This window comes from Leptosomus discolor, chromosome 1 (assembly GCF_034619465.1).
Source record: "Leptosomus discolor isolate bLepDis1 chromosome 1, bLepDis1.hap2, whole genome shotgun sequence".
Classification (NCBI taxonomy): Eukaryota; Metazoa; Chordata; class Aves; order Leptosomiformes; family Leptosomidae; genus Leptosomus; species Leptosomus discolor.
In genome coordinates, this window is record NC_141391.1 from 77334482 (window position 1) to 77478660 (window position 144179).

At 41.8% G+C, this 144179-nt stretch overlaps 4 protein-coding genes across 5 annotated transcripts; 1 reads left to right on the plus strand and 3 right to left on the minus strand.

Annotated features, from left to right (window-relative positions):
- The first annotated feature begins 4100 nt into the window (after positions 1 to 4100).
- Positions 4101 to 20654, plus strand: GYG2 (glycogenin 2). The gene is given in 12 exon segments (XM_086473920.1): positions 4101 to 4220; positions 4222 to 4288; positions 10012 to 10153; positions 11935 to 12109; positions 13398 to 13560; positions 14121 to 14247; positions 15200 to 15422; positions 16568 to 16708; positions 18466 to 18506; positions 18508 to 18542; positions 18545 to 18573; positions 20493 to 20654. Coding segments are annotated over 12 exon segments (1425 nt in total).
- A 13167-nt stretch (positions 20655 to 33821) lies between these two features.
- On the minus strand, positions 33822 to 58064 carry LOC104341962 (arylsulfatase D). The gene is made up of 10 exons (XM_086481983.1): positions 58012 to 58064; positions 56996 to 57136; positions 56009 to 56130; positions 55036 to 55158; positions 53096 to 53519; positions 51893 to 52029; positions 49880 to 50014; positions 44911 to 45073; positions 43750 to 43871; positions 33822 to 34192 (listed from the first exon to the last, which is right to left on the minus strand). The coding sequence occupies exons 1-10, from the start codon at positions 58062 to 58064 to the stop codon at positions 33822 to 33824; spliced, it is 1791 nt and encodes a 596-aa protein (XP_086338109.1).
- A 6513-nt stretch (positions 58065 to 64577) lies between these two features.
- LOC104349680 (arylsulfatase D) lies at positions 64578 to 79194 on the minus strand. Its single transcript, XM_086481995.1, has 12 exons — positions 79072 to 79194; positions 77393 to 77458; positions 76803 to 76836; positions 74595 to 74682; positions 73197 to 73318; positions 72110 to 72232; positions 70191 to 70614; positions 69119 to 69255; positions 68770 to 68904; positions 66168 to 66330; positions 65406 to 65527; positions 64578 to 64945 (listed from the first exon to the last, which is right to left on the minus strand). Exons 1-12 carry the CDS (start codon positions 79192 to 79194, stop codon positions 64578 to 64580), a joined length of 1905 nt encoding a protein of 634 aa, XP_086338121.1.
- A 9798-nt stretch (positions 79195 to 88992) lies between these two features.
- On the minus strand, positions 88993 to 100522 carry LOC104349679 (arylsulfatase D). 2 transcript variants are annotated; one of them, XM_009955292.2, is made up of 10 exons: positions 100497 to 100522; positions 99808 to 99957; positions 98926 to 99047; positions 97375 to 97497; positions 93382 to 93805; positions 92457 to 92593; positions 91176 to 91310; positions 90394 to 90556; positions 89981 to 90102; positions 88993 to 89363 (listed from the first exon to the last, which is right to left on the minus strand). In XM_009955292.2, the coding sequence occupies exons 1-10, from the start codon at positions 100520 to 100522 to the stop codon at positions 88993 to 88995; spliced, it is 1773 nt and encodes a 590-aa protein (XP_009953594.1). The 2 variants fall into 2 exon arrangements, with proteins under 2 accessions (XP_009953594.1, XP_086331101.1); XM_086474975.1 differs by lacking the exon at positions 100497 to 100522 and having other exon boundaries at positions 99808 to 99998.
- Between the last annotated feature and the right edge of the window lie 43657 nt (positions 100523 to 144179).

Genomic DNA, 144179 nt, shown 5'->3' on the forward strand with positions numbered 1-144179 from the left:
ATACGACAATTTTTTTCCACTTTATCATTCTGACAAGAGAAAATCTTCCTCTAATGAACATTGTGTTGAGACACTTTACCTGATGTCACTGTTGCACGTTGACCTTTATGTCATCAAAGATGTGCTTAAAAAATCTGGTGATTTTATTGAACTGTCCGACCTGCATTCATAAAGGTTGGATACACATTTTGATTCAGAAGTTATTTTAAACAACAAAGAAATCAAGCTTAATGTAAGCTAAAAATAGAAAGAGTTTGGTTTGTGAGCATTTGAGTCACCAAACAAATTTTTTTTCCTGTTTTGAAAGAACAGGAATAATTAAATTGCAGTTTCCATTCATACATGTTGGGTTTCTTTAGTATATTTCTGTATTGTCTATAATGTTTAAAGAAAACTTGAAGTTGTATAAAGGATTAAAAATTTTAATGCCTTTACTTTGTATTTATGTCTGAATTTTAGCAAAGTGAAAGGGGCTATAGATGGGAAATTTATTCTTAATTTTAAAATATATCATGAAAAGAATATGTACCTTGATGAACAACTGTTTTAAAAAAATAAAACTTAGAGGAACACATGCTGATTTTATTTATTTATTTATTTATTACTGCGACTGTGTTTAGCTCTTCTCAGGAACTGGAATTTGATGTAAATTTTGTTTCTCTTCTTGAAAACTTAGGTCCTGTTCTAGAAGACCTTAAAGGCATTAATCTGGCAGGCTGGTTTTTTGTTTAAGAGCCGTATTATTTATAATTTCTGTAAAGGGAAAATAGGTAAAAAGTTTCCGGAATAATTTAGAACGAGTCTGTGACACTTTGTTCTATACAATCCATGTCACATCAACTTTTAAACTTCATATATATGCGAAGGTATGGCTGATACAGTTTTTCTAGCGTATTTTATGTTCTTCCCTTGTTCCTGTTCAACCTTGCTGTGCTAATAAATGTCCTTATGCAGACAAATCTATCAACAAAAAATAACACTTTTCCAGACTCTCTGCTTTCATTTAGATAACTGAATCAAAATACTAGCAAATTAATGAAATGCAGATGAAAGCTGGCGGTACTAGCAGTTTACTGACATAATTCTGCAATACAGCCATTTTAGCTAACACTTTAAAGCACAGAGGAAATCTGTGTGGCTTTATCTTCATTTTATATGTGAAGCATGCTTTTTCTTACTGAAATTCCATGTAGATGGAGGTAAACATGATTTTGTGTTTATTAAATTGTTGAGAAAGACATAATCTGAAAAAGTATTCTTTTCATCAAATAAAATGCTATTTTATCTAAATTATATTTCAAATGGATATATACCAGTTACTGAAGAGATTACCATAATCTTTATTTTGATCCTGAAAGTAAGAAATGATAACGTACATCAGCTTAAATATGGAAACATCTTGACACAAATGAACGAGTACCTTTGTGGGTATCACTTTCCACTTATGAATCATGATGTATTTTTAATACGGTTTCCAAGGACAGTTGATATTTCTTTAAAAATATTAATTTCCCATGTTAATAGTTTGAACAGATTGGTATATATTTTGCCAGGTAAACATAAACTTTTGATTAATGAAATGTTAAAATGTTTTGTTGTTACCACGTCAGTTGTTTGTTTAACAATGAAAATATATATTCTGTTTCTTTCTCTTTAAAATTGTCAATAAACACATACTGTGTTTTAGCTGAGATATTATCTGAGTTTCATTTGTTTTGTCTATTATTTTCTGGGACATATGCTGGCTAACACCTTTCATATACAAATTCATCTATGTCCTCTAGGGAAGAGAAAGAAATGCTTCAAATTAAAGACATTAAGGTAAAAAAATCAAAACAGCCTAAGAATTTTTTTTTTTTTTTTTTTCAGGAGAAGTATCCTGAGAAGGATCGCTGTGTATTATTATTTTTTTTTTTTTGGTAAAATAATATAATTTAATTAAATTTATTTAAATTTGTTTGTAGTATTTAAAAATAAATTCTTACTCAGTTGAAATTGCTTGTGTTAATATTATTAGCCAAAAAGCAGATTTTATTATGGAGAATTTGAGGAAAAACCATGAACTTGAATTGGTAAACCCCCCCCAATGTTTAACCTCCTGAAGCACTTTGGTCTAATGATACCCACTTACGACCAATATACCAGTGTGCAGGCACACTTCTCTGTGTTAATTTCCTTTTTAACTAGGATGATGACGATAAAAAATGTTATTATTATTTTAATAATACTTTTTATTATTATTTCAGATAACTGGGGGTTTATGTAGGGAAGCTCTAATGTATTTAAATCTGGAGAGGAAGGAAGGAATATAAACTATTAGACCATCAGAATTCTAGCCTGTATTATTTGGTTCTGACATTTTAAGTCTATTCTATGCTGTATAAAAGCTGCTGGTACACAAGTAAAACAGAAAATCATCTAAATGTAGACATCGCTTTTATTACCAAGAAAATGCTTTTGTTAATTAAGTCCCCCAATTGAAACAGATCTGCCAGTAAAAATATCTACAATAGCGATCTTGGTACTCATAAGTATGTTGTTTACTTGACCTGTCTATACAACCAGATGATGAACACATTTCCTGAGAGTTTCTGTGGGATAAATGAAGCTTGATTTCCCATGCATGTATGTCCGTCCTTCCTTAATCACCTCTGCCACTACTGCAGCAATGACATCCTCCTCTCCGGTGGACCTTTCAGATACTCCCAGCACGTGAGAGAACAAATGCTGCAGCTTGGAGTGGCAACACTGATCGTTCCCAAATTGCTGGTTATAAAGGTTTAATTTTTAAAGGTACGTGCATTTTTCTTCAGCGGCACACTGTCCGAAATCGCTGTCCTCTGCTCAGCAGTCACTGATGTTCACAGAAAAGTTTGACACAAAGATGCCTCTACTGAACCAGGTCAGCCTAAAACTACCTTGGCAAAGACACGCTGCCTGAATGTACGTGCATACATTCACCTGTGAGTGAAAATATATCTAGCGCTCCGAATAGCACCAGCTCTCCGAGAACATTTCTTTATTTAGGTGACAAGTTATCACACTGCATGTACCCCTAGGGGTGATGGGGGCTGCAGAGGAGTTACAGGGAAGACTCCTTGAACCCGCGGTGAATCCCACGCGCCTGGGTCACCGTCAGCCACGCTGGAGCCAGCCCACCACTGCTGCTCTCAGGCCTTTTTTCCGCACTCTGCGATCTTCTCCATCAAAGGCGTTGATGTTTTCCTGACAGGGCCGTACGACAGAGTCTCCCCCAGCTTACCTTCCTTCCCCTCCGTGCCTGCGCAGGGGAAGCTGTGGTGCAACCCACGGCGGAGGTCAGCCTGCCGCCGCCACCCTCCAGCCCCCGCAGGCCGCGGCTCCCCGCTCCCGGCGCGGCGGGTGGGCGGCCACGGTGCGGGGCCCTCCATCGCTCCCTCCCTGCCGGAGGGCTTGCTCTTCTCTTTGATGTCTGCCCGGGCCGCCGCGCAGCTCCGCAAAGGGCCCGCCGGCTCCCCTCGCCCGGGAGCCTGGACACAGCGGCGGGGATGGGGGGGGGTGGGGTGGGGGGGTGTCCCTCCTCCCCTTCCCCAGCGCCTCCGGGCAGCGCGCAGGCAGCCTGCGGGGCGGGCGGCCCGAGGGGGGGGGGGGGGGTCTGTGGAGGTCCTGCTGGAACCCTCCGCCCCTGCGAGCAGCGCGCAGGGGCCGGGCCGGGCCGAGAGGGAAGCGGAGAGGACGAAGGCGAGGCGAGGCCCCCCCCAGCCCCGCCATGACCGGGGGCACCTCGGGGCGCCGCCCGGGGTGGGCGCTGCCGCGCTGCGGCCGACGGGGCGGGAGCGCTGCGCCACGCCGCCCCGCGCCGCCAGGGGGCGCCGCCGCCGCGGGTGGGGGCGCGCGGGGCGGCGGGCGGCCCCGGAGCAGCGGGCAGGTGCGGGGCCCCCGTCTGGCGGCGGCTGCCGGGGCCGGGCTCCGAGCTGTGCCCTGCCTCGCCTCGGGGGCTGGGCGCGGCGGGGGGCGCACGGCGGGGCGGGGGGCGAGGGGAGGATGGCCCCCTTGCAGCAAAGCCGGGAACGGGGGGCGGGGTGGGTCGTGGCAACCCTCCCAAATGGTCTCTGCCGCTAATGCCGTCGCTCTGCCGCTGCGCAGGAGTCCCTGCGAATATAATTCACCTTCCACTGTCTTCAGCAGGAAAGAGGCTAATCCCATTTCGCGATTTACCGGCCCCGCCGCGAGCAGGTGAGGCGGCGGCAGAGGTGGGCGCCGCGGGCCGTGGCCGTGCCCCTGCCCGGCCGCCCCCGCAGCATGTCCGGTGAGTACCGCGGCCCCGGCCGCCGGGCTCCGCCCGAGGGGCCGCCGCCGCCCTTCGCCGCACCCCGCACGCCCTCGGGGCCGGCCGGGCTGCGCAGGCAGTGCGGGCCGGGCCCCCGCGTCCCCCCGGCGCCTTCGCCTTCCTCGTACCGCGGGGCGGGTGAGGGTCTCCGCGGCCTCGTTGCCGGCAGCGTACTGCGCTGTAATTAGCAGTCTGGGATTAGGATTTAAACCGTCTGGCCGGTGGGAATGAACGGGCTGAACTCATTTACGCGCCCCGCTGGTACGTGCGGACGGGCCTAACCAGCCCTCTGCGCGCCGTCCTGGCGCTCTGCGGGTGCCCGGCCGGGGTGGGCACCCTCAGCCCGGGGCACGGTCAGGGAAACCTTTCTTGGTCCCTTCTTACATTGGTTTTATTCACGTGTCCTTAAAGCCACCAGGGTCTGATTTAAAGAGGTGGGTGCAGGTGTTGTTCTGTTTCTCGAATGTGCTTTCAACGCTGAGGAAGAAGTTGGGCAGAAGCCCCCCGAAACTGGGTTTGTGGAACCCTTTGAAAGGTGTCACAAACACGCTTCCCTCGGGCCTGGTGGATTCCGAGTCTGAATTAATGTATGTGGCACCTCAGCGCTGGGGGAAGATGCAGAAAGGGAGTCTGGGAGTCTGCAAATTAAAGGATTAGAGGATTGTGGTTTTGTTTGTTTGGGTGGTTTTTTTTGTTTGATGGCTTTTTGTTTTTGTTTTTGTTTGGTTCGTTTTTTTTGAAAGGAGGGTGGAAAGGCTGGAAACATCTAAATATATTAAGTCCTCTGTGCTGTCTTTGGCTTGCTTAAGCAATTATTACTATTTTTTTTCAAACTGTTATGTTACTGTGTTGGGGCAAGTTTTGGGTGCTGTGCATTGTGCTTATTTGCCTGTTACAATATTGTTGCATTTGATTTTTCATAAGGATCATTTACTAGCTGTTGAATAACAAAATTGCAGGGTGTTGAAGCAGGATCTAACTCTTCTTAACTGAAAGATACATAGTAAGAGGTAAACAAAATGAGAAACAAGTCCTCTTTCTGTAGCCTTCCAAGACAACAGTCATCATCTTGTCTATTAAAATTCGGTATTGTTTTGGTAAAGGATAAGGGAGAACCTGGTTTTGGATCAGGCAGAACTTTGTTATACCAAGAGAAATGCATGCCATCAAATGTCAATTTATGTTCTGTTATAAAAAGGTCTGGGTGAACTGTTGGTTGTGCCACCTCCATCGGTCGTGTAAATGTTTCTGCTGTTGGACCCAGACTGAGGAAGCATGGGAGTTAAATATGCCGGCCGTCATTTGTTTACTAGGGCAAGAACTGCCTCTTTGCTGAAAACTCACGTAATTTCTGATGGTCATCTGACATCATTGTCCACTAATCATTTTACCTTCTTGTAACAAAACACTTCTTGACTGCTTTTAAGGTTGTGGGTGTGGGCTGGAGCAGAGCTTTCAGTTCCAAGTGCCTTTGATATGGTTGTGCTAGGTCTGGGAAGTGAGAAGGCCTGTGGCTTTCCTTAACTTTGCAGTAACACATCTTCGCAGGGACATGCTTCTGGGGGAGGATGCGTAGAGACCTGTGTGCGGGAGGGGAAGTAACAAAGCTCTTGTTAGAACACGTGGTGTGAGTTTGGGCTGCGCTATGTCGTCATCGCTCGGGATTTTGGAAAGGTGCTTTGGGCTCAGCGGGCACCAGTCCAGTCTGCAGCCTGCCCCTCCTGCAGGTTGTGCCTGAAGGAGAAGGGGGCAGGTGACAAAGAGCAACAGACGGTACCAGGGAGGAATTCAAGAAGGCAGTCATACAACGTTGGTTCGTACAAGTGCCAGGATGTACTGGGGACCCAGACGGCCCGTTTGGAGGCTTTTAATTGGTTTATCTACTTCTCCCCCCCCCGTAGGAAGGCAACGTGTTATTTGGAATATGCTTGCAGGAAAGTTGTAGGATATGAGTCTCTGGTCTCCTATTGCAATTTTGGAGTGGGCAACTTGGCAAATTTGAGTTGTTAGTCTAGGAGCCACAGCTAGAGCACATTTTTCCTTCCTTTGTCTATCAGAAGAAAGACTGAAATACATTTAAAAAGAGATGTCTGTTGGATTATGGAAAAAAAATCCTTACCCTGCTTGTCTTGAAGCTGGCCAGGTGTATGTGGTCCGTTCAGTGCTTGTTATTATGAGTCACTCCTGATTCCCAGTGGATACCTGGTGTTTGTCCACTCTCTCCCTCTCTTTTTTTTTCTCTTTGAACATCAAAGTGCACACCACCCTGTCTGCTTGCTGGTGTGAATTCTAAGTAAAGCTTTTAGTGGCCCTGGAATTGGTTTTCAGGTCTGTGGAACAATTTTGCTTCTGACTGTGTCAGAGATACTACTGCTGTGAGTAAGTAGCATAAGAATTTGGTGGTCTTGGCTAAAACACCGTAACGAGTTTCACGTGAAGTCGCCCAGGCTGTAGTGATTCACATTACTTTTGCTGTCGTTTCTGTGTTGCTGTCTGCAGCTGCAGAGCAGGCTCTGAAATAACTCACCAAAGTTACTTGCTTGAAAATCCTTGGTTTGTTCTGAGGAACTCTTGGTATGTATTAAAACTGAGGAACCACTGCTGACAGTAATGATTTCTAAATTTGCATCTTCATGTGCTGCGTCGTAATCCAGACAAGAGAAATGAGCAGGTTTATAAATTCATACCAAATTGTTTTAGTGTGATTCTAATCATACACTTACTTTTCTCATAAATCCCTGAGAGTCAATAGTATTTGGCAGAGTCCTACAGCTTGAGAACAATTTGCTTGGAAACTTAATACTGTTCACACTACGTGTTTTCCATGAGAAATCGTATTGTCATTCAGCACAAAGAGTTGAAAGTCATGCATAATGGTGCACTTGACACTTAAAAAAAAAAAAATCCAGTTGAAATGAATTTTAAATAGCTACAACTTTGGCTTTCAAACTTCAAAGATCAAATCTTATTTTGCAGCTTAAAGTTAGTGGGTGAAACCCTGTGTACACTAGATCTAATGCAGCATTGTCCTTGATTTCAGTTAAATGGGAATTTTCAGGTAAACAGTTTATTTTCACAAGTTTATATGAAAATCTGATCCTTAGTTTTCAGTTATAAAAATAAAACATTTACTTCCAGGGACAGTATTCCAAAGAACATTATAAACGAGGCAAGTCAAGTAACACTTCTTCCTTGAAAACAGGGATTAGGTGAAAGAACAAGTCATGATAAAATCTTTTGATTTTAACCCTGCTATGGATCCTTACTGGATTAGTGATGCCTCTGTATGATTTTAAAATAGCTCGGATATGCTTCTGTCTTTGCACCAGAAATCTTTTAGTGTTGCATGCTTTCATTCAACAGTTTAATTATCCATTTAATTATCTCTGTAATGATTCACTCTGTTAAGGAGGCCGTAACGTGTATCCTACTTCCGATTCTGAAAACAGACAATTGGTTTCTTTTCTCTGCGAGATATTAGCAAGAGTTTCTTAGAAGCTGTATTTGTTCAGCAGTTTGCTTCCTTGTGGTTCTGGCCACAACTTCTGCCCCAGAGGTACTGGGCGTGAAAGCATATGTAAGATGTGGTAATTTGCCATACCAGCTTGCTGAACTATTTGATGAGTAGCTTGTGTATTTTTAGATGTGTTACTTAAGTAAAGATTCAGCTTCTGTAGCTACAAAGAATTTGCAGAAGCAGTAAGAAGATTAGGTGTTTGGTTTGGTGGTTGTTATTTAAACCGGCATTTTCAGATTTAAACTCGCGCTCATTTCGCAGCTTGCTTTTTGTATTAACCGACCTCCCACGTTCCTCTCAGTAGTTGTTTTACTACCTTTACTTGGCTGAAGATGCTTGTTGCCTACCACAAAAGCGCTTTTCTTTGCTGACTCTTTGTGTCTTTTGAGAATAATTTTATTGCTAAAGTAGCCTTCAGTATTTTACTCTTTTGTATTGGTTTTAATGTATGGTTATATTTATTCATTTAACCTTTAGGAAAATTGCAGTAGGAGCAGCTTACTTGCACAACTGTCCTTCTAAACCACTGCATGTAAGCAACTCCTTATTCATGGTTTTCTGGAACACCCATAACTTGCTTGAGCTGCTATGATAACAGGAAACTGGAAAGCTCCTTTTCTTACTTGCTTTAATTTCTGGAAATTGTGATTAAAAATGTTTTTGGAGTTTGCTTAGCTGCAGGATCTGCAAACTATTTTAAGTTTGGATGGATGAGTCATTTTTTTTTTTTTTTGGCCAAGTTTAACACTGCTGGGATTCTCCTGAGGTGCAGGGGTCTGTTATGTCAGAGGTAAACGTAAGGTGTACGTGCTTGATTCAAATTCAGGTCTGGCTGGAGATGAGGTGAGTCAGAAAGGGGGGAAGAAGACAGCACACCAGTGGGTCGGTGCTTTGCTTTGCATTTGGAGGACATGAAGAATGGAAATCCTTAGTACCTGAGAGCTTGTCACCAGCACCAACTATGCTTCACTGCATACCCTGATGTTAGGTCAGAGCTTTGAACTCGCTCATTCTGGCAGCCTCTAGCTGAGGCAGCCATGAGGTCATTTGTTGTGTTCTCTGCAACTAGTTCTGTGAGATTCTTTCCTAGCATCTCTCAGAGAGCCTGGAAACTGTATGACAGGGTGTTTATGTTGTTATTGTTTGGTTGTTTTAATTTATTTAACATAATTGCTTGTCCCTTAAGATGATGGTGGTTTTAAACAAGTAGTTCAACACAAGTATTTATTGAAGCTCTGTAAGAGCTCAGTGGAATTCCCCTCATCTGTGTGACCTGTTCATCTTGTTCTGGTTAATTTTGCAGCCTAGGAGGCTGAGGTCTTCCTTCTGTGCTCTGAGGATGCTGTTCACCTTGCTGAATAGTAGGTTCTGGCTCCCCCTGGGGGGAACCCCGATAACGGTGGTTCTGTCAGAGGGCGGAGCTGAAGAAGCAGCCCCTGGTGATACTGCCACAGGCCTGGTATCTCTGCAAAATACATTATGTCTCCTGTTGTGCAGGACTGTAGCTTGCTTTCTTTTTTATTGTAAGTTTTTTTTTTTCCCTTGTGTGTTTCTTGACAATGAGGAACACTCCTAATTTTCTTGGCGTTAGTTGAGGCAGAGATCCTTAGCTTCTGAGAGGTGTAGCAATTTCTCTGCGTTTGTTCAGCCAGCACCAGCTACTCCAGTACAAAAAGAGGACAGAGCAAAGAATAATGCCTGTTGGGTTGGCTCAGTGAGGTTATGGAAAGAAGGACGTTTCTGGCTAGTACTTAACTTCCTGTTTTTTTTTTCTCCTAGCTTTTGGCACTTTGGAAACAGGAACATTTTCCTTATCAGTTATATTATACTATGTTAGTTAAATGTAAAATCTAAATATTTACAGGTCGGCTTCTGTGGTTAACATTATGTTTAGGCAGTAAGACTTGGGGAATTATTTGTTTAAGGCTAGTCCCAAAACTTCATACCTGTTATTATGTAAATCAGGCAAACAAAAAATAACGTACATTCTGCAATCACGTTCGCTGGATTTTCTATTCAGTGGTGTGTTCTGGGGGAGTTTGGGAAAGAAAAGAGCTTATCACAGGAACTGCAGGTTGTTATAAGCCGCAGCCTGTTGGTTAGCTGGAGGAGGGAGATTGTAGGAACCTGCCAAAAGAGATTATGTTAAAGCTGTAAAGTGACTCTTCTGAATATTTGCTCACAGTAACGGATCAAGCCTTTGTGACCCTTGCTACCGATGATGTGTACTGCCAAGGCGCTCTGGTTCTCGGACAGTCGTTGAGGAACCATACGACATCTAGGAAACTGGCAGTACTAATTACACCAGAGGTTTCCAGTGGGATGAGGTAAGGATTCATGTGTTTTGGGAGGCTGATTATGTGGAAGAACAAGCAGCGTGAAAGATTTTAATAGGCTTCCTGTGGATTTCACAGCATTCTGTCTAGAAGTGCCCCCTTGGCTAGTGATTTCTGAGAGGAGTCCCAATAACACCCACGATAAGATCGTAAGCCTAGTAAGAATTCACTTGCAGAAGTAGAGCTTGTGGCTGGAAGTTGTCTTAAGCCCATAATTTGGAACATAAGCTGAAGATATTTAATGTCTTGCTTTTGAGACAAAATAAAGGCACTACTGTTCCCTGCGCCCCCCGACCCGCCCCCCAAGTGTTTCTCTTTTAGAAAGAGTTAGATACATAACCACATGTGACATCAGAAGTCTGCAAAAACCTTAGGAGTTCAATTTCAAATGACTTAATCTTTTTAAAATACTGGTGCATGGCGATCATGATGAGAAATTAATTTTTTTTTCCTCCTTTTTTTTTTTAAAAATCATTTTCCAGTTTGGTTTGTGATTTCACAGGCGCTACAGAATTGGATGTAGAGAAATGTCATTAGATCTGTTGAACTTAAGCCCTTTTATTTAGAGGACTGTGGTGCTTGTTCAAAGGAACATGACATGCGGTAGCTGCTTAAACTCTTAAGTCTGCGGTGGCTTAGGAGGTGTGCAAGCTCCTGATATCTGTACGCTGTGTGAAAGTATTTGCAATGCATCTGGCTCAAGAAACATACTTTACCATTTTTGCTGTGATTCGATGTACAGAAATCTGTTTTTACAGTTGTTTTTTTTTTTAAAGTATGGATTTTTTTCAGAACACTGTAACCTTCCTGAGAGAATACTGTATACGTTTGACACCCGGGTGGACACTAAGTCCATTAGTTTTTTCGTCCTCATTCCGTGTCTGTGTGGGAAAACTTTTATAATACCTTTTTTTTTAGTCAAGGATAGCATTGTAAAAAAAGGAATATCACTAAGCTATGCTTCTAAAAATCTGTACCTACTTTTAATTCTTTCCCAGTTATGTCCTGCCCCTTGAAGATCAGTCAAGCAAAAGCTAATGACTCTGAAATCTAGATAATCAGCACAGGCTTTTCTTGTTCTGTGTTTGTGTGACATCCAGAACTTTGTAGTTAATAGTGTAATGTAAATAAATAAACTGTGTTTAAAAGACTTTTTTTTTTTTCTTGTGTCTTGAAGGAAAATTCCCTCCTTTAGTACCACCTGTAAAATTCCCATGGAAGATATGCATAGAAAAAAGATGACTTCCTAAAAGTCTCATTGGAGACGATTTGTAGTAGCGAGCAAGTACATACTGCCTGTTCTGAAAGGTGCAGTTTTGAAGCTGCGCTTACTTGGGCACAGTAGGTGCAAATGACTGTGCTGGCAGTGCATGCCACATCCGTGCAGCGCAGAGGGAACGCGGTGTGGTGCTGTTCTTCAGAGACGGTTGTGCAGGATGAAAGCTGCTTTTAAAGCAAATTTCTGTTGGTGTTTCTATAGGAGATTAAGTAACTAAAATAAGGGTTGGTTTCTCTTCCATACAGCACCTGTCGCTTTTGAGGTGCTGGGTCTGTCATGGAAGAGGCGATGGTATGCCCTGGTTGACAGCTGTCACTTCAGCAGACTGTTTACAAGGACTCTTCACTTCTGACTTCTCATTCTGGCCAGCCAATCTAGCCTTTGTTGTTGTCATAATAAATATGGTGCCGTGTGTCGCTGTTTTCATGCCAGAAGTGAACTCCGATGAACCCCTCTAAATTCCCTTCTTTCTCTCCACTGCTTGCCCTGGTAGGTCTGTCCTCCACAGCGTGTTTGACGAAGTCATCGAGGTGGATGCGCTTGACAGTGCTGACTCGGTCCGTTTGGCTCTGATGCAGAGGCCAGAACTGGGTATAACCTTCACTAAGCTTCACTGTTGGACTCTTACTCATTATAGCAAATGTGTCTTCATGGATGCAGACACTTTGGTGAGTAGAGTGGGAGCTGTGGGAATGTTTGTGTCTGTCTTGAAGAGCCACCCTGAGCATGGGATGCTTCCTTGTCAGGCAGCCTGCTGGGCTGTGAAGTGACCAGATTTGCTGGTGGTCACAAGGTTGCGGGAGCTCCAGCTGGCGTGCTTTGGCAATGCTCGCAGTTTTGCCGGCTGCCTAGAAATAAATCCTGTTTTGAGAGTAGCCTCAGGACTGTCCTCAAAAGGCATCGCAAACACGCTCTATGCAAATGGGCTTCTGACAGATGTTTGAAATGGATACATACATAGTTTCATACGCTTTTGTTTGGACTTATTGTGGTCAGGAAGGCAGGCCAGTTTTAAAATGAAGGGGGCGGGGGGGAAAGCCCAGAAACATTAATTACTTTTATTATATCTTTTAGAGGTAGAGAGATTAAAACGGCCATAATTTTGGCAAGGACAATCATGTCAGCCTTCCCCTGCACTTACGTGGCTCGCTGTGGAAGACTGGGGTGCATTTTAGTTTAATAGGTCTGTATTTGAATTAGAAACCAAATTAAGTTCTTGCTCTCAGGGGGTGAGGTGGGGGAGGCTTATGATTTCCTGCTTTACATTAAAGTTAAAGGAGGAAGGCAAATACTTGTTTTGTTTTAAACTCAATGAAGTAATCTTTCTCCTAAAAAATGTTGTTCTGCTTTTCACAGTGGCTCAGTTGTGGGTGGGGCCCAGACTTTCAGCGACTGCCCAGCTGTCTTTCCACGAGCTTTAAAAGTGATCTCGGCCTTAACCTGATTGATTTTTGCCACTTCCTTGTGAAGCTTAAAAACCAAACCATATCAAACCTCTGAGTTTATGTTACATTAGAAAACTGGTAACAAATGACAGTTTGTCTGCTACTCCTTTAGTCAGTCTGTGCTAACTCAAATTATTTGGATTCCCAGCTTTCATTCAGCCCATTTGCAGTTACTGAGAATAGTGGATTCTGGAAAGGTGAGCTAAGATAATGTTTAAAGTATAATGTTTAAAGGGTCCTTCTGGAGGGTCTCCAAGGTTCATGAAATAATTGCACAGGGATTGGGCTTTTTGCAGAGAAATCACAGAGAACCACAATTAATGTTGCCATATTACGTTAAAAATAGAGGTTCTGACCCCTAGCGTATTTTGCATTGCCACTGCTTTTATGCTCTGCAAGTTATATACTTGGCCAAACTAGCAGTTTGCTCCATTGGTCCTGATTTAGCTGCTTGTGTTCTAGAAAAACGTTTGCTCTAACAGTTTTTCCTTATTTTCCTGCTGTCTCTAAGGTGCTTTGCAATGTTGATGAATTGTTTGATCGAGAAGAGTTTTCAGCAGCTCCAGATTCTGGCTGGCCTGACTGCTTTAATAGTGGTGTGTTTGTGTTCCGACCTTCCTTGAAAACTTACAACCTGCTTCTCCGCTTTGCTGCTGAGCATGGCAGCTTTGATGGTAAGGGGCAAGGATGAAGTATGAGACATGAGATTCCTTCTCATTAAGCTGTTTTTTCCATAGCTTCCGTGCTATCAGGCAGAATAGAGAAAGGCAGGAGTTCTCTGGGCTTTACACAATTGTGCCCCCACAAAAATTTAAGGTGCAAACCTTTGCCTCTTACACTGTACTTAAGACCCATTAACTTCTTGTGGACTGTGCTTCCCAGAAAAGGGCAATGAAGGGACGTTGCGTCCGAGTCTTGCTCAGTAAGTTTTAATTTTGCTGTCTGGTTTAGGAGAGAGAAATACATCTGATCTTCAGTCTTCTGCTCTGAGGGAGACCAAACCCCTTTCCTACTCCTTTCTTCATATATTACAGTAGGACTGCATTTGCACTGAACTTGCGTCGGAACGGATCAGGTATTGCTCACTTGTACCTGCGCACATGGCCATATTGTCAAGTCCAAGTTGCCGTCCCATGAACACACCAGCCTCACTCCCATCCTTAGATGTGAAATTTTGACGTAGATTTGAGTATGCGCGTAATTGTGGTAATACTGTTTTACATGTATTCTTTAGGAGGTGATCAAGGCTTGTTGAATAGCTTCTTCAGCAGCTGGGCAACAGCAGATATTGGCAAACACTTACCTTTCCTCTATAACTTAAGCAGCAGTGCTGTATACACCTATGTTCCTGCTTTCAATCAGTAAGTAGTAACAGATCTGACTGCAAGGCTCTGTAGTTTGTTAACTAACGTTGTATTACAGAGAATAATAATGATGCTTTCTGTTGGTTATAAATTACAGCAGTCAGAAACAGTGGTATGTAGAAATCGTGCAGTAGAAGCTTAAATGCAATATGAATGTCTTGCATCTGGATGCAGAGAGAGTCCCAGAGCTGGCTATGCTGTCCCATATGTTGTTTCAGAGGAGCTTTTCTCATATTCAAAAAGACGTAGATGACTTTTGTATTAGGTTCTGACAGCTTTACGATGAACAACTTTACGAAGTTGTTCCCTTCTTTTGCAGTCACTTCTGTTGAAAACAGTTGTTCTTGTGTTTGGGTTTTAAAATTTTTTTTTAGAAAACATTTCTTAGGTTCTTCTGTGGAACAAAATTTGTGCCAGTAGCTATATGGCTTCAGACAGTGCAGTTAGGAAACTTTTTCTGGCAGAAGGCAAGTTGGATTTAGGGTGCCATGAATTACTGCTCCAGCTGCACGAAAGATTCTTACCGGCAGGTGAACTTAGGACGATGTATTTATTAGTAATTTTTAATATGGGATCAGTAATAACCAATCATCGTGATTCAGTGTTTGAAGTGCTATTTACGTGTTTGTGAACAGAGTATGCAGGAGGACTGGAAAGGGTGCTGCGTTAGCCTGTCATTTTCCTTCGTGAACTTTTCTACTAGAATCAGCAGCTGGAAGCAAATGGCAATGCAGCCTTTTATTTTCTGTATGCTAAACGAGATACCTTAAACTAAGAAGATAGAAAAGATACTAAATATGTATTTATATTGAATGTGTTGCTATTGCAAAATGTCAAAATTACCTCACCAGTGAGAGTAAGCATGTTTCTTTAGCAGTTTATATTGGTTTAAAAAAAAAAAAAATATATATATATTTGATGTATAGACCTGTATGTTTAATCTCTGCAGTTTTGGTAGAGATGCTAAAGTTGTTCACTTCTTGGGAGCGACAAAGCCCTGGAACTACAAATACAACCTTCAAACAAAGAGAGTTGTGCAGGATGGCACCACCTCTGGATCTTTTCATCAGCTGTCGTTTCTTGCCCTCTGGTGGAATATATACAGTGCCAGTATATTGCCTTTGTTAGCAAAACTTCAGAAGATGGAAGACTCAGAATCTGAGGAATGCAAGGTAACAAATAAGGAGTTGGAATCACAACAAAAATTCTGAAATGGATGTGCTTGCTAGAGGAAGGAATGACATGAAAAAACATAGTATCTATTGATTGGTAGTAGCAGTGATGGCTTCTAGAAGCATCTAAACTATCAATTTAGGAAGGATTTTTAGTTCTATTTGCTTTCCAGAGATTTCCCCCAGCCCCCGTCTTAGTTGATGAAGAGTTTGTATGGGAGTGTATGTGTGTAGATTCTGCAAATTAAAACAAAGTATGACACAAATTAGCCAGAGAAGGTGATGATCTGTCTGTGAAACAAACGGACTTTTGACTTTTTGAAGATAAGTTGATGTAGACCTGAAACTAGCCCTTGAACTATAGTAAAACTTGCCTTTTCAGAACCTCATTATAACTTGTTTCATGAGGGTCATAACAAATCAGATTTGCAAAGGCAGCATTAATTAAGTTTAGGATGTTTTATTCAGTACTTATAGTATCAGCCATTTACTGAGCACTTTATGCCTTTTTTTTTTCTCTTTGAAGGAAGTGCAGCAATTTATGAAATTCTATTTCTATCAATAGATTAAAAAAATCTGTTGATAAATAGATGGTTTCTTGGAGAGCAGCAGCATAAAGTAATGAGTAGAATTACAATTTTTAGTTTTGTATCCAGACATGACAATGTTGATCACTTTTATGCACACGTAAATATTTTCTTAATTTTTTTTAATAGTAGACTATTACCATCATTGAACTAATTGCACAGTCGCACGAGATCGGTTGGACAATTACCATCAAAGCCCTAACGAGGAATTTGGTTTGTTAACCTTGTGACAAATTGGAAAGCAGAGGAAGGAATGGGCAGTTACTGATCTCGTACTTTAACATGCTGCAATTTTAAGGAAATTGTGCAGTAACGAAATACTCTGGCCACAGCAACATGAAGGTGGCAATACCTGTTATATTTAGCTCCTGATGATGCTGGCATACCTACGAGTGCAAAAACCTAAATTGCAACAATGTCGGAATCTGAGACCACAGACTTCTGAAATTACTCATTCCTTTAATGCTGAGATCCCTGTAAGGAAGTCAAACTTGTAAATAAGATATTAATTTCCTGCAAAATTGCATTTCAGTGGTGAGATGTTCTTGTTTTTGTCAGCACACTTTCAATGGAGTTGAAATTACACTGAAAAAGGTCAGTCCTTACGTGGCCAATTCGCTGCAAATGCCTGGGCTTCCAGAGCAGACCTATGAAATCTATCCCGCAGTGTGTTCACCTGGGGAGCTCACTTTCAAAGCGGTAAGAATGTTGTATATTCCTACATGCAGTAACAAAGTAAAATGATACACTAAAATGAGATAATTTTTTTTTAATTATGCTTCTGATCTGGGAGATTGGATCTTCTTCAATTTAGCGTAGCTACTGAATTTTCTTGCTAGCATCAGAAACAGTCTAAAGAGTATCTCTTTTCTTTAATCTTTGTTCGTGCATGCATGATGCGTCTGGAGGTTGAAAGAGTTTGCATTGAATTTTACGAACAGATGACATATTGAAAGTTGCTAAGTAATTAATAAAATCATAATAAATGTAAAAAATATAATATGCAATATCAATGTAATAAAGATGTGTTACTAAAGTAATCTTTTGAATATTAATACTCTTGTGAATTAATGTATTTAAAACTGGAATCCTTTCTGTCGCTCCCCTGTAGAACTTTTTTTTTTTTTTTTTTTTTCCCCAGAGGTGTTGACCCAGAAAACTCTGTGAATTGGGCAACCAGGAATGTCTTAAAACAAACCACTGATGATCATTGTAGGGGTCCTGGCTCTTTTGTCACTCTTCTTGCATTTGGGTGTTTCTGTTGCACTGACTCCCCTTATTTTGTACAGGAATTAGGTTGGACATAATCGCACAATGTTTCTGCAGGTGTAAGTCATTACGTGTTGTATGATAAACCACACTACAGCAAGGTACAACTGGGAGAAGATAAAATTCATGTTCTAATGTCCTCTGCTGTTGTAACTTGTGGACTGCTCTGTAGTAAGATGAAGACACTTTTTATTACATTCAGTGCTTCATCCCTTTAGGCTGTAGTTACTCCATAAAGTCAAACTGTAGTTTTCCTTCCTTTCTTTTCCACTGTGAGTCTGGAGGGACTGAAGGAAAAATGCAAACCTTCTCGCTTTATAACTTAACAATAATTTCTTTGCAAAAGATGTGTTATCTTGTGTTTCTTGTACATCTGACTCCATTGGAAAGGCTCAAACCAAATAGGAACACATTTTCAAGATGTTTGTTTGGGGTAAAAAAGATCATAATCTTCACTTAAAGTACTGTCATTCAAATTTTAAATTTCTTTTATTTTTTAATTACTAGGATTGGTTTATCAGAAGATCATATTAATCAGAAATTAATAGCTTGATTCTCTTCTTACTTAGGAACAGCATCATTCTACTTCTTGTCACTTAGCTTCAGCAATCTTGTGGGATTGTTTTGGTTTTGGTGGAAGAGACTTCAGAATGGGGTCTGTCTAATCATTTCTGTTCTGATATCTGCCAAAGGCAAATACTTGGGGCAGCATTTTTGAGGCAATCCTTTTTACCTCTATTGTGGAATTCATTGTTCTATTCTCATTCTATGCATATGAAAAGCTGAGGAGTTACAGAGGAAGCTATTATCCCAAAACGAGATTTTTCTTGTTGACGTTTGGCCTCGTGAATGGTAGGCATCTACTGTAAGCTACCTTTCCAGGCTGTTCCTGTGGCCACTGAAGAATGACAGCCACTTTGAACCTATTTTAGGATGAGATGAGCTGCCCTCTGGAGGTACTTATCCTAGATTGATTATAGTAGGAGCTTATGTTCAATGCCATTTTGCTAGCTAAAGCTGGGTGAGATCAATTTTGTCCTTGGTAATTATGTGTTTCATTCCTTTTCCTCCCATCCACTGCTTTCCCCTATCGCAAGACTGAAATTGATTTGTATTGTATGAATTCTCATGATAAAGAAACTATGAAAAAATACGCTCCTAATAAAACCTCAGTGGCTGTATCTTAGCAACCTGTGTGTGAAGTTGAACAAAGTGGTTCTAATGTCTATCTCTGAGCGTGACAGACCTTCAGAACAACTTGTGTTGTTCCTGCATTTTGGGAAACCTCAGAGCTGGTACAGGTAGAAACTTTCTGTCTTGTACATCTGTTGATAATTGCATGGAAGTCTTTGCTGCCAGTATCATTCTGGGAAATATCAACTTATGATGAGATGTGCGAATAAATGCTTTAATCTTTCAGCTATGTAATTCCTTAACTGCTTCCAGTACTGGGGTATGATCCCTTTCTAGTTTTCTTTTAGAAACTTCCAGTTTTTAAATGTATGTTCTCCTGTGCTAGCCCCCAAGTAATAAATGCACGGTGGTAATTTTAGCTCTTCAATACTAATACAAGCAAAGCTGTTTGGGTTTCTTTGTCCTGATTTAGGTTTTTTTTTACCTGCTGAAGTGATGTTTCCAAGCAAGCGGAAAATGAATGTACAGTGAGTCAGGCATGAAGCCGATGCTGCTAGGCTTTCCTCTGTGATCTTGCACTGCCTTTTTCTGGGGGCAGTGTGACAGCAGTGCCAGACTTGGCGTTGATGGGGGTGACGGGCGGTCAAGGACTTGTATCTTGTAAGATACACAGCACAGCCATCTGAGGCCTGATGAGGCCTTTCGTGTGATTGTGAAGCACCACAGTGAAACACTTTAAGGCTGAGAAACAAAACTGTACGTAAAAGTGTACATCCTGTGCAGCCAGGGGTGCTTAGGCCCTAGCCAATATTCTTCATTTCTAAAAACGCAAAATTCTTCATTTCTAAAAACTTCTTGTTAATGGCATCCAAAGCTGTCGGTAAGGCTTGCCGATGGTAAAGAAAGGAATCTTCATGCATTACTGTGGTTATGTGCATACAAAGCCTGAAAATTAAATTCCAAGTATTGTTGCATGTTTGCGTATATAGGGAGGAGTCATGCTCTTTTGAGTGTTTATTCATGTTTAAAGTCATGTACAGAGGGACGCAGGTGGGGATACATATGGAAGGATGCAGTTGCCTGAGCATATAGTGTCATGCTGGCGGTTTGAAATACCTTACCTGGTCTGCAGGTACAGGTCTTGCGCAAGTCCTGTGCCTCGTCCGCCCCAAGCTGGCAGATGTAATGGTTATTCCAGGGCATTTGGGTGGTTTAAGCCACTGATTCCTGCCCCGTTAAGTTCTGTTCTGAAACATCTTTGTGTTGAATTTGTGAGGGCTTCACTGGAAGGCCATTCTGTTTGATTTCAATTTTGTTTATAACATGAGATGAGTTGTTTGCTTTGGAGCAGTACGGAAAGCAGGTTTTCAGTAGCTGCCTTGATTTGTCCTTGTTATGCTTCATCTTTATTACTGGCTATAATTGTTGGGATGTTCTGGTTTTACTGGCATTGGTCAGTCATGGGACAGTTTTTTTTCTTTTATGTGGTTGAAATTATCACTAATAATGTGTCTTGTATTTGTGCACCCATGATAACTTGATCTTGAACCAGGATTCACAGTTTTGGATTGTTGTTCAAAATGAACTAGTTACCAGTGTAACGAATAGTGTCAGTCTTTTTAAGTAATTTATATGGGTGATGTGTCTCGCATCAGCTAAATAATAGATCTTACTGGAGATCAGATAAAACGAGTAACCAAAGGAACTCGTGTTTACATGACATCCTGCTGAAGACAAAATTTGCACAGGCACATGGTTTCGCTTTATTGTAGGAGGTACTGTACTCGAAGCAGGCCGTATTTGTAATATTCTCATTGTGTTGTTGCTGGGGATGCCAAGGTCTGAGTTAAGACAAGTACAATAAATGCTTGGTATGTTCAAAGATGCTATGACAAGTAGTAAAGGCATGGGAAAATGAGATCACATTATCAAAACAAGAAAGAATGTTTGAATACTACTTGGTTTATTGTTTTAACTGGGACTGTACAAAGCAGAAGTCTGGCATTTAAGGTTTAACTTCACAGCACTGAAATGAGAACAACTAATGACTGTTTTCCCACTTTTCTGCTTCTTCCCACAGAACAAGGTCGCATATTCTGTTTCGGAGCTGTCTATTCGCTTCAAACCAGAAGAGCCAAGTCCAGAAGACGAACGGAGAAAATGGGAGGAAGGGCGCATGGACTATATGGGGAAAGATGGTTTTGAACATATCAAAAAGAAATTGGATTCGTTTTTGCATTAAGATGGAGTGTACTGTAATGGCCATCGCGATCTATATTTCTTCTATAAATGCAATCCTTGAATACTTGGCTTATCTTCATAGTTTATTTGACACCAAAGTTAGAGGTAGATGCGGTTCCTCGTATATTTTAGGGGAAGATTAACATATACAGACTTTGTTTTTTAACTGTTGTGTGCCTCATCTTTATGTGTGTCTCATCTTCATTTTCTCCCATTGTGCCTTCTGAAGTATAACGAATGGTACCCTCTGAGTCTGAACTCTCATATTTATCACTCTTCCCTGCTCCTCCCCATAGCATTCTGCAGAAACAGTCCTGAGTGTGAAACGTGTTGGAAGTGGAGATTATTTCACAAGTTAAGATTATTTCACAAGTACTTTTACCTTTTAGAAGGTCCTGTAAAACTATTTAAATGAAAACCTTGGTCTTGAAACCAAGTTAACACTTTCAAGGGCAACCATAGTGTAGACTTCAATATGCGAAAAAAAGTGAGGAGGTGAAATCCTGGCCTCATAGGAGCCTGCGACAACAGTTTTTCATTTAAGAATATTTAGGATTAGAGGAAATACAGACTTTGTCTGAGATCACTAGTGGATGTTATCGCTAATTACAGGAAGCTGCTCAGCTTCGTCACCAGTGTGATGCAGAGTGGTGTGAAACTCTGAAGATAGACTGATGATGTGTGTTAACCTTTTATACTGTTGCTACAGGATACTGTTGGTTTTTTAAAATACTGTTAGCTTTACTTGTGTGTTCAGAGTTGCGTAGTCAGAGGAAGTAGTGCTGACGCTATGGTGTAAACCTTCTGGAGCTTTATATCAATTTGTTTACAGTATTTCAAACTGCAGCTGACAAAGGCGTTCTTCTTGTTTAGCGTGGTGGCCCCACACTGCAGGCAGTTTGAATGCAACTGAAAACACAATTGGCACTTGTTTTAGTAAACAGGCCCTTTGAAGATCTTTTAAACAATAGCTGTGTGGGGGAACTAATCAATCTGTGAGTGTAGTTCCAGAAAAATCTGCTGATGAGACTCCATTATATTAAGGATATTCATGGGGGGCTGCTTTGTGAATTTGGGTATTTAAATTTGACTAATCTCAGCAAGTTTGTCTTAAACAAGGAAAAAGAAACACTTTGACAGAAAGAAACTTGGCAGGCAAGCCTACATGATAACGGATTTAACACAGTTTTTCATAATGCCACTCAGTATTAGAATTAGAATTCTGCAGTGCTAATGCACGACTTCGGACACGTTTCAGTCTCAATATATCACCAGTTTTGGTCCAGCTGTAGCTAATGAAATAACTTGGGAATTCTGTTTAAAAAGCAGTGATGTCATGTTACGCATCAGAGGGATTGCCGTAGATGCTAGAGGAGAGAAACGCGGGATAGGAGGGAGGAATTTTTGGGGTTTTTTTCCTCCATTAAAAAGGATGGGCGGGGCAGGGAATACCTTGCGCAAATCAGGAAAGGAATGAAAGAGTCAAAAGGTCCCTTGCAGGAAGAAAAATGCTTATTTAGTATTTTAGAATTACTTTCTGATATTCACAATAGTGGATTTACTTTTGCTTTTATGCGATATTTCTGATTTTTATCTAGTTCTTTATTTCCCTTTTATTCTAAACACTCTTAAAGTGAGAATCTCTTTGGTGGGTCTGCTGAATTCAAGCTTCTAGTTTGAGTTAGATGTTTATTTTTTCTGAAGTCAAAGGGAGAGATGTCCAGAAGACGGCTCTTCTCAGTTCCTCTATCGCTCATAAAGGGACCCCGACAGCCTGCCTCTCCTGGGTGGGTAACCGTCCCGCGTTGGCACAGGTAGGTGCGTTCAGCCTCCTGCTGCATGAGGCCCAATGCGGCGCCTCACGGAGCCGGCAGCGGCTGCAGAGCATTTGCACTCGGGTGGTATTTGATCTGCCAATTACCCCTGTCAGGGAACTTGCGCGCTTCTGAGAAAGCTCTCTGTTTTATAAGCGCTATTGCTAATACAATTGGAACAGCTTTTGAAGAGTATATAAAACTCTAGTCAACAGTGAACTCGTGCTTCGTGCAGCTGTACTTTTTACAGTAACTACTAGATCTTACTGGGCGCGTTAATTAGATTATGGGAGAAAGATTACTGACATGAAATCAGTAACTGAAAGATTTTAAAGTAGGTGTATGAATAGTGAAGGGAGCTATCACGGGTTACATTTGGAAGTACTAATATGTAAAACAGTACTGTGTGTGGATTGTACAATGTTTTGCAAAGAAATGTAGTATATTAATGTCATGGAAATAAAACAGAAATGGAAAGGACATATGAAGTCATGTGCTTATCAGACGATGGCAGGTTACAGGTTTTTTATGTTGTGCCAGGGAGTATTACTTGTGACTGACTGGTTACTTTACTATGTTGTGGCTGTGCTGCTGTTCAGTGAGACCTGGACAGGCTGGAGAGCTGGACGGAGAGGAACCTGAGGAGGTTCGACAAGGGCAAGTGTAGGGTCCTGCACTTGGGGAGGAGTAACCCCATGCACCAGTATAGGCTGGGGGTCAACCTGCTGGAAAGCAGCTCTGCGAAGAAGGACCTGGGAGTCCTGGTAGACAACAAGTTGGCCATGAGCCATCAATGTGCCCTTGTGGCCAAGAAGGCCAATGGTGTCCTGGGGTGCATTAAGAAGAGTGTGGCCAGGAGGTTGAGGTAGGCTCTCCTCCCCCTCTACTTTGCTCTGGTGAGGCCGCATCTGGAGTGCTGTGTCCAGTTCGGGGCCCCCCAGTTCAAGAGGGACAGGGAACTACTGGAGAGAGTCCAGCGGAGGGCTACGAAGATGGTGAGGGGGCTAGACCATCTCTCCTATCAGGAAAGGTGAAGAGACCTGTGTCTGTTTAGCCTGGAGGAGAGAAGACTGAGAGGGGACCTCGCCACTGCTTCTAAATGTCTAAAGGGTGGGTGTCAAGAGGATGGGGCCAGGCTCTTCTCAGTGGTGCCCAGTGACAGGACAAGGGGCAACGGGCACAAGCTGGAGCACAGGAAGTTCCGCCTCAACATGAGGAAAAACTTCTTTACTGTGAGGGTGACAGAGCACTGGCACAGGCTGCCCAGGGAGGTTGTGGGGTCTCCTTCCCTGGAGATATACAAAACCCACCTGGATGTGATCCTGTGTGACCTGCTGTAGGTGAACTTGCTCTGGCAGGGGGTTTGGACCAGATGATCTCCAGAGGTCCCTCCAACCTCGACCATTCTGTGATTCTGTTTTTTTAATTTTATTAAATTGCTTTTGAGACATTAGTATTACCAGCCCAGCAGAATTAAAAGGTATGAGTTACACTTAGTTCTACATTATAATTATATACATATAATTTTATATATATATACACATAGTTATGTGTGTGTGTGTATATATATATATACACATATAATTATAAGCTTTAGGATGCCTTCGCAAACAGTAGTTGATTTATTTCATGGAAGAGTGTAGCTGTGGTTAAAAACTCGGCCTGAGTTCTTGAGTTCTGTCTTAGCATAAAAAAAGTTGAGCCAGTTACAAGTAACGTAGTGTCGTAGTGGATTCTAGCATGGTACTATTGTCACCAGAGTGTGAGAAGGGAGAACCTTGTGAGTGAATCCAGAATTTGCAAGTGCTCTGCTTTGGGCAGCATCCTTTGCTCTTACAGACATCATTCTGAAATCTTGGGGCCACAAGCACGTCTGGGGGGTGTTACGGGCTGCACGTTGCCGTGATCCACAGGGCTGAGGTTTGCTAAGCTGAAACATGACTTGCAAAAATACCCTAGCAAGCTTCACCTGGAAAGTTGGTAAAACCCCAGGTAGTTTTAAGGTAAAGAAAATGAAGAAATGTAGGCTTTTTGGCGGCACCATTCCTCTGTAAATAAGGCATATTTTCACTTTGGCAGTTTGGAAGGCACTGCAGAATAATAACCTCAATGACATGTAAAGGGGAAAAAATGACATAGTAAAATAAGAACCACTGAAGATCCTCTACCAGCTGGTCTGCGCATGTGACTGAGTTTTGTGAGTATTGTTTAAGCCCCACTGACCTGAGAACCAGCTGTAATGATTTTGAAAGGCCAGACTGACCTATCGCTGTGTGGCAGACTGTTTAAAAAGGACAGCTTGTGTTTAAAACCAAACATGCTGATTCTTCTTCTGTCACGTGCTTAGAATCATTCACAGCTAGACTTAGAGGGTAATTTTATTTGCCAAACAACAATTTTATTGGGTGCTCTTCATGTATAAGCAGGAGATAGTGTGGGTGTGCCACAAGGAAAATTCTTGACAGTCTTAGACATGTGGGTTAATGCTGGCCTACAGGAAAAGGAGGTTGTTGTTCGTGAAATATCACTTCACTTACTGCCTGGTGTCTTGTGAGGACCTTTCCATTTGGGTGGTTATTGGGAAAGAAGAAGTTTTCTTTGTCTCTCTAGTTCATTCCACTCACATCAGTTGTTTTGTAAGGCTGGTATTTGAAAAAAGGCTTAGGGTTTGGTTTTTTTTTTTTGTTTACCTTGACTTTTCTGTCCATGTGTGGGAGGCTGGGTTAGTAGCAGGTGGCTTTATACATTTGCGTGCTCCTGAAAACATCTACTTGTTCAACAGGAACAAGTCTGCAGCATGCCTGCTTATTCCTTAAGGGATCTGATTTGGTTGTTTTGCTAATCTAAACTGCTTTGGTACATGACTGAAAATGGTGCAAGATGGGCCTGTTTTCTTAACTCACATCTCTACTATTGTTACTTTTATGTAAAGGTATTTAGGTCAGTCTATGGAAAAAATGTTTTATTATTTGATCACTTCCCCCCTCAGTTTTCTCTTCATTATTTTGGGTGTTTTGGTTGTTTGTTTTGGGGTGTTTTTCATTTTTTTTTTTTTTTTTTTTTTAAATCAGCCCTGTAAATAAGATTACCTGCATAGCAGTCAATTCTTAAATATCCTGTAAAAATACACAGCAGTTAATACTAGTCATTGATATAGGCTACATTTTCAGTATGTTGGTTGCAAAACGCTTCAGGTGAAATTCTGTTCATCCAAAGTTGGCTGGCTCAGAAAATAATAGTTTCTTTGGTGCTGACAGTTAAAAGAGGTGACACTCAAGCAATGTGTTGCATCCTGGTATAAACTTTCAGGTTGTAATAACTACCTTTGCTATAATTATGGTATGCTGTTAAAAAAATACAATGGTATATCATCTACTTTAAACATTGTCATTCTTCTAACAATTAGTTTTTATAATGATATACCATGAAATAAGGGAAAAAAATACAGTTGTAAGCATTTTTCCTGAATTTTACTTTGACTATTGTCAGAACCCTTTCAACTTCAAGAAACTGGAGGGGGGAAAATATTTAAATTCCAAGAGAGCCAGGATCCAACTTGTGATTAATGCTTTTGCCGCTTCAGCATGGCATGATGTTAACTGCCTTGCAAAAGTGTTCCCTTTTATGGTGCTGTACAGGGCTCTGAACCTGATGAATATAAGTGGTTTTCCTTTACATGTGTAATATAAGAAAGAGGTGTTTTGTTTTATTTTATAGAAATATAATTTTCAAAGCCTTCTCGTAGTATTAAATACCTGGAACAAAACTGATTGAATGTGATGGGTGGGGAACTGTTTTATGTTTTGTATAGTTTAAAGACTTCTTTTTTTAACCTCCATAAATTCTTTGTGCTTCGAAATGTATTTATTTTTCCCAAAGTATAATAAGAAAGACCTAGAAATAAATTCAAGGTAGACTGCATTTTAATAAAAGTAAAATTGCTGGGAAAGGAATAAAACAGCAGGCAGCTTACAACTAGGTACTAGATTTTAGCACATGGCTCAAGAGCTAAAGAAATCTTTAAGCAAAACGTCCAAACCACAGGAGCTCTGGGCAAAGAAGTAAGAGGACTCCACAGCTGGGTGCCCAGGTGAGGGGTGACCAGCAACCCTGCAGCACGGGGCGTACACCTCAAACCTGCCTTTGCTCCACTCTGGTGCCCATTCCTTTCTCTCTGGAATCCATACGTTTCCATTTTTTGCCTCTCCTGGAGACCAAGCTGAACTGGAAAGTCCTAGAACTACCTTTGCGTTCTTGAAAGTTGGAACGAAACTCGCGATACCAGCAAGATCTAATGTCTCATCCCTGCTCCAGTCTATAGAGATTTCAATCCAAAAGGACTGTGTTTCCCACTAGCACCATTTTTGAAGAAGACTGACCCTACCCGCCAAGTTTTACAATGCAAATCCATTGTGTAGCTTTTGGCCGACCTGTCCTTTGTTGTTCTCAGTTTCGTGACAATACCCATCATAAACGTGGCCGGAAGCGGGTTCTCGCCTTCCTCTGGTTGCCCAGTTTGCATTTCCCTGACTTCCGTGCACTTAGTGCGTATCAATATGCCTCTGGGGCTGGACAGAGCAGGCACCCAGGAGCGGCTGGGAGGGGTGACAAGGAGCAAAGCCCTCAGGGAGGCGGGAGCAGAACTGGCTCTGCTCTGCCCCTGCTAAAGGCTCCTCTCTGCTGCTGCAGCTGCGAAGGAAGCCGGGACTGGGAGCCCGGCCCCAGGCCTCAGCCGTGCTGCTCCCCAGGGACGACGATCTGCTTGGTCTGTACTTTGTGTTGACTTTTCCTTCCTGTTAGGGTGGTAACACAGCCAGTAATCGATGTGCCTCCACAGCTCTTCTGACAAATGGGTAGCTGATGTCATGCCGGGCTGTGCAGTCCCCGTTTTGTCTCTGGGTGCTGCAGGTATCTAATTACCCAACATGGGTTGGAGTAGCAGAAGTGTGAGTGCCTGTGCTACATGCATGAGAAATAACTGCTCCCCAAAGGCTCCTCGCTGCTGGTGCTGTGGAGGGAGGTAGGAGCCCGACCCCGGGGCTCAGTCAGGTGTGGAGCTCCCCGTGCAAGCCAGGGATGCCCTTGTGCCGCCCCTGCTGCTCTTTCTGGGGAGGTTTAGGGGCCCCGGGAGCTCTGTCCTGCTGGGGCAGTTGTGCTTTGCACGTGGCAGGGGCCGGAGAGCCAGGGGCAATGGCCATAGCTCGCTGGGCTGGGTGGAGGAGGAGAGAAAAGAGGAGGAGCTGGAGGACAAAACAGACCTTCGTGACACTCTGGGTCAAGACAAGTCTCTGGCCAAGGTGGGGGCCTCCGCCGTGTTTGCCAAGCGCTTCACAAGAACAGCTGTCTGACAGGGCTGCACCCAGCCATGGCAGCGGGCAGCGCCTACAAAGACCTAAGCACCCGCAAGGAAAACATCATCCACTGCCTGCTGCTTGTGCCCCCGAGACCACCCACTGGGCCCTTTTTCCACCTGAGCTGGGCACCGTGGGGGAGCTGCTGGCATGACACTCCTGCATCTCTGTGGAGAGCCTGCTGGAAAATGGGCTCTGCTTCCTCCTCTACCCTTGATGAGCTGACCAGAAGCCAAGTCCCTGCTTCCTGCACAGCCCCTGCACCTGCTTCCACTTGGGATGCTCCTCCTGCCAGGAGGCGTTTACCCTCTGTAAATATGCCAAAAAATTTACTTGTTTGAACAAACCCTGTGTCAGTAGTGTCTGGGCAACACTTTCTTGGGGAATGTTACCCCTTGGCTCCATCTCCTCTCTACAAAGGGATGACGTTTGTGCTCCAGTTGACGTTTGCAGTGGTTACACCTATGCTTAAGACGTTTAGCACCTCCTCATCTTCTCTCTCTTCTCCTGGTGTGCCCAACATCACCTCCTCCCTGTCTTTTTTCCACTGGAGCTGGGTGCTGTGGGGAAGATGCTGGCAAGGCACTCGTGCGTCTGTGTGTAGCTGGTGTGTGCGTGCAAGACGGGTCAGCTTTGATTCCTCCTACACTTTGAGGATGAGCTGAAGATAAGTCAAGGCTCCTGGTTCCTGTGTAAGCTTGGCAGCCACCCCTGACTCAATGTGGGCAACCTGCCTGCTGGTTGCAGCTCTTGCTGAGGGAAGCCTGTGTTTTTAACTCAGTTGCTCTGCTACCAAGGGACAGTGCAGCCCCCCTCCTGCTCCTGTAATCTCTGGCTGAGGAATACCTCCAAGAGTACCCATGGATACGTTGGACAGTAGGCTAGTCTTGGCAGACATAGATGAGGAGTTGTTTCCTGCATAGTTTAGACTCTTCAACAGAAAGGGATCTGCATGCGGTAAGGACCATGTTCAGACATTCAGCAAAACCAGGGTCCAGCGGGAGATGCGGCTGCAAGGAGACTTGCCGCAGAGACCTCTCTTACCACTGCGAGCGCGACCGTGCTTTTCCTGCGTAACGTGAATGTCAAACCAAGGCAAAGCAAAATAAAACACGGATGCTTGTGGCAAGTAATTCTGGGCCACTTATCACATGTCATTTGTTTCTGGCCTCATTTCCTACTACTGCTCAGCTGCAACAATGAATATCATTGAAAGGTTTTGCAAAAATTGTACGATATTAGCTGGAAAGAATTCAGCCAAGCTAACATAGGATAAGGAAGCATCTGATGAACCTTAGACCCTTTTTGCTTATCTACAAGGTTCTGTGAATGTCGGCAAAGTGACAAACAGCTGAGGCCAGAGGAGATATAAAATACTTCAAGGTTCAGACGTGATAATAGAGTGTCTCGTAGTTGATCTTTTTCAGAGGCGTTACAGGCTTCTTCTGCCCAAGTTCCTGTGTAAGCTCACAAAGCCTCACTTCCCTGTGGGGAAGATGGGAGAAGACAACTACATTTCTCCAGTTTTATCTGGGTTATGTTTCAGTGGTCGTATTCTAGCTTTTGCACAAGGCCAGACAGAAGGATAAGCAATAGTTTTACTAGTAACAGTTGTATTCCCCTCCATTACTCTGAACTGAGAGGGTGTTATCTGTCTCGGACAATTATCTGATGTAGATTAGGTCTTCACACAGAGTGTCAGAGCATTCACTGCATATATGATCTCAAAGGTCTTTTCCAGCTAAAATGATTCTGTGATTCTGTGTATGTCTTTGCTTGGTCTTCCCTTTCTTTTTTCACCTTGTCAGTACCCGGTTTCTTTCTCCCTTTAGCCTGGGATGCAGCTGGCAAGTTTACTTACAGCTTTTAGACAAATGGCAGAACAGAAGCCAGGGTTATTTGGAACCTGTAGTGTCCCCATTTATCTTAGAAATGTGGCATTGGGTTTTTTTTTAAATGTTTTTTTCTTGCTTTCAAAAAGTCTTGGTAATGCAGTAGTATGGTAATTCAAAGAGAAATCAGGTTTTTAATGAATTCAATTTTTAGAGTTGTTTAACATTACAAACAAAGCATTCTACAAAAATCTTCTGATATTTTATTTAGTTCAACGCTTTCTCTATATATGTGTGTATTTTAACCTACAGTCTAGCAGTGAGCAAAAGTTTTTTGATATTTACGCCTTCTTGGTCATTTATGTAAATGCTTCTCAAATATACTCAGAGTCCTCAGGAATTTCAAGCTGGATAATCTTTGAGCTCAAACTGCTTTTCTCAGTTTATCTGTTACACAATTATTTTGCATCCTCAAATGATGCGGTCTTGTGGTCCCTGCGCTGGCATTCCCTTGGGTCCCAGCAGGGAGCAAATTGACGCGCCTGATGTTTAAACACGGTGCAGCGAGGTCCCTTAGAAGCTTATTGTCTCGGTGCTGTGAGACTCGACAATTACTTTGTTGAGTCAGTCTAATGCAGCAATTCCAAATGTCATCTAATAACGATCAAACTACTTAGATGGAAGTCAGCTTCATGCAACACGAATGTCAAACATTTATACAGTTCAGCCGCAGCTCTTTCAGTAAAAACAAACTTCATTTGTTACAGGGTAATGCCTCCCTCTCTACGGTGTCTGTATTTAACCATGTGTAGGCACATTCTCCTATGGTTAACACTGGCTTGGAGATTTGCCAGTTGTCTCAGGTTTTCCCAACAGGCCTTTTTATGTGGTGCTTGCTCCCTTCTATGAAGGGAGAAACCATGAGGAAAGCATATAATTTAGCTTTTATTCTTATATTCATGCAAAAGATCATTATAGACGATTTTTCAAGCAAACCTAGGTAACTGACTTAGGAGTTTATTTCTTTCAGTATTATTCAAACACAAACAGTTTTTATAATGGCTTTTTACCTATTAATGCATTTTATGTGGAAGTGTGCACCGGGACAACTCTTAAGCGTGATGTTGGGCTCACTTGTTTTATGGGGAATATACATTTCCCAGGAGATCGGAATAATAGCTTGTGGAGAGCTTGCATGCTCTGGTTACAATGTACACAGACAAAGAGATCAGCAACCACTCCATGGCTAGGATCTGCAGGGAACAGGTAAAACAATTTACCTCCTTCCCCTGCTTATCACTGTGTCTTCAAAATTTGCATCTTTGAAGATACATTTAGCTTTAGACAGCGAAAGGCATTTAGGACTGAAAATAGTCTTCCCTCCTGCCCCCCGTGTTTTTTGAAGTGACATTGTGCAACCTATTCAGTGATTTCCGATTCCTTTGTTCTCCTTGTCCCCTGTGGGCACTGTCTGCCCTCTTCCTCTCTGTGCCGGGAGAGCCCATTTCCCTGTGACTGGCTGAGCTCTCTAACAGTTACTTGACAAAAGCCAGTTACTCTGTGCTGCCAGGGCTGTTTCCCCCACCTGCCCAAAAGCCCCTCTGGCTTTCCGAAGATGCCAGCCAAGATGAAACGATCTGCGTTGGGATGTCAGGAAGGCAGCACATATATTCACATGAGTGCTTAGCGTCTGACTAGATGGCAGTTTAGCAAATTCACCTTTCAGAGGAGTGAGGTGTTGCACAAGTGTTTAGTGTTTATTTTTATACGGGATGATTTTTTTCCTGTGAAGGGCAGGCTTGCATGGTGGACAGGGTATAAGCCAATGCGAACGCGCTCTGCTCGTGTTGCTAGCTCTTAGCCTGGCTTAAAACTCGGGTCGAAAGCGTTCACACTGTGCCTGCAGATGGAGTTCAGGGGTTTTGCTGATGTACTGGGCTTCCTAGTCCGTCAGTTGGAGCCTGGACCTACGCTTACATGCTGCGTGGATGCTTGAACACCGTCTCATCCCCTGGTAAATGCTCCAATCGTGGCCTTGTCTGTGACTGGGCACGTTCTTGAGCATAAACAGGGTGGGTGGGTGGGGAGGGCAGTGAGGTGAACCGAGAAGCAGTTTATCCTCATGTTTAAGTGACAATGTAGATGTTACTGGACTGACCGGCTTGACTCCAGAGAACAGCTTTCGGCTTTGTACCCCACTGAGCAGTTAGATTTCTCCTCCATCTCTGAATCAGCCAGACCGGCTTTAAAATGCGTGGTCTTTTATGCTCCTTTCTTTCTGCATGAATCCAGCGAAATGCGGCTGCTCTGGTTTCAAACCGTGTCAGCCACAGAAAAATGTCAAATCTTCTGACAAGTTCTGAGCAACGCTGATGTGGATTTAAATGCTATCAAGCAGTAAGAACAAATGTATTTTTAGATACTACTGTCAAGTCTGACATTGACGTGTCCTATCAGTTCACTGTCAGATTAGCCCTTTGATTTATGTGGAATAATTTCCACATAGCTTGCTCAATGACTTTTTAGAGGAAAGGTAAAACAGGAAATAACCTGAAGAAATGCCCCGTTTGCCTTCTGGTGCTGCATCGTGGTCACAACCTGTGCTGCTTAGAGCAAAATAACATCGCGACTTATCGCGCCGGTGACATGCCACATCGGGGGTGTAAGTCAGGAGCTTGCTTGAAAACACCGCAAAAAGTGCAATAGTCCAGGCACACACACTCTTTTGTCCTGAGGCTGGTGAAAGGGCTGGGACCTGCTGTTGCAGCTCAAGAGCTGAGAGAGCAGCACACTGCTCTGGGATTATCAGCTGCCGTGGGCCGCCTTATCTCCCCCCGCTGTTCCTGAAAGGCAAGAAATGACACACGGACAGCCTTGGTGCCGAACAGAGCTACACTGGTGTGGTTCTGCAAGGCGGCTGGCTTTAGGGAAACAAGTCACCCGAAGCACCTGCTGTGCTGCTCTTACCATCCCCTTACTTTTAAAATCTTTGCGACCTTCAGCTGTGTGGTAGGAGTGAATATACAGTCTTCAGGAAGGCTTAGAAGTTTGAATCTGAGTCTCTGGCATACAACCTACTTTTTTTGAAGCAGAAAATGCAGGAATCTCTGCTTAAAAATCGGATTTGACACAAAAACCCTGCAAGAGCACGGTTAGGATTATATACAGAGAGATGAATTTATTTAACCTGAGGGCAGCAAGAGAGGATTAGCTGTTTTAATTCCCTCCCCTTCCCTAATGACTGTACAGAGTGCTGACACTTGTTTGGCTTGGAGAAGATGACCTGTACACTGAAGTGATTAGTGCGTGCAGTGGAATTTTTAACACCTCTTACTTAAAATAAAGTGCTGTCTCACAAAACAAAGGGCATTTTTCACGAGGCATAATAACACTTTATGAAATCAGGAGCATTATCACTCAAGTGGGACACGCAGTTTATGAACTGGTCTCACAGATCGTGAAATTTGGGACCTATCTTGTCAAGGCAGCTGGGTGATGATTTTCAATGCTCTCGCAAGCGAGGTGACTTAACAACGTGAAAAATGTATGTCAGCAGGAATTGCTGTGGTTTAGCATTTCAGAACAGCTAGACGCTTCGCTGCTGAACTTGAGATGATAACTTCAGCTGCCTAATTTTTCAAACGTACTTGTCAGTTCAGTTTTCCCTGGGAATTCTTACATGATAGATAAACGAATGTACAGATGAGGCAAAAACTTGTTGTAAATTAGTACGTGTTTATTTCTTAGAGGCCAATATGTTTTGGTATGTTTCCAAATTAAACGTGCACTTGTGCTCTGAAATGCAGGACGGTTTTTTCATTAAAAAGATAAGGCCTGAATAGAGATCCCGTCTTGGGCTCCATCCTGTTCCCTTAACAAACATATTACCTGTAAAACCAGATGAAATTAAGGTTTGCTTTCTTACAATTAATAATTTACTTGAATTGAAAATCAGTAAGGAAAGAAATTTTGTTTCATTTATTTGGGTATTAGATCCAGAATTGTGCACTTGAGGGACAGATTATACGGGTGACCCATAGGTGGAATATGTTTGGAGAGTTTTTAATTTCTTTTTAAACCCACAGGCTTATTGAATTTCTGTATGTCTGTAGTCACATGAATGTGAAAACTATCATCTTTTTTAAAAGCTAACTGTACTTTGATTTTGGTATTAACGTATGCCGTCTGCTTTGTTGTCTTCTTCATCACACCAACACAATGGGAATGTGCCACAGCATGGCTGCAGCCACGGCTTCCATATATTATTGTAAGGAGACAGCTGCTGTGGGACGGGAGTCAGCGTCTTGCGATGCTCTTCTATAGCTCTTCCGATTCTCCTCGTTATGGTGTCAAACAAGGGCTCAGTGTCACCCGAGAGAGGATTTGCCTCAGAAGGATCTTGTGAGAGATCAAACAGTAGTGGAGGGTCGTGGTGGGTCACACCTTCCCCAAAACACGGGCAAATTCCTCTTCCAAAACAGGCCCCAGAGGCTTCTGGTTGGAATACTGGAGTAGCATAATGAGCTTTCCATACGGAGCCCCCTGTCACAGAAGAAGGACATTTGAACAGCTTAGTGGCACCAGGAGTCAGGGGAGGTCCCTGAAAGTTTGCTTCACGTTTTAAGTAAGTGATCTGCTTTGTCATTCCTAGGGCAAACTTATGTCGTGGTTGTCACACATGGGGGAAAGGCTCTTTTGGGAGCTGGCGAGGATTCGGAATGGGTTTTGTGGCTCATGAGCACACCTGCGCACTGGGTACATGCAGGGCCATATGGACTACGTGGAAGGTTATGTCTAATATTTTGGGTGCAGAGGGAGTCTCTGCCACTTTCTTGTGTCCCTTTGAAAACCTACATGCCTTTTGGGAGGAAAAATGGAGAACGTAGCCGCCAATTCCTGGGTGCAGGTACTGGCAGGTGGTTCTTCTGTTGGCTCTGTACATCGGAGCAGAGAAGAGCACTTGGACAGAAAATGATCACAGCTCATTTCCCTGCTGACTTTCCAGCACACTTTCAAATAGGGTGGTAGTTGCAGGCCATGAAAACAGTCAAAGCTGGAGTCTAGTTTTGAAGTCAACGTGGTGAAGGCAACTAGTTTGCAGCTTTAGACCCCTGGATATGTGCAGGTCTGTAACTTGTAATGAAGAAGTGACAAAGGACTAGGACTAAATCTGAACGCAGTTCAACAGATTTTCCTTCCTCCTCCCTCCTCCTATTTCCCCCCATTCCTCACCCCACGTTTAGAAAAGCACTATGCTGAACTTGGAGGCAAGGTTGCACCCAACAAGAAGGCAGCAATTAGATACTATGTCTGAAAAAGGGAGAGGAGAAGACAGGGGACATTCAACACTGCATTTTTCTGATTAGCTGCCTCTAGTCAGAGTGCTATTGTGATATTGCTAAAATGACTATTTAATAGATAAATATGAGATAGACAGGTAGACTTAGTTAGATATACATAGGAATTTATGTGATCAACATTCAGAAAAACCAAACTAAGTCATCACTCTTTTCCATAAACAGTTGAGCTGAACTCCCCATAACTTATACACTGTAGGGCAGTTCAGAGAAGTGAGCGTAGGGTGTCTGAGGAGAATCGTTCCAATTCCACAAAATTTTAACATTCACTTCTCCTAGCTGCTGGAGTTGCAGAGTGGGAGAGAGCGAACTCCTTATTAGTTCATTCAGAAGGATAAAGTGAGGCTGCTCTTAATTAACTTGTGTGGGTGAGCTGAGTAGACAGCTGGGCTACAGAGAGGTTAAAAAAAAAAAAAAAGGTGGTAGAAATCAGCGCTGAAGGAAGCAGCGGGGGTTTCAGTTAACTCCAAGAGGCAAAGAGGGATATGCAATTTGCTACTGAAGTAGCTCTGACAGAATTTGAAAGATGTGTGTGAATTTGAGGGCAACGTGTTAATGTAGTATGTCCAAGGGAAAGAAAACCTGCATCTTCAAGCCAAACATCTCTCAAACCCATCTGGTAACAATCAATCAATTTAATGAGCAGAAAAAAACAGACTGTCACTAATAAGCCTTATTGTGCTGTGATAGAGGAAAGGACTCTAACATACAGACAAAGGATTCTTCTGGCTTCCGTGCAGGGCTTAACTGATGAGTCCTGCCTGGGTGACATCAAGACACAATGGCTTCGTATCTAGTCTCTCCAATAGACAGCCATAAACAGACAATAAATATGTAATATGAATGTGCTATCTTGTAAAGGGGCTGAAACAGACTCTAAAAAAGTCTGTCAGCCCAGTCAGAGGTAATGGCAGTCAGGGCAAAGAATCAGAATTTCTGGCTTGGCTGAGAGTGGGATTAGCCAGTCTTTCAGAGACAGGACATCCCATTTAAGTCCCTTGCCATGAGCAGCTGTGGCTCAATGGGAAAATTTGTAGCGAGACACACATTGGAGATCTAGCTGTGCATGTTGCTTTGTGGGAACACAAATATACCACAAAATACACCTTGCATCTGATGCGTATTGTGTCTTGTGTCTATGTTACAGGTAACATGGCCTATTAGCAACTGATGTGTAGAGCAGAACAGTTGTTGATGGCTTGACATCCACACCATGGCTGTCTGGGTGTGTTTTACTGGGGGCTAACTCTTGTCTGGTCCTATCTACACAACATCTTTTAGTGATTAGAGCGTATTAGGTATAATCCTGGAGCCTATTTTACAGTTTAGTTTCATCTAAGGTCATGATCTCAAAGCCTATACCACAATGCAACCCATGAGTGGGTATGCTCCGGAGGGGTTTGCTTCAAAAGCATGCTTCTGATCTGACCTAAAATTGTAACGTAGACACAGCTTATGCAGCCTAGGAGAGCAAGAGGTGAGAGCTAGGTAAGGAGAATAGCAGTCCTTTAACCTGAAAAGCAATTCTTCAACCGCATCCCTTGATGGAGTATGTATGTAGCCTTTCACGAGGGAAGCGCAGCATGACTCTTCTAGCAGGAATTTTCTCCCAGAGTCGCTGCAGTCAGACAAAGCTTTCTCTGCCCAGAAACCTCCTCTATCCAGAAAAGATACACAATTACAAAGAAATGAAGACAGATCTCTAAGAATAGTGATGGATTTAGAGGCGTAGAAGATTCGAGTTTCTGACTGCTGTTCTGCTTTAGGTCATGCAAACAGGTGAATGGGCTCGGGGTGAGATGTGGTCAAGACTGGAGCTACTGGCAGTTCTGGTGTGGGACCTGCTTGGTACCAGCCTGTGTCAGGTGAACTGATCTTTCACATCTCTAGTGGCAGCTCTACGCTCTGCCCTCATTGTCATTCTCTAACTCCCTGGTCTGCCGAGTATTGGATACATGGCGGGAGAGAGTCAAAGCGGTGACTTTCATGTTTCTGCCAAGTGTAGGATTTTGTGGGCTCCACACACAACAGCACAGAGCTCTCCAGGGCTCGGGCCATGCCCTGCTCTGCTGGTGTTCACTCGAACCTCTGGCCCAGAGGTCAGGGTGTGCCTCAGGTGGGCACAGCAATGCCAACGCTTTGGAAATGAAGCCACCGCACACTGAGGTGGCCGGGCGAGGGCTCCTGGTGCCGTGAGCCCAGCTGGACCAGGGGCTGCCCCGCGCCTGCCCGTGGGCCCAGGGCAGCTGGCTGCAGGCCTCAGCCGGCGGGGGCCAGGCCGCCCTCCCTCTGCCCGCCCACAGACGTGAGGGCTTTTCGTACAGAGCACCTCCAGTCGTGAACACGAAAAGCGGAGCAGCTAACGGCGCCGAAGAGCCAGGGAGACTTTATGCTGTTTTTTACAACCCCCTCGTCTGGAGCGTTCGTTTCACGCCAGACTGGCGCCCACCGAGCGCCGGCACCGCTGCCGCCTGCCGGGCACCGAGGCGGCCGTTGGGGCGGTTGGCCGGCGGCGGTTGCGGCCGTTGGCGGTTGCGGCCGTTGGCGGTGCCGCGCTGCCACCTGGCGGCGGCGGCTGCTCCCCCCGCCCGCCCGCGGTGCCGGGAGGGCGGCGCGGCTTTGCGGGCAGTACGCTCAAACCCCACACCCTCCGGCCTGCCCCCCGCCCCCCGGCGCTAGGGGACGTGTTTTGGGAGGTGGGTGCTGCATAACAGCAGCGCCGCAGCGCCCCCCCTGCTAGGCATCTCCGTTGCTGGCCTACTCCCGACAGCACTTAGCAGGGCAGGAGCGCACCAGTCCCTCCTCCAGTGTTTGCTATATTTTAATCATGTTAAGGTGCTTAATAAAGAAGAGACCTGTGGCAACAACTGCGGGAGATAACCGTTAACCAAAACTAATTCCTTAAAGTATTAGGTTATGGGGCTGGTTCAACTAACCTTGATTTATTATTACTGCAGAGGGCCAATTTCCACAGGAAGAGCAAAAATCCAGAGCGGTGATTTACACTTCTCACTTAGAGAGGATACATTTTGATTGTGCCCAAACAGAAGAAAGACTTGAGTCCTGGGCTCCTTAGATAAGTACTTAAGACAGCCAAAATGTTGGCCTTGAACAGGTTGAGTATGGTTCCCTCACTGGGATCACCTCCTTCCATAGCCATGATGGTATCAGGTCATCCAAATCCCCAGCTAGGGGGGGGAAGCAGCAAGGCACGTGAGCTGCTGAGGCCCGGCCCACCTGTTTGTGGCTGTGCCAAGTAGCAGTTCTGCCCAATTGCAGCAGCTCTAGTAGAGTTGTGAAGGAGTTGCCACTGAGCTACAAAGCAGATGGGCTGCTGCAGCACTCTTTCCTATTGCCTTCCTTCCTGCCTTCCTGCCTTCCTGCCTTCCTTCCTGCCTTCCTTCCTTCCTTCCTGCCTTCCTTCCTGCCTTCCTGCCTGCCTGCCTGCCTGCCTGCCTTCCTGCCTTCCTTCCTGCCTTCCAGCCTTCCTTCCTGCCTTCCTTCCTTCCTTCCTTCCTTCCTTCCTTCCTTCCTTCCTTCCTTCCTTCCTTCCTTCCTTCCTTCCTTCCTTCCTTCCTTCCTTCCTTCCTTCCTTCCTTCCTTCCTTCCTTCCTTCCTTCCTTCCTTCCTTCCTTCCTTCCTGCCTTCCTGCCTTCCTTCCTGCCTTCCTTCCTTCCTTCCTTCCTTCCTTCCTTCCTTCCTTCCTTCCTGCCTTCCTGCCTTCCTGCCTTCCTGCCTGCCTTCCTGCCTGCCTTCCTTCCTGCCTTCCTGCCTTCCTTCCTGCCTTCCTGCCTGCCTTCCTGCCTTCCTTCCTGCCTTCCTTCCTGCCTTCCTTCCTGCCTTCCTTCCTGCCTTCCTTCCTTCCTTCCTTCCTTCCTTCCTTCCTTCCTTCCTTCCTTCCTTCCTTCCTTCCTTCCTTCCTTCCTGCCTTCCTGCCTTCCTTCCTGCCTTCCTGCCTGCCTGCCTGCCTTCCTTCCTTCCTTCCTTCCTTCCTTCCTTCCTTCCTTCCTGCCTTCCTTCCTTCCTTCCTTCCTTCCTTCCTTCCTTCCTTCCTTCCTTCCTTCCTTCCTTCCTTCCTTCCTTCCTTCCTGCCTGCCTTCCTGCCTTCCTGCCTTCCTTCCTGCCTTCCTGCCTGCCTTCCTTCCTTCCTTCCTTCCTTCCTTCCTTCCTTCCTTCCTTCCTGCCTTCCTGCCTTCCTGCCTTCCTGCCTTCCTGCCTGCCTTCCTGCCTGCCTTCCTTCCTGCCTTCCTGCCTTCCTTCCTGCCTTCCTGCCTGCCTTCCTGCCTTCCTGCCTTCCTTCCTGCCTTCCTTCCTTCCTTCCTTCCTGCCTTCCTTCCTTCCTTCCTTCCTTCCTGCCTTCCTTCCTTCCTTCCTTCCTTCCTTCCTTCCTTCCTTCCTTCCTTCCTTCCTGCCTGCCTTCCTTCCTTCCTTCCTTCCTTCCTTCCTTCCTTCCTTCCTTCCTTCCTTCCTTCCTTCCTGCCTTCCTTCCTGCCTTCCTGCCTTCCTTCCTTCCTGCCTTCCTTCCTTCCTGCCTGCCTGCCTGCCTGCCTTCCTGCCTGCCTTCCTGCCTGCCTGCCTGCCTGCCTGCCTTCCCGCCTTCCTTCCCGCCTTCCTTCCCGCCTTCCTTCCCGCCTGCCTTCCTTCCTTCCCGCCTGCCTTCCTGCCTGCCTTCCTTCCCGCCTTCCTTCCCGCCTTCCTTCCCGCCTTCCTTCCTGCCTGCCTTCCTTCCTGCCTTCCTTCCTGCCTTCCTTCCCGCCTTCCTTCCCTCCTTCCTTCCTCCCTCCCTCCCTCCCTTCCTCCCTCCCTCAAAAAATGTTATCAATAAATCAATCTCTCCAGAGAAAATAGAGAATGAGGATTCCCAATGGAAGAAAAAACAAAACCAAACCCCAGAAAAACTTCCCTGGAGGGCTTGAAGATCACAGAATGGTCGGGGTTGAAAGGGACCTCTGGAGATCGTCTGGTCCAAACCCCCTGCCAGAGCAAGTTCCCCTACAGCAGGTTGCACAGGATCACATCCAGGTGGGTTTTGAGTATCTCCAGGGAAGGAGACTCCACAACCTCCCTGGGCAGCCTGTTCCAGTGCTCTGTCACCCTCAGAATAAAGAAGTTTTTCCTCATGTTGAGGCGGAACTTCCTGTGCTCCAGCTTGTGCCCGTTGCCCCTTGTCCTGTCACTGGGCACCACTGAGAAGAGCCTGATCCCATCCTCTTGACACCCACCCTTTAGACATTTAGAAGCATTGATAAGGTCCCCTCTCAGTCTTCTCTTCTCCAGGCTAAACAGACCCAGGTCTCTCAGCTGTTCCTTGTACAAGAGGTGCTCCAGTCCCCTCATGATTTTCGTAGCCCTCCGCTGGACTCTCTCCAGTAGTTCCCTGTCCCTCTTGAACTGGGGGCCCCAGAACTGCACAGCACTCCAGATGTGGCCTGACCAGGGCAGAGTAGAGGAGAAGAATAACCACCCTTGACCTGCTGGCCATGCTCTCCTTGATACACCTCAGGACACCATTGGCCTTCTTGTTCACAAGGGCACATGGCTGGCTCATGGGCAACTTGTTGTCTACCACCACCCCCAGGTCCTTTTCTGCCGAGCAGCTTTCCAGCCACTCACCCCCAAGCCTGTAGTGCTGCGTGGGGCTGTTGTGAACCAAGTGCAGGACCCAACACTTGGCCTTGTTCAGCCTCATACAATTGGCCTTGGCCCATCGATCCAGCCTGTCCAGATCCCTCTGCAGAGCCTTCCTACCCTCGAGCAGATCAACACTCTCACCCAATTTAGTGTCATCTGCAAACTTACTGAGGGAGCACTCGATCCCCTCATCCAAATCGTCAATAAAGATGTTAAACAAGACCAGTCACAATACTGAGCCCTGGGGGACACCACTTGTGACCGGCCACCAGCTGGATTTAACTCCATTCACCACCACTCTCTGTGCTGGGCCATCCAGCCAGTTTTTAACCCAGTGCAGAGTGCGCCTGTCTAGGCCATGAGCCACCAGCTTTCTTAGGAGAATGCTGTGGGAAACGATGACAAAGGCTTTACTGAAGTCCACGTAGATGACATCCACAGCCTTCCCCTCACTGACTAGGTGGGTCACCTGGTCATAGAAGGAGATCTGGTTGGTTAAACAGGGCCTGCCCTTCATGAACCCATGCTGGCTGGGCCTGAGTCCTTGGTTGTCCTGCACATGCCATGTGAGTCCCCTCGAGATGAACCGCTCCATAATCTTCCCCGGCACTGAGGTCAGGCTGACTGGCCTGTAGTTCCCTAGATCCTTCTTCCAGCCCTTCTTTTAGGTGGGTGTCACATTGACAAGCCTCCAGTCATCTGGGACCTCCTGTGTTGGTGAGGACTTCTGGTAAATGATGGAGAGTGGTTTGGCCAGCTCCTTCACTAGGTCCTTCAGTACTCTCGGGTGGATCCCATCTGGCCCCGTAGACTTGTGAGTGTCCAGGTGACGTAGCAGCTTCCTCCTGGATTATGGGGGGTTTATTCTGCTCTCCGTCCCTGTCTTCCAGCTCAGGGAGCTGATTGCCTTGAGGATAGCTTGTCTGAGTATTAAAGACTGAGGCAAAGGAGGCATTAAGTACCTCAGCCTTTTCCTCATCCTTGATGACAATGTTCCCCTCCGCATCCAATAGAGGATGGAGATTCTCCTTGGCTCTCATTTTGTTGTTAATGTATTTGTAAAAAATATTTTTTACTATTTCTCATGACAGTGGCCAGCCAGAGTTCTAGTTGGGCTTTTTCTTCTCTTAATTTTCCTTTTGCATGACCTAACAAGATCCCTATACTTTTCTTGAGTTGCCTGCCCTTTCTTCCAAGAGTGGTAAACCCCCCTTTTTTTCCTGAGTTCCAGCAAAAGCTCCCTCTTCATCCAGGCCAGTCATCTTCCCCACTGGTTTGTCTTATGGTACACAGGGACAGCCTGCTCCTGCACCCTTAAGACTTCTTGAAGAATGTCCAGCCTTCCTGGACCCCTTTGCCCTTCAGGACTGCCTCCCAAGGGACTTTCTTGACCAGTGTCCTGAATAGACCAAAGTCAGCCCTCGGGAAGTCCATGGTTGTGGTTTTGCTGACCTCCTTCCTTACTTCACCAAGAATCGAGTACTCTATCATTTCATGGTTGCTAAGCCCAAGATGGACTCCGACCACCGCATCTCCCACCAGTTCTCTGTTCGTAAACACCAGGTCAGGTGCGGCACCTCCCGTGGTAGGCTCACTTACCAGCTGTGTCAGGAAGTTCTCTTCCACACACTCCAAGAACCTCCTAGACTGTTTCCTCTCTGCTGTGTTGTACTTCCAGCAGACATCTGGTAAGTTAAAGTCCTCTACAAGGACAAGGGCTAACGATTGTGAGACTTCTGCCAGCCACTTGTGGAATGCCTCATCTGTCTCTTCCTCCTGGTTGGGTGGTCTATAACAGACTCCCAGCAGGATATCTGCCTCGTTGGCCTTCCCCCTCATTCTTACCCATAAGCACTTGACTTTGTCATCACAATCATTGAGCTTTACACTATTGAAACACTCTCTAACATACAAAGCCACTTCACCACCTCGCCTTCCTTGCCTGTCCCTTCTGAAGGGCTTATAGCCATCCATTGCAGCACTCCAGTCATGAAAGTCATCCCACCATGTTTCTGTGATAGTGACCAAGTCATAGCTATCCTGTTTGTTGCCCATGCTGCATGCATTGGTGTAGATGCACTTGAGCTGGGCTGTTGATTTCACCCCCAACATTGCCATGCCACCCCTAGGTTCATCACTGGTGAGCCTTGTTTTGTCCCCTTCCCCCTTCGAACCTAGTTTAAAGCCTTCTCACTGAGCCTGGCCAACTCATATGCAAGAATCCATTTCCCCTTTCTAGAAAGCTGAACTCCGTTTGTTGCCATCAGGCCCGGTGCCATGAAAACCTCCCCATGATCATAGAAACCAAAATTCCATTGATGACACCAGCCACTGAGCCATGTGTTAGTCAAGTGTGTTTTCCTGTTCCTTTCGGTATTCTTGCCCGCCACTGAAGGGATTGAGGAAAACACTACCTGTGCTCCTGAACCTTCAAGAAATGACCCCAGTTTCCTGAAGTCTCGCAACCTCATCGCTACCAACCTGCATAACCAATAGTGGGTAGTAATCAGAGGGCTGTACTAGACTAGGGAGTTTTCTAGTAACATCTCTAACCTGGGCCCCAGGGAGACAGCAGACTTCCCTGTGGGATTGGTCTGGTCGACACATTGGGCCCTCTGTTCCCCTCAGAAGGGAGTCTCCTATGAAGGAGGTGTGACATCAGCAAAGACTGAGTGCTTGTTGAAAGCTCGGGAAAGCATTACAGCTGCAGTCAGCTTGTCTAAAGCCACAGCTGAAAAAATGAAACAAGTAAGATAGGGCTACTGAAAACAAACGGACTGCTTGAGATTAAGACCTTATGTGTCCAGTTCCTTTTTCTTCAAGCTTACACTAAAGCTGATCCCAAATGCTGTCTCAGCAAAAGCGATAGAAACACTGCAACGGCAGGGAGATTCTTGAAGCTATGCTACCCAGGAAGCGAAACCCTTCCTCTCAGGCAAGGCAGAACAGCTAACAGCGAAGCCTTTCTGCACCTTGCAGAAAAAGTGAGCATTTGAGGTAATAAACTTACTCCAGATATATATACCTATGTTTTATACATGATACTCTATTGGAAGCTAGAGGTCATCACATCTTCTCTCATCTGCAGGAGAGGGGGACGTTTATACTCACTGTCCTTTTGGTGCCACCGCACTGCATGCAGAAACACACCGCAGTAGTGAAACATGAACTCGTGCCCGGAGTGCTGAACTGTCCCCCGCAGCAAAGGCAGCAAGGTGCGCCCGTCGATTACCCTGATGGAAAGGATGGGAGTCACTGAACTGCTGAAGAATTTCAGTCTGTGGCTGGAGCACGAGAAGTCCTCACTCTCGGTGTATGCAGCATTAGGATTTCAAGCATTATTTCTAAACCAAGCTACTGTTTAGCTAATGAGCCCTGACATTTTTAATTGTGTGGATGGGTGCAGACCAATCACTAGCAGTTACCAGCAGTTTTTGCAATTACAGCTAGTTCACACATCCTGCCTGGGGAGATAAGTTACCATTACTACAATTTTCCTGGGAGTAAGTGATAACCATAGTGAAAGCATGGTTCACAGCTTTTAATTTTGCTACCTGAAATGGAAGTCACTGAAGTCACCAATAGCTCTGTGAGCTTGAGGCTTTGTTAAAAAAAAAAAAAAAAAAAAAAAGTCACTTACTGCATTGGCTAACAATTGGTTTAGTTACACACCACTGGTACTTTTATGCTTTTTCCTCAAATGGCTTAGCTTCTCAGACTTTCTCATGTTCTTTAGAGGAGTCTGATAGAGATGCTACAAATTGTTTGCTATCAAGGAAGCTACTTCTCCGGTACCAGCAGCCCAATGCAGGACATGTGCCATTTGCTCCACCTTCCCCACTCATGAAGAACCGGGCTTTCAACTATTGGAAAGGGCCTGTCCTGGTACTCCAACAGGACCAACCAGCTTTGTGAATATCTGTGCATTTTTCATAAAAATGAAGATTAAAAGAGGGTTTTTTTTATTTGTGGTTTTGGTTTGGTTTGGTTTTTTTACAGTCATCCCAGTGTCCCAAATCAATGAGGTTGACTTTTAGTGATTAGAAAACTGAATTAGCTAAGTGACCCTTGATAAAACATACTGTTTTCCTTTGCCTTTTCCATATAAGCAGCCAAGATGGGGAAAGCTACACAGAAAAAAGCTAGAGAATTGCCTGGTTAAGAAACAAACAGAATTTAACTTGTGGCTGTTAGGATGCATGACATATATAGTTAGCTGCTATCTAAATCATTAAAGGGGAGCAAGTATGGCTTATGAAGCCACCTTTGTACCTGTCCTGAGGTACTGCCCCTCCAGCCAGATGAACCACTGTTGGGAAAATGTCCATAAGGCTTGTCAGTTCGTTGATAACTGTCCCTTCAGGCAACACTCCAGGCCATCTAACTATTCCTGGGACACGGATCCCTCCTTCCCAGCCTCCCATTCCTTTTCCACCTGTTAGGGGGTGAAAGGTACCAAAAAAAGATAGAAGAATGAAAGATATTAGATGTTTATTATGCATGTATAATAACAGGTTTAGAAACTTTTAGAATATTCAGATTAATGAAAACACACTAAATCTTGGTGAACAGTAGAATGACTACAGTGCAATTTCTGTTCTTCGAAAATAAGTATTATTAACCTCTTTATTTTACACTGCTTTCTTGGGTGGCACATATAGCAACCCACTACTAATAAGTATTTTTGGCAGAAGAGGAACCATTCCACCATCTGACATTCTGACTCATAATTTGAATTGAATGTCACATCTGAGAATAATCTCCACACTCCCTAATGAGGGCCACGAAGATGATCAGGGGGCTGGAGCACCTCCCCTGTGAGGACAGGCTGAGAGAGTTGGGGTTGTTCAGCCTGGAGAAGAGAAGGCTCCGGGGGGACCTTATAGCAGCCTTCCAGTGCTTAAAGGGGGCTGTCCTGGGTTACAGTGTAAAATGTGCCAAAAGGAAAAAAAATATTCTATTACCATCTTCAGGAGCTGTTGAGACCAGGTGGGGCGGTGCTCCCTGCCTCCCCCCTCTGGACTATCTCCTGTCAATGGGCACAACAATGCCTTATCGCCTGACCCATCGATAACTCGCTCCTGGGCTATCTCCTGTTAATGGCCCATCAAGGAACTGCCTCACGACTCCCCATCCCATTGTGAGATGCTCCGCCCGGGGAGGGGGGGGAAGGAGCCAAGCAGTCCATGCCAAATAAAAACGGAGATTTTGAACACCCTAGCAGCCTTTCTTCCACTGGATTCCCAGAGGAGCTTTTCCCCCCACTGGAGTTCCAGAGGACAAGAGCTACCTACCGACCACTGGACCTTCGGAGGAAGACCAGACTCTTTTACCTGATTGCTGCTTCCACAGAACTACATCCATCACTTCAGGAGGACTGCAGCCAGCATCTTATCGGACTGCTACTGCCACCCTAACAGGGTGTCAGGTTGTATTCCTGACTCTATCAGTGTAAACCAGTGGGTTGTTTGTTTTTCCCTGCCTTGTGTTATATATATATATATGTTAGTAAAGAACTGTTATTCCTATTCCCCATATCTTTGCCTGAAGGCCTGTTAATTTCAAAATTATAATAATTTGGAGGGAAGGGGGTTGCACTTTCCATTTCAAGGGAGGCTCCTGCCTTCCTCCACAGACACCTGTCTTTTCAAACCAAGACAGGGGCCTTCAGGGAAGGTGGGGAGGGAGTGTTTACAAGGGTATATAGCAATAGGACAAGGGGCAATGGTTTTAAACTAGAAACAGGTAGATTTAGATTGGATATTAGGAAGAAGTTCTTTACCATAAGAGTGGTAAAGTACTGGAACAGTTTGCCCAGAGAGGCGGTGGAGGCCCCATCCTTGGAGACATTCAAGATCAGGCTTGATGGGGCTCTGGGCAACCTGATCCAGCTAAAGGTGTCCCTGCTCACTGCAGGGGGTTGGACTAGATGACCTATGGGTGTCCCTTCCAGCCCAATGCATTCTATGATTCTAATAACATGTCCAAGAAAAAAGTCTGGTATTAACAAAAAACAAAATCTGACTTGGTGTCAATGGACTAGAGGTTGCAGCCCCTTGGTGCCCGAGGAAGGGGGATTAACGCAGGGGCCATCTTGGTTCTCAGACAGTTCACAATCAGAGGCAGCAGGAACATTATGAAATAATTTGCGGTCCTGGAGAGCAGTGAGGGGAATTAAGATACTGTTTGATTGCCCTCCAGGAGCTTATAGTCCCAGGGATGCTCTGAGGTGGTTCCAAATGGAGCAGTGCAGAACCCATGCAGTAAACAGGAGAGTGCTTGGAATATGCTGCAGTGACAAAGACCTTCCACCTAGATTTCTGTTGAAGTTGTCTTGAGGTAATCCAAAGAGTCTTTCTTAACTTGGTTTCTCTTGCATTCCTCTAGTCCTCTTCTAAATTCTCTCCTCCATGCATTGGCCTTCTTGCAAGTCAAAATATTAATTGTTTTGAATAGTATTTCAAAGTGAGAACCATTAACTAATTATAGATATGAGTTATAGATGTCAAGGATGGGGATATGAACGGAACGATGTGGTTTAAAGCCAGAACTCCAAGTTGAGGGTCCGTTTAGAAAACAGGTACTTGTATGATCTTTGCTCTGTTATTCCTCCTATCAAGGGCAGAAATGACAAGTCTTTGCTGGAAAGTGTTGTAGGAAAATGGGCAAACAAAACTTGAAGCTAGCTTATTAGCTCAGCTAATAAATCAGCAGCTGAATGGTAGTTTATACTCATAGTTGCAGCTGAGGGGCAAGGTTCCCAGAGTTTGGTTTTAAAGGCTAATGGGGTGGCATGATGGATTATACACAGAGCATGTCCAGCTACTTGTGCAATCATCTTTGTGCTATGTAAGATAGCGGTATTTCGTGCTTTGTTATTCACTAGCTGCTGTTCTCATTATTCATATGCTTGGCTTACCTATCTTCTTGTTTTTAATATCCTGTTAGCAATAACAGTTGTGAATTCTACAGATATTTATTAATTAAATTAATTTTTAAAATCTTGATTCTTTAAATCTAAAATCTTTAAATATTTTAAATTGAGTCGTTGCTGGGATGTCACCTGTTCTGCTCTGTGTGGACATAAATGGGAATGCCTTTCTGTTACTAATATCTAAACTGATATGCTGTCCCCTCTTGCCTCCTCTCTAAACAGGCATGATTTCATCGTTGTCCTCTCATACTGAAATATCTGCCTAACCACATCCAGCTTTCCTCTCTGTTACCGCATCCTGGGCTGCATTAAAAGAAGCATGGCCAGCAGATTGAGGGAGGTGATTCTCCCTCTCTACTCTGCTCTGGTGAGACCCCACCTGCAGTGCTGCATCCAGCTCTGGGGACCCCAGCACAAGAAAGACATCGACCTGCTCAAGTGGGTCCAGAGGAGGGGCACAAAGATGATTAGGGGGCTGGAGCACCTCCCCTATGAGGACAGGCTGAGAGAGCTAGGGTTGTTCAGCCTCGAGAAGATAAGCCTTCTGGGAGACCAGTAAGCTGACTTCCAGTACTTAAAGGGGGCCTGCATAAAAGGTGGGGAGGGACTCTTGATCAGGGAATGCAGTGATAGGACAAGAGGTAGTGGCTTTAAACTGAAAGAGGGTAGATTTAGATTAGCTGTTAGGAAGAAATTCTTCACTGTGAGGCTGGTGAGACACTGGCACAGGTTGCCCAGAGAAGCTGTGGCTGCCCCCTCCCTGGCAGTGTTCAAGGCCAGGCTGGATGGGGCTTTGGGCAACCTGGTCTGGCGGAAGGTGTCCCTGCCCATGGCAGGGGGGTTGGAACTAGGTGGTCTTTAAGGTCCCTTCCAACCCAAACCCTTCTATGGTTCTGTGAGTCTCTGATAATAGACTTGTGTTAGGCTAGTAGAAGTGAATTCCCTAGGTTAGGTTCTGAGCTATTCAAGTGAGCCCATTGGCCTTTTTGCATCTGTTACTGGTATGGAAACTTCATATCCAGAACTGAAGGCTAATTTAGCATTTAGGACTGTTCCTGGATGAGATTCCAGCTCTATCAAACATTGCTTGTGTGGCTCATCAAGTAACTTACTGCTAGACAGTGTGCATTTTGATGCTGAGCAAGCTCAAGGCTCCTGAATCTTCTTCTGTAGGGAAATAAGTGATGGGAGCAGTTTTCAGTCTTCATAATACAATAACTGCCAAGCTGCCCAACCTGTCACAGTGGCTTTTCGAGGCTTGGCAGTCTGAAGGGAACACATGCAAGAGATACCATAGACCTTCATTTCCATAGAGCTTTTGACACTGTATTGCAAGCCAGTCATAGAAAGAGATTCTAGAAACATCTACCTAATAGATAAGAAACTGGAATACTCTACTGAGAAAAGAGTCATCATGATATCTGCCAGTGTTGACATAGATAATTGTCTGCCGTGAAAGGCAGAAGGATGTTTCAAGTGAGACTCCGAACAGTGTGTGCTGGATCTGCATCAAGGGAAGTTCAGACTGGACATTAGGAAAAGATTCTTCACTGGGAGGGTGCTCGGACACTGGAACAGGCTCCCCAGGGAAGCAGTCATGGCACCAAGCCTGTCGGAGCTCAAGGAGCATCTGGATGATGCTCTTAGTGATCCAGTTTAGCTTTAGGCAGTCCTGCGAGGAGCAGGGAGTTGGACTCGATGATCCTTATGGGTCCCTTCCAGCTTGAGGTGTTCTGTGATTCTACGATACTACAACACTTTCAAGTAGTGCTTTGGGTTATGCGTTAGATAGTATGCTTACAGTATTTAAAGACAACATGGAACTAGAGGGGGTACAAGTGTACTGGAGTCTAAAGAGTGAATGAATGAGGGGGAGAATAGCAGAGTTGAAGTATATGATGACCTTGCAGCAACTGGCTGTTGCAAGAAGGAAATGAATCTATTCTCTGTAGATTGGTGAATAGGGCAAGATCTGTTGCTTAAACTGCAGCAAGGAAAATCTAAGGTAGGTACCAGGAAAAAAACTCCAGTAGCACAGACAGTGACAACTGGATTATCTGAGGAATCACGGAAGGCCTGTAAGAATAGGCTAGACAATATAGCTGTCACGAGTAGCTTTGGTGAAAGTGATCCTGTCTGGGGACTGAAAGGTGAATAGCTGATGCCCTGAATTTGCTCCAGCCCTGCAATCCAAGATTATCATCCCAGCACATAGTTTAGTAAATGTAGTCTATCTGGATGTATTTTATTCTATCATTTTCTTTTTATAAGGAAGTCTTATACATGTACACATTGGTGAAATTTTACCTTTATAGATCCCATTCCATCCACCCAACTGAGCATTTCCTCTGTGAGCCTCTAAGGATCCTCCATGATCAGATGCAAAATAAATAAATGTAGTATTCTTCAAACCTTCTTTGTCAATAACATCCAGAAGCCTGCCTGTAAACAAAGCAAAACATTGTAATTATATGTCCAGAGATGCAGTGAGATTTTTAGGTCTTGACTCAAAATTCAGTGAAGACCAAGTCTTTCCATTTGCCTGAATGAGTTCTGTTTTGAGCTACCAGAAGCAATGCAAGGAGTAATTCTGCAATACAGAAATAATAAGAGCTCAATGGAAATCTGCTGAATGTGTCCAAAATTTGTTTGTGGTCTCTCTAAAAACAGGAAAATAAAAAATAAAACCAATTGGAAAAGAATTTAAATGAATGATCCTTTTTATTCAAGCTACTCAGAATACTCTGTCAGCTTTATACTGTAAATTCTCTGAGCTGAGGATTGTCTCCATTGTCTAGCCTCAAGGATCTTGAAAAGCTTTAATAATAGTGCCTCCTAGACTCCTAATCACAGAAAACTTCTGTGTTTCACCAGGAACTGAACAGGAACTCTGAGATCAGGCTGCATGCTATCAACCCAAATCTTCTCCTGATATCAGTGGTAAAAATTTCAGAGACTGTAATTCAAACCTAACTTCATAAGGAATGTTTTCAGTTCTGATAGCGTCAAATGTTTATACAGAATATGATTTATGTTTGATTGCTTGTCCTCGTCACCTTCTACATCAAATATATGCACCAAGAACAGCTTCCATAGCTACAGAAGCAGCAGCAAAAGCTGAAGTATGCAAGGAAAAAGCATAAGCCAGTGATCGGCTTTTGCTCAATCTCTTCTCCTTTACAGACCTCCTGTGTCTCCTTGGTCAAACTACTTATTGACCTTACCTAAAAATAGACATCTTCAAGAAGAGTTTAGATTGAGTCTAGGCATATTGGTTCTGAATTAGACCCAAAATCTCTTACTTAGCTGTCCAGCCCTGGAGAATTCTGTCGTCACTGGCTGCCATCCTGTTTGGCCTATACAAGGCATGGTCCTTACACCATCAGACTTCTGCTATCCAGCTCTGCTTGTGTAGCCTGTGCCTGAAGGTGACTAGTGCCAAAAATTTGGAAAAGGAGCATGGCATCCTCTGGTTCAACTGGATCTTGCAGGAGTTCTCAGCCTGTCCATCAGAAGCAATCAGGCTCCTCTCAAAACACAATTTTGTAAACATGGTTATTGGAGGAAGAAAAGGTTCGGGGATTGAATCTTGGCCTGGGTGGAGGTGAATGCACTGTCCATAGGGCTTTCACTTGTGACTAAACAGGAACAGTAGCTATCTCCCTCCCTCCCATTGAAGCAGAAGGGATTGACTACATGAGGCTTAGGTCTAAACCTAGGCTTTCGGTGCCAATTAGGTTTAATTGGTTTAATTAGGGTTTTAAACGTAATTGGCACTGAGTGTCTGGATTTAGACCTAAGTGAGTCTTCACGATGTACTGACTTCACACAGCTTATTAAGTGAAACTCCATAACTTTTTAACTTGGCCTTTTGGCTAGGAGGCAGTTCTGGTTTCTGCTCCAGGGATTATTCTGTGCTAAAAATGAAAAATACACAAACAAACCACCATATAATATAACATTCATTGGAGCACCACATATCTTCTGAGACTAGACAGAGCTGGAGTAATGTCTTACCTTTTTATTAACAACATGATCAAACACATATTTGACTATTTGACTGCATTTAACATTGCAGCACAGAAGTGTGTAAATTAAAAAAGAAAAAGAACAAACCCTCACAAGAACAGTTTAAGATTTCATTTTAAGAAAGAAAGAAAAGATGTGTGGTAATGGTACGGCAGTCTCTGGAGCTGACTCTGCGTCCGAGGCAAATTCACTGACTTTTGACATATACAAATAGGGAGTTGTGTGACCACCCCTTTAATTTCTTTTCCACATTCAAATGAATGAAGGATTTTCTTCAAGAAGGCCACTTACCCACCATCCAGTCCATCTCCTCTACATTATCTCCATATAGGCCATGCCTGCTTCTTCCCTGAAACTTCTCTGTGGTAATGAGAGGGGTGTGAACATGTAAAAGGGAAACAAAGAGAAGAAATGGTCTATGCTTGTTTCTGAAACAGAAGAAAGCAATAGTCATTTCTCTGCAAACTGTCACTCAATCCAAAATAGAACAGTGGTATTGTAGTGACTATCTCGATAAAAATTATTAGTCATCTAAACCAAAAATTTTTTATTTTGACATCTTTGCATTTTTTAGGTTTTGGGAGACAGAAGGGATTGAAATAACCCTCAAAGATGTTGGTTCTGTATTAAGACCAAAAATAGTAATGGGGCCTTTCTTTTTCTGGTTCTAAACTGGACATGTGTAGAACATTAAATAAATATCTAGAAAAGTTCATAGCCAAAAGACCGACACACTCTCAGAGGCAAGGAGAATACGACTCGCTTGCTTAAACTTACACATGGATGTCACTGAGCATCTGAGACATCCTCATGGAAGAGGCAGAAGTGACCCTGCACCCACAGGGGAACCATATCCCTTTAACATCAGGCCAGACAGGCTATCCTAGGAACACGAGATTTTCCATGCTCAAAGCTCTACAGAAGGGATTTAATTTACCTCCAATTTCCCCTAAAAAACAAGGAGCCCCCAACCCTGAAAGAAATATTGTAGTCTTATTCAAGGATACACTCAGACTTGACACATGAATGTTTTAAAGACAGTGGTTTGTTCATTTCCAGGTGACATTACTGATAGTATTGTAAATGAAGGGCACCTTTGGAAAACAAAACAGAACTCACTATCACCCTCCTGTTTGTAAGATATTAACTTCGTATGACACTTTTTATGACAGTCCATTCATCAGGCTAAGGTAATTTTTCAGTTCCTACTGGCAGAAAGCTCAGTCCTTGGCCAGGACCCCTTTGTATTAGATGAAAAAACCATAAACACCAAAAAAATCATCTTCCTTTTCCTGAAGAGCTGACAAGCTACACATAAGACGAAGGACAACAGTTGGATGCTGACAGGTAGAGGGATGCCAGAAAACAACAAATTACTGGCCAGCATCAGAACGGGTAGCTCAGCATGCCAGCTGCCAAACCTAGTGGTGTATGACACAGTAATCACATTATTTTTAAAAATCCTTAAAATGCAATACAATTTTTGTTGGATACCTTTCAATGAATGTAGTTGCCTCCTTCAGCATATTAGAAGTAGTTTTTTCTAGATTCATTGGTTGTTCGGTGATATTATGGTTTCTCATCAGGATGCAGTTCCAGTATCTGGTGAAACCATAGCTGGAGAACCAGGAGATGAAATACAGGAGACCACAGATGGCCAGACATGTGATTATTTTCCATTTTACTGAGAATAAATTGGTAAGTTTTCCAATCAAAAGAGTAAGCACTGCAAGGATGATCATCTGTGTGTAAAGCCAATATGTATCTTGCATAGACTTGGCCAGTTCAGGGTCGTCTGTGCCTTGACACTCATTCAGAAGGGTAAAAGGCATGCCATAAAAATAATCAAAGCCATGATTTAAAGGATGGTGGCAGTGATCACGGCGGGATTTGCAGTTCACACCCATATGCCACTTCCCTGAAAATATAAAACAGAGATCTTAAAGCCAACACCATTAGTCTTGGGTGTATCTGTCAGTATTTCTAATAGGTTGGCTGTGCCTAGTTAAGGTACAGCCGAAAGAGGAGCTGGTGTGGAATTGGGACAGACTCTTGCGGAGCAATTGTGCATTGGCACTTTGGCTGCCTAGGAGAGCTGGTGTTCCTCACCTATCTGTTAAAATTCCACGTAGGGCAATGGTCAGCTTAGATGCCTTCCTGAATAAGAACAAATAGGGTTGCAATAGTTGGTGCTTGTTATTTTTCACGTGATAAAGCAGCCATTCATTAACGGGTAACCTGATGGGCAGAAACCCTTGTGCCAAAAGAAACAGCTAAGTGCTAAAATATGAACTGATTCACACACAAGTTGTATCTGACCTTCACAGTCCAAGAACAAATTTCAGGAAGAAGGTGTACGCATTGGCTCTGTGTGTCCGTATTCATCTTAATGATGAATGGCAAAAATAGGCCATTCCAATTATCCAGTGCGATTGGACATATCAGGATATGCCATACACAGATAATGAATGTTAATGAAGTCGTATTCGAGAGCAGTATAATTATCCTGACATTGGAGGACAGACAGTCTATAACCATGGGCTTAGGGGCTATTAGCTAGACAAATAACTGCTGGGAACTACCAACCAGCTCTGTGCTCATGTAGATGAATGCAGTTTGCAGTATAAGCTATACCAGACTGCAGAGAGCTAGGGAAAATTCACCCCTTTACACAGGCTTCTGTGCAGTCAGTACATCAATATGACCCACTTCAATTTAGGAACTAAATGACACCTCAGTATGATGGAGCCAAGCAGAGGTGTGAAAATCACAGTAATTACAATTAGGCACATGCCACCTTTGACTACATCAAAAAGAGTTTAAAAATGAGAGGTGCTTGAAAGACACATCCTTTAATGGCTCTTCAGGCAAAATTAGCAAAGAGTTAATAGGATTTTCTTCCTTGAACATGTGTTCTGATCCAACACCCACTGAAATCAATCAGACTCTCAGTTTTTTCGCAGAGTTCTTTTGCAGAAAATTAAGGCGTTTTTAAAGTCTTAACTGTGATAATAAGCAGGATGCATAAATAACACAAAATCTAGCCACCAGGTATAATTAAGACCACTGTGGTATCTGGGTACTAACTGGCAGACAACATTTTTCTGGTCTAACAGATCAGTGAATATCTCTGTTGGATCTTCCTAAAGTAATCTGTACTGGGCAAACAAGATGCTTTCCTTTCAATTTACTTCTGTTTACAGCGTACACTTGTGTATTCCATACATCCTCATTTTGGATTTATCAGGTATGCTGTGCTGACATTGGGGCTTGTGGATGACATTCTAAAAACCCTGCTGATATTGTGAAAGTTAGGCATACAAGAAACTCTAGTTTAACTGATCCTAGAACTTTTGGCAAAGAAAAATATTTACAGAAGCAGCCTTATTTGAAAAACAAGCAATGAAATGTTGGCAAGTTGCTATGTCTCATACCTACAAGTGCTGTAGAATAACCTTGCTGGTGCAGTATTCTGGCGAAAGTAGTTTCATTTGGTGGGAGCCCGCCAGAACACCCATTCCAAAAGAGAATCCGCCGTTGATTGCCAGATGCCATGCCTGGAGAGGAAGAACAGTCTTTAAAATAAGCCAGATTTCAGATTTTCAGTTTTCTCAGGTTGTTCTTTCTAATGAATGGGACTCAGTTGCCTAAGCCTAGTGCCTGGGATATTCTGATTGACCCCCAGAAGGGTGTCTCTTCCAAGTACTATGTCATTATCTGCTAGTCCAATGCAGATATCTCAGCTATGCTGGAGTGTCTACAAATAGCACTAAGATGCCTATGTTTGGACATTAGGCAACCTCTTAGAACCAAAGTTCTATCAAAATATAATGTTAAAAAAAGCGGGAGGGTGGAGAAAGAAGTTTCATATAGAGCAAAAGGCTTACAGAGTCAGGGGTACACACTTCTGAAATGTACAGTTCATGACTTCTCCTTTAGCAAGTCAGAATCATATCAGAGGAGCTACACTGATTATTGCTGCCATATGCAGTGGCTGAAGTTTTCCATCATGAATTTGTTGAGAACTATTCTACAGTTTGACACATTTTACTATGAAAAAATTTGCCAGGATATTCAAAATATTACACTTTACTGAATATAATCTTAATACCACTGAACATACAGTGTTTACACAATTTTCTTCTTCATGTTTCTACCTCTGGATGCTTTGTTCTGCTTGGATTTTCATCTGTTTCTGTGTTGTCATTTAGCCACATTAAATGTGCTTTCTGTGGGGATTTTTCCCATAGAAATCAATCACTAAATCTAGTCATCTTTGGTTTTGCCTGTCTCACTGAGATCCCAAAGCCTTAGATTAACTAGTCTTTAAAATGGTTTATTTAAGGGGATTTTTAATAGCAATAATGGCTAGACAAACTGCAGTGAACCATTAGAGAGAGGCCCAACCTGATCTGATGGGGTATCTGCCAGTCAGGAAAGCTGCTCTGCTCGGGGTACAGACAGCAGCTGCAGCAATGTGCTGAGTAAGTCTCACTCCTTCCTTTGCCAGGCCATCAATGTTAGGGGTCCTAAAGAGAAAAATCCCATCTCTGATAAAAATGTATTACGCAGAAGTTCACGGTATCTCACTCCTCCTAGTTTTGTCCAGGACATCACCATCAAATTTATAAACCTCTCTGTTTATCTACAGCTCAAACAGGAAAGCTCTGTGTTATACATTTTTGAGATACCTTGATTCCTTCAAAATGAGTTTTCTATAGATAAATATGTTTTTATTAATAACTAAAAAGAAAAAAAAAAAGGAAAAAAAAGCGCTGTTTCAAGTCTGTCCCTTATCAAAAGCTTACACAGCTTGATATAGTGAAAAAGATTCTGTTAATAGATACAGGACAACACAATTTCCAAGACTATACTAAGTTAAACACAGGGTGTGTATATATATATACACACACACATACACACAGACACATAAATATACACACACACATGTATATATACACACACACATATATACAATCACTCTATATACAGATATATATCACATAGACTGAGCTGTCATTTCATAAGAAGCCTACTAGAGTTGTTAGTTGATATTAAATCCTAATCTCAGTCCTTGATATTTCAACCCTGGAGCTGGGGAAACTTATAAATTATCCACGTGCCTGACAAATACAGTGCACGGACACTTATGCAAAGTTCTGCCTATGTATGTTGAAAATCAGAGGTCCAAGGAAGTTGCTCAAGCGTGCTTGTGTAATTATTATTCTAGTAGGAATTACTGTAGAACATTTATTTTGTACTTGGTTTGAAAAGAAGTGTATCTAGATAAATAAATCTGTTAATAATGAATTTTTTAATACTAAGTGTCATCAGTGTTTTTTCCACTGAAATTCACCAGGAAGGGATAATTTATTTCATAGAATACGTTCTTACCTTATTGTATCATTGCCATAGCAACCCACATCTCCAATACCAAGATCATCAGCCAGTATCAGTAAAAAATTAGGTTTTGAAGGATTTGATACACAGGTACTTGGAAACAAGCATAAAATTAGCCAGATATTTAGGCAGCTCCTGAAATTAAACGTAAATCGATAATATTACAAAAACATTTGTAAGCTTTACAATAGACTTAAAGGTTATGACTCAGTATAGATGCAAACAGCTACCAAATACTGCCAGCAGATGGAGCTCCTGAATAGTTACAAAAGTTCTTGGGTTTTCTAAAACCAACAGTTGTTTTTTTTTTTTTTTTCGTATTCGCACAGCAGTTTTGTGTGTGCATTTCTTTATTGAGATTTGCACTAATCTCAGCAGATGTTTCTGGTAGAATGAGTAGTTGGATGCTTGCAAGTCTCCTGAGGCACCCCTTGTACAAGGGTGTAGGACACTCCTGTTTAAGGCTCCTAGAATGAGTGGGACAGGAGCATGGGGGTGGTTGGCGTGGAGGTACACTGGTTATGATGGCAATGCCTTGACTATTGCACCCAGTGCTACACACAGTATCCTCAAAGTGCTCCTTCATCCATGGACCATCTACAAAATCAAGGTTGCAGCAACAGGCTTAACCTTGGTTATCTTCCCGGAAGACTCTGAGAATATCTCAGCAAATGTCTTAGTTGCTCAAGGTGTTTGCAAGAGGCAGCTTACAGATGTTCACCTGAAGTAAAATACATATGCTAGAACATAGCTACTGGCTGCTAGTTCATTAATAGATACTTCAATGTGATAAATGCATAGTAAATATACCATATATTATATGTACTCCTAAACTTCCATGTCCTATAGAACTAGAGTAAAAGGCCTTGGAATACCAATAGAACTAAACCTGTATTAGCTGCTCTTCGATTCTTGATGAGTTTGGGGGCAGAGGAGAGAGATCTGTTTACATTTTCTTAAGCACAACATTTAAAAACCAGGAAAGATCCTCTGCAAATGTCTTTTCTTACCGTTGTTTTCCCTGGTAAACTTCATGGTTTCCCCTTCTGTGAAACAGGTACATAGTTGGTCACATAAATTCCGGTGAAAAAAAAAGAATAAATCAGAGCCCAGTAGCTCTGTTGATCTTGTCTGTGAGGTTGGTCATTAACTGCCCTGCATTACCGCAATTGTATTGCCGCTGCTCCAGGCCGACTACAACAGAGGTGGGCTGAGCCAAGAGGGCTTGATTACACCGTCCCTACGTTCCAGAAGGTGTGCGCGCAGAGCCCTCTTGAACTGACACTGCAAGGCAGAAAGAACACTTCTGAGGGCAGGTAAGGTCAGATAGCACAGCGTGCGGCTTTGCAAGATTTGGCCTGCTCCCAGCTGCCGGTAACTCCAGGGGGACTTTGTGAACATTCGAAAGGCGGCTAAATGCCCATGGCTTTAAGCAAGTGTTAAAGGTGCCAGTGTCCTGGTTTGGCCGGGATAGAATCACAGGCCAGCCGTTGCTAGGCAGGCTCAAGTCATCCAGGGCAGCTGACCTGAGTCAGCTACTGGTGTAGCCCGTACCATAATGTCATGGTCATTACAAAGGGGGTAGGCTTGCTGAGGAAGGGGAGCTCCTGTGGGGTTCCTCTGGCTTCTCCCAGGGACTGCTCTCTGGTCAATTATGATGACTAGATATTCATTTGGCTGAGTATATCTCTGGTGGTGCTTACATTAAATCTATTTCACTTTTGCCTATGGGTCTGGTCTTCTTTTTCCCCGATTCCCCCTCTCTGACTGGTGGGGGTTTGTCAGGTGACGGTGACTGTTACAGTTTAGCCCTGAGTACAGGCTAAATGTAGACAGTCAGTTACTCAATACATGCACAGTACTGTTGGTGTTCACTGGACTTAAGGTGTTCACTGTTTTACAAATGAGGTAATGATAAGTGAAAGCTCACTTTTACTTAACCTCAAATTATCTTTAAGGTCCAGGAAAGACTCTAATCCTTACTGTGAGCTTAGAACTAGAAAAAATACCTCAAAGAAAAGCCATCCTGGAAACTAATATTTGCAGTGTTATTCTTAGGGAGAGGCCTGTAACATTCTTAGGTTTTGATCCTATCTAGTACTTCAAGGAGGTGTTTCTACCTGAATGTTACTAAAAACTGTCCAGAAACATAAATATCATTATGATTATTTCCTTAAAGGACTTCAAAGCTTAATGCCATTTATAAATTTAACCAGCCAAGTTTTCTACCTGCCAACTCTTAGAACTCAACCTGAACTTTAAAAACCTAGAAATAACCTTTCAGTTTCTAAATATTTATTTTTTTCTGGCAAGGCAGATTTTATGAATAGAAGCAATTTCCTATGCTTGCTGAAATAGAGAGCACACTTAGTTGCTTTGGGCAAAGAATGGCTTGGAAAGTGCACTCCTTTTCCTTGTGAAGGCCCGGACTAAAGGGTCTCCAGAAGATGCTGCACTGGAATCGTGCAGTCTTGCAGAAGTACATGGTAAACCAGCTCCATCAGGGACTGCAGTACAGTCATCTTCGTGGTCTACAGTGAAGTAAATTAGAGATTACATTTGTTCCTTCACTGTGAAAAAAGATAAAAATCTGAAATATCCCATCCATGCGAAATCCCTACTTTTCCACACTTCTTTCTATTTCCAACCAGCACAAGAACAAAGATGTCGTTGGCTCTACTAAGGAACAGATTGGAGCTAGTGAGAATACTTACTTACTATAACAACTAAAAGCATGTTTGTAAACATACAGTCACTTCTAAACATAGAGAACTGAAAAGTTCCATCTTGACTAATGAAAGACTTGTGGGTTTTTTTTTCCTCCAAAATCAGCATGTTCTCCAGTTCTGAGAGAACTTTTTTCTGCCTATTTGGTACAAAAGAATGTTACAGTTACCTTGAATGTCTAAGGAGTACTAAACTGGCCAGAGCAGAGTATAATCCTGCCCTATGCATTTCAAAGGATGAACCGGAGGATAAAAATATTGCAGATGCTGTTATTCGGACCAGGAAAATAGTATAAAAAGAGTCAGAACTGGTGTCCATTGATGATTTTTCTAAGTAACATGTAGGTGCTTGTTTGGCTATGACTGAGAAAATATGGGGGGAAACCCCCAGCTTAACAGCTTGTGATGCTTCTGGTGCAAAGATTTTTCTTGAAAAAAATCGTATTTCTCAATAAATAAAAAAATAAATATATAAAAGAGCTTGATCTGTATTCATTACAGAATTTTCCATAGGGTTGATGATGCTTCCACTCTCTATTGGCAATATCCTGAAAGACAGGACTGAGAGATCATCCTCCCTGCCCACGGGCTGAGTTGGAGATTAATGGGGAAGCAGCAAGATCCCTCTGACCCAATGCATTGGCTGTTTGAAGCAAGACCTTACTGTGAATGCACGTGCTCAAAGCCTAACACCGTGCTTTAAAAAGCAGGCTGTATTAATGTGAAGCAAAGGACTCACTCCTAGGACCTCAAATCTTTTATACATATGGTAGCAGTGCCTCAGAATCACAGCCTGGGAGCAGCTCCCCCAAAGCCCCGATGAACGGTGGCCCCATAGAACAGAGCTGAGGTGATGATCAGGCCAGTGCACAAAGGCATTAACCCGCAAGAAGGACGAACTAGCAGTGGCTCTGGTCCTTACCTATAATGGGAACAGCTTTACAGTGCTTTAACAGTGAAGGCAGGGCTCTGCCTTCCCAGCAACTGGTAGGCAGCATTGCATTTAAAAGGGTAGGGGTACATGATTAAGCCAAAACTATTGCAATGAAAATGTTCTCAGCCTTCGGTGAGGATAATCACAGCCATTGTGAGCTGTAGTGGAGCAAAGGAACGAGACATCTTTGAACACCTAGGAAATCCTTTGATTTCCCGTGGGTATTGATAAGCTCTCCAAGCCAGTGCAACAGCTCTGCCGCCTTCCACTTACTCCCAATGGGTTCATGCAGCACAGCCAGCTGGTGACAGCAGGCACATTGGTATTTAGACACAGACTTTGTACAGCCCCTCAGGAAATTTTGAACCAGAGGGTTGCAGTGGTGGTATTAAAAGATATTTGGGTGTTAATACCACTGGCAGTAGCATGATTAAAATTAGTGCTTCCTGATTTACTGCAAACCATTTTAGGAATACCAACAAGAAGAAATATCAGACTTGTTTTTAAAAAACAAACAAACCCCAACAATTTAGATAGGCATATTCACATTTCTCTGTTAGGGGCTGATTCCTTCTGAAAGCAGAGCTCTTACTGACATCGCTAAGAGTATCATGAACCCAGCACTGGACCCTAGGGCTTGTCCAGTTCCCTTATCTGTTAAACGAAAAAAACCCAACTGAATCCATAAATCTTAACATCATCCTCTAGAAATCAGCAGAATTACTTATAGAAATCTGGGAAAACATCAGATAGTCATTCCCTCTGTAAGACAGTATGCCACAACGAACAATCAAGACTAATAAAAAAGGCCAACCCCTTTTAACAATGTGGAAAACAAACCCTCGTCTTAATTATTCTTCTTGCTCTGAAATCCCTCTTGCTCCTTGCTGTGCTGAGCAGTCCTGATCCTCTAAGACGTGTGTGGGAGGAAGCGGGCTGGAACTTGCTCCTTTTCCTCTTACTCTCCCTTCCCCCAGTCTCCAGCACAGAAACCGCCTGGGATCCCCGCCAGCAACCACCAGCAAACTGGAACAGCCATGCAGGTTTTACATGAATTCCAGGCGGAGTACAAAGTCCTTATTCTTGAAATACTGGCACAACATGGCTACTGCCTTTGCTAGATTCCCTATCCAGTTGATTCTGTGCAGATTTGTATAAAGCCTGTCACTGCTCTATTTCAGTGCCTCAAAAGAGATGCTATGAATAACACAGCACTCAGAGCCCCGGGGTTTTGTTTCTCCCATCCTATTTTTCCAGGCAGGATAACAGGACTAGCTTGTCCCCCCTGTTTTCTTCTGTCGTGTTGTCTTTTCTTCTTCATTGCATTTCCAGGAAAGGTAGACTTACCTATGTTGAAGATATTAATTGCACTTTCTTCCCACACCCCCAAGAACTGGAAGTTTAGTATTTCCCCCCACCCCTGCCCCTTCTTTCAGAACCTAACTCTGTTATAATACACTTTACCTTTCAAAAGGTCTTAAGCAGTTACTTGAAGGAGCTCTCATCTATTTGTCTCTTGACATTTCAGTCCTCGGAGTTACCTGAATACAGTGAATGCTAAATTTAGCACTGTGGTCTAGAATAGTAGTAGGAGTCAGTGAGGTGGAAAGATGAAGCAACTTAAACTATCAGATTTGTATAATATACAGCAGGGATAATCATGACTGGAAGCAGATTTTTTTATTTGTTGATCTTGCACTTATGACTAATTTGGTTATTTTTAGAAGATATACATTTTGAAATACTTTTACTCATACCTATTTGCCAATACTATTTATTTTGTATGATTACTTAACAGCATGTGACGCAAATATTTTTCTTGAAAAAATTCTATTTCTCAAAAATTACATCATGCCTTGGGAAAGATGGCTCTTTAAAAGTTGCCAATAATGTAAGTATTAATTTCCATTTGTCTTTCGTCCAAATTCTGACTAAACTTCTCTGTCAGCCTTTCTAGACTGTTTACATCTTCCTCACCACAGGATCACTACTGAATGTGTGCCCATGCCCCTGCTAGCATGCCTTAAAAAATGAAACAAACAAACAAAACACACACACACACACACACACACACACACGCCTTTACATTTTTTCCTGATAACAAAACCTTTATCTGGAAGCAGAGGAGGCATTCTGCCAGCACAGACCTTGCATCCTGTTCCTCACCACTACATTAGTGACTCAATACAGAGGTAACAGCTGTGGTTACTTCTTATTTTTCTTTAGAAAAAGAGCTTTGTCACAACAAAGCAGAAAGGAGATGATTTTTATCTCTGCATTTTGAGCCCTGCAGTATTTCCTGCTCTTATGCTAACTGGTTTTTCCCTGTGCCTGAGCACAGGAAGCTGCTGTTTACTTACTGCTGCATACAGACAAATTCTCTGCCAGCAAAACCTCAGTTTTTGAGTCAGTGTGCTTTATACTGCCGCTTTCTACCTGGCTTTTTACACATGTCTGAGTACCAAAAGCAAACACTGTCATTCATATAGTCCCTTCTACCTCTGACAAGTTTTCAGAGTGAACTTACAATAGTGAAGAACATAAATATTGAAATGACGCAAACAGAAATTTGTAAAGTTGTTTCTATGTCACACTTATGAAAAAAGGCTGAGAGATAAAAAGAAAATCATGAATCAACTAAACTGGCCGAGCAAGTAAAATGCTTGCAGGAGTATTGCTTGGGGCGGGGCGGGGAGAGACAAGAGCAACAACAAAAACCAAACTAGAATAATCTCTTTCCATTTACTCACTTCGACCCCCAAGTTCTTTAGAGTTCTAGCAGCATTCTTATAATAACCTCTGACTTTATCCACTCCTGCAAAAAACTCAGTCTTTAATACAATTCAAAGCCCTAAAATCTCTGCTAGTTCACTGCAAACTTCAGTGCAAAGTCTCTCAGTCTCTTTAGAAAGTCTGGCTTGGGTCACAGCACTGCAGGACTTTTGGGTTTTTTTGTCTGTTTGGATTTTTTAGGGGAGGACTGTTGCTTGCTTTTTTTTTTTTTTTTTAACTAGTATTGGCAAATCCTCTTTTACAAGTTGTAGTTTGTAAATCTATATATATTGCTACCAGATATTTTTAAGCTTTAATTCCAATATGACTCTCAAATAAACCTTGTTTTTCTGGAACTGAAACTTGGAACTAACAGAGCAAGCTATTAATCCAAAACATTTTTTATTGGCATCTTATATTCAATAAAACTGCTGTTTGCCAAATTAGTATGCACAAGGACCTCTTTCTGAAGAGCAAAATGGATCTCTTTTGTAACTGTTGCAGAGTTACACTGGATATATATTGTACTGTGTACTGTTTGTGATATGTGTTATTGTTACCCAGCTAAAGCTTCAGATTGTTCAAAAAGCTATTCACAATTTGAAGATGATCCCTCACTAAATCAGGTTCACTCTGTCTCAGGTGTTGCTCAGCATCTCAACAAGATTACTGCAGAGATAATAGAGAAGTACAGGAAGCAGAAATGACACAAACTACTGTGTGTGGATAGAGTATGACCATGATTTGTGGACTATAAGGGCACAACAGCAAACATCTGGAGCTCTGCATAAGCGGTATTTCTTAATGCTGCCTGCTCAGCACCATACACTATGCTCTTTGCAGAGTTCTCCAGTTGTCTTCCTTGAGCAGACATAAATTGGGCAGAGTTTAGGCATATACCTCTACAGCCATCTCTTACACAAAAATCTGCAAAAATCAGTCTCCATTCAAGACCTTTACCACACCAGACAGGATTTCCTTAGACCTTTGGCTACTGGTGAAGAATGAAAAAGTCTCCGATCAACATTGGTTTTCTTTATTTTCACTCACTTTGCTTCTCAGAGAGAAAAAGGACACAGTTATTTTCTGAAAGCTTTGTCAGCAGAGGACTCAGTGCCACAGGACATCTTAGTAGACATCCATCTCACAAACTCTGTGTGCTGTCACCTTCCTTATCACACCAACAGAATGGGAACGTCCCACAGCACGGCTGCAGCCACGGCTTCCACACCACGTTGTACACGGAGAGCTGCTCTGGGACTGGAGTCAGTGTCCTGCGGTGCTCTTCTGTGGCTCTTCTAATTTCCCTTATCACAGTGTGAAAGAGGGGCTCGGTGTCAGCTGACAGAGGTTTGGCCTCAGAAGGGTCTCGTGAAAGATCAAACAGCAATGGAGGGTCATGATGTGTCACACCTTCCCCAAAACACGGGCAGATTCCTTTTCCATAACAAGCCCCAGCCCCAGGTGGATGAAAGACAGGGGTCACATAGTGAGCCTTCCAGATGGCTCCACCTGGCAGGAGAGAAATTTCATGGCACAAATACAAGACAATAGAGGAAAACAGAAAGTGCCTTCAAGCAATAGGAGCAGAGCTATTTACTAGAGAGACCTCTTCTTACACACCCTGTCATCCCTATCACCACAAATCAGATTCTCTGTGTAGAGTACTGACTTTGGAGATGGAAAACCCTAGAAACGTGAAGAAAACCACATTAAATTTCCAGTGTAGTGGTAGGCAGCCTGTATTACCACCTCAATTCCTATAGGTTTGCTACATACAAATATTTCTTTCCCGTAAGACATGTCCAGCTAGCCAGAGTCACTGCTATGTCATGCACAACAATTTCAAGAATCTCAGAGATCAGTCCTGATAAACACTCACCATGCAATAAATTTGTCAGTTAGCAAGATGGCTATCGAGAGGAGAAAACTTGTAGTTTGCAGTTACCAGAGAACAAAGATTTATACTTACTGTCCTTTTGGTGCCACCGCACTGCATGCAAGTAGGACCCACAATAGTGAAAAAGGAACTCGTGCTCTGACTTTTGAGCTCTTCCTTGTAGTAAAGGCACCAAGTTTCGTCCATCAATCACCCTAAGGTAATGTGGAGAAGCATATTCAGGCAGGGGCAAACCTCATGGTGAACTGCATACTTACCACTGCCTTTGCATTGGCTGCTTGAGACAGCATACCGAATCATTTGGTCACAGATTTAGTGCAGCCAGCAAACTGTCAAGCCAATATTTAAATCCCTAGACAATTTTATTTATTTATTTTTTAATAGCTGGGTCAACTCATTGCATTTAGAGGTTGGTCTAGTGGAGAAAAGTAATTTATTCAGGAAATCAATACTGATCTCATAATTGTTTACATTTAGCAGTTTTCAAAGCAGCTTAAAGAAACCTCTTGAGAAAGGATGAGTTTAATGACTTCAGGAGGTGTTTGTAAGAGTCCATAAGTCAAGACAGTGCCAAAACCATCTCAGATACAAATTCTTTCCTGAATGAGGCTGAAGCTGGTTTTGAAAACTAACATCTGGTCTTCAGCAGGAACAACGGCTCTGGCCACATGCACACCTATGGGCCTGTCTGGGAGAGTTTGTTCACTAGTTTAAAATCTCAGACTAGGCTTGAGGCTAAGGAATATTTGTGGGATCTCCAAGGATGATAAGAAACAATAAAGTTTTAGTAGTCAGCTCTCTTATCAATCTCCTCTGTGGAAAACATCTCCATACCTGTCCTGTGGCAATATTCCTCCAGCCAGATGAACAACTGTGGGATAAATATCCATAAGACTTGTAGGTTCATCAATAACTGTGCCTGCAGGTAATACTCCTGGCCACCTAAATACTCCTGGCACACGGATCCCTCCTTCCCAGCCTCCCATGCCTTTTCCACCTGCAATGAAATAAACCCACATATAGCTGTTCTGAGGCAAACGCAAACCTCTTCATCAGCTTGTTACATTTGAATGTACACAAGAAGATGCAGTGATACACTGCTTATCCAACAGATTCAACTCTTCGTTTGCATTAGACTTCACATACTTCAGAAGGTCTCAAAATGAGACCTATAAGTTATTGAAATCTAGGAAGATGGTGGGGGGGCAATCTCTATTTTAACTTTGACCACAGGTGAGAGTAGGAATAGTAAATCTACCTTTGAAAAGTCTATTTTCAGCAACACTAAAACAGCTTCCACCTTATGTTATTTTCCATTTCATGGGCTGCCTGCATTCACCTGTGTTACTGAAGGGCTTCCCAGCAAAAGAGGAGGAATTGGAAATTGGAAGAACTAACAAGACTGAAGAAATACTTGATATTATCTTCAAACCTATACAAGACTCACTAATTAGTGTCCTAATTTAATAAGCAGCTGCAAAAAAAACAACACAAACCCACAACCCCCTTCTCTTTCTAGCCATGGATTCCCTTCAAAATACGTGTCCTTAACACTTATATTTCCATATGCCTTATTGCTCTGGTTTTGGTAGAGTTAATTTTCTTCACAGTAGCTGGCATGGGGCTATGTTTTGGATTTGTAGTGAGAACAGTGTTGATAACACAGGGATGTTTCAGTTGTTGCTGAGCAGGGCTTGCACAGTGTTAGGGCCTTTTCTGCTTCTCACCCCACCCCACCAGTGAGCAGGCTGGGACTGCACAAGGAATTGGGACGGGACACAGCTGGGACAGCTGACCCCAACTGACCAGAGGGATGTCCCACACTGTATGACATCATGCTCAGCGTATAATGCTGGGGGAGAAGGCAGGGGGGACATTTGGAGTGATGGCATTTGTTGTCCCAAGTCACCATTACATGCATGATGGAGCCCTGCTGTCCTGGAGATGATTGAACTGCCTGCTGATGGGGAGTGGTGAATGAATTCCTGGTTTTGCTTTACCCATTAAACTGTCTTTATCTCAACCCACAAGTTTTCCCAGTTTTACCCTTCTGATTCTCTCCTTCATCCTACCCAGGGGGAGTGAGTGGGTGGCTGTGTGGGGCTTAGTTGCTGGCTGGGGTTAAACCACGACACTTATGCATCTTTTCCTTTTTTGAAATTGAGGTCTGGACCCAAATTTCCCAATGCTTTAATGCAACATGTCCTAATTCAGAAGCAAAAAATCTGAACCTATGAAATCATATCATGCATGCTTTACTTCAAACAGCAGGAAAATACATTCTCTCAACTTGCTACTAACAGCAATGAACCTGATAAAGGACCCTGATGCTGAGTGTAGGGAGACAATATTTATCTAGCACCCAAAACAGCAACCTGTTTTAATTCATACATTCAATATGGAAAAAATATTGTCTTTGTTATAGCCTATCAGCTTATGAATCAGTCTTATTGTCCATAAAGAGAAGCACTTTCTCAAGCGAGAACAGGGAGTGAAATGGAGGATGAACAGACTAACTGAAAGCCCTTCCCTTTCATAAGGGCCAGCATCCTCCATTGCTCAGCAGCAGAGCATCCACCTCATGGGAGCCAAAATTACATGTCTTTGACCTCTGCTGTGCCCTGTGGAGCAGCTCAAGAAGGTTTTGAAACAGAAGAAATCTGTTTTAGGAAAATAAAAACATCAAAAGTTTGAGCAAGAGTTGTATGGTTCATTGGTGATAACAGAGCCTAAGCCCTGACACCTCCCCAAACACATACTGTCACATGTTCATGACAGGTTGCAGGATGAGGTGGTCTGATGACACAGGGCTGTTTGGGTAGGTGGGAGAAAACGCAAGGAATGCATGTTCTTTTGGCTTGAAAAAGGTCACTGCAGTGCTCGGCAGGTTGAAGAATGATTCACAGCAGAAAGGGATGAGCAGGAGGTAAAGAGTGAGATCCTCTTAGACCACCAAGGCCATTTGGATTTTATGCCAATCTCTGATTTTAGGTGGAGTATAAATGCATATAGGGAATAAATTTTTGCTGCAAGTCATAGTGCAGTATGCCCTTACTCTGTTCTGTATGGATTATCTGGAACATAATGAGAAAAAGAAACAAACAAATCAGGAAACAGCCCAGGAGGTGGAATGGGCAGGGACGAGGCAATGAGAGGGAGTTCGATGTAGGGAACTATCACATTTTTTTCCAGCACCTCTTACTTGAGAACACCAAATAATTTACAGGCATCAGGCTAGACAGTATCTTTGTCAAGGAGACATGCAATAACGCTTGCACTTTACTGAAAGAAAAGGTGACCAAGATTAAAGCACCTCTCTATGTCACTTTATTTCATACTAAAAATGGAACTTATTCCAGCCTTGATAGCTTCAGCCAGGCAAATTCATTATGTTTTGGTTTCTAACCTTCATGTGAAGTCATAGCGTTTTTCCTACCTTTATAAATACCATTCCAGCCACCTAGCTGGTCAGATCCATCCTGAGCCTCCAAGTGTCCTCCATGATCAGAGGCAAAGTATGTGAATGTATGATTTTTCAAACCTTCTTTGTCAAGCGAATCCATAATTTTGCCTTAAAATTAATAAGACAGACAGCAAGGTTCCTATTAACCAATTAGAAAGATTGAAACCGCTCTTACAATGTTTCAATAATAATCTTTTGCAATACTCTATAAGAATTTTTTAATAGCTTAGATTTCTGTAGGTATTTTGGCCTTACTAGTTATCCTGCTTTGAAATACACAGGTTTATGTGTCTGAAACAAATCCTTCATGAAAAATACTTACCCACCATCCAGTCCATTTCTTCTACATTGTCTCCATATAAACCATGACGGCTCTTTCCAATAAATTTTGCCGTGGTAAAGAGGGGGGTGTGAACATGTAAAAAGGAAACTACGAGGAGGAATGGTCTGTGCCTGTTTCTTTAAAAAAAAAAAAAAAAGAAAACCAAAGCAAATTTTTTTTTGCTCTGTGTTTGGAATATTTTGAAAGGTCTCTTGTTCATCTGTGCACAGACACACCCATTGGGTCTAGACTGTACCCACATCTAGTGCATCCCCATTGATCACAGTTGACATTTTTTCTTGCATGAAATGTGATCAAGAAAGATCCTTTTCAGCCAGATTATTTTCAAATTTCAATGTGTAAACAGGTATAGCATTTGCATAGTGCTAAAATTATGAAATTAGATGTCTAACTTTAAAGCCTTTTCAATTAAATGCAACTGGACACCATCTCATATTTACTTTAATATTCATGAGGCTTTTCTAAAATGGCCACTTACAATTTTCACTATATATGTTTTCATAAACTTTAAGAAAAGAATAGTTACTTTTGCTGTTTTGCAGAAAGACACTTGATGCACAGAAATATTACAGAAGGCTGGGCAGGCAGAACTTGAACCTAGAAAATGAACTATCTTATTTGGCTCCCTTCTCAATCCATAAACACAGATTTAAAGTATTCTGAGATTTTAACATGAAATAATTTTGTGCATCAGATACATTTTATCCAGTTTTTTTTTGTCAGGTTTATGAAAAAGAGCACAAATGCGGCTTGTAGAGTGAAATGTAAAAAAATATCTGGTTAATCTTGGAGCAAATATAGTAATTACAGATACAGGGAGTAGTGAGATGGTCATGTGTTATTTGCTGAAAATCAACCTGATTTACGGTAGCTTCCAATGTGAGATAGTTGCAATTAAAATTTAAGTGCATTAGGCTTCTAAATAGAGAACTTGGATACGAGTTTCAAAGCAGTTCTCATGATACAGTTACAGTTACTGGAGAAAAATACTCTATTCCAAGTGCCCAGAACACCCTGGCCCCTTTAAAGAAAGCTACAGACAATCATTTACCTTTTGATAAATGACACTGCCTCCTTCAGCATGAGAGCAGCAGTCCTCTCTAATCTCATCGGCTGCTCAGTGACATCGTGGTTCCTCATCAGGATGCAGTTCCAATACTGCACAAAGCCGTAACTGGAGTACCACGAAATGAAGAAAAGGCTGCCCACCAAAGTAAAACAGGCAATTATCTTCCAGCGGATGGAAATCAAGCCAGTCAGTTTTCCAGCAGCGAGAGTGAGCACAGCAAGGGTAATTATCTGACTGTAAAGCCATAGTTTAGCTTGAAGGGCTACATCCAGCTCTGGAGGTTTGTTTTCTTGACAGTTGTTTAGAAGTGTAAAAGGCATACCATAAAAGTAGTCAAACCCATGACTGAGAGGATGGTGACAGTGATCATTGAAGGATTCACAGTTTACACCTTGATGCCACTTTCCTGAAGGTTTTAAAGCATTAAAGAAATTAGCACATTAAGGTGGACAACTCAAAATGAGCCCAAGGTAGCATCATGACTGTTTGTTTGGGAATTATGGGAGTCGCTCTGTTCTTCAACAGAGTATCGACGCATTCTCCTCATGCACAAGGATGCTGGGTGAAACCAGTGCCTGATCAGGTGAGCGTCATGCATACCATAATGGGCAATCCCCAAATGGTCATGGGATAAACAGAGAAATTTGCAAGATGCTCAGCTACTGGGGTGATAAGGGTCATATAAGGATGGGATTTCATTACCTTTCAGTGAGGATCAAGGAATTAAGGTACTCTTAACTTGCTGACTGCTTCAATACATTCCCTTCCAAACTCTCAATTCTCAGCTTCATTTTGTCATACAGAAGATAACTGGAAGATCCAGTAAAATTTTATCCAGTGTTAAGAAACACCTTGAACACCATACTCAGGAAGATAATTTCTCAAGTGTGTCCCTATTCCATATGAAAAGGAGAAAAGGCTGTAAACTAACCTTTCTCTCTATCCCTTCCCAAAATGGAGCAAGTAGACAGAAGCTGTTGTCTGCTTCGAAAATGTGCTGGACCAAAGGACCCTGAGGTTTGCTGGGTTATGTGATTGCCAAGTAATTACAGACTCAGCCAGGAAAACTACAATTTGTTAGCTCATGATTCAATGCAGCCACATCTATTTCCAGCACTTGGAGATGACAATGCATTTGGCATGGCGGGCCCCAAACCCCCTGGCTGTGAGGGACACAGTGCTGACCCTACCTACTCATTTATTTGAAGGGATCAATTGTGGTGTGCCCGTCACTTGGCGGTAATAAAAGCAAATGGAAGGGAAAAGAGAGATTTTGCCCTTTGATTTTAGACATATTTGGCAAAAGAATGATGAATCTTGAAAGTGTTGAGGTCTGATCGAGGTCACAGACAGGAGGGTGCTCTGAAGCAGTGTTTCCTTGACACCTTTGCATTTTGGCTGCATTTGAGGAAGCAGACACTGTATCATGCCTCTTTGTGACTTAACAGCTTCATCTGTGAGACTCTTGTGCTTCATTATCTCCTCTGTGAGTACAAACTTTGTTCCTTTCTTTCCCTATCTTCTTTTGTATCTCTGTCTCTTGCCTCCTAAAGGCAGATAAAATACTTAAAGACATTGCTTCGTTTGGAACAATCTCTACATTAATAAAACTCTCACAATGGACCAACCTTTAAAAAAATCTTAGGCCAAGTAAAATAAATGCTCACCCATTGTAATCATGAGACAGTTTTTAATTCTTCCTGTTTCAGGTACCCAGTACAGGCATTACTATTGTCTTTAGATGACAGTAGTTTTAGTCTTCCTGCAAATAAGAAGGTTTTTCCCCCTTCAACCTTTTGGAGAGTATTCGTATCTGTAACTAATGGACCATTTCAGGCAAGTACAATCCCCTCGTATAACTAGTTCATTCTTCAGGGTCATGCTAAAACATTTTCTCTTACCTATCAGTCCAGTGGTATAGCCTTGTTGCTGCAGCAGCCTGGCAAACGTTGTTTCATTAGCAGGGAGCCCTCCTGACCCGGCGTTCCACTGCAGTGCCCGGTACCTATTGCTGGATGCCATCCCTGACAGAAACAGCTCTGGTCATTCCTGTGGGCCTTTCGCTGTCTGCCGGTAGAGGCTGGGCTGCTCCTGCCAACCTCCATGTCAGGAGCTAAACCTGAAGCCAGCAGAGAACCTCACAAGATGTAAGGCCAAGTGTATCTTGTAGGCAGTCACATCACATTATCAATAGTGTGTCTTAAGTACTTCAGGTAGTCAAGAGTTATATTAAAAAACCAACTGCTTGGCACCAGTTTTACCATCAAACTGAGAATGAGTTAATGGGGACAGTATACAGTAGGTTTTATTTTCTGCCTTTCTGAGGAGCTGTGATAACTTAGTCTCTCTGCTCTTCATCTAAAATAATATATAATTGTTGCATTTCTCTACTTTGAGGGATGCTGTATCATGTTAGGTGAGAGATAGTTCACCCAACATACACACTAACTTTGCACTTAGCTCTCAAAGTAGGCATTTAATTTTCCTATATAAAGCCTGCGAGAGATGGTTATCTATATAGTCCCCCAAAAGGCACCCTAGGTAGGTGGGGAATGGAACCAACACTCCATTTTCACCAGAGTTTTGTGACTTTCTGCTCTATGTTGGTAATGACCTTGCCCATTTCTCTTGGGATCCCTGTTTCAACCCCTTATCACTAACCATCACCATCAAGAGGAATTCCAGAAGTTTGCCCTAGGCTGCATTGCTCTAAGAAAGCAATAGCTATCACTGCTGTTGGCATTTCTCCATATCTATCCATTTTCACCACACAGGTCTCCCAGATCCTATAGAGTCAGACTAAAGCTCTGTCAGGTGCTGAGGCAGTAGTTCCCGTTCAGAAGTTACTTATAGAAAGTCTGAGCCTCTAGCAGTGTATTTTCTATCTCAGGTTGAGGAAATAGATGAATTCTCCTGTTCCAGTATTTATTGGCTGTCATAGTACCTCAGCACCATGCACAGAAATTTGTAATTCAAAATGGGCCCTACCTGATCTAATGGGGTATCTGCCAGTGAGGAAAGCTGCTCTGCTCGGAGTGCAAAGCGGAGCTGCAGCGATGTGCTGAGTAAGTTTCACTCCTTCTCTTGCCAGGCGGTCAATGTTCGGGGTCCTAAAAAACATTTTCAAGTTTAATAGAAGCAAGGTAATCTGAAACTTATTTTAACAAGTTGCCAAGAAGAAATAGAGCTTTCAAACAGTTCCAAGGGGAAAAAAAAAAAAAAAAAAAAAAAAATCTTCTTTGCGTGCTCCAGGACTGATATTGTTACAAGTTTGATATAGCAGGTGAAGTGGGCTGTAGCTGCTGGAGAATTCATTCTCCAGACACAGCCATAGAGTGCACTTGGCAACACCAAAAAGAAACCCAGGCGTTGTTGGTACTGTGTAGTTTGAAAATAAAACTGAAATGAAAAGAATTATCTGAGAAAGGCTGATACTTTTCAATTCCAATACTTCCAACAGATCACTTTTGCTGGGCTATTTAGACCCTGAATTTCAAATTTCATTGAGCCAGAAAATCTCACAGGGTGTCTGAAGCCCTTGGAACCAAGACTTTCTTTTCCATGTTTTTAACATGTGCTACTTATTTCATAATATAGTGATATCTTCACATAGTTACATTTGCATGGGAGCCTAGCTCTCCCAGAATAATGGACTAGAACCACATGAAGAGTGAAAGAGACCTCCCCGCATCTTCATACCAGCAGAGGACAACAACAACATTGCTCTACAAGCACTTTCCCATTTCTCTGTACAACCCCACCAACATCACGTGCGGAAGATGTACCCAGAGAATGCCAACAAAATCTCTGTGCTTCACTTCGGCTTGGAGAACATGAGCCGAGGCTTGTAAGTCGTGGTCCCGATGTTTGTTCAGTTCTGCTTTGCCTTTTTTGTTTTGAAGGAATATAATCACTAGTTTTGAAGGCACATAATCACATAATAAATTATGTGGGTCAGTCCACGTAAGTCTGGATCAGAGTGTTTTGGAGGAGACAGCAAGCAAGTGGATGAGAGAGTCTGGAAAAGGACTGAATGGACAGAGTAAGGCTTAACTATGCATGAAAAGGAATGAAGAAATTAATGCATGAGAAGGAGAGAAGACAGTAACTTTAACACTAAAACAAGTGGCTGGAGAGTTAGCACATGGAGGAGGGAGTGGGAGGAATTCCCAGAAAGAACTTAAAAATCAAAACAAAAATACAGTTTTGTGGGGTTTTTTTTCTTCTCTCACTGCACACCATTTACTTAGGCCCCAATCCTATGTGCATGTATACAAGTACTTAAATACACAGTTACTAGAGCCTTGGATTAAGAGATGAAGAACATATTTTATAATGGATAGGCATTCTATAGTGTTAAAAACATTGTACTGAGAGATCTTTTACCTTATGGTATTGTTCCCATAACAACCTATATCTCCAATGCCAAGATCGTCAGCCAGAAACAGAAGTATATTTGGTTTAGAGTCCGTAGCTGCACTCAAGCCAAACATGTTCCAGAATAAACACGAAGTCAGTGCCAACAGGAGGTACCTCCTGAAACACAACAGAATGACTTTTTATATACATGACTCGTAAGGGTCGGAGAGCAATGGGAGCCCTCTGGCAGCAGATCTGAAGCATGAAACATAAAATAGTGGGAAACTTTATTTACCAGTCCCACTTTTAGTGGGAAGAAGCAGGGCAGAGTTTTACTGGTTCCATTTCTTCTGTCTCTACCACGTACATCACTCTAGTCAGAGGTTGCAATAGCCTTTCTACAGCCCAAGAAACAAGGTCATAAACGAAGGCTGCTGCCGTCTTAGTCATTTGGCCCAGGAATTTTCATCTTGAATCAGCTACATAGATTTCAAAATGTATCAAAAACTCCAGAGAGCTGAGAAAAATCCATCTTTCTAAGTTTTCATGAATTCTATGAAAATTCAGGTTATGTTCCAAAGTCGCTCTGGCATTTTCTGAATATCTTATCTCCAGTGAGTAAGGCAGTTTTAATTATATTTGGGAGGAAAATGGAAATGGAAAAAACCCCAACACCCCCCCCCCCCGCCCTTCACCAATTCAAGAACACTTGAACTGGAAGCCATCTCCTCTACCACCATTCTAAGATGCCAACTAGGCCCCATACCATTGTCAACTATACTAAATATTTGAAGAAAACAGAATTTTAATTTTTACACTTACATACAGGACTTTTTATATAAACAAGCCTAGAATATTTGAAGCTGCATGCTCCTCCAAGTAAGTATTACTGATCAATAGTCTTAAGACCTCATCCTGGATTCATTTTTCACTTGGACAAAGTTATGATTGCAATATGTACTAATTTTGCTGGACATGGGGCAGCAGCAACTCTATAACAGATTGAGAAGGTTCCTGCAAATCATTCTAAGATTCGCAGTTTCAGTGTGAAGATCTTGTATACAAAACCACGTCATTTTAGAATGAACAGGTAACCAGCAACTTTAACAGGCAAACACAACAAGCAAGACTTTCTGTAAACACGACTGCGAACTCTCAGTTGTAAATAAGTAACCGGTGGCTATGGGGACTTAATCATCCAAGAGCAAAGTCCTAGCTGGGTAATTTTGTACAGTCTACTACTAAGTTACAACAGCAATTTACAGAGTTGTGGTGAAACTTTACTTTAGAAGCAGTGTGGGCAATTCCCGTCACTATACTTGGATTACTCATTTTGAAGAAAGGAGAATTTTCTATTTGACAATGTTGTATCTCCGAAGAGTTGCAGGGCATTATATTGGTATAATGAATCCTTTCAGAGCACTCATGCATTCAGTTAAAGCTGCAGGGGGAAGGTCTCCAAATGACCCTGGAAATAAGCAGCCCCCAAGAGGCTATTTCAGTCACTCGGGTATTCTTCTTTCCAAGCTGGGGACAGAACTACTGCTCTCCACCTCTGCCTGCTACATTAAAAAAAAAGGAAAAGAAATAAAAAGGCAAATGATGAAATCTGCCTTTACTGATGTCTGCAGCCCCATTCTAGCACTTTGTTTTCTCATGGTGGATATTTACTGATCCCTGTGGTAATTCTGCTTGTGGATTAAGGTAAGGTCAAGGACAAATTCCATCTCCGGAAACCTACTGCTTATAGTTCCAAGTCTGTATCTTAAGTTGTTGTGTGGCATTATTGTACATTATAAAACAAACAAACAAACATGCTTAGAGCTCAGTGATCATGTCAGCAACACATGGAGGAAAAGTGCAAGAATCTCTAGTTACTTAGCTCCGATAAATCTCAAAAGCAATAGGGTTGAAAGAAAGTAGAACATAAAACATGCATATAGGTACATACATGTATCTATAAAAAACTTTTCAGAATTACCTAGAAAGCTGTTTCTGGAAATGGTAATGTTAAAGGCTTAGCCAAAGACTTCCACCTGAGAGACAGATCTCATTGTTTAAAAACATGAAGACATTAAGTATGTAGTCAAGATGGTCCTAAAAATCATTTGGCAGCTACTATCATTAAGTGATTTTACAACATCTGCTTAATAAATCAGGTAAGTGCAAAACATTAGGAAAATACAAGCCATTACTTATGTAACTTATTTACAAAACTTAATATGGATTTACAACACAGTTGAGCTCCCAAGGGTTTATTGACAACGATCTTGAGGACAAGTTAGAAACCATTGGCACAGGCAAACAGATGTTGAAAAAAAACCTGCTGAACTACAAAATCTGGTGCCTGTACTTGCCTTAGAATTATTTTCTACAACGATACTCCTGTGCTTAAGTGCATTCCTAGAGAATCACAGCATTGTTACATTAGAGCATTCTTTTGTTCAAGAAATATGCCCCTCCTACAAGTTTTCACAGGGAAGTTATATCTGTGTTAGAGCCTGGGACCTTAGGCTACTTCTTTAAGGGCTTGTACAAAGGGAGACACAACTTTAGAACAGTGTGGGGTTCACAATCAGGGAGACTTTTTTTTTTTTAATAAAAAGAGGGGAGAGAACAATGATGAAATGATTTTTAATGGAGAATTTCCTACATGGGGGTAAGGAAGCAAACAACAAAGACTTAAAGCAAACAAAGCATCAGGAAGTGTTTCATTTCAACCAAGGGTTGCTTGGGAAAAAAAGGTGGGTCAATTCAAAGAACATGCTTTTAATTCTGCCAAGTAGAAACAAATGCATACAGGGAGGAACCAGAAATCTGTTCACCTGAATAGAATGGCAGCAGTGGTTGTGCAAGGTAGCAGTGCAATCATCTCCTCGTAGGCAGTGATCCTGAAAATAAGCAACATAAATATAGTAAGCAACAAATTAAGCACAGTCACCAGTGTGATGCTGGAGGAAAAAAAGAACTCAATCCTTCTATCTCTTTACAAAAGAGAGACTAATGAGATGATTTTACCTCAACGGCACAAGTACTGATGGTATCAAACTGTACTGACCAAAACTGGACTATTTTCAAAGTGAAGTTTAAGAACTGGAGAGGGTACAGAGAACCACATATAAACAATTCAAGAGTAGTAAAGGTGTTTTATTTTGAGAAAACAAGAGCTCAATCAAGAAGACAGTAAAAGGCTAATTAGTGCATAAGTTCATGGGGAGAAGACACAAGTCTTCGAAAGCTCAATTTTGCTGAGACAGAGCCAGTGTTTAGAAGGTGAAGTCAGACAAATAGAACATGCGTTTTCTGCAAACAAGGTGATTTATTATTCAATCATGTTTCCAAGCAGAGTGCAGTATAATCATGACTGTGTATCTTAAGTGGAAGAAAGAAAAGCATTGTAAAGAAACACAAGTTATGGGACTCCCTGTAACAGGCAGTCAGCAGGCAGAAATTTAACACTTCACAGTAAAAATGATCACAGAAAATTTGATACAAACTCCATAGTATCTTCCCCAGCAGCAACTTCATGACACATCTTTTCTAAGCTACCTAAATGAGCTCAATTAAAGCTAATTTTAAGACTCTTACCTAAAGAGTTCAAATAACCTGAAGAAAATTGCCCTCGAAGAAGCTACTTCTTATCAAAACATTCCTTTTTAATTTCCAGGTTGCGCTTAGTCCCCACACTAATAAGCCTGCCCATTATATAAGTTCTGGTTCATATAATGCCGAAGTAATCTTAAAATACTAATTCTATACATTGATTAGTCTTTGCACAGACAAATGGAACTGAATCTCTGTGATGATACTAAATTATTCTCAACAGAAGTCTCCCTAGACAAAGAATCACTGGAGGCAACTGTGGATTTCCCAAAGTCTAGTAGAGCTGCTTATTTTCAAGCTGATAGCAAGTACAGTCTTGCAATCTGTCACTGCTGTTGCTGCTTAATTTCAACCGAAGTGTTCTCAAACATCATTAGTAACTAAAAATACGATTACTTCATTTACAACCAGAAGTATACAGCACGAGTTTTTCAACCTAGTACCGCCACATTAAAAAAAAAAAAAAAAAAAAAAAAAAAATCACAGGACTCTGTAATAACTTACTCTAAACATTTCTGCAAAATGAGGCCAAATCCTGAAGAGCTGTGAACAGCAGGAACTGGCCAGCACAACTTTGTGTGGACATATTCTCCTTAGTTAAACCATTTTAATTGTCTGTAAACCTTAACAAAAAACTGTCTTCTGCAGATGATACTACACACGACTGACTTACCACTTCTTTCTCCAAATTTGTCAGCCATTAATGAAGACTGAATGGACTTGCAATACAATTCATTCAACCTGCCAGGAATGCCACAAAGCCTGCAGCTGCCTCAACAGTCCCTTGAAGAGACCCGGCAATAGAAGCTTTTGCACTATATAGTAAGTGGCTGAATTAGATGGACCTAACAAAAATGGATTTGTAACAACTCCAAGTAGCATTATATAGGTTTTTCCAGACAGCTTCCTTGTGCAGACCCCAGGTTTTCAGCTTTGCTTTACGGAAAGCAAGCTGCAAGCCTGAAAGTGCTAGAAAATTAGTCCCCTCTTCGCCAACTGCAGCTGGCTCCAGGCAGTTCCCCATCCTCCAAATACTTTACTTGTTGAATATATCCCCAGATTAGGGTTTATCCTTCTTGGAGTCTGACAGAGAAGAAAAAAAGACAAACCTTCACTTTGGAAATATCTGCCCATGGCCAAAATATTTGTTGAAGCCATGCATGTTTCATGTTTCACCCTCATGCCCAGCAACACCACCACTCGCTGTAGGAATCCACCAGAGCTGAAAGGAAGTTTTCATTCTTAAAAATGTTAAGAGATACAGCCCCAACAGGAGCATTTGGAATAAGCTCTTGTCAGTTGAGCTAAAAGTCAGCTCAGTACAGACACAGCAAAAGAATTTGCCTTCTTGTTTTCTTCATCTAAGTTCAGATACTGAAGGAAATTATTTCCACACTGATGCAAAAACAAGACAAAACCCCAAACCCTTTACCACTTGTTTAAATACAACAAAAATGTGGTGTGTGTATTAGGACAATTTTCAAAATATATTGCTGGTTAGCTGAAAATAAACACTCACTTTCTCCTTCTATAAAAATACACTACGCAACAGGTTAACCACATTCAACAGTATATTAGAATATAATTAAAAATGCTAACTTCAGCTTGCATTACGGCTCTGGAAGAAACACATGCCACATACCATCTACAACCTGCTGTTCCACCTTATTGTTTCTTTCCTCCCTCTCTCTCATGACTTCTAGGCATTCTAATGTTCAGAAGAGGAGAGGCAACAAGTAGGGAATGAGTAAAACAAGGAAGAAAAAGCTCCCAGCTGGTGTGAACAGTTACTTGCTCAGTGCTTGCAGCTGGTGAGCCAGAAACAGGTGCTGTTCATCAACCATAGAACAAGGGGTGTCCTTGCAAGAAGGGTAGAAGCCAAAAATCAGGAGATGCTTGGGGGTCTGTCTTTCTTCCTTTCTGTTCTGCAGTCTCAGGGAATCAGCTGCTACAGTGCTCACTGGGGGGATTTAGTTCTTACTGACCCGGATAATATCAGTATTTGTTATCCATTACCATGATTACAGCACTGTATTACCACTTAGCGTTGGGCATTGTCAGTAACTAAGACTCTCGTGACAAGAAACCCAAATTTTTTTGATTTATTGTGGATAAACAGTTCTAGCCTTGCTGCTGCACAGCAGCACCCTGCCTTCAGAGCAGCAGCAGAAGGGGATGGCCTGGCCCTAGGCTTCAAATTAGCTCACGTGTTTTCACATCATGATTAGCACTCCCTGGTCCAAATGATCAAACTGTGCCTCCCGGCTTCAAACCGCTCAGCTCTGAGCAGCGCAGCGCAAATCACAGCCGGGGCTAGAGCAACGTGTAAGGGTGGGAAGTGGGAGATGGAAACAGGGTGGACAAACGAGGTAAAAAGAGCGTCAGCTAGGAGAACGGCTGCTGGATAAACACAGAAGATCACGTGGAGCACCTGGAGGCAAATGGTGCTTTCTGTGCGCCGCTGTAAAGCTGCGGTAACTCTAGCAATAATTAATAATAAAAGCAGAATACCTGCCATTCACCATCCAGCCCTCCGAAAACTCAAGTTTGCTTTGAATCACTAACAAGGGAAGGAAAACAGAGACTGTTAATTATTGTATCCCCCCTCCTCCCCCCAAGCACGCACCCTAACCCCTCTCACACGTTGTTTTCGCTGTGTACGACCCAGCGGAGCAGCCCCAGGGGAGCTCAGCTCGGTCGGGTGAAGTTCAGCGTTGCAGCTCCGCCTTCCCAAGCGCCCGGCAGGGCACCCCCCCGGCCCCGCCTTGAAAGGAGTGTCAGCTTTCTGGGAGGGAGGAAAAAGTCCTCCCCGAGGGAAAAACGGAGACGACTTTTTATTTTTTTTTTAATTTATTAATATTTTATTTTTTTTAATATAAAAAAGTTGATGTTTTACTTACTCCATACTCGCTCACTCACTGGGTGAGTTTTGCTCTCGCTTTCCTCTTTGTCCCAGGCTTTCTCTTCTTTGCTTCTAAAGAGGGACTTTCCAAAACACAGCTTGTATAATCATGTCAGAGCGATTTGCGAGTGTCAGTCTCCTTTAAAAATCTGGTCCAAGGCATTTCATCCCGCCTTCCCTGCCTGCTCCAGGTAGCAAGTGCTGACTAAAGAAGAACTTTTTTAAAGCAGAAGCTGGAAACACAGCTCCTATAACAGCCAAGACCAATAAAAGGAGCTTTGACTGTAACTGAGTGGCAGATGGTAAACCACGGGCAGCAAGACTGTGGGCTACATCATGCCGTGTGGGGAACCACCCCACGGGTGGAAGCAGAATAGCCATGGCTCATGACGAGGGTGAGCCAGTTAGCCCACCTTGAGATCAAAGAAAATCAGTCATCATAGTGTCGCTTCGGTGTATGCATACTGACTCTGGCAGCCTGGCAGATTCCCCGTTATTATAGTTCCTCTGCCTGTGAGTTCTCTTCTGTGCCAGTGCTAATGCTCGTGTGGTTGTACAGTCTGGCTTGCCATACGACTTTGCGGGCCTGTGGGGTCATAGACCCTTCTTTTTACCTGCCACATGTTCTTATGGTAGTTTAAAAAGAGGGTACAAATGTGTCATCTTGTAATCCACTGAGTAATGGCTTGATTCAAAGAAAGACAGAAAAAAGGATAGAGGTTCTTGGTGTAGACATATTGCTCAGAGGCCAACATAAATATGAATACAAAATATGATGGCAAGGTGGAGAAAACAATCAGAACTTACTAACTAGACCTTGACAAATACAATGTATGGATACAATGAGATTCATACCATCATCAGTGGGTGACAGAGAGCTGGAACAGGCTGCCCAGGGAGGTTGTGGAGTCTCCTTCTCTGGAGACATTCAAAACCCGCCTGGACACGTTTCTGTGTGACCTACCCTAGATGGTCCTGCTCTGGCAGGGGGGGGTTGGACTAGATGATCTTTTGAAGTCCCTTCCAACCCCTAACATTCTGTGATTCTGTGATTCTGTGGGTGCAGTGCATGAGTCTCAAGAAGAACACTAGGGACTTAGATGCTTATCTGGATATAGGAGTAGCAGTTGCATCATTTTCCTCAAAAACAAAGAACTTCTGCCTGAAGAAGTAATTGGTAGAAGTAACTGAAGCTGGGAGAAGCTCATGGAGTGAGGCAAAGAAATGGGAGTGCAAAGAAGGAGCCTTCAGCTCAAGTTAGGACAAGGACACTCCTGAGGAGAGAAGGATGCGCAAGCATGCATCAAGGAGCAGATATTAAAGCTTCAGAAATACTAAAGAAAAAGATATCTTTTTAGAAGGGCTTAGAAAGAAGTAGGTGGAATAGGTAAAACTCAGGAAGCAGCAGAAAGTTCCTGGGTTACAAACCAAGGCTGAAGGAAAGGATCTGTTCTACAAAGACACAGTGAGGAAAGCAGCAATTTGGTTTTGGCCCTTTTACTCCACTGGAGATCTGATCACACCATTGCCAACACTCACACCTGTGGAAATCAGTGCTCTTCCAAATATTGAAGACTCACAGGTAGTAATAGGGTTAAAATGACATTTGTTTATTATTTGTATCAATATTTGAAAAATCCCACCTAGCACTATTTAAAATCAGAGCCTGCTGAGTATGCTTGTCTTGGTACTCCTGCATATTCTAACAACTGAACAGTCATTGCACTTAAAGACACTTTATTTAAGATATCAGGTACTTTAAACAAAATTTATTAATTATAGTCAAAATCTGGTGAACACTAGACCACAAAAACTGAAAGAATGAAAGCTATAAGTATCTGTTTGGTCTCAGAATGGGAGTAATGGAGCAGGAGGAACCGACAGACAAGAGCAGACAGACTGAGATTACAGATGATTTATTAAATACTTTGCTTTTTCTCTCCTTTGTTCTTTTATAAGCAGCTGCACTTTTCCTATATATTTTGACATATGTAGTAGGTAGTTGAAAACATGCCTATTTGACATATTAGTTTAATAACAATCCAGTCCATCTTGTCTGCACTGTCTCCACATAAACCTCTGCTGCTTCTCTCAAGAAATTTCTCAGTGGTAAAGACAGTGCTGTGGACATATAAAAGGGTTAAATGGAAAAGAATGGCTGCACTCGTTTCCAAATAAAAAAATATCAAATGAAGCAATAACTTACTTTACATACCTATTATTTCATTTGACTTATAGTCTTCTTCAGTGAGAGAGTTTAAATTATTAATCTTACAAACTTTAGAATAACAAATCAATCTCTGCTCTTCAGCAGATCTGTGTGGGTTTTTCAGTGAGGATTATGGATGCTATGATAGCAGTTCTTGATATGTGACTGGAAGACAAAGGAGGAAAGCTTAAAGCTTCGGAGATGCATGTGATTTGCACAGCAGGTAAAATTCCCCGGCTTTTGATCCCTTACAGAAATCAGTGAGATTTGTTATTGTAGCACGTGCCCCAAGCAGTACTGCCAGAAGTGGGAAGACTGGAAGTTGTGGTGAGTCCTTCCTGCTGGGATGTGTTGGGCAGAGAACAGAAAAAGCCTCCCTGTAGTTCTTTCATGAGTCAGCATCTCAAGTAAAGTACAATCAGATGCGACTCATTTGTTGGACCCATGACTGAAGTGGGCATGAAATGCTTGCCATAGGATGTGCAGTTCTGGAAGGCCAGTCTGGTCCTGTAGTAAGTAAAGGATAAAATACAATTCTTGTCTTACTCCTATTGTCTAGAAAGACATGAGAGTTCATGGTGTGAATGAACGTAAGTAACCAGTTTATAAAGAGTTTATTAATTTTAGCTATCATTAATAAGAAATAAATGGACTGCCTAATGGCAGAAAGTCAACTCTGTAACTAGCTCATGTGTTTGGGTTTTGGAAGTATCCCAGTCTTCTGCTGAGGCTAGTAAAATTCCTTATAAAAAAAAAAACGTTCCTGTGAAGGTTACTGAGGTGTACAAGAGAAAAACACTGAAGCACCAACGAGAAAACAGTGCTAACTGAAGTGAAATCCTGAAAAGCATGACAGTAAGTGTTTGCTTTTTAAATCATATTACTAATAATTTACTTAGAGATAATTTTTTTAAATTATTATTTTTGGCGAGGATAAAAATGCTTAGTCAGTTATAAAATACTATGTTATGATGTGACACTTCATGGAAATTATGAGGCAACATTGTGTCCATTCCAGTGTTGTGGTACAGGCAGGTGCCGTGTGAGGTTTTTTCCTTATAGTCCTGATTTTGACATTTCCAGGTACTGCCATTGATTGCTGATATTTTCCTTTGCCCCTGAGATGCTGTTTGACAGAAGCTGTCAGTCTTGCTTGAGATAATGCTCAAGCGTAGACAACACAGACGCCAACTTGTATATTCAGGGACAAAAGTGTTAATCCATGGGGCCAGCCAAATTCTCAAAATGTTGCATCGTGGTCTCCACAGAAGAACACTTAGCTTGAAATACTGAAAGCTATGTGATCTTGTTGGTGATTACATGATGAAGTCAAACTGAAGCACTTGACCAATGTGTATTCAGGAGTGTTAAAAACTAGCTTAAAAATATTCCTGTTATCTTAAAGCAAAAAAATAAGATTTGATACAACTTAAAAAAAAAAAAAAAGAAAAGAAAAAGTAATGGTTCTTTTCTGCTTTAGGCTTCAAAGATCTCCTTTTCAATATAAACCACAAATATCTTATGACTAATTTTTAAAGGAACAGAGATCATTAGATTTACAACAGCTTAACTTGCATGCTCAAATGATGCTTGCTACTGTGTTTGAAAACCTTTCAGTATTCAAATTTAGATTTTAAGGGTTTTGTAAGATGTTCTTGAAACCCGGTCTTGAACACTATCTATGTCATCTTAGGCTATAACCAGTATAAATGCAACTAGATGAAAACTGTATTGAGACTAAGCAGTAAAAACCAGTCAGCAAATAATTTGCACTGAAATAGCAGTGCATCAATCAGGTAGAAAAAAAGAAATGTGAACAAGCTGGTTAGTATTTGACAGTTAGGACGTTTCCAAATCCTGCTTTTCTATGATCGAATGTCCTATAACTTCTGAAGAACCTTCCAGTGGTACTTCTCTTCCTGAAGGGCTAAATCTACAATTGGTGTAATTTTATACACTCACAAAGATTTAGTTCTGTATATCTAACCTGAAGGTATCATTTCAAAACAATTTATGCATGTGTGTTTATACAAGAATACTAGCTGAGATGAGTCATTCAACAGCAGTGAGATATTAGTAAATCAGGTATTTTGTAAAACGCACAAAAGGTCTGGTTGCAGAAAACGCTGGCCAGCTGCCTGGCTCTCACTGGCATCTTCGGGGGATGTCGGTGGGACTTCTCAGCATGGGAGTGGAGGGATATATCTGCTTCACTCCTTCAAGAATGTACACACTGAAAGCATTACAGTACCAGGCACTCGGGAGATTCTGATGGGGTGTATATAGTTATCTGTTTTTCGGAGCTTTCTGAGGATTTCAGTTTGACTGGATAGCTTTTCTTGAAAGAAGGATCTTCAGAAAATGATATTGTTCTCAAACTGATGGCTCTTTTATGGGATTAAGAAAATTTGAGGCACAGCTAACAGAAATGGTCCTGTAAGCCATCCATCCTGCCTGTAGTTCTGCCTGAAGGGAATGAGTGTGAGTCTGCGTGGATTTGTTTGGCTAGCTGTAGGGCTAGGTGATGTCATGTTTCTGAATAGGAGTAATCTATTACAGGAAATTATATCCATGTTTATTCACATGTCAGTCTTTTTTTTTTTAATTTGCATTTTTGAAGGCTGCACATCAGCACAGACTACCCCTGCCTTCAACATATAGGCTGCCTGGCCTTCACTTGCTGTGACTGACTGTGCCAGCAAGGCAGCAATTAATCCTCCCTCCCTTCGTGACACACCATTGAGTGTCCTGCAGAGAGAGAGCAGGAGCCCATCACAAGGGACACAGGCAGTTTCCTAGAGCTACAATAAGAGCAAGGGCTTCAGTGACTTGTTGGTGATTCTTTGAAAACTGGTCAGAGGCAGGGCCTGGCCTGCTTCGGGAAGAGTTTCAGAGTGAAATAAATGAGGGAAGAAGAGGCAACACAGACCAGATTGAGGACACGGGGTCTCTCTGTTAGCTCTCAGATATGGAGGTGGAATGCACGTTTGTTGCAATGGGGGAAAAAATTTCCATCTTGATAGATGTGAGGCTCCCAGAGCAGTGGGGCCATCAGCTCAGGAATGCGCAGCACTCTGCAGAGCTTTCGATGAACTGTTTTTATTTGGCTGAAGAAAGCTTCTCACAAGCTGTTTATCCAAACTATCATAAATAGACTAAAGCTGGGATTTATACAGTCTAAAGGGCCGCTGCAACACTTGTGACACAGGGCAAAGTCTCACTCACAGGCATTCTCTATCCTCGGAGGCTACGTAGTCAGCCTTTTACCAGTCCCAATGTAAGTGTTTCACCTAAAGTACAATTAATGTTTTTTTCCTCCTTCTTTTCATGTGATTATTTCATTCTGGCACCAATTTTGTTGATGCACTTTGCAAAGCTTCAAAGGGTCTTTGTTCCAAGGAGCTGTAATCCAGGGTTGTTAACAGCATTTATCGTGTTACTGAGAATGAATGTGCATACTGAGAATGACTTGAGCAGCATAGAGCTTGGGAGCAGTAGTATTCACGGATGGTGTTTCTATCTAACAAAACTGTGCTAGTTTATATAAGAGGTATGATCCTCGTCTTAGCCCATTATGTCAAGATGGATGGTTTGACTCAGGGAAGAAATGTGAGGACCCAACCTATAGATTCCTGAGGCTAGCACAAATCATATGATCTATTTTATGTATATGAAGAGTCTGTTAAGCTTACTTTACTGAGGAGTGAACATTTATGTTTTTATCTCTCTCTCTTTTTTTGTTTTTTTTTACTATCTGGATTATGTATTTATTTATTTATTACATGGTTTACTTTCTACTTCCTGGTTAGCAGCCAACAGCTCAAATGCCCCACCTGAGATTAAGCATTATTGGTCTTTCTAAGAGAGCAAGACATTCTTGTTCTATTTCCAATAAGATAGTAATAAAGCAGTTCATACTATTTGGCCAAGAAAATTGGTTGATAACTGGTGAGACACTGGCACAGGTTGCCCAGAGAAGCTGTGGCTGCCCCCTCCCTGGCAGTGTTCAAGGCCAGGCTGGATGGGGCTTTGGGCAGCCTGGTCTGGTGGAAGGTGTCCCTGCCCATGGCGTATTCAATATGAAAAGACCTTTAAATCTAGCCAAGAAAGAAACAGTGAAATAGAATACGTTCCAGTGAAAAATAAAGCACACACTCGTAACAATGGAGGAAATTAAGCAACAATCCAGGACATGTGAAGTGATGGATTCGCTTAATCTGTTGAAGTTTTCACAGTAAGACTGAGTGCCTTTCTCATCAATAACACTGATGGAGCATCTGGGTGAATTAGAACAGTCTGTGAAATGCATGAAGTCACAGCATAAAATAAAACTTTGCTTTTAAGCTGTAGGGCTTTGTTTACCTGCAGTTTTCCTTGTGGCTGAATTGTGAGAAACAAGGGAGGAAATAAAATAAAAATAAACCAAACATTTATCAAAGGAGATTAACAAGAGAAATGAGTCCTAACACAACAGCTAGAAAAATAGTAAAAAACATGTGAAATAAAGCGAATGGTCAAATTATGTTCTCAGATATATATTCAGATATACCAGTGTAAGCTTGTCTATAACTGTGAACAGTTATATCTTGTACCCTACAATAAAAAGGATTATCTGCAAGGCCACTTTAATAGGAACAACCATTTTTTTACACAAAGAAGGGAAGAGCTGAAGCAAAAGAAACAACAGCAGAAAAGAGGGACATCTAAAGTAACTCTAGTTTGGTGGGATGAAAATGTAACTTGTGAAGCAAGAGAGACCTTAATTCTGCATTTCTTTTTTTCATAGTAAATTAGAGTTTGTGTTCATAATTAGTATTGAGCATCTTTCAAAGAGTCTTTTCTGTACCTATTACTTGGTAACAGGAGATATGGGCAGCAAGGTAACTCATGCAATCCTGTGCCCAAATGACTGAGCTGGTTATCAGTGTGGCACTTCTATGTCCATCAATGCCACCATGCCCTTGCCAGTGTTGCTTAGGAAGCTGAGTGCAAGGGGAGTTTTGGAAAGGGAAAATCCTTTCCCTCTTTTGTCTGACTCATATCAGAGGAGTCCCATCCTTCTCAGAAAGCGCAGGCAGACACTAGCCAGCTTGTCGTATTTCCAGGCTTTATGCCTCACCTGGGTGATTTCTCCTATCCAGAAGCTAATCAGCTGCCATCATCACTGCTGACAGAGGGACTAGCTACAAGGAAAGAAGGAAGCTACTTTTAAAGGAGATTCTGTGAGGAATGGTGGTCAAAATTATTTTTGAATTATTTTTTAAGTAATAGTCTGCAAAAATTTATTGTATGGGAATATTATGCGTTGCCAGTAAGGCTAACAAAATTAAGGGAGACCTCAGTCCGTGAATCATGTAGAAATTCAGAACAAAAAAACAAAGCAAAGTTTCTAAGTATACATTCATAAAACAACAAAACATAAGTTATATCATTACTTGTAAAGCTCTAATCTTGGCCTGCTTCAGTGCATTTGAACTATTCGTTCTGTTGCCAGCAGATGCAAGTTAAAACATGCTTTTCAGATCATTCTGTCTTGATCCCTCCTGAGAGTGTCCGACCAAAAGCCACCTTTGCCAAATACTGTGCCATTCACTGGAACAATTCTTATATCAAGGTTCCATCAAAACAAACAAATGATGAACTAATCAACACTTGCAAAGAAAACACTCTTGATCTAAAAACACTTTTGAGGAGGTAACTGGTTCTTTCCTTTATAGGTTAGCAAGTTTATTGTTGCCTTCCTTATCACACCAACAGAATGGGAACGTCCCACAGCACGGCTGCAGCCAAGGCTTCCACACCACGTTGTACACGGAGAGCTGCTCTGGGACTGGAGTCAGTGTCCTGCGGTGCTCTTCTGTGGCTCTTCTAATTTCCCTTATCACAGTGTGAAAGAGGGGCTCGGTGTCAGCTGACAGAGGTTTGGCCTCAGAAGGGTCTCGTGAGAGATCAAACAGCAATGGAGGGTCATGATGTGTCACACCTTCCCCAAAACATGGGCAAAATCCTCTGTCGTAACAACCCCCAGCTCCGAGAGGACGGAAGACAGGGGTCACATAGTGAGCCTTCCAGATGGCTCCACCTGGCAGGAAAGAAAGAAGGCTTGCAGTGATAATGATGGTTATCAGAAGGCTTTAGAAGAGTTAATGCGTTTTCTAGAGTTCATTTCTGGTTGCACTTCAGCTCTACACTTACTAGTTGATACAGTATTGTAATTTCATTTAAAATTGAGTGCCACAGAATTAAACCAATAATGTAAAATTATTTCTGACATTTTAAAATATCTCCAAAGTTTTCAGCAAGTATCAGCTGTTGCTCACTTTGTTTCTTATGAAGACATGAAAAAGCATTTGGGGTTTCCATGGCTCGCTTCCATGTTAAGGTAGCAGAGGGACAGACAGAAGCCTGAGGTAAGGGTTTCTCTGTGAGACAGGTAGGGCACAGAATCCACAGGCCTTGCATTCAGGTAGAGAGGTGGGTGAGCCCCATCCTGAGCACCAGTAGCCTGCCTGGCATGCCATGTGCCTTGAAGCCACAAACAAACTCTTTGTGCTGTACAACGCAGGCAATGCTAGTAAGTTCTTTATGACCTTATACCTGGAACTACTTGGAAAGCTGCAATCTCAGAAAAAATGTGTTAGACAAATGTGCCCTCCCGTAGATTGAACCTAATTCTTGGGAAAGAAGTTCTGTACTCACTGTCCTTCTGGTGCCACCGCACAGCATGTAAGTGAATGCCACAGTAATGAAACAGGAACTCGTGCTCCGAGTGCTCAACTGTTCCTCGCAGTAAAGGCATCAGATCCCGGCCATCGATCACCCTAGGAGAAAAAAAGGAGACCATCAGACTGAGGTAAGCTGTACAGGACTGCATTCCTTCTGCACGCCTTTTGCTGGAACTGGCAACTGTGAACGAGGAAGATGCTTGTAGAAGATTGCAGGTACATGCTGAATCTCAAATGTAGAGAGGTGACTGAGCTGTGGTAATATTTACGTGTCTAGAAAACGAGCAGGAGTGAGAAAGAAGATGTCAGACTCTTAGAATGTGTTTTCAAACTAGATATTACGTTGTTTTGGGGGAGAAGGAGGAATAAAGACACTTGTGTTTGTACCTGTCTTGGGGTAGCGCCCCTCCAGCCAGATGAACTGCTGTAGGATAAATGTCCATAAGGCTTGTAGGTTCATCAATAGCTGTGCCTGCAGGCAACACTCCTGGCCACCTAAATATCCCTGGGACACGGATTCCTCCTTCCCAGCCTCCCATAGCTTTTCCACCTTTCATAAAAAAAAAAATAAATTCTCATTAAAAAAAGTTTCGTTTAGAATAAAAAGAAATTTTAAACAAATGCTATTGTATTATCATGAGCTAATGTTACCTTTATGAGCCTTCCTTACCCTTTTGTTTTTGCCACTAAGCTCCTTCTCAGCATCAGTGAAAGTGTGCTCACTATATCAGACCCCTTGAGTGACCTCACACACTTACTCCCTTCTATTGTTTTAAAAAAACCCATTTCCCTGTCAGAACTCAGTGTGGATCAAATTTTCAGGCATGAAGTGACATCCCAGCCTAGTTCTCCTCTTTTTTTTTTTTTTTTTACAATCCTAAAGCAAGGGTTCAGATGTAAGATGCAACCAATATTTAGTGAGATATATATTGAGTTGTGATCAGTTGCCTCATGAGGAAGTGACAGTTTGAGATTTCATGCTTATAAGGAACACTCGCACAGGCTAGAATTGTCTACCTTTTCAGATGCCTAATTAGAATGAGACAAATTTGCTTCTCAGTGATAAAACACTGTTACTCCTTAAGTGTACAACCTTACCTAAGCTTTGGCAGTGTCCTGAGTACTTTACTGGTTGTTGCTGGGTTGTCACCATCACTGACAGCACTTACCTCTGTATATTCCATTCCAACCACCCAGCTGCCTTTTGCCTTCTTGTCTTTCCAGCCATCCACCATGATCAGAGGCAAAGTAAACTAGCGTAGTATTTTTCAAGCCTTCCTTGTCAATAGCATCTAGAACCTGGCCTGAAAACACAGGAATGTGTGTGTATCAAAAAGCAAAAGGATCACTTATACTACATAAATTTTAGCCTCTGACTTGTAAACACTGGTCAATGTAATTTCTTACCTATGTAGGGCTGCTCATTGTTTAAAATAAAAGTTTTTTAGGATTGAGATTTGTAGTTGTGATTTCACTGTCTGTAAAAGCACAGAAAATTTGTGATGTAACCCTTTTATTGTTGTTTTTTTTAATAAAGAAGTGCAAAAACCACAGTCACAGACAGGAAGCCTGTCTTGTAAAGGGTGGAAGTGCCATGTGCTGTAAAAATATGGAAAGAAAGCATGATCCAAGGCCCCAAAAGTTAGATTCTGTATCAGTGGTGGCCATTGTGAGAAATGAGGAAAAAATGTCATGTACCCTTATCTAATATTGTCTAGACCACAGTTAATTATTTGCATTAAATGACTAGCTGGATATAATATACATTAATAATATAGTTCTTGAGCTTTTTCTGATGTTGTTAATTATATTTGTGGTATGTAAGTATTTGACAGGTAGGTTTGAAAACCAGTTCTTTCTGTATGTGTACCTGATTCTCATCCCTTCTGCAAATGCGGCTACTTTTCCTGCACCATAACTGGGTGATGAATAATTCTCCTTCCCCTCCAAAACACAGGCTGAAAAATAACACGAATCGATCTTCTGGGGCCATACCAATTAACATTTATGAATTTAAGAATAGGCTGAAAAATATTCAGTATTCTGCTGAATGCAACAGTCACAGAGAAAAAGCCTGCTGGTTTACACCTGGAATTAGTTTGCTTATCAGTTTTATCGCCTTCTGATGTGTCCTACTTAGAAATAGATAAGACATGACCATAACAGGAACCAAGGGGACATGCTTAAAACTGGTAAACAGTAGACCAAAAAAAAATGAGTGAACAGAAAGACTCATTTGATCCAAGACTGGAGAAAATAAAAAGCCAACATTATAAGCCAACAGTACTCATACAGGACTGAAAGATTTTCATGAAAAGCTTAGGAATTTTTGCTTCTTGTTTTTAGGTCTTTTTCTTGTTCTTTTAATAACAATTGTTATTATTTTTATTATATGTTCAGACCCAGCTATTAGGTAGTCAGAGACATTGTTATTTGCTATGGTGACTTACCAACCATCCAGTCCATCTCCTCTACATTGTCTCCGTATAAACCATGTTTGCTCCTCCCAAGAAACTTCTCTGTGGTGAGGAGAGGGGTGTGGGAGTGTAAAAAGGAAAGAAAGAGGAGGAATGGCTTGTGCTTATTTCTAAAAAACATAAATCAACACTTTGTTATTAGGGAGGAAGGTTCTTTATATGTACAGAGACCAGTCATAATGGCAAATGGTGTTATTTGCATATATACATGTTGTAACAATCACTTCAGAAACGTCTTACTTTGTAAGGTATTAAACCCCGGTGATTAGGTAGTCAGAGACATTGTTATTTGCTATGGTGACTTACCAACCATGATTAGGTGATTAGGATCTGTTAAAAAAATGTTTGGCTTGTATAAAATGACCCTATTTATTTCCTGAATCATGGGTAGAAAAGTTCCAGATTGAAGCTCTGCTTTCTTCTGTTGCAAACCACCACTGTGCTACCGAAATGAAGGCAGCAGGTTCATCTGCTGCCAGCTGTTGCTCATGAATCAGTCTGTATGGTTAGGCTACATCATAGCTCCGCTTCTCCTTCCCTGGCCCACACATGCATTTCTGCCATCAGCTGCTATCCTTTAAAGCTGCAATGTTGGTCTTGTTGATGGAAATACGTATTTCCTCAATATAGCCTAGAAATATTCAATCCAACCCATGGAAATTTGGAAATGTTATCAGCTTTAGTGAAGCTAGGAATAACAGTCATCATTAAGCAGCAGCTAATTTTTTTGTTTAATAATATGTCATAATTAATATTATTAATAATCAATAGGCATAACTACTTATAATCCTATGTAATACTACAAAACTCATGAAAACTTCACATGGGAAAGCGCTGTTTAAAAGTTGCGAGACATGCAAGAACCAGAAAAATGGTGATCAAAGGAAACACGCTTTACCTTTCAATAAATGAAATGGACTCTCTCAAGATAAGGGACGTAGTCCTGTCTGTCACCATTGGCTGCTCAGTAACTTCGTGGTTTCTCATCATAATGCAGTTCCAGTATCGCACAAACCCATAACTTGAGAACCAGGATACGAAGAACAGGAGACTAAACCCAGCAAGGCAGGTCAGCATTTTCCAGCGGACTGAAATCAAGCCGGTCAGTCTTCCCAGGGCAGCAGTGAGTGTGACAAGGCCAATCATCTGAGTGGAAAGCCAGAGTTTCCTTCTAAAGGCTCTGTCCATCTCTGGTGTTTCTGTTGGTTGGCAGTCACTTATCAGTGTAAAAGGCATCCCATAAAAATAGTCAAACCCATGGTTTAAAGGATGATGACAATGGTCATTGCGGGATTCACAGTTAACACCTTGATGCCACTTCCCTGAAAACACAGAATATTAAAATAATATTTAAAAATAAAGAGATAATATTTAAAAATGGGCTTTTCCTCATACAAAACATTTCTCAAAAAATGGTTCATTTTTTTCCTACTTGTGATAACTTCTTCATCCTACACATATGTACTGATATGTAGTGATATAATGGGAAATATCTTACGACTGATGAAAGTAAACCTCTACAAATTATAAATTTCCAACCAAATTATTGGTGCTCTGTACACAAGTTCATACCCTGTAGCTTTGATCAGATGTAAAAAATTGGACTATAAAGGGAACTAGAAACAGAAAAAATCAGATTTCAGAACCGAGCAAAACCATACAGCCTTCCTGGAGACCTGTCAGGTATGAAATAGTTCTTTTGTAAGCACAGGGCGAAATAGCATTATTCTGTTGTCTTTTTATCTTCAAGATGCTATTGCAGACTTGTTTCTGGAAAGTTTTAAACAGCTTGATGTCAGGACTATGGCAGCACTTAGTGACGTGTTGGTGCCAGACTGGTAGGGGAAGCTATGGATGGTGTAGTCAAGTAACTTGCAGCTCAACAGTGGATTTGGTAGACAAACCACCAGATCCAGAAGAACTTGAGCTCGGCAGATCAGGATTTTTCATGAAACTGTACCTATTTAAGTAACTTAGCTGATAATAATACTCTGTATACTGGATGAGAATAAAAGTCCTTGTTTTATAAGTATTTTTGTCATTTATTTGTATTCCATCAAATTTTAAAAGTCAAAGCCTTCTTTTAAATTCTGAAGTCTTCATGTATCAAAAGGAACATCTCCTGACCTTTGCAATACAATTTGGTCTCTTTTGTGAACATGTGTCCATTATTATGATGAATGGCGCACCAAAATTCTTCCCCTCCAGTCCATTCCAATAGACTGGTTAGGCATGCACAGGGAGACATAAAACATTGGCTCATTTGGCTTAAACACTAAAGCTTGTGAATATCTGAATCAAGTAGACCAAAATGTACCTCTTATCAGAGAGATGCAGTTTAATTGCATTTTATGATCTCTGATATAATTCAGGAGTCGAATACCAGATCTATAGATCAATCTGAACTTTCAGAATTTTACTTGAAAACTAATTTTCATCTCATTCTTATTGTGGAATAAGGAACTATGTACTTAGATAAGGATATCACACAAAAGAAATGGTACATTATGTTACCAGTACATATACTAGCAGCCAACCCTGAGTAGGTTTCAATAGAGTTGCTGTGCATTACAGTAGGAGCAGAAAAGACCTGCTTCAGAGGAAAAAATATGGCTGCTCTTTGGATACAAATATAAAGAAAGAGTGGAAGTTCTATTCTAGGTGGATGAATTGCTTTCAGCTAAAATCTCTGCTCATTTTACCTCTTGACATATTTAAAGCCAGCTACAGAATGAAAAAGGTTTGTAATCAATACATAGATGCATTGGTCATGAACACAGGTGCAGCTAAAGTATCCTTGGACTTCAGAATCACTCCAACACCTAAATCTCCAGCTGAGGTCGATAAAGGCTTGTGATGTACTACGAAAGACTCAAAGCGTAATATTAAGATAAATTAATCTTTGAGGGCATATGTTATACAACATTGGCTTTCTGACTGCAAATAAGCTGGAAAGCGTTCCCCAACAAAAAGTCTCATTGTCACATCAATCTGCAGGTTATTAATAGGATTTAACTTTGCAATTAACCTGGTTGCGCTCAGAGCAAAACAATCAGAAGCCATTCAGGTGAGACTATTTAGTGCTCATTCAGCTGTGGTGATGTTGTGTAAGATTTCTTGCTTCAGGACTTGAATGTGAAGCTGTTCTTACTTTTTTTTTTTTTTTTGGTGTCACTTATCATCAGTGCTTTCTGTCATCCCCTGTGGTGCAATTAATCAGAATCTGTCAATCTGGTTAAATTAAGTGATGCTCTTAATGTCTATAGTGTGATTTCAGCTGAGATGTCCCCAGGGGAAATGCCAGCCTATTTTGCTAGCTAGCTTCTAGGAGGTATGCAGCACAACCTCCCTGTAGAGCAATTCCTTTGGCAAAATGGAGAAAAATCTGATTGTTTTGTTAGTAATTACATGCTGAAACCAAGCTGAAGCACGTGTCTAATAGACATGGTCTTTTTTATGAGCTGATTAAAACAACTAAAAGAATATTGCTACAAAACTAACAGGAGAAGATTCAATAATATAGAACTTAAATGTTCAGAGGGCCTCGCTTAGTACTATCCTGTGTTGTTTAGATTTATTCTGCTGAATGAATACAAATCCATTCCTGCAGACACTTTTATTAGTAAATTCGGTTTATTTGTGCAGCCAGTATTTTTATGTTGTCAGACATAGATTTTGGATATTGACGTTTAGATGCTCGGACAGGGTAGAGCATATAGCTGAAAATTCAGCTCAGGAACGTTTGTGTTTTATCTGTCTGTGGAACTATGTGACGTGTCTAAGATAAATAATTACTTGAAACTGGATTGTGGACAGAAGTTACAACTCTATTAAAAAAAAAGTCCTATAAAGTATAAAGTAAAATTGAGTTTGTATTAATGCTGAAGGAAGCAATGTTTTATGGGCTGTACTGAAATATTGTTGACCTATAGTGTCATGCTGTCATTAAAGAAAAAAATAATTGCTTTGTTTTGGGTTTTGAGAGGCCAAATCCTGTGATATTATGAACTGGCTCTATTGTTTTAAGAGGCAGCTGTTCCTTTTTGTTGTGAATCTTCTCTGAGCTGTGTAAAGTATCGTCATGAGGGTTCAGGACAGGACTACGAAGATGATGAGGGGACAGGACCATCTTTCCTGTGAGGAAAGGCTGAGAGACGGGGGGCTGTTTAGCCTGGAGAAGACTGAGAGGGGACCTTATCAATGCTTCTAAAAGTCTAAGGAGTGGGTGTCAAGAGGACGGGGCCAGGCTCTTCTCAGTGGTGCCCAGTGACAGGACAAGGGGCAATGGGCACAAATTGGAGCACAGGGAGTTCTGCCTCAACATGAGGAAAAACTTCTTTACTCTGAGGGTGACAGAGCACTGGAACAGGCTGCCCAGGGAGGTTGTGGGGTTCTCTTTCCCTGGAGATATTCAAAACCCGCCTGGATGCAGTTGCCCGCAACCTGCTGTAGGTGAACCTGCTTTAGCAGGGATTTGGACCAGATGATCTCCAGAGGTCCCTTCCAACCCCGACCATTCTGTGATTCTGTGTGATTCATGTATATTTAAATGGTAGTCATGTTTTTGTTTTTTATGAAATCGCATTGGAATAATTATAATATACCTGGTAGAATAGTATTCACGAAATATTAACATATTTTCCATTATATATTTTAACAACCACAGCTGTGCCTAAAAGCAGGTCAACAGTAAAGAATGTTCTCTTTATCAGATGCCTGTTCTTTTAAGAAAGATTCTGTTTGGTCTAGATTTCCTCTTACAGGATACTCTTAAATCAGGAAATAAAAATATTACAACTGAGGTATGAGTAGTTGCTAACTAAAACAAATAGTTTGAATGAGATGTGCAAGTGAAACACATTCTAGGCCATCTTCAGGAGTGTCCCCGTACCTATCAGTCCTGTGCTGTAGCCTTGCTGCTGCAGTATTTTGGCAAAAGTGGTTTCATTTGGAGGAAGACCTCCTGAGCCGCCATTCCAAAAAATAACACGGTAATTGTTTATAGCATCCATCCCTGAAAAATACAGTAATAAACAATCTGAGTAAGTATAACTGTAGAGTACTTTCATTAAACATACTTTCTTGTTTCCTGCTTTCATTGATATTATAGCATTAAAATGTTTATCCTAATGTTGTTTGTTTGGGGAAATGAATCTAGGACTCTGGACAAGATTAAGAAAGTGTTAAGTTTCTCCTTTATATAATACCTCTTCTTCTTTGTATCTCATACTGAGACTATTTTGTTTTATTTTATTTTATTTTATTCAGAATAGCACAGTTGTATATGTCACAGTGGCATCCAGTCTGTATGAAGCTCACTTAATGTGGCTGTGAGGGCAGGTAGGAGAGTAGGGAGACTTCAGCCCTCTGTCAGCCTCAAACTCCAGCTTGCATAAGGCTACCTGAGATCTCAAGATTTCCGTGCACAGCGGCATAGCTGGTATCCGACTTCTGAAACCCACAGAGCAGCAATCTAGCACCGCAATCTTCTCCTCACCTGCTGTTTACACCCTATTATTTAGCATTATATACTGACATAACCCCATCATACAACGTTATGTGCAGTACAATCTGTCATGGAAGCATCGAAGGCTTCTGGCCCCTGCAAGCTCATGTGTGTTTTCAAGCTATCTATCTCATTGGGAGCTGTCATGATAAAAGTAGGACAACGTGTCTGCTTCAAAATGCCTGAAGGCACTGAAGGATCATTTGCAATAGAACAAGGATTAGAGAGTTGCTGTTAGAAACATGCAGAGCTATTTGTTTTTCATACCTCTTCATCTTAGGGATGCAGTTTGACAGGATGGTATTTTATCTTCAAAAACAGAACTGGGAAAAATAATATAGCTGTCAAACTGTTTTTTCACAGGATGGATGAATTCTGACACATAGGTAACAAAGCTTTCCCCCAGAACGACTCGTTCTGCACCTCAACTGGAGGGAATGGACACATATCTGCATAGTTCTATTCTGCTCCCTGCATGGCTGAGCTCTTCCTGATATCTGATGAGGAGTCATCTATGGCAGAAATTATTGTAGCTAGTGCTTTAAAAAGGTGTTATTATTGTTCATGTTCTGTATAATGACCTTTCTGAATGTAATAATATGTACTAACTCCATTCTGGCTGAAATCTGCAATTTTTCAATTTCAATTCACAAAACTGAAGTTGTGAGCCTAGCGGGGGGCAAGCTGCTCTGCAGAGCTGGTTCTTCTGTGCTCTGCTTCCCCCTCAGGTCAGTTCATTGTACCCCACAAATATAGATGCCACCTCAAAGGTACTAGGCCCAGCTGGTGTGTCTCTGTGTGCCTCAGTGAGGGGATGACGTGTCTGTGGCACCTCTTCTGTTTGCACACCCTAATTTCTTTTGTGGCTGTTGTATAACATTGTTCCCTTCAGCAATAAAGCAATGTTTAAAGACTGCTTGGTTTTGCAAGGCAAACCTGATCGAAGGGGATATCTGCCAGTGAGAAAAGCTGCTCTGCTGGGTGTGCAAAGTGGAGCTGCAGCGATGTGTTGGGTCAGTTTCACTCCTTCCTTTGCGAGGCGGTCAATGTTCGGGGTCCTAAAAATGGAATGAACACTGTCAGATATCATTCAGAGAGTCTTCAAGGGAATGGGGATGAAGAATAATATACTCATTTTTGTTTTGGGAAGTTTCTCTGTTTGAAGATGGTCAGGAAATATTTTATTTTTTAAAATTTATTTTAATTTTGTCAAGTGATGGGGAAATTTTTTTTCCCCCTTTCTTTATTAACAATTGCTATTGGGATAAATGTCAAGCCAACCATTCCTTCTTTTTTCCTAAGTCCTATGAAAGGCCTTTCAGAAATGTACCCGACTGCGCTTAAAAGGAAAACTCATGCCTTGGGGATGATGCCGTGCTGAAGTAGAGGCCTGGCCATGCACAGCCCCATCAGCTACCTATGATTGTCAGCTGCCTATCAGAAACTTGCCAGCTGGTGCCAATCAGGGTGAGATTCTGAGAACTTTGCTGGATGAGGGGAGTGATCATGCCAAATTTGGGTTTGTTCAAAGGAGTGACAAGTTGGTAGGAAGCCAGCAGGCAATACCATGGCACAATTTTCAAAGAGAAGGCAAATTCTATGTCCTTGGTTCTGAAAACAGAAGTGTTTCCTAGTGACATAGCTTGTTGCAGTGATGAGAGACTGGGAAAGAATGGCAAAATTTCCCATGGGAAATCCTCCTATTTCCCCAGGAAATGAACTTGAAGACAGCTCCAATAGCTGATGATGACCAGAGGATTGCAGTCTTACATGAAATAACACACCAGCTCTGTTCACTGTTATAGTCAGTTTCCTTACCTGATAGTATCATTCCCATAGCAACCTACGTCCCCTATGCCGAGATCATCAGCCATCAACAGGACAATGTTTGGCTGTGTGATGATGGAAAGTTGTGTAAGTGGTGGCTGTAGAAGCAGACCAAAAATCAGGGGTGTGACCAGGGATGTCCTGAAACACAGAAGAATGAAAGAAGCCAATGACCTGGCCATTGCATGTGGCTGAAGACCCTCCCATGTGAACTTGGCTGTGGATCAGACCACTCTCTGCCTGGACGTAGAAGGTGTGTTAAATTTTGATCATTGACCCAAACAGGTGTCATGAAAAGGAAAATGCCAGGACCATAACTTCAAAATCTCCTTTTCTGATTGTTTCCAAACTTTCTATGAGCAGTCTCACTTGGGAATTGACATGTGGCAAATGACAAAGAAATGATTTTTTTCAGTAGCTTGGGGTATTTTTTAGAAATTGGTCTGAGAAACTGGGAATGTGATCAACTTCCTCTGACATACTTCCTCCCCAGACTGGGACGTTTGTGTTGTGAAAACTTAAGAACAATAAAAACAGACAACCCCCCCCACACACACACATTGTGAGTATACTTTATAAATAATGCTACTCTTCTATAATACGGTATTATGTCATTATTAAACTTCACTCACTTTAGATCTAAGTATGATATAACAATAATTAATGAACTTTTTTCTTACCAATAAGATGTTGGTTGCCAAATCATTTCTACATTTGGAATGTTCAGATCCTGCAAAACCAAGAGAGAAAGCCTTGTCATGTTTGCATCTTCCTAGTAGTCACTGCAATAAAATAGATACAAAATTTAATGAAAGCCTATCAACATTCTCTCTGTTTTATTTACCTCAGTGCACCTCAGATCAGACCCTAAATGAAGGATAGTAGAGGCATTAACTATATTTTTATTGCTAGTACTTCTTCACTTCTTAGAGGAATTTTTCTTTTTATGTAGAGAAGTTTATCTTAAAATAGCATGACTCAACTGTATGAAACATACTTACTGTTCAGAAAGGAAGAGAAAAGCTTTTTAAAATGCATTCCTCAATATAATTTATTTTTCTGTAACCAGAGACAGTAGCAGCCTGCTGCTTCTTCACATAATGCGCCAAGTTTCCTTTCAGGCTTGTAAGAGATATCTTTAGTTGTAGAAATTCTAGTCATCCTCTTCCAACAATGACATTTTCTTAGAAGACACTGAATTTGTGACCTCGTGTTGTTTGATTCTGAGCTGAGCCTTTTCCTTCTTTTTATGTGTCAGATTGTGGGGTGTGATTCTCTTTTCCCCCCTCTGCACAGCTTTCTGCAAAGGTTCTTCTGGGGCTTTCTCTTTCACTGCCAGGACAAGACAAACTGTTTAAAGGCTTTGAAGTAATGGCCAAATGACCTTGGTTCAAAGGCTTTAAAATAGACTCCTTTCAAATTTATCCCATGTCTGGTTGAACTGTCCCAACAGTCTCATTTTTATAAATTATATTGGTTTCACATTTTGTTTTCCAGAAATGATAATATTTATCAGCTTAGTTAATATCCATAGTTCTTACACTTCAAGCGTCAATGGGAAAATTTAAATTTCTATACTTAGAAAATTGGCATCCAAATGGTTCTAAACACTTGTTTACAAGCACCAATGCTGATGCAGCATTGCTAACTACAGACACTCAGTTTCATGCATTTGAATTTGTGCCTTTCCTGCATCCTAAGTAGGCGTAGGAAAGATACTGGAGGACGCATCAGCCATCTCTCACGTATACATACTATGTGCCTCCAAAACAGTTGAGATAAAAGGGAGTTGGAAATATGCAAACTGAATTGTATAATGGGTTATCACTAATTGCCTGTGCTTCACAGTAGAGATTCAAATCACAGGCTGGAACTCAAGGCTGAGCTTCCTCAGAAGCTGCCTGCAAAAAAGCGGGTAATCTATAGAAAACAGTTACTGCGCTGACTGACACTGCCCCTGTCAAGCCATTTCCTTAGTGAAAGGTGATGGGAGTCTGGTCAGAGAAATTCCAGCAGCTCGAGTGGGAACAAGAGGGGCAGTGAAAGCCGCTTGCCCTGTTCCTCCAGTTTGTGAGAATTCAGGGAGGACCCCAGGTCCCCACACCTTAGTGCAGCTCCTTGCTCAGCCTCCAGCAACTGGGGCAGCAGCAAGTGCCTGCCTGATTCAGCCACCAGCAGTTTGGAGGATGCCTTTTTGGGGACCTCTTTAGGATTACTTTGCCACTTAAGCTATGCTACAAGCAAACTGTCCACTTTGCTATCTGAATTGAATTCGGCTTAAAGCAAAACTCCTCCCTCCCCCGTTATTTAACCCCCTCAAAGTAATTTAGATTTTCTCTCTTTCTTCATCCATTTTAATAATCCAGGGGGATACAGCTTGCATATGTTTCATATTTTACTGTTTTCTTTTATTGATTGAAATTTTGTAATCTGTCTTTACTTTTCTATCAAAATACTCACAAGACACTGAAAACCCAATTCAAGCTAGTTTGCAAAAGAGAAAATATTAATAATTTTAGATATGCTCAGATACACATTTCACAGAAGCAGTACCCGTTTGTGGCATCAGTTTGGGAACACTCAGTGAAAGGTCTTGTAGGTAATTCCATTCAATTTAGTACTGTTCAGCCTGAGAAAATGTCTTCTAAAAATTCCTATTTTATAGACTTGATATAGATACAGTAAAAGCCAGGCTCACAATAACAAGTTGTCTGCAGCTGACTGTTCTCGCTTTGTACACAGGCATGTATGAGAATAATGTTGTTGTAAAGGGAAATGCCTTTTAAAAACTTCCTTGAAATATTTTTAACTACACAAGCAAAAATAAATTTTCCAAATGCCCGTTAACATTTTCCTGTGCATTTCCCAACATAGTAAGGGAGGAATACAGTACCTGTTCAAGTTACACTCAAAGCAGGCAGCTGATAGATTGGAGCGTGAGCTTATTTTCAGTCGACTTAAAACCATTCCAAATTTTTCAGCACAACTACTGCAGGTACAGCGCAGCGTCTAGCATCTGTTTCTGAAGGCAGCCCTTAAATCTGCTCTAGCTGCTCATGCGCGCTTCGCTACAGGAAAGCTGTGTTATACCAGAGCAAGCAGCTGGACAGTCTGACTTATCCTGGAGTCCCTTAAGTTGCACGTCCCACTGCCTTAGCACAACGATGACATTCATACACGCGTAAGAGTCTGGTTGGGGAACACCAGAAATGTAGCTAAAATGCTTTCTGCCCAAGCAGTGGTTTCTCAAGGGAGGGGGAGGACCTCCTTCAAGTCTGAGACGCTCCAATGAAAGGCACTATAAATAGCGGTTCCTCATAAACCTCTCATTTCCACCAAGGAAGACAGAAAATTGCTGTACTTACGAAGCAGTAATTATTTGTCTGTAGAAATAGAAATTGAGCGACTATCTTCACTGTATGGCAGCCCCAAGTGCCTGCAGCAATGACGAGGTCATCTCTGCACACGCAGTGAGAAACAGTTTTAGGGTGTGGGAAGGAAATGCCGGCAAGAGACCTGAATTTGCTTTTGCAGAAAATGAGTCATTTGGCTTCACTTCTGAGTGCTGCCTGTTTCCAAGTCACCACTCAAAGGGACAAATTAAGGTTACATGCTGGCTAATGCTTGCTTTCTTGATTTTTCTTGTTTGAGTCCTGTTGTGCTGAGTGTTTTGGGACAGTATGAGATACTATCAAGCAGCAATCTTGCTTTACTGACAGAGAGTTTGCTGTGTTTTCATATCTTAAAAGAGAAGGGAGATGATGATATGAGTTGGTGGTTCATCACCAGTTGCAGTGCTCAAGGTTGTTTGCTAGTGGAACACCTCAGAGGCAAATTACAGCACCGTAGGTGATCCCTCCCCTGCTCTCTCCCACCCCAATGTTTCCATGCTGGAGTGGTTACAGCAAACATACAGAGGAGACGTGATGTGTCTGGTTTTCCTTCTCTCAGTGCCTGCTTCCTTATCCTCACCCATGTTATAGCATCTCAGTCTACACCTTTCCAGTTCCCATTCCCCTTCACTGTGCCTTTAGCGCTTCAGAGTTCATTAAGGTATATAGGATTTCTTGGTGTCTGATGCCCTCTGCTGCTGTATAATTTCTAAAAAGAAAGAACCTTCTGAGGTGCTGGTTTTTTCTGTCCATGTTGCAATCAATCCCAGCTGGGCCCTGCCGACTGGGAGAGCCCCTCTTGCAGCTGGGGTCTCCTCCACAGCTCTCTTATTCTCCATGTATTTTTCCAGGACTCCTTCCAAATTCTATAGTATTTATTACAGAGAACCACAAGCTATAACTGCTGTGTTATTTACTCAGTTTAGAGTATAGCAGAAAATTGAACGCAGGTCTGCAGTTACACTGCAGGAACACATCTTTGTTGTTTTCTATGTAGCCGCCTTCTAACACAGAAAGAGCTAGACCAGATCACTGCTGTAAGTAGCACTCGTTGAAATCTGGCTGCTGGGAGTTACCTCCTGGGAACAGCTATGGTGTAATGAAGAAAAAGGAGAGAGGGTAGTGTTTGCGGTCTAAAGACTTTCCTCTCACAGTGACAACTGGTGCTTATTTTAATGTTTCATCTTTGAAGGAGAGAAAGGTGAATGCCCTCTCAGTGGTGCCACTTAAAGATAGCATTTTAAAAAGGTCTAGGCAAAGCTAGTTCTGTTCCCAGCCACTGCACTTACTGTCTCTGCGTGTTTTCCTGTGGGGAAATCTTTAGAAAGTCTGTATTTTTTCAGAATGTGGAATGAATGTGGAATTTTGCAGAAGCCTTGCATACTTTCATCTTTTATCCTCATTTTCATTAAACTGAGTACTGGAGGAAGTAGCACTCACTAACCCTGTTAAAGTACTTCAACACCTAAGAGCTGAAAACCAGTTAGTAGCGGTTTGATACCAGGATATGATGATTAAGAGGCTCCCTCTAGCGACTAATTTATTTTTGAACTCTTGTTATGCTTCAGAGAACATTTGAGTCACACTCTACCTTTCTAAGAGTCATTGTACAAGGATGTAAAATGATGTAACTTCTTCGAACTCTGATTTAAACTGGATTTTCAAGGCCTGAATTCCCAGGAGCAGCTGCAGAGCCTTTCCTGTTGTCCTGGAGCATGTAATCCAGGTTTGTGACAACGGTAAGGAACCTTGTCCATGCGCTCCAGGACTGCTCTGCAACATTAGTCAAAGCTCAGTAAGCGGGGGGGAGTGAGAGAGTCACTTTGAAAGTGTACTCCTGGTCTGGGGTAAAGTAGTAATTCAGGTGCTCCAATTCCTGCCTAAGGCTTGACTTAGAAGGCCGCTGCTCACATATCTCAGAGAACAATTCAGATTACTTACACACCATCTAACTGCTCAGGAAAATCTGAAAATCAACTTACGTTTCCATTTTTGATAAACTATTTGCTGTGCTGTCTGAGCACAGCAGCTTACTTTGGCCAGTATAAATGGTAGGGGCCAGGAACCCGCATGTAGGCATGATCTAACTCTTCAGCAGAGTGAGATGGGAATTCAGCTTAAAAATGGAAACCTTTTTTTCTGAATCTTGCTCCTACGATTTTTGATGTAAGGTGTATAAAGAGCCTTGACAACAGGAACGGTGGCTCTTGATTTCCCTTTCAGGAATCCCACCTTTTACAAGAAAGATGGATGTTAGCTCTCTTCAGAGTAGCTTATAGCTTGTTATAAGGTAGTTAAAAGCAAAAAGGGCATGACCACTCTGTCCAGCTCAGGAAAATCTGCTGTTGATGATCTTCAATGGAAAAGAAATGGTTTTCTCCTTCTTGTGGTTGCCTGCACAAGAGGGTGGTTAATTCAGAGACTCCTGAAGCCCTTCTGCTGCCCTTGGTCATGCACTTTTTTTTTTTGTCATGGGTTTACAACTGCTTTTTTTTTTTTTGGCTTCTTCCCACTGAGGAGCGCACAGCCCTTGTGTTGTCCCACAGAGCTGGCCACTTCTCTGTATGCTGCTCTAAGAAGGGCATCTGCCTCCTCTAAGCGCCATATCATCACTCTCACTGTTGACCTGTCCAGGCAATGCAGGGCATGTATGCATCCATGGCAGTCTGCACGGATACTGCTTTTAAGTAACAGTCACATTTAAGTTAAGTGGTTAGTAACAGGCAGCTGGTCTATTGTCCTCTCTTCCTTTCACTGCAGTGAAGATAGTGATAGCTTAACGTGTGCGAATACACATGTACATATTAGAATTTATAAAGCTTATTTCAAATATTTCTGGGTTTTAGGTTTTTTTTTCCTCATGGGAAAGAAGTGCTAAACAGTTTTAGAACAGTTTTTAGGCAATTGAGGCTGCTAGACTAAAATTTACACTGAAAATATTAAAAACCGAAACAAAACAAAAGTGTTTCACAAGTAGTAAGATCAATACAGAGTGGAGACATCTGAAAAAAAAACCCATGGATTTTTTCTGACAAGCTGTCAAATATACACAATGGATTTTTATTTTGATAGTTGGTGGAAGCAAGGACATATCTAGCATGTTCTTAAAACCCCTGCCCTTTAAAACTGCTTAAATCTGTAAGAGGCTGGGATAAAGCACGATAGTGCATGAGGATCTGAAGATATTACCTGATCCCATGTTCTGCTGCTTTATGAATTTTCCAGCACTGCAGCTGTTCTTGCAGATATCAAGAGCTATAGTCTCAGTGGGGCGCTATTCCAACTACGGGGGATGGTTGCAAATCTACAGTATTTTGTTTCAGACTCTTTTCTGACGCTGAGACTGAATACATTCACAGAGGCAGAGACTATCTAGAAAAATTAGTATGAGAATTTTGGAAAATAATTTTACTATCATGATAATTTATAAGATAACATAGTGAAAACCCACAAGCCACTAGTGTCACTAAATAAAGACCAGGTAAGGCACTCACAGGGTGTCACAGATTTTCAATATTTATAAACTTGAATAGTATGAAATCAGGAATGCCTTTATGCTAATATACTTTATCAAAGATTTTCAAGATGAAGCATAGGAGGCTTTCGTTTCTATTGCTTATTAATAAATAATTAACAATAATGGGTATTAATTCTTGGACATTATATAAACTTCTAGCAAAATAAACAGCCCACCAACTTTAAATATTTTACGTTCAGGTCAATTTTTCTGTCTATTGGAAAGTGGTCCTTTAAACCCATGATAGAGGCAATCTATAATTCAGCATCCCCAGAAGTGCAGAATCTTAAAAGCTAAAAGGTCTTAAGACTCCTTAAAATGCTGGGAGCCATACCATAGAGCAAGTGTTACGTACAGATTGCATGTGCCTTGCAGGGGACAGAACTACACTCATGTTTGTCTGCAAACAGACTCAATGGCAAAGTCAAAAAGAAATCCTGGAGTACATTTTGGTAATGATTACTATTCCAGATTTATAGACATATTGCTCCTTGTTACTACAGTTCACAAGCCAGCTTAAAACTATCTTCAGTATTTTTCTGGCCACTGCCACAAGCTGCAGTTTCTGAGTGTAGCATTTCAAAAGGCATGACACATTTTGATTTCAAGCCTACAAATTGTAGTCATCACCACTGAAAAAACAATGGAGAGAAAAAAGAACACTGACCTGTAAATACAGAGCACTAAAAATAGTTCCTGTTAAATCAAAGTCCTTTTAAATAGTATTTTTGCATTACAAGCTTGCAGAAGAGCACTTGTCTTTCAGAACGGAGGTTTGACTTCAGAGTAGGTCTTGTTGCCTATTTAAAATCACAAGTCACATAAATCATCCATTGCAATTGCAACAGTTGAACACCCAAATGGCTCCAGCACTGAAGAAAGGAGATGTGCAGGTTCATCACAGTGATATTGTTTGCACTCTCGGGGAATGCAACTTTGCTCCAGAAATCAATGGTGGGAACATTCCTAATGAAACCACAAAGAAACAGCTTTGCTGTGATGGTCTAGAGAACAAAAAGAAGGATTAAGAGGCCTGAAATGTTTTCATATCAATGGTACTCTTAAGCCAAGGTTGTAATACAGACTTCTGCTGGCATAGCTATGTTGGTCAAGGGTGTGAAATGCATTTTTTGCCAGTGTATTGTGGGAAAGAAATGGCTAAAACAAACTAAAATGCTGGAAGTGATTTTTTTGGTACGAAATGCATCTTCAGCAGAACTGATTTTCTGATACCATATTCCACCGTGCCATTTAAGTGCTCCAAAAATGGATGTGGTCTCATGCTTTTCACTTATGAATGTGCTGTATCTTCTTCTAACATCTCACTGTAGGCTTGGGGGGAGGTGAGTAGACAAACATATCAAAATACCCTTGGAATTTTTACTTGTATGTTACATGCTGTGATCTGAAATCGAGACACTATAGCATCTGTAGCCTTATAAAAATCCTGAGTACTATATTTTGCTCTCTCTATACCAATTACCTATCAGTTTATGAAGTTAAAGGTTTAATGCCTTTTCCCCCATGTGTACATTTTATTTTAATATGTCTGATTTTCCTACCCATTCCCTCCCTCTTGACTTTTTGTGGTTTGTAATTAAGTACTATAAATCCGCCTTTTAAGGGCAACCGAATTAAATTCTACTGCAAGTGTAGTCACCGCTACAGAATACACCCACAAATATAATTAGAAAGTTTCATCTTTTGCTCCTTCTATACGTATCTATTAAGTCATTAAGAAATGTCTGAAATTGTGAATTCTCTTTCGTTTTCTTGTTACAGAGGTTTAAGTGGTGACTTTATTCTGGCATTGTATTAAGAAGATTTTCAGAAGCAGAATTGGAATTCCCTTTTCTGATTTTTAAAATGAGCAACTGTCTAATAGTTGTCAAAATACTTCTACAGAAACCAAGTAAAATTTCCTTGTATTTTACATGCCACATATTTACTAACTATAGCACTCATTTAAAGGTCTCTTTATTTTTAGTTTTAACCTGGAATTTACCAGCTTGGGTTTACCAATGAAGCAGATCAGATTTCCCACAAACTGCAGACTTCCTTCCTTCCCATATTGTGTTACAGGCACCAGCCAGTTTCAAAATATTAAACAAACCAAGAGTTTCCCCTGCAGTTTTATAACTTAACTGGTCTCCAACCATAAGTGCTCAGCAATACCAGGTACTTTATTTCTGCTATGCTGCCAAAGTCAACGTTTGTCTCTAGGGGCTCTCCTAGCTTTTGATCATCAGCAATATGGGCTACATCTATGTCCAGGTTTACCAAGGACTGAAAGAGGCTTCAGGCTCTTCATTCATTCCCAGATTTCTTTCCCCTGCAAACCTTTTCCCCTCCTGCCCCAGCGCAGCTCCACAGCACACCCTGACTCAAGCCCCCTTGGTTCAGAGTCTTTACTAATCCTAAGTGCTTACTTCACTGCAGAAGACCTCGAGATTCATGTGCTCCCTGAGCAGAGCCTTAGGTTTTCTTCAGCTCTCTCTTCCTACACTTACCCCTGTGTGGGGACACCCTTTGGTGTTCCAGAGAGCCAAGGTTGCCCACTCAGCTGCTGTCCCAGTGTTGGCTAAAACATCTGGGACCTGACCCCACTATGTCTCCTGACATGGGCTTCTGTCTCTGCCAGCACTGGGGCTCCGTTACATCTCTTTTCTCTCTCTGCCTTCATCCGTTCTCTTCTAGTCTGGTTAAGAAGGAAGAGAATTGTGCTGGGGTTTGAAGCTCAACTTCTTCTAGACAGGCATAAAAATACTGGAAATGTTACTCTGACTTTGGCAGACTCAGCTCTGACATCTGCAGTTCCCCACGTCATTTCTGGAGACCTCATTGGCTACCCTCATTGTTGACGGGAGAGATGGGATTTTGAACAACACAGCTACCCACTTCTTTCCTTTATAGGCTCTGCATTAGGGAAATTACATCTTAGCAACCCTCGATTGATTTACATTTCTTATGCATTCAAGAGAATTAATTATTTTTAATATATATTTCATTATAGTACATATGTGTATGTGTAGTATGTGTCTATCTATCTATCTATGCATGCAAGAAAATTAAAAGCAGAATATTAGCAGTGAAAACAGGTCAAGATGCAGCAATTAGGAGAACATTTGTTATGCTACGGAGCTAACTAGTTTGTTAATAGCTATGGAAAATGTATCTGAAGAAATGCTCATTACCATAGCCAAACAATTTCCTGCACTGAAAAGAAGATTATAGGAACAGTGATATTAATTTTACATGCAAGTTTCAGGCATTTGTTAACATAGCCACTGTGAACCTAAGTGTACTGACAGGAAGTCTTATTATTCATTATTTAGACTGTGATATTAACACTCAGCTAAACTTCATTGCATTTACTGCAACATAATATAAACTGTAAGGCAGAAATTATCTAAAAGGGCTACAAATGAAGATGATGTAAGGGAGAAGTAGTTAAGATAAAACTATTTGTTTGCTCCAAGACATTTTAAATATTTCAACACATTTTGGGTATACAGTGTGTGCATGGCAGTTATTTTAGTTATCCCAGCTTGTTGGCTTAATTTAGCCAGAAAGTCAGGTAGGGATTTAAATTATGCAAAATGCATAATTGTGGTGAATGGAGTTAATCCAGCTGGCGATGTCCCCCAGGGCTCAGTATTGGGACTGATCTTGTTTAACATCTTTATTGATCTGGGTGAGGGGATTGAGTGCTCCCTCAGTAAGTTTGCAGATGACACTAAATTGGGTGGGAGTGTTGATCTGCTCGAGGGCAGGAAGGCTCTGCAGAGGTATCTGGACAGGCTGGATTGATGGGCTGAGGCCAATTATGTGAGGCTTAATGAGGCCAAGTGCTGGGTCCTGCACTTGGGTCACAACGACCCCATGCAGCGCTACGGGCTTGGGAAGGAGCGGCTGGAAAGCTGCCCGGCAGAAAAGGACCTGGGGGTGTTGATTGACAGCCAGCTGAACATGAGCCAGCAGTGTGCCCAGGTGGCCAAGAAGGCCAACAGCATCCTGGCCTGTATCAGACATAGTGTGGCCAGCAGGAGTAGGGAGGTGATTGTACCCCTGTACTCAGCACCGGTGAGGCCGCACCTCGAATACTATGTGTGGTTTTGGGCTCCTCACTGCAAGAAGGACATTGAGGTGCTGGAGCGTGTCCAGAGAAGGGCAATGAAGCTGGTGAAGGGTCTGGAGAACAGGTCTGATGAGGAGCGGCTGAGGGAACTGGGGTTGTTTAGTCTGGAGAAGAGGAGGCTGAGGGGAGACCTTGTCGCTCTCTACAGCTACCCGAAAGGAGGTTGTAGTGAGGTGGGGGTTGGTCTCTTCTCCCGAGTAACAAGTGATAGGACAAGATGAACTGACTTCAAGTTGCACCAGGGAAGGTTTAGCTTGAACATTTGCAAAAATTTCTTTACTGAAAGGGTTGTCAAATATTGGAACAGGCTGCCCAGGGAGATGGTTGAGTCACCATTCCTGCAGATATTAAAAATCATTTAGATAGAATCATAAGATCATAGAACAGTTTCAGTTGGAAGAGACCTTCAAGATAATCAAGTCCAACCTTTGTCCTATCTCTATCAACACCACTAAACCATGTCCCTAAGTATGACATCTTCTCGTCGCTTAAAGACCTCCAGGGGTGGTGGCTCCCACCTCGAGTACTCTGTCCAGTTTTGGGTCTCTCTCTACAAGAAGGGCATTGAGGTGCTGGAGACGGTACAGAGGTGGGCTACCAAGCTAGTAAAGGATTTGGAGCATGTCTCATATGAGGAATGGCTGAGGGATCTGGGGCTGTTTAGTCCGGAGAAGAGGAGGCTGAGGGGAGACCTCATTGCTCTCTACAACTGCCTGAAAGGTGGTTGTAGCGAGGCAGGGGTTGGTCTGTTCTCCTAAGTAACAAGCGATATAACAAGGGGAAATGGCCTTAAGCTGCACCAGGGGTGGTGTAGGCTGGATGCTAGGAAGAATTTCTTTACTGAAAGGGTTGTCAGGCATTGGAACACTTCGGCACATGATTTAGCGGGCATGATGGTGTTAGGTCAACAGTTGGACTTGATTATCTTGGAGGTCTATTCCAACCTAATGATTTTATGATTTGATAATAAACTCAACTAGAATATACCCAGTACATCACAACTAATACTCTTCAGCCTGATGAATGGACAAAAGCCTTGTACGTAATCTTCAGGATAACAAGCTTTTTAATGTAATTTTTTTTTTCTATTTCTGCATTTTTCTATTTATTGGGTTGAACTATAACATGGGCTCAAGTGATCTTGTTAGAAGTCACATGCTTTGTATAAAGCTTAACTTTTTCTCCATCTGCTAGCAACATGTTGCATATGCATTACACTTTCAACCCGAGATTCTTAGTTAAAATACTCTTCGAAATAAGTAAGAAGCAGTTTTTTGCGTCATGCCCTGTTTTCTACTACTAATGCACACTCTCACTTGCTGCAGCCCTCATTCCAGCTGAGTTTGTTGCAAACCCATAGACACTTTGGTACTTGTGGAATCTTAATAGATTTTGGTGACTTAAGTGCTTCGGTATCCTATTTCAACATAAAAAATAATTTTGTCTTTCATTAAGAACTTCCAAACGTGTAAATATCTGCTGGCTCAAATCTTGGTGATTTAAAAACTTATTGAAGTTGATTTCTGAGAGCGTGTTTTCACCACTAGAGGGTAGAGAAATACAGCGTTGGCCAGCAAATAAAAATGCCCTGATCTACAAGGAAAATGATTTGTCACTTTTAGGATCCAGAGGCTCCTCCAACGTCCTTTTCAATAGGACTGTTCAGACTGAGTGAAGTTGATAGAATGCAGCTCCAGGCAAGAGGTGAATCAAAACCAGACAATTACCTTAATTGCTTGCAAACAGTCTTCTGTCAATGTTTCTGAATATTAGGGTTCACCTCAGTTCTGTGTATTAAGGTCATAACACTGAGCCCAGGTTTTCTCTAAGGCTGGAAAGGTGAAGCCTAGCAATGCGTTAGGTAGCCTAAACTAGTCAGGGATTTTTGATGAGTTCTTGTCCTCTGTATCTCTGCTTTGCAATCCAAAACTCTGTGACTGTGCTAGCTGGTTTTGTGACATGTTTTAAAAAATCTTCTGAGAGAATTTATCTGTATGCAAGAATGCAGCATCTGGGAATAGGTAGGTGTGTAAAATACAATCAGGCTGTTTTCTAACCATCTGGAGATATAATTAAAGTATGATATGTGGAGTAATGTACCACTGCAGCATCTCAAGGTTAAACTCAGCTTCTTAGTTAAACTTATCTGAAGGTTTATGTGCTGTAATTAAAACATCTGTAAATTACAAACTGGATGATTAATTTCTAAGGCAACCTCTTTTGAATGTATACAGCAGAAACACTATGTATGAAATGGAGGATGGTTATCCTCTGCCACTCAGAAGATTTTTCTAACATAACCCAATAAAATTTGTCCCCTACCGAAAACAACCTCAGGTCAAATTTTGTTGCAGACAGGTCAGACACTTTCTAATGGTTTCCTTAATCCTTTAGAGATGTAAATGGTGTAGAGGGCTTTAGGTGGCATCCTTGGGCTCAGGGTTTGTTCTATATGAATGTCTTCTAATTTCAGCCTGTACGTATGTCTGTTCATTCATCAGTCTGAAGAGTACTAGTTCTGAGGTACTGGGTAGATTAGAGTTATTATATATTTTGCTGAATTGAAATCCTCACCTGAGTTTCTAGCTAAATTAATTTTTCTAAAGCAGGTTGAAACACCATACTGCTTGCAAAAGAAAGACTTTAGATGGTCCATGGGCTTTGTTTTACATTTCTCAGTGGCACCACTCGCAGATGCCTGGTGCTAGGACACTTGTCATCACCGCTGGGGTTTTGCAGCACTGTGCTCCTCTTTGACAAACTTTGTAGGAGGATTCTCTGGTAGTGCTCTGCAGGGGATTTAGGGACTCTAGGGGAGCTCAATGTATCTCAGATATGCGAACCTACTACTGAAAATGAAGAATAGATATCAATGATTAGGCTGTCAAGAGAACTTTATTAGCTCTCAGTAAGATACAATAACTGGAGCGATTTTTCTTTTCTGTTATCTCTCTTTTTTTTTTTTTTTTTTTTTTTCCTGTGGAGTGAAAAACCTGCTCAGAAAGAATTTTTCTCTTCCAACAAATCATTAATTTCTGTCTCACTCCTTAGGTAAGAAATGTTGGAAGCCAGTGAACCCTGTTTTAGAAGTACCCCTGTAATTTAAAGGTAGAAAAAAATCCCCCAAATTGTATGTAACATAGAAGAGAATAAGAAGATAAATACAACTTTTCACAAAGCTGCATTTTTATATATTCAGAACAGATTTTTACTTCCTTAAAGTTTGCTAAAATCATTAGATGAAAAAACCCCACTTTATCTAAAAAACATCTGCTGTAAAGAATTCCTCCTTGAAACAGTCACCTTTCATTGCCTGCTGCCATACACATCAACAGCTTCGCTTCAGCTCAGGCTGATGCAAAGGAAAACAAAATGGGAACAGACACAGGCCAGTGTGAATGAACGGCCTGAACCCTGTTTACTTGTTACTTCTCACCATAGAATCGTTTGGGTTGGAAAAGTCCTTCAAGATCATTGAGTCCAACCATTAACCCAGCACTGCCAAGCCCACCACTAAACCACGTCCCTAAGCACCACATCACCACCTCTTTTAAATACCCCCAGGGATGGTGACTCAACCACTTCACCGGGCAGCCTGTTCCAGTGCTCAACAAACCTTTTGATGAAGAATTTTTTTGTAATATCCAATCTAAAACTCCTCGTTGGCATAAGCTGTCTGATAAGAGTGGGAAGGGGGGAGTCTAACAGCCCAAACCTCTGTGTGTGGAGAGCTACCTATAACCAGAGCACCCCCTATAGCTAGAGTACTACCTATAGCCCTAATACTTATAGCTCTGGCTCTAGGTGCTCTGGAGAAGAAAGGGTGACTTTTAACCTACCGCAGCTGTGAGGAAAGGTTTATTCCCACCTGCTGGGTCCAGTCAGCTGCACTGACACCAGCCCTGTTCCTGAAGCAGAGCCAGGGGAAAGCAGTTGCTCTGTGCCAGGTGTGTTAATGCTGCTGGAAATGAAGCAAAGGAGCATGACACAGAGGCTATCTGGGAAGGCAGACAAGGGCCTTTTTGGTTTTCTTACGGTCTGAGCCTGTGGATAAGGAGATAGACCCAGAGGAAGCTAAGGTTTTGCTCTGTGTTGTGCTTGTGGAGGGTGTGTGGCCACTGCAGGCACCACTTGAGGGATTGGCATCCAGCTCAGAAAGTGCATATTAGTCTTTGCTTCAATTACTGTTTCCTCATTAGTGGTATGTTCTTGGCTTTGTCCTTCTTGTGGTCTTAGGCCTCTAGAAGACATATCCTCTAAGTCTCTGTACTGGAGCTGGTGAACTGATCCGTGTGGGTTGTGGGTGGCAGAGGTGCAAGAAGTGCCCTTTTCTGACCACACACAGAAACTGTGCAAGATGCTGGTGGATCAACAGCCCTTAAGCACGGCTCATTTATGACCTTTTTGTAAAGTGGGCAGCTTAGTTATTATCCAAACTGGAAGAGATAATTATGCAGAGACATCATACATTCTGTCTGTCTTGAACTGAATGCTACGTTGACTACATACTTGAATAGGTGGCAAAGGAAATCTTTGGCCTAATGCCATGCTTTTAAAATAAATACTGATAATACCAGGGAACTTTCAAAAGAGTAGGAGAGTAGTGATGTGGTGGTGATGTTTAAAATGCACAGGAAGATTGACCTGAGCAAGCCTAGGCTAGCTACACTAACGTTACCTGTCAAACCAACCTGATGTTTTCCTTTGCAATTCCTAGGTTGGGAGGTCATGGCAATAGCAGGATTGTAATTTACCTATGTCTTTGAAAGACTTTATATAACATAGAATGAGTTCTAATTTAAAAAGTAAGTACTCCATAATACCAGTGAAGCATGTATTAAATGGGTTCTAACTGGCATATTATGAATAAGGCAGTCATTGGTGAGGAAACGTTACTCTAAGACTTGTGTTTATACATACCTGCCTTAGATCAAGCACAATAGATATTGTTCGTGTCACTTGGAGCGAAAAATTACTGCTGAACACATTTACTGCAAGGACTGAAGAAGACAAGACAGGCCTACACTGGAATTTGGATTGCTTGATAAGCTGGCTCCTTTTGACACAGGCAGGGCATTCACATGCTGGACTGTGAAAGGCAAGCTATCAAGTAGGGAGCATATACTGGAAAGAGTGGCTGTGAAAAGGGGCTAGTTATAGTGCCCTTTTGGCTTGGCATGGGTTGCCAGAATGGTAGTATAGAGGAAGGATTATGTGATCACTGTGTTTATACGCACAAAGAAGGAGTAGCGGAGCGCTAGAAAGCTGCTCTTCTGATGTCTACTTTCTCAAAAGGACTTTTGAAACAATGGAACAGATACAGTGCGGGAGCTGCGTGAGGACACTTGACACGATGAATGTGATCTAACAAGTGAACCTTTATTTCCGTGTTTCCAGTGCAATTTATAACCCTCGACCACACCCAATAAATACTGATTGGCTTCATCGCAAATAACAACCCATAGTCCAACCCGACTGGCTACATTGCGAGTCATGTTCAAGTCACGTTCACGAATGTTCACACCCATCTTCTTCAAGAAATTAAAACTGCGTCATTAATGGCAGCTGTCACTTCTCCTGCACCTGTAAGATGTTCATGCCCCCTGCACCAGAAGTTGTTTATATTTTCAGCAGTTCCGGCACGTCCCAGCTCAGATTCTCTGGAAAGGCTGGATTGTTCACACGTCCCTTATTTCATAAATGTCCTCCCACAGTACAGAAAATTAATTTTAGGATCACACAACACGAATTACAGTGGGAAGCTTAAAAAGACTTTGTTAAAGAATATACCAAGAGGTGATTCCTCACAAATATACAAGTTTCAGGGGGGGAGTGGGTGGGGTGGAGGGGGGCAAGGCAGATAATGAATAGTAGAGTCACTAACACATTAATGCTGAAAGACTTAAAAAAAAATACCAGTGGATGGCAGCAGAATCTGGGGAGACACCTGCAAACAGGAAATAAGCCCCTATATTTGATCTCATATTAGAACAAACTATTGAAGAAGGCATAGATTTCTTAACGTGTTCAGCTCAAGCTTGGATGCCTTTCTGGAAGAAAAGTTTTAGTCAAATAGATTATTTGGCTTAATACAGAAATAAGTAGATGAAATGCAAGGTCTTTTGATATCTTGCAGGTCAGGTTAGATGATGTAATGGTCCCTATTGACATACAATTCCATGAGTCTCTGAAAGGGCTGTTACCCAACGTGTTCTATCAGTTCGGTGTAGACAAGACAGTCTAGACTGAAGTACACACCAGGAACCAGTGCTTTTAAGCAGTTTTGCAGGATTCCTTTTCATTACAAAGTAAAACCCACTGGTTCAGTACAGGAGAAAAGCCAAACTGGCCTTAAAGAAGGAATGACCTTCTTGGACTGTTTGTCCTTGGCAGGCTTATAATAGCGCCTAAATAACAAGTAAGGTGTTGTCTAGTCAGAGAGCAATTGAAAGCTACTGCTGCTCTTCTAAAAGTTTTCATTTTGTTCTTCCAACTTACTGTACTTTTTTCAGTCAAGTTAATTTTGGCTTGTTTCTGAGCATATGACAAAACAATTATGTCATATTTCTCATGCCGATACAAAATGTTCACCATTGAAACAGCATATATTTTGTTCTCCATTCATAAAATCTACCCCTTCCCCATGATTGATTCTGCAGATTAGTACAAGTATCTCTAGTTTTGGTTTCAAACTATTTCTCGTCTCTTTCTTGCTCCCTTTTTTATATTAATATATGACTTTTGCTAATCTAGTGTAGAGAAATCATAGTGAATCTTTTCTTTCAAGTGGCTTCTATATCTGTGCATGTGTAACACTATGTGCGCTATAAATCCTGTTACATTAGCTATCTTTTTAAAATTATTTTGGCCATAGCTTTAAGGGGCCACTGAAGAACACGATATATCGACTTTATCGAGAGCACTTCTGCCTTAGGTTTCACAAGATGCAGTCAGTGCTGCTGAATTCCTAAATTCTGAGGGCCTGGAACTTTCTTAATAAGATCTTTTTGTGGAATGCAATTTTTTTCAGGGGTTGTAAGTCTAAATCCTCCATTTATTTTCAGTGTAAGTACTGGACTTGTATGTGTAAATAGAGAAATTGACATAACCTTTCTGCCTTTCAACCACCTGCAGATACGAAATGCAAGCACAGTTACAGCTTTATGTATTGTGCTGGTGTACAGACATCGTACAAAGGGACTCCATATTTCTTACGCTAATCCAGTTCTTATACTAATCCATATTTGCCCAGATTTTGCGACTTTACTTAGGAATCTAACTTTCTGTGGATCAAATAATTCCTTGGCTTTCTTCCAGGCTCTGATTCCTCTAACCAGCGTTTTTTTCTGAAAATTTCATACAGTATGTTTTTCAAGCAAATCTGAGTGCACAAACAGAAATGCAGACTGATGCCAGTGAGCCATTATGGTCTGTCTGACATGGCTGAGCTATTTCACATGACTGCAACTATCTGATGGGTTATTATTAGAGACCCCAAACAATCCCCAAGTTTAAATGCTTGCAGATTTGAATGTCTGATTCTTTTTAAGCACCTGACTGAATAAACAGTTCAGTTGTCAGAAGTCAGGAGCTTTTGCGCATCTAGTTGGTGTTAATGCGGCAAAAAAAGCTTTCAGTTCCTCTGCCATGAAGTTTATAGTAGCAATGCTTGCGTATGCTGGTTCCCTTTTAGAAGCAGCAATTTCTATCACAGCAATGATTCTACGAATCAAAATTTACACAGAAATCTCAGCCAATGATCTAGTTAGCTGGGAAATCATAGAAATAGTTCGATTGATTAAAATATTGTCTTGAAATAAGGCTTGGTGAGAAAATAATAACAATTCTTCCCTCTGCTCCAGGCTCCACTCTTCCAGCCAACGTTTTGCCAGGTGCTTTGCTATTTATTAACAATATTGAGCTGTAGCTCTCAGAACCCTGTGTTGTTTTGTTGGTTGGTTGTTTTATTTTTTTTCCCCAGGGAAAATTTCAAACTCCAGAGGAGTTCTTGGTAGCAAAGTAAGGGAAATGTATTAAATTGCAAGGTTGTTCTTGCCATTTAAGTGCTTACACTGCATTAGCAGTATTCTTGCTGGAACCAACAACACAGAGACCTATCCTACAGTTTGGAAACAGCTACTCTCTGAATTTGAAGTTTTGAAAATGTCTTTGCAGCATAACAATCAAATAGGTGCCTTCTGCAAGGATTCTTGAAGACTGGCAATGGGCACAAGGTGGAGGGAGATGGTCACTGGTCTCTCAGCCAAGTTAATGGAGACAAATAGCACAATGAGGTCTCTGCGCCTTACGAGGATAACCTTACTTGAGTGTGCTGTCTTTTCCCTATTTTCCAGAAAGTTAGACCTGGAATGGCTCCCATTCTATGTTCTATGACACTCGTTCTCTTTTTTGATCTCTTGTTTTTAAGTATCATGAAAATGGTGTACCTTATTTTGTTCCTCCTATACGCTAGTGCAATATACATTGTTTAGAAATGCTGTACTTCGTTTTTCTGTCATATATAATTATACGAAAAAAAGAGCAAAGATAAATGAGAGGCAGGGGAGGAGGAGCACTAATTGATCAACATTTCTTTTTCTGGCCTCAATCCTATATAGAATTGTGTTTTCCTCCCTATTAGGCATATTTTACTTCTTTCCATACTGTAGAATTTATGTTCAGCTGTTAAAAAAAATACATATATGACCTAGGGGTGTATGTGGCAGGAATACTTCAGTCATGAGATCATATCTGAAGAGAAGTATGGTGCCACTGGAAAATGTTCTGTTGGTGTTATGAAAACACTGACACATTTGCATTAAAAGATGCATTATTGTGGTAACACAGAGTAGTTAATATGTTAGTGAGCATATGGAGAAATAAACAGTTAGGAAGTGACATGTTACCAAGGGCTGATGATGAAGTTATACTTGAACTAAAACTAAAAATGACTTTGACAGCACATTTCATTTACATGAGTGCTGAATTAATCACTGCCTTTAGCTAATGCATTTACCAGATTTTGTGACAACATGGATGAAACCTAGATTCCTTTGTGTTTTTTTCTTCCTTGCTTTTACATGGAAAAATGTATTATGTCACCCTAAACTCTCAGCTCAGCTAGTCTGCAGTGCCAAAGGCCTTACAGAACATTCATTCCACCTTCTTCAGGAAGTTATTTACCAAAGTTTACATGCTTCCTTGCCGATGAAAGTAATAAGCTGTTTGCTTTGCAGTTTCTTGTATGTAATTCTAGAAATACTGTGAGGAATACCAAAAGAGACAAAAGATAAATGCAGAAAGGAACCTAAATGTGGAAATATGGATTTAAAATATATACTGTTACATGCTTTTTTATGAAAAGTATCATTGCATCATTAAAGTAAAGGGTGAAATTTGGTCAAAACCCCAACTATAAAGTTGTATAGGCTCTGTCTACATTAGTGAGGAGCAGTGACCAGTGCGCACACTGCTTGCTGGATCTACAGTGTGAGGCAGTTGGTGCTACAACTTCACAACTCTCTAGAGGGATTTCTTTTTTACTTCAGACTAACTTCAGATTGGTCCTAGAGACTGAATGCTGGAGCTGCTGGAATACATTAGGTGTGGGCCCCACAGTTCATCTTTCAGTTTAATTTCACCTGAAAGAAATCCAGTTTGTGCATGCCAGCTCCACTAACTCCACCATACAAACAAATGCACCATGTACATGAAAGCACACGGAGAATTGCTTCGAAAGAGTAGATGTATCCATGAAAAGCAAAAGCATGACTTGATCCATTTATGACTACAATACAGGGGAATGTAGTGCTTGCAAGTAGCAAACCCCTAAGTCCTTTAGTGTGCAGGAGGCATTTCTAAATCAATGCCAAACATTATGATTTCAGAGCTACAACATACTTACAACTTCTGGTGTGTTCAATTAGTGGCCTGGGGCTATGTGGAAAAAAGACTTGTTAAGGATTGCTGTCAATTCTTATGTCAGTTACAGAATTGCTCTTTGTAATACTAATTAAAACAACAAGCCTCAGTAAAATGTGCTTGTCTCTTAAGTATATTAGTTCAAAAGTATCTAAAAAACAGCTAAATGCTGAGCTATTCAACTTCAGGCCGTAATTTATGGTAGGTGTTCTTAAGTGGGGCTTGATGACCTTCAGCTTGTCCTGCTTGTGCTCCAGGCTGCTGCACACCCACCTCCCTTGGAGGCAGATGGATTCCTCAGCATGATGCTGGCCTCTGGGGAGGCTGTGCTCCTTCAACAAGAGTAGTTTGGCCAGTAACAAACCTCTGCAGAACTTCACAGCCTTTGGGTCAGAACTGGCTCAAGTGCAGCAGCCTCAGAGGATGGGATGGGCAGGGTGTGTTAGGGTTTATCAGCACCCGGGTGGGTAGGCGGGGTCCTAGGCATGGCCATGCCCAGCCTGCAGACCAGGATTCTCAAAACTACAAACGAAAAACTAGTTCACAAAGAGAGTGCTGTTAGTAGAGGTTTTCCTTCTGAACAAAGTCCGAGTTGTGGTTGCTGTGTCCCTGAGTGCCCCCACTGCCCTGACTGTCCTCTCCCAGTCCCCCCGAGGCTCCCCCCACCCTGGCCACGGCCCAGGACCCCACATCAGCCCCTGCCCCAGTGATGCCGCAGCAGGGCCGGCCTCCAGCTCCCCACAGCCCTGCCCGACCATCGGCCAAGGGCCCCACCATGCCGGGCTCACCTGTGGGCCCATGGATCATCCCTGTCCCCAGGGAGGTGCCTGATGCCCAGGGCTGGGGCTGCCCCGGTGCCCCCTGGCAGCCCTGCTCCTGGGTGGGGGTGGGATGGGCCCTGGCTGCCAGGCCGTGCCCTGAGCCCCCTGGGGAGCCCCCACTGCTCCCAGGGAGCCCCTGGCCCCCACAGGGCCCTGACAGTGATGGTAAAATAAGCTATAGTTCTGGGTAATATTTTCAAAACACAGACTTTATATAGACATTAAATGCTGTCCTTCAACTCATTGAAACATGAAGAAATAGTAGGAAAGGGATGTAGACTTGCATGTGTCCCCATCTCTGCATGCATGCTGTGTGTGGAGCCAGATGGTGACTGTAAAAGCCAACAATGGACAGAAAATAGATTGCATGAGACCTCAGGTATATAAAACCTTTTCTTTCAACAATTCAGAAGCAGGTTTAGTTGTGGGCATCGCAAGGTGCTCACCGTGAGCTAAACCACTGAGAGAACAAGGCTGGAGGGTGTGAACCAACCTGGTTAATGCAAACATGACTAGGACATGTGTTTTCTGAATTTCTGGTGTTGCAGTTGGTGATGTAACGATGGACTAAGGAAACAGTCACCCTTTCACCCAGGTGAGAATTGCTAACATGGCGATGAAGTTTGGACAGGGTTGAGATACTGCCTAAACCTTTTCCTAAAGCTCAGGAGAGCTCAGGCAATGCAGTACTTTGTGTTGCAACCATGGACCCTACAATTCCAAACAAAGGTCAAGGGAAGAGATATATGTATCTGTGTGTGTTTGCAACGTCTGAATATGGCACTGTAAATGTGTTGTTGGATTCTTGCAGACGAATATGCAGCAGCAACAAAATATAGAAATATCTAATGGACAATAGTAGGCCAATAAGTTCTGGTGACAAGTATGCATAATATTGATTGTATTTCTCAGTATTCTTCAAGTGACTTTCACGTGAATTTGATACTTTATTCACAAGCTGCATGTTATTCCTTTTTTGAATCTTGACTGATAACTGTAAATGATGGTGTACTGAGATATATATGTACAGTGGTTGTAGGAGTCAAATCAGTTTAAGATTTTCTGCAGTCGCTAAACCAGAACCTGGGCTGGTGTTTCACTGAGCGGTGAAACCGAAGTGCAGGAAAGCGAGGGCAGTATTCTTCAGCATTTCACTTTCACACTACAATCTCCTTTTGGAAGGGGATTTGTGTTAGTCCTGGTAATCTTGCCAGCACTCCTTTCATTCTCCCCCAGTTCCTCCTCTAATGTCAGCTGTCTTGTTTTGTTGCAAGTCTTAACCTGTTTTTGATGCTCCTACCCTCCGTTATTCCCAGAAGGATATGCATTGATGATAAAGTATTTCCTACATACACAGAATTCATAAATAGCTTTGGGATCCTTTAGAGTGAAAAAGGATATTTGAATTACAGCTGTTTTAACTCATCTGTAATTTGCTTCTTAAAAGGAAACCCATTGTCTTAATCTGTGGAATGCTGTACAAAAAAAAAAAAAAAAGATTTAATGATAATCAAGGTAGATTACCTAATCAAGATTGAGTATATAAGGAGAATTAAAACAATCTGTGCTATTAAATAACTAGATAAAGAGTTAAAATTCATTATTTGAACTTGCAAATAGTGTCTCTATGCAGTTCTCTAGTTTGTTTTTTTTTTAGTTTAAATTCCTGTAATTCTTTATTTCTACACCAGAATTTTCATTAAGCTTAAAAAAATACAAAATGATGAGTGACTCTAGAGTCAAAGCGTCAGTTTACAGTAAGTTGTTTCATATAGCAGTTAGACATATGCAGAATCTCTGTGCAACTATAGAAAAACACAAGTTGCACAAGCCACTGTTTTCTGTTTCTCTGCAAGATACCTGAACAGAATGAAAGTGGGAGATAGGTAATTTTAGTATTTATTCAGAACTGGAAATGCTTATATCTGACTAACATTTGTCCATAGGTAAAGTGTGGTTCAAGTTTTAAATGAAAATATTTTTCTTTACAATCAGGATGATGAGGCTGATGAAACCTTATATTGGTTTCTCAAGAAAAATTTGGGCTGACAGAACCTGGTCCTCATGGGTGACTTCACTTACCCAGACACTTGTTGGGAAAAAAACATGGTGATGCACAAGTTGGCCACCAGGTTCCTGGAAAGCACTGAGGACTGCTTCCTGCTACAGATGCTGGATGTTCTGACAAGGAACAATGAGTTGCTCTGTTTACTGCTCACAAGTATTTTTAACGACCAATATTAGCCTTGGATGCAGTGATCACAACATTGGAGAGTTTAAGATCCTGCTGAGGACACTGAAGACCAGTAGTAGAATAAAGACCCAGGATTTTAGAACCAGCTTCAATATGCTCAAAGCCTAGCTGCGAGGGGTTGCTTGAGAAGCATCCACGGAGGGCAAACGAGCGTCCTCTCTGAACCCGGGCTATTCTGTGGTTCTGGGTTTGTTAAACTTCATCAGTGTAATACATTGTATTCTACAATGCTATGTATTATAGACCAGCGCTTTGTGTTTTCTCTGTCCAAAAGAGTCCATTTCTCTTCCCATCTACAAATTGGCAGAAAATGGTTTATGATAGAAGGTGCATCCTTTACTAGGTCAGGTGAATTTCTAGAACTTGCAATAAAGATAATGAAACAAGGAGTGCAATCTTTCATAAATTCTGTCTATATGTATTCTGTGTAGGTAAACAGTGAAAAAGAATTTCTGATTTAAGGACGATGATGTCCCAGGACAAAACCGTTTCAAGGAGGGTAGCTTCTGGAACAACCTTCCCACAGTAATGAGACCTGTGAGTACTTTAAAGATATATTTAGATAATTTTATTTTAGTTTTTAATTATGTGACATGTCTGTCCATGAAGGCAGAGAACGAGACTTTAGGACCCAGCAAGTTCTTACCATTCTCATGTGCAAAGTTAGCTAATATATTATTAAGACTATCATATATTTTAAAGTTGTATTCAGAGCCATTAAAAAGTCAGAGCCAAAAAAATTAAGTCAATCGTGAATACTGTCTAGCAGCAAAAAATTACATTAGTTTCTCTAGTGTATGTGCATGCCACTGAAGGAAGAAATGAAAAACTTAAGGGAAAATATTTATCTACCTGTGGAGCATCCTGTTTCTGCAGCATGAAATAACAGAAGGAAACTCTTTTGCCATGAGATCAACTGACAGCTGCCACCAGAGGTACCTAAAGGAGCTATTTGTGGATCTTCCTTTGCTGAAGAGCGCATGAAACAACGTGTTTGCAATTTGTGCCTTTATTTTTTGCAAATATGTAACTGGCCAGAAAATAAAGGGTTTTGATACCTCTAAAAATGCAGTCAATTGCAGATTCACATGCATCCACGTGGATTTAAAATCAGCTTAACGATTCTTAATGTGCTTTCAAGGAGAGAGCATGAGCACCATTTTAAGTTTTTTCTTTGTCTCCCCAAAGCAAAGCAAAAAAGAGGGATCCTTATTCTAGAAGCATACAGAGGATAACTAAAGGATTTTCCTTGTAGAAAATGCTCTCTCTCCCTGCTGTCGGCTTTTCTCTGTTTGGAAGACAGTGCTGATGTTGGAGAAGAGCTGCTGCACGGAAATAGTGAGCTCTGAAAGGCTGTGCCTTGGCTTAGAGAGTGGGAGTCAGCCTCAACCCAGACAAGAGGAAGCTCCCCTGCGTGCAGAGGGACTGTTGATGAAGGATGTTATGTGCTACCTAAAGAAGGCTACAGCTGCTCATCGCAGTACTGGTGCAAATTAGTAACCTCTTGTGGGTGAGGAAAAATCGTACTTAAAAGAGAAATGCTGTGATTTTGAGAACTGATACATTTATGGTTTGTCTTTCCCTGCTGTTTTATGTGCTTTAGCACTGTCTGATGCCAGGGAAATTAAAGCATGGGACAAGGAAGGGAATCATTATTCTTCTTCTTTAAGAGTGCCCAGTGAATGCTGTACCTGTGATGATCAGCGAGGTATCTATAAGTCGGATAAGAAGCAATAAAATAAAGGAGCATGATGTTAATAGGATTGAGGAGTGGGCCTGTGAGAACATCATGAAGTTCAGCAAGGCCAAATGCAAGGTCTTGGATCTGGTTCAGGTCAATCCCCAGAATCAATACAGATTAGGGGATGAAGGGATTGAGAGCAGCGTGGAGAAGGACTTGGGGATACTGGTGGATGAAAAATTTGACATGACCCAGCAATGTGCACTTACAGCCCAGAGATTCAATCGCGTCCTGGGCTGCATCAAGAGAAGAGTGGCCAGGAGCTCGAGGGAGGTGATTCTGCCCCTCTACTCTGTTCTGGTGAGACCCCACCTGCAGTGCTGCGCCCAGCTCTGGAGCCCCCAGCACAAGAAAGACATGAACCTTCTTGAGTGAGTCCAGTTGAGGGCCATGAAGATGCTCAGGGGGGCTGGAGCACCTTTCCTCTGAAAAAATGCTGAGAGAGTTGGGGTTGTTCAGCCTGGGGAAGAGAAGGCTCTGGGGAGACCTTACAGCAGGCTTTCAATAAGGGGGCTTACAAAAAAGATGGAGAAAGACTTTTTACCAAGGCCTGTAGTGACACAGAAAGGAGCAGCAGTTTAAAACTGAAAGAAGTTAGGTTTAGATTGGACATAAGACTTTTTTTACAATGAAGGTGGTGAGACAGTGGAAGAGGTTGTGCAGAAAGGCTGTGGCTGCCCCCTCCCTGGCAGTGTTCAAGGCCAGGCTGGATGGGGCTTTGAGCAACCTGGTCTAGTGGAAGGTGTCCCTGCCCATGTTGGGGGGTTGGAACTAGATGGTCTGTAAGGTCCCTTCCAACCCAAGCCATTCTATGATTCTATGATAGATTACTTGATTCCTTCATTTATTTCATTACTATTTTGAGGAAGATTTACTTTTCAGTATTAAGAACTTACTTCGAAGATTGTGTAGAAGAACCCAAGAAAAGGAAGAGACTCTTTTACACAATAGACAGTATGGTAAATAATAGACTACAAAGTACAAAGAAGCAACAGAAACATATTTCACAATACTATGGATGCAGGTAGTGAATTTTGCTATATTTGCATTGTAATAATATTAATTGTTAATATTATAATGATGAACATTAATGTCTTCTGCCTACTAATAAAATGCAGATAAATGTAAATGTAATAATAGATGGGATAAAAGAACGCCTCTGCTCACTGGTACTTGTGTAAATTGAGACCACAAACAATTTGATTGTGGCTTTGGCCTATCTCTGATGCAGATAAACAGCTGATGTAGAAACTGATGCAGAGGTGGCATTAGTCACAGTTACAGATGTTGTGTTATGGTGAAAATGGGAGAGAGTGGATAAGAAAAGTGACTGTGCAAGTTCCAGTGTGAAGGAGTGGCACTAAATCTCTGCCTCCCTAAGATAACTTTTGATCTAGAAATTAAAAAGTTTCAGGCCTGTTGAGCAGTAAGGGGGTGTTGCTCTATGAGCTGTTTCTGCAGGTCTAACAGCTGAGACATTTCTTAAACATTCTAAGTGAAAGGTACACAGCCAAAAATGGGATTTTCATAAATAAATCTATCTGTTTTTAAGAGACTTTATGTTGTTTTTCTAAGCCATTCACAACTTTATAATGAGAATTTAACGTTGTGTTTGCTTGAGTATGCTTTATCATTCTTTATCCATGCCCTTGTACGATAGAACTATGGCCAGGCAAAGATGAGGAATTAGGTTATATTGCCTATTTGGAGGGAAAAGATCCAAAATACAAGTGTGTGTGCCGGCAGACCTTGTGGATCTCATGCACTGACACGTGTATAAATGCCTAGGGCCTACAGCACATTTCCTGCCAAGCCTGGGGAGCCTGGGTGCTGGTTTTGCCAGGTCCTGGAAAGGCATGTCCTCTGTCAGGCCCAAATCCATCCTGCTCCTGTAAGACACAGGTGGCAATGAGACGGCTGACTCTGGGCAGGCTGCTCGCCTGTCACACCTGTGTAGCAGCTGTTATTGCTGGACTCTATACTGGCTATAGATTCTCCAAATTAAAAATGGGACATGTTACCTCTGCTCCAAGGCAACTGAAAACTTACTACCAAAGCTGTATGCCAATAAATACTATACAGTGAAAGAGTGATTTTTTTCCCCCCTAAGAATTAAAAGACTATTTTATCACCGCTAATTTAAAGGAAAATTACTTCAAACTGCATCCCTTGGAGACAGACTTTAGAGGCTACACATTTATGAAATAGCTCTAAAGAGAAATAGACATATTTATTCATCTGAGGTCCGCTTAGAAAAATTTATAGATTTGGATAATTATGAATCATTTATTGAAAAGCTTGTATTTCATATGTGGCTGCACAACTTCATGACCTTTTCACACACAGATACTACTGTTTTATTGGTCATAGACTTTGACTTTCAACTTTGAATAGAGTAATTCTGGATAAGAAATAAGCATTTTTCATGCCGTTTGGTTTCTCTGTGGTTCTGCGAAAAAAAAACCCAAAAGCATCTCAAGCTTTTTTTTAAAGAAAAGAGACACAGCTTCTGTGTCTGGAAAAGGCTATATGGTTCTTATTATCTCATGACCTGTACCATTATTTTAAAGAAGAATAATATGCTCTTCACTGTAATATATTCTGGACAGTCTGGTTGTTACCCATATTCCCCAGGTTGCACTGGACTCTATTTGACTTTCGTTAGGCTTTGAGTCTATCGCATTAGCAATGAAACAGTTACTTTAGCATTTCCTTTTGCAGCTTTCCATTACAATCTATGTGAAATCCAGATGTATTTGTTTTCTTCCAAAGAGTTACCTTGGGATACAAAATCACGGCTAATGAATCTGAATCTGTTGGATCAGATCCAAGTCCAGCTCTCTGGGAAACCCAAATTCCATTACCTCAAAAAACTGAGCCCAAATACATTAAAAACACTTTATATGCCAAATAACCATGCTATTGATCATACCAAAATCTATTACTTTTGCTTGACGTGAGGAGTTAACACAGTTGAGTCAGTGGAATAATAAATTGACTGTATATCTAGTCCTTAAACTCGTATTTTCTGTCTCTATGTTTAAGAAATAATTAGGAAAAAATAGGGTTTCTTGGACTGAAGATTTCAGAAGTCAAATTTTATACCATTATGCCCCCCTGTAAGTTCTAGTTCAGACATCTGAAAACAGATCCTTAGAGTGGAAAACTTGACTGAATCCTAGCTGTCTTGTGACACTGCCAATGTAATATTATATCGAAATTAGTTTTAGAAACCATTACAATTTAAAACAGAGGTGCAGAATGTAAAGCTAGAGATAAGTCACTTAATAGTTTCTGATAAAATTATACAGAGGTGACAGCAAACTTACTCCCTCTCCTTTTTCCTCAACCAGAGGATCTGCATTTGTCTCCTTTGTGACCATTAGTGAAATTTTTGCTATTGCTGTTTGATCATGATGAACAGCTCTGTTGCTGTTGCTACAGTACTAAAGACCCTTCTCAAAGAGCTGCCCAAAAGTCAGCTGCTTGCAGTTAGCAGAGGCAAAACCTCAGAGCATAATTAAACTCTAGCATGTACCCAGCACCTAGAGCTGACCTGATCCTCTGCCTCCCTTCTAATAATCTTGTGTTTCCAAACTGTCTAGAGATTGTTTTTTCCAAGTAATATATTCCAGAGCAGAAAGAATAAACCGGCTAACAAGGCATACTGAGCATCTTCTTCAGCAGTTCTGGGGTATACAGTATCTTTTACTACTTGATAGGAAGTGAGCATCTCAATATCTTTCAAAACAAAAGCCTTAATTTATTTGATACCATATCTACAGTCATTGTTTGTGCAACTGTCTGATCAACCATTCATTTTTTTATCTTCCAGTTCCATTAACCTGTTTCCCACCTTCTTATAGGGAACCATAGGATTTTACTATCTTACTACAAAACATATTAAAATCACTGAAGATTTATTATTATCACTTCCAGTAAGCTAGGAAGACTACAAGTTTGACCTTTATTTCTTTCAGTGGTGCTATATTATTTATTGCACCCCTGTGGAAATCAAAAGCCAAAGGCCAGATCTCCAGTGAGTGTAAATGATCATACGCCAAGGAAATTTAGAGATCCAAAGGCCTATTCTACCTACAAATATAGAAAAGTACGTGCAAACTAACAACTTTCTTTGTTATAATTCTTATTTTCAGAACCAAATTACAGTATTTTTCCAGTTCTGGCATTGTAAGAATGATAGCGGAAGCATGTGAATGTCCTAGGAAAAGAAGAGTTTACATTATTTCACACAGGACTAGAATCCAAAGGCAAAAATGCAGTGAAACAGGTTTGATTTGACCAGATGACTGTTACAGAATTGCCCTACACTACAGTGCTAATTTTTTGACTCACAAAAGTGAAGTCAAATATGAAGACATCAATTTCCAAGAAAACTATTTGGGAAGAACGAAGTTTTTAATTTTATTCTGCATTCTGAAAAAAAGCCTAGCTTTTTCTGGCAAGTGACTAATATGAGAGTGAAGGGGAAAAAATGGTGAAAAGAAGGAGAGAGAGTCTTTCCTGGTTTGAATATCTTTGAAAGATTTGTTTCATTCCCTATGTAGAATAGGAAGGATTTTTTTAAAAAGTTCTTTGATTAAACCCAGTTTGAGTTCAGTGTGTGTAATTTTAAAATTAGCTTACACTATATACAAGATTCTGTCCTTCACACTGGAATTCTTCACAAACAAGGTTAACATCCAAGACAGATATGATTATCTGATAATGAAGAAAACAATTTATTTCTGGCTCTTTCCTCATACCTCCTTCAAATTACTTCAAATTACTCTGTCAAGATGCTATGTTCCTTTCAGGAGAGCAGAGAACATGAATGCAGTATGATGAATGAGTATTATATAAACTTTTGATGACTGTAAGGCTTTTATATCAGGGACTGTATTTTGTGCTTTTGTCGTGCCCAGCAAACTGCTTGCAAATTTATCAAAGAGGAAGAAAGAAAAAACAGTATATAAGTTAGAAGCAGAAGATGAACAGTGAGTTTGAAACAGAGCACTGGAAAGATTTAATAAACTAATTTTAGGTTTGTGACCAATTACCTTTTTTTGTGACTAGTCAGTTGACCTAAATTAGACTCATTAACATGAAAGATTCTGGATTTCTTTCTCAATTATTGCCAGAAAATGGGAATTTTTAGAATACAAAGTTAACTGTGTATCCTCAAGCTTATTTTAATTTGCAAAGGCTGTTTGCAAATAGATTTTTCCTAGAAGCAGCTTATTGATTATTCCCATGGCTCATTTGTATTAAAGGACTTTGCAACATTGTGGCTTTTGAGTGTCCAATTATTAGTTTCATTTTCTTACTAGTAATTGACATATAGTACATTAATTTTTATTTCTCTTTACTAATTCTTTTTAAAGGTGTGAATGTATGCCTCATCTGGGATGAGGAGGGTATGTGACACTAACGAAATATGTTTAATCTACAGTACATTTTTGTAGTGTGTGTGTTAAACTTTTGTGAGACAAGTAGCTCCTGCTGTTGAAATAACTGGAAGAGAATGTGCAATTAGTTGAGGTTTTAAGATGAAGATTAGAAAAAAAGGTTCACAGCTTTTAGTTGAAGTACACCTCTAAGTGCTTGTTGATAGGAGCAAATTTTAGAGCTTTCGTTGCTATAATTTATTTCAAGAGAAATTTCTTAAAGGCAGAGGTACATGACAGGCAGCATGGCCATATTTTAAGGTATCAGGACTGAAAAGGCGTAGTATGAGTTGCTGTACCTCCAGCTTTCAACCATCTGCTCCAGTGCCTGTGAGCTACCTGTCAGTTTGCCTATGAGCAGCAGAGTGCACGAGGGCATTGATTTTATTTAGCAGAATTTTATGGGGAATTCCTGATGATAAGAAAAATAAAGGAATGTCTAAGGCAGACAAACGAAGAAGCTGTTGGGACTGTAGTCTGAATGGAGAAACACCTTCAGCTGCCTTATTGAGCTGCTGGGCCTTTCTCTGGAAAGGTATTGGAAAGTGGTCTGTCTGGCAGATGTGAAGAGGAACAGATAGAGCATAAGCTGACTTCATTTGTAGTGTGCTGCTGCTTTTCTGCTCAGTTTCTAAATGCTCTTGTTTAGAATAAAGTGACTCTATTGAATTCCAGCATAAGACAGCCCTGTGGAAACCGGATGGAAATTTGTCAAGACTTTCTTTTTAATTCTTAGAAGTCTAGGTTCAGGGGGAGCATGTTGGTAAATTCTCTGAGAAGTTTAATTATTCTGGTCCCAAGTCCTGTGTTTGGCCCTTGCAAGAAACCCTGGAGCTTTGAGTTCCCTAATAGCTGGAGGAGAAACATGGCTTTTGTTCTCTGGCAGAAGATCCTTGCTGTTTTTTCTTTAGAAGGCTCTAGGATTTCAAAGGAAACTCTTCCATTTTTTCTGTGTGGGTCATATATAGAGAATAGGCTTGTTGCCTGACACTTGGAAATAGCCATGCAGTAGTAGCAGCGGGAAAATTCTTTTGGTTTAAGTTATGAAGAAGAAAAACATTAATTTTATGAACTAAAAAGGACAAACTGTAAAATTTAGTTTTAAGCAAGAGTACTGATACCTGAGGACCTGATAACAAATGCTGCCTTTTTCACAAATGGAAATAGTACTCCTTAAAGTAGACTTTTGCAATGGTTGATGGCTCTCATGCTACTGCTCATCAGCATGCTTTAATGGAGGAGATATAGGCAGTTTAATGGCAAATTTGCTTTGGGTCAGGATGCTCTGTGGTGGGGAAGTAGAAAGGGAAGGCTACTAGAGATCTGTCACTACTATTTCACTGCATTCCAACAATCATATTTTGGAGGAATTAATTTTGGGTTTTTTTTGTCCTTACTATTTTGGTGAGTGAGAGATCCATTATTCCAAGTATTGGACAGGTTTTCATCTGAGGCGCACGTTACAATTTCTTTTTCAAAGCTGATTTTCCAAAACTTTACTGTTAGACTAATATAGAAGTAATATCTCTAAAATTAAACAGGATTTTCTTTAGCTGGCTGAGGTAGCGATGAAAACACCCAATCTTTTTCTTCTTAATTTTGAGTACACTCTCACCTCTCTATCCTTACGTCAGGAGGGCTCTGCCCAGGGAGGATCCACTGACAGTTTTTTAATAATGAAACACTGATGATTGAGTTGTAACAAAACTATCACTGTAATGAATAACTTTATGCTCAATATGACACCACAATGAAAAGGCCTCTTGGCTTCATTGGATGCCAAAAGCTGTACACTAGTGAAACCCTGATTTAGATTTGCTTGAATGAGCTAAAAAAAGTTAAGTTTTATTTAGCACTTAAACTGCTAAGAACTGAATGGAGAAATTAATAAAACATGCATTTGGGGGAAGAAGAAGAGTCCTGTCTTTTCCCTAGGGAAATACTTGTTTTCTTTACAGGCGCAGGAGGTCCAAGGTCATGGGCTTCTAATCTCTTTTGCATTAGAATACATGGTGGTCTGGTTTGCAAATATAGGACTAAGGTGAAATTGCTACTTTCTTATTTATTATCTGTATGCTAGCGTAACTGATCATGGGAAACACAGGAACTCAGATCACAGATTCTGGTTCCCAAAGCATTTCTTTCTGATTAAAACGATTAAACACAAAATACTTTGTATGAAAAAGAGATGAGCGGCTCTGACTGCGTGGAGCACACAAGTGGAACACCTTCAGCCCTACCTCTGAAGTCTTACCTGTATACATTTCAGTTTCCAGAAGCCACCAACTACATTTTCCAACCATTTCCCTTTGAAAGCTCCTTGATTTTAAGATCTCAACAGGGATGGTCCCTTTTCCACTTCAGCACTCAACATTGCCTACATCTCAGCAGTTTCTGCCATGTTCATTCTGTAAGGGCATGTGGGACATGAGAGCCCCTGCTTCAGTAAGGTCTGATCAAGGTCCTTTTCAATGAAAAAGGGGATAATAAGTGAAGGGGGAAGTGATGAGATTATACAGAGACACAAACTTGTACGGCAAAGATAATGGAGCCAGTGGAAGAAACAAACCTCTTTGGTCAGACAGACCGAATGATGGTCCATCACGAAATTGCAGGCTTTGCCATTGATAAGGAGGCAAAGCTGCATGTTGCAGGTATTTGGGATGGGTGGGGTGTCAGTGGGACTACATAAATCTTATGAGGGAGCATGTAGGTGATGGGGAGGAGCAAAGGGTTAAGAAGAGAACAGGGCTGTGTTTAAGAGGGTCCAGCTGTGTGCAGGCTGTGGCAGGTCAGCAGGCTTGTCTGACTCACCCTTGTGCCTCATCACCCTAGCCTGGCCTGTCTTCTCTTTTTATCCTGTGGTAGCTCCTGCGCTTCCTGCGCCATGTCACTCACTGTCCTATGGGAGTGTGAGTGTTGTAGGGTTGAGGTGCTGACTGCTGGAGGGGTGTGAGTGGCTTTGGGGTCAGAGATTGGAGTCAGACAGGAGTGCAGGTGCCCCAGGATGGTGGTGTCAGCAGCTGGAGCCTGTGGGGTCTCAGGGATACCAGCTGGGGCGGGCGGGGAACTCGACTGCGACCCCTGTGGGAGGAACTGTGTGTGTCCCAAAAACCAGCTGTTTGGGGACCAGATGAATGAGGTGAGTGGTGGGCTCAATGCTGGTGGCCAGAGTCGGGCTGGGTTGAGGCTGGGCTGGCCACTAACGTAGTCACAGCCCACGTGCCTGGTGCGGGTTGCTGGGGGGTGAGTGTCTGTACCTCCCTCAAACCAGGTGTGCGTATGTCAATTGCAACAAACTCCACGCTGGACCCATTGGTGAGCGTGAGGCCCTGGGTCCAGGCGGGGGCACCAGTTGGAGTGGAGGAGCTTTGCTGGTATTCAGGGGATCTGTGAAATGTGATTGTGACTCTGGAAGGTGTCTGTGTCCACGTGTGTGTGTCTCTGGGATACACGCTCAGCTTTGCTACTGGTTGAATCTGCAAAAGGGAAAGCGGCAACCATGTCCCTCAGCCTGGGCAAAGACCCCAGGTCTCCAGGCAGGAGGGGCCTCCTAGGCTCTGATGCTGTGAAAGGCAGCAGTCACTTATAAAATCCCTTAACAATTCCTTGCATCCAGAAGAAGAATGAAATGTTTGGGGATTTTTAAGGTAATTTTGCTTCTGCTTTGTAAGTATCCTTGGACTGACACTTGTGTAAAAAATTAGGTCAAAAAGTAACTTGATTGGGCAAGTTATAAGCCAGAAGGCAGAGAGGAGATGTTGAGATTCAGCCTCAGAACAGATAACTACCATCCAACTTGCAGAACTGTACACAAATAAACACATCAAACAAGTAACACAAATATAAACAAATAATTTTACTATTACTATTACTTGGCTTTGTCAGCCAAGCGTGGTCCTTTCATGTTTGATCTAAGCAGACCTGCCCTGTCAACAGGAGTCCAGTTTCCCACAATAGGGTTTTGGAGTTATCAAAAAAAGCCTTTTGAGTTTTTGAAGAAGTAACAATGCTGTCTGCTTTTCCAGCCTTCTTCCTATTGACGTTGTGGTGTGAGAACATGATGAGAAGTAAAAGGTTTTGCAACGAACCGAGGAAGCATTCAGTTTGCAAGGAGTGGGAGGTTTAGGATTTCTGGTGACCATGTCTGTTGTTATCCCAGTCAACGAGGAAGAGCCAAAGGCATAGCCCTTGGAAAAATAAGTTAATTTTCATGTATGCAGTCTCAGTAACATCCCAGCTTTACAGCTAATGAAGGATGATCTTAATTCATAATTAGAAGATAATGGCACATACAACCCAGCTATGTAATACTTCTATTTATGAACAAAATGAAAGTAGCTAGGTGGGACAGCTTGCCTTTTGAACTATATTAGAGACAAAGGTTTGATATTCTGGAGCCTAAGGTATGTCCGTGTGTGTCAGGGACCAAGATTCAAAATTCAAAATTTTGCTTATCTATCTATATGGCCTGTTTCCTAGTCCAGTGTCACTATGTAATTACACTAAGACAGTCTTTAGGGCGAAGTCAGTACTGAGGTGCTCACTGTATTAACTCACGTTGCATGCCTGGGTACTGAGTTAAAGATATCGGAATTATGGAAATCAGATTTTTCCAACTGTTTTCACGGTCAAGGCTGTGAGAACTGCCACGCAAAAGCTTAGTGTGGATGACAGAAAAGACAGATGGAACAAAAATCTTACAGGAACTCATTCAGATTTTGATATCTTTGGCACCAAGTTGGTTTACAAGTAAGTGGGATTTTCATTAGAAAGGAACATCAGACTGTTGGATAGCATAGGACCCATTTTAAAGTACTCAGGGCCTAATGCCATGAGGTTTTTGAAATCAGTGAGAGTGGAGAATGCTTGGCATCCCCGGAATTATGCAGTGCCTCAAAAATGATTTAAGGTACAGTATTTTCTTTGTTATATTCTACACATAAAGCATTATTTTTCACTAAATTCCCTTACTAAGGAAATAAATCATGGCATGGGCTAATGTTTAACAAAAAATACAAAAGGTATCCAGGTTTCAGGCTGGCTTTTGTCTTTAAGTGCTTGTTTATTTCTGAATATTATGAACAGAGCAATGTATTTTTACCCCAAAGCTATATTAAAAGAAAAAAAGCCAAGTCTTATTCTGTTAAAAAGTTTGTCAGAAACTTCAAAATTCTTGAAAGCCAGCCCTCCTCCCCTTCAATCTTCATTAAATTCTTCTCTGTTTCAAAGAAATGTAATCACTGTTTGCATTCATTTGTATTTAAACAAAACACTTCCAGGAGGGAAGACTACACTGTGGAGAGAGTTTTATTTACACGGGAAATGGATCTAGCCGACAGCTGTAGCTTAATGACTGGCAAAAAACCCTTCAAAGATTTGTCTCCTACAAAAATAACTGCACTGCTTTCCAGAAAAAAAAATAAAATCTTCCTCCTCGAGTGACCTGCCATTTGTACAAATTAGTGTCAAGGATGGATTTCAGAGCTGTAATGGCAGATTTGGAACACATAGTGCAGTTTACATGTCAAATAAAATTATGTGGACGTTCTTCACTTTCACAAAATTGTTCACAAAATTCAGGAACATCAATAGATTTATAGCCTGCAGAGTGTGAAAAGGTTTTGTTGAGCGGTGTCATGTTAGGTCAGTCATTCTAGATAATACTGTTTCATATTTATGCCACAAACAAAACCAGCTCAGGGCAAAAATGAAATGTTAACACTGCTGCTGGCCTTCCGTGTAGAAGAGGGCAAAGACAAGCCATCAGACCCTCTAGCTGGCGTCGTTTGCAAAGTAGTCAATGTAAATCAGATTATCAAAGAGCCCCCACAGAATGGGACATGTGCTTAAAACCAATGATGCTCTTGAAGTGAAAATAATTTGTCATCCTTAGTCTGGAGGTTCGCTGTTCTAAATTTGGAAGGCAGCTGTGATTTTCTCTCACAGGGTATCCCTAATAAAGGAAACAAGAGGTCAGCAGAAATGCAACATGTTACATTGTTCTTTTGTGAGATGTACACATCTGCTTTTAACTATATTGTTCATAGAATCATTTAGGTCAGAAAAGACCCTTAAGATCATTGAACCCCACTATTAACCTAACACTACCAAGTCCACCACTAAACCATGTCCCCAAGCACCATGTAAATCAATACACACTTCAAGCTGAAACACAGTGCTGCCCAGGTTAGGTGGGTCTCACTGCTGTGGCTTTCTCCCCTCTCCCAGCCTCACATGCAACCGTTTTTCCTCCCTGGTCCCCAGGTCACTCCTCAAGATCAGCAGCAGTCGCCTGGCCCTGTTTCTGGCTCAGGTGCCATTTTTCATGTCAGCAACCTCAGGGTGGTGAGATTGGTAGTACCTTAGATGGGAACCAGCGGTGCACGGCTTACGTTCAGCAAGGCTTTTTCTTTCATTTAAAGAGCACCTGCCTCTTCTCTAAGCAGAGAAAAATAGATCCTAAGATTTTGTATTTTAATTTAGTGACAAGAATGCACAGTTAAGTTGCAAAAGAGTCTCTGCTGTTTTATGCATATAGCAATATGAGATGCTACCCTCAATTGGAAGATTTTGGGGAACTGGCGAGATTCTTGCGGAGCCCAGTTCTTCCCTTCCTTTCTTCCTGCACTGGAATTGGTCTTCTGGTGCCAGTCATTCCACGTCACAGAAGAGCAATATGAATAACCTTGGGGTATCTTTACATTTCTTTGCTGGAACGTTATTAAACTACGCTTCAACCGGCAGCTAATTATTTTTTAAATGTGGAATTATTAGTTTCTTTGTTAAGCTTAAAAAGGACTTTTTCCTCATCTGTCTTCTTTGTTCTTGTAATGCTCAGACACAGACTTCCTGAACCGTGAGCGACCACACTCCTCCAAAATCTTGCATTTGCTAACCAGGGAGTTCATTTTCCTAAGAGAAAGTGCATGAAGCCCTGGCTGATTCTTGCTGCTTGTTGTGAAGACTCGTGAGTAAATTAAAAGCTTGAGCAAAACAACATGAACACAGTACACAAAAGTACATAAATGACATGAGATTACATTGTGCAAGATAACACATCGAAGTTGACACTCCAGTGTGCATTTACGGGCACTTCTTATTTGTCTAACATGTCAGCGGCTTCTGCAAACAATTAGGAAGCCAGCTTCATCCTAGAGCTGAGGGTTCGTAACCGTCACTGCCTGAGAGCTGTGTGGCATTATTCTGGTAAAACCAGAGCCACCTTGCCATGTATCTGGCTTGGTCAGAGATGTGTTTTCCCACATACTCCTGGAATTGCAGATAGCAAGTGTGATGACACTATTTTCAGAGCCCTGCTTTTGAGGCTAAAATAGTATTTAAAATAAGTATTTGTTTTCCACATTATAATCATGTTTTGAAAACTTGGACATATTACTAAAGATCGATATTTATTATGATTAATCAAGGGGTATCAGGAGGTATGACACTATATTTATAGTTCTCAAGACAGCTTACTATCCTTCTTTAGTTATTATCCTGCCCAGTCTTAAAGTATCATTTAATCCTATATCCTAATTTGTAGGTGGAGGGGTAATAAAGCAATCATGCTGTGTTGTTACCTCATAAAACAATTTTATCTGCTTGAGGTTGCTCTTGGATCACCGCTAGACTTTACAACAAACATGAAGAAGGCCAGATGAAAAAAAACTTTCCCTGTAAAAACTGACATAAACAAGGGTCTTATTCACCAGTGGCAAAATCTAGGTTTTTTTTATGTGTAAAAAGAAAGCAGCTGTGGAAAGGGCAAAAGCTATATGTGAGAGGTTTCGTGCATGAATGAAAAAATTATTTCTACTACTAGGCTGGATTTATTTTAAAGGAAACATACTTATTTTTATGCATTATCTGATAACTCATCATATACCTAGAATAATATATTTATGTAGATAATTTGTGTGAGCAGGCAGGTACTCACAAACAGTCTGGCCTTCTGCTATACTAGACTTTTCAGATGCAATAGCCCTTGGAGTGCCTAAGCCCTACCATACAGAGAGAAAATACACAGCATTTGGTTGAAACCGCATGCATAGCTTACCTGACTCCTTACTATGCCTCTTAGGCCAGATGTTCCTCCAAGGCAACGACTCCAAACAAGATACAGCAATTACAGCCACTACAAATGAGCCTGCCTTGTCAGGAGGAACATGACTGATGGCCTCCTTTTCTTGCTCTGTTTTGAAACATCTAAGAGCGTACACACGTCACGTGGCCTAGCGATTTCTCTGGCAGCTGACTGGATTTGCCTTTTCTTAGGTTTGTTTATTTTGGAGGGGGAGGAGAATGAGTAGGACTATAAATCAGTCCCTACCCACCCAGCTCATTTCATTTGTTCTTGGCTCCATCTGGGCCCCATTAGATGCAAAGCACCAGGACTGCAATCAGCCAAGCATGGGGCACTGCAAAGCTCCTTACAGCTCAACCTCAGAGTAAATGCTGTCGGGGGAAATTAGGTCATAAAATAATTTCCTGAACCTGTATTGTATAAGAAACTAGAAGCAAGCCTGTGTTTCAAAATAGAGCTCTGTTATGATGAGCTTCACTTATTTTTTTCCTGTCTCTTTTGTAAAATAATGCTGAATTAATTATGTTTTAAATCCCATAATCGATATCAGGGCTGTTTTATAGCACTGCTTTGTATTTGGGTTTTAAATGCCTTGTTATTGTCTACAGTCATATCAATGATCTAATCAGATGTTGTTGGTGTCTTAGCCATATGCGTATTGTATGTTTGGACTTGTAATCAGATGCATTAGCCAAGAGTACAAAAATCTCATTAAAATTAAGTATTTGACTAGAATACAAAAAAAGAATGCAGAATAGCTAATATTAATATTCATGTATAGGGTTTCATCTAACTGAATGAAACTCAATAATATTGTTCTTATTTGAATCTGATCAATGGAACTGGGTATTAAAAGCCTGGGATCAGTCAGGATTTTGAGTAAGGACATTGTTCTACAAAATGCAGATGGTCACTGTTAATTGCACCTCCACTAAAATCAGTGTAAACTGTTGTATAATAGCAGATCTTGTAAGTGTGCCTGTGGTTCTTTCAGCATGCATTTGAGCAAAAGAAGCTGATCTTGCTGAAATCAATTAATTGTAGAGTCAGTTGGAAGGAAACCTTAGAGGTCACCTAGTCCAACCTACCACAAATCTAGCACCAGCACTACGTGAGGTTAGCCATAACTTTGTCTAATCAAATCTTGAAAATCACTAGTGCTGGAGATTCCTCAGTCTCTTTGGATATACCCTTCCAATGCTGTACATTTCATTCACATGAACGAATTTTTCTATCCTAATATTTCACTTGAACCTCCTAAACTTCTAGGAGATTCTAAGTCCCTCTAACAGACAGTGCTCAGATGCAAAAAACTGAAAAACTTCTAATTTTCAGTGTACTAGGACTATGCTGGTATTGTATGACAGCTACATACATTTCATGTTGTTTCATTTATTTGTGATGTATCATGGTTTGTTTTGCTTGTTTTTCTAAAATATTATAAATAAGGATATCAGAATTATCATCATCATGGTACAAAAGTCTCGCGATTTTAGAGGTGATGAAAATATTTTATTTATGAATCAGACATAAACCTTCATGTCTCCAACTGAGGTGAGCTTCTCAGGTGAAGAAAATGAGAGTTTGAACTCAATTATTTGGATACATACTCAATTAAGCAACTCTTGTGTCAGTAGAATATATCAGAAATTTAGGTGATCACTGTCATGTTGTAATGAAATAAAGCATAGAACAGAATCATAGGTTGATTTTGGTTGGAAAAGAACTTTAAGATCATTAAGTCCAATAATTAACCTAGCACTACCAAATCCACCACTGAACCGTGTCCCTAAGCACCACATCCAACACCTCTTTTAAATACTGCCAGGGATGGTGACTCCACCACTTCCCTGGGCAGCCTGTTCCAGACCTTAACAACCCTTTCAATAGAGGAATTTTTCCTAATTTCAAATCTAAACCTGCCCTGGCATGACTTGAGGCCATTTCTTCTCGTCTTATCACTTGTTACTTGGGAGAAGAGGCCAACCCCACCTCACTACAACCTCCTTTCAGGTAGCTGTAGAGAGCGATAAGGTCTCCCCTCAGCTTCCTCTTATCCAGACTAAACAACTCCAGTTCCCTCAGCCGCTCCTCATAGGACCTGTTCTCCAGACCCTTCACCAGCTTCATTGCCCTTCTCTGGACACGCTCCAACACCTCAATGTCGTTCTTGCAGTGAGGAGACCAAAACCGCACACAGAATTCAAGGGGTAGCCTCACCAGTGCTGAGTACAGGGGGACAGACATTTCCCTACTCCTGCTGGCCACACTATGTCTGATACAGGCTAGGATGCTGTTGGCCTTCTTGGCCACCTGGGCACACTGCTGGCTCATGTTCAGCCGGCTGCCGACCAGCACCCCCAGGTCCTTTTCTGTCGAGCAGCTTTCCAGTCACTCCTCTCCAAGCCTGTAGCGCTGCGTGGGGTTGTGGTGACCCAAGTGCAGGACCCGGCACTTGGCCTTGTTGAACCTCATACAATCGGCCTCGGCCCATCGATCCAGCCTGTCCAGATCCCTCTGCAGAGCATTTTTCCTGAACACTCCTACCCGACTTGGTGTCATCTGCAAATTTACTGAGGGAGCACTCAATCCCCTAGTCCAGATCATTGACAAAGGTATTAAACAGAACTGGCCCCAGTACTGAGCCCTGGGGAACACCACTTGTGACTGACAACCAAGTGGATTGAACTCTATTCATGACCACCCTTTGGGCCCAGCCATCCAGCCAGTTTTTTACCCAGTGAAGAGTATGTCCATCCAAGCCACGTCTGTATAAATACAGAAAAAATGCAGAAATACAAATTTGGAAATGTTGTCACAGGAATACCGATACTTTAGTGATTTAGCTGAAAACTTTTACATTCTCTAGTTTTTCAATTAATGTGGAATTGAAATATTTTTTTTTTTAATCAGGCCAATCTTTAGCAGCCTTTAAAAAAATGAGATAAGTATATTTTAAGCAGATCATCGTGAGTAAATGTTACAAACTGGAAATTTTCATGCTAGACTCACATTGCTAGCTAAATCTGTAGGAGGAATTAAATAGTTTTAAAAACCCTCCCATTGCTATCTTTTCATTAGAAAAACTATAAATACCCTCCCATCATGCTTTCAGATGTAAACCTGGTAATTAAAACCCCATATTTATTCCATCTGAAGTGCTCTGTGTTAATTTCATTGTTATTCCAGATGGCTATCATGCTTTAACGGGAAAACAGTGGCAGCTGCCATGTCAGTAGTGGAATACTCATAACTGTGATGGATGTTCTCTCCAAAAAAATCTTTCAGGTCTGAATATTATATCAAAGACCTGTGGGACAGAGAGAGACTGAACTAGCATGTTGTTGTTGTTAATATTTCCCATTCCAATGGTCAGAAAGATCTGACCTGCTTGTTGTTAAATTGGAATGGAAAACTGAAGTGTATGAATATCTATTTTGGGAGTGGAAAGGACTGAAAGTAGGACAAGGTCATTTTGTCCATAAAAAGAGGAGCGTGAAGAAATGCATCTCAAGCACAAGACAGAAGACTTTGAACAGTCTGTAGAACTGCATGTGCTACCTGCCAAACTGGGATACATTAGGCATTTAGATTCAGCTCCTCTTGCCCAGTTTTCTATCCTGCATATGTATCTGTCACATGAAGTGTTAGTTTTGGAGGTAGCTCTATGTATTTATGTAATGAAATTTTTTTTTTTTAAGTTTGAATTAGCTGGCACTCTTTAGACTTAATTTTTTTTTTTTTTTTTTTTTTTAATTCTGAACATATTTTTACAACTATGTTTTTCAGCTTTCTCTGACAACATGACCACTATCGGAAAATGGTTATGGGCATGAGCTATAAGGGCATGCTAGGTAATGACAGGCACACATACACGTTCCCAAATTCAGTACTGTTACACAAGTTAACTCAATTTAAAGTTACCCAGGTCAGATAAACTAGTAAGGATCACTTACCAGACGATTATGAATTAACAATGATGTGACAAAAGTTTTGCAAGAAGGTAGGGTATATCTGCTTTGCCAGTACCTAAACTGTGCATGATGCACTGATTGCTCACAAGGTCTGTAAGAAAAAAAAGCAAAAAGTTCTCTATAATACTGGCTTAAAAATGGTAGGCCACATTAGGTTCAAGTTTTTATCTCATAGGAATTCAGTCTTCAGGTGTTTAAGGATAATATAGGGAGAAGGGTCAGTGATAATTAGTATCTCCATGGGAAAGTGAATTGATTAAAGCCTGAAAATGTTTTCTTTTGATTACTTGGAAGAGTTATATTTCACAATTTGTTTCTGCAGTCTTCCTTTTCTTAGATTCAAACGTTGCTCTTTTAAACCCTCTTTTAAAGAAACGAAGTGTAAGAAATGCTTTGTCTTGACTCACTCTTGTCTGCAAATAACGTTCAGTTCTTGTATTAATTTCTTACGCTTGTTGTCTTATCCTGGTTTTCACTGGGACAGAGTTAATTTTCTTCCTGGTAGCTGGTAAAGTGCTGTGTTTTGGATTTAGTGTGAGAACAATGCTGATAACAATGCTGATGTTTCAGTTGTTGCTAAGTAGTGCTTATCCTAAGCTAAGGATTTTTCAGTTTCCTGTATTCAGCCAGTGAGGAGGTGCACAAAAAGCTGGGAGGGAGTATGGCCAGGACAGCTGACCCAAACTAGCCAAAGGGATATCCCGTACAATAGAATGCCGTGCTCAGTATATAAACTGGGGGAGTTGGGCAGGGGGGGGGCACAGATCACTGCTTGGGCATCAGTCAGTGGGTGGTGACCAATTGCATTGCATCACTGCTCTTTTCTTAGGTTTTATTTCTCTCTCTTTTTGTTGTAGTCCTTTTGTTACACTAATATTCCCTTTCATTACAATATTATTATTATTTTTTTTTTATTATTATAGCTGCTAAATTGTTGTTATCTCAATTCATGAGTTTTACTTCTTTTTACCAGTCCTCCTCCCCATCCCATTGGGGGGAGGAGCAAGAGAGCAGCTGTGTGGTGCTTAGTTGCTGGCTGGGGTTAAACCACAACACTTGTTTAACTAATGGT

Excerpts from the sequence above, each read along its gene's own strand:
- LOC104349679 (XM_086474975.1), bottom strand. The coding sequence starts at position 99,998 with ATGGCCAGGTCATTGGCTTCTTTCATTCTTCTGTGTTTCAGGACATCC. Across the intron at positions 92,594-93,381 it reads TCCATTTCATTTATTGAAAG|AAATAAGCACAAGCCATTCC; the intron begins GTAAAGCGTGTT and ends TATGTTTTTTAG. Across the intron at positions 89,364-89,980 it reads GCGGTGGCACCAGAAGGACA|GTGGAGCCATCTGGAAGGCT; the intron begins GTGAGTACAGAA and ends CTTTCCTGCCAG.
- LOC104341962 (XM_086481983.1), bottom strand. The coding sequence starts at position 58,064 with ATGTACCTGTTTCACAGAAGGGGAAACCATGAAGTTTACCAGGGAAAA. Across the intron at positions 56,131-56,995 it reads TATGGCAATGATACAATAAG|GACCCCTAACATTGATGGCC; the intron begins GTAAGAACGTAT and ends TTTTCTCTTTAG. Across the intron at positions 53,520-55,035 it reads TTATTCTACAGCACTTGTAG|GGAAGTGGCATATGGGTGTG; the intron begins GTATGAGACATA and ends TTATATTTTCAG.
- LOC104349680 (XM_086481995.1), bottom strand. The coding sequence starts at position 79,194 with ATGGGGAACTGCCTGGAGCCAGCTGCAGTTGGCGAAGAGGGGACTAAT. Across the intron at positions 72,233-73,196 it reads CAGATACCCCATTAGATCAG|GGATGGCATCCAGCAATAGG; the intron begins GTAGGGCCCATT and ends TGTTTCTGTCAG. Across the intron at positions 65,528-66,167 it reads GGAATATTGCCACAGGACAG|GGTGATTGATGGACGAAACT; the intron begins GTATGGAGATGT and ends ACATTACCTTAG.